This window comes from Pelobates fuscus, chromosome 3 (genome assembly GCF_036172605.1).
Source record: "Pelobates fuscus isolate aPelFus1 chromosome 3, aPelFus1.pri, whole genome shotgun sequence".
Lineage (NCBI taxonomy): Eukaryota > Metazoa > Chordata > Amphibia > Anura > Pelobatidae > Pelobates > Pelobates fuscus.
The window spans coordinates 134,041,199-134,185,377 of NC_086319.1; the positions used below are offsets into that span (position 1 = coordinate 134,041,199).

At 42.8% G+C, this 144,179-nt stretch overlaps 1 protein-coding gene across 1 annotated transcript; it reads left to right on the forward strand.

Annotated features, from left to right (window-relative positions):
* Positions 1 to 38,790: 38,790 nt before the first annotated feature.
* VDAC1 (voltage dependent anion channel 1) lies at positions 38,791 to 88,689 on the forward strand. Its single transcript, XM_063447485.1, has 9 exons — positions 38,791 to 38,897; positions 57,106 to 57,175; positions 58,202 to 58,251; positions 59,088 to 59,240; positions 59,334 to 59,386; positions 79,253 to 79,480; positions 80,215 to 80,365; positions 82,212 to 82,269; positions 87,746 to 88,689. The coding sequence occupies exons 2-9, from the start codon at positions 57,109 to 57,111 to the stop codon at positions 87,835 to 87,837; spliced, it is 852 nt and encodes a 283-aa protein (XP_063303555.1). The 5' UTR covers positions 38,791 to 38,897; positions 57,106 to 57,108; the 3' UTR covers positions 87,838 to 88,689.
* Positions 88,690 to 144,179: the final 55,490 nt, after the last annotated feature.

Consider the following 144,179-nt stretch of genomic DNA (forward strand, 5'->3'; position numbering starts at 1 on the left):
TGTACCATAACAGGCGGCAGCATTGTAATAAAGCTGTAAAAAAAGTGAATACAAATACAAAAAGATAAGTCCTGCGCTCACTCCCATCACTCCTGGGCAGCAGCAACGACCACAGTACACATCAGCCACCATACATACAGTAAAAAACAAATAAAAAGTTACATGCGCTCTCTCCTGAATCCCTATGTATATTTAAACAAATGGAGGTCATTTAGTTACTCCAATAGCCTTTGGAAGGAATGACGTTGGCAGGCGGGCATTCCTTCCAATGGCCATTACCTCCATTTGTTTAAATATACATAGGGATTCAGGAGAGAGCGCAGGTAACTTTTTCTTTGGTTTTTACTGTATGTATGGTGGCTGATGTGTACTTTGGTTGCTGCTGCCGCCCAGGAGAGATGGGAGTGAGCACAGGACTTATCTTTTTGTATTCACTTTTTGTATCACACAGCTTTGTTACAATGCGTGTTCCCCATGTGTTCCCTATTAAGGGTTAATAAATATATAGGGGTGTATGTAGTAAATACCCCTCTCTGTCTCATTAGAGATATCTTTGCCAGAAGCTCAAGGAAGCAAGGTGAAGGGTCAATGTAGGACCCGCCTGGGGGGGTCTGCCTTGACGTTGGCCATTGGAGTAACTAAATTATTAGGTTAATGTTAAGGATTTTTTCTTCATCTTGACATATACAAGTGTAATAAGACTTTTAATTAATGGATCCATTGCAATACTTGGGAACAGCATAATTTTAGGAACTTTGCTGTATGGGTCGTGCCTGCACACATTGATTATGAGGGCTGTAGCGCAGTCATTGGATCATAGTAAAGAGATAAGAAGGCAGCTGTGATATTTGCACAGATATAGAAATTTAAACAAAATTGACAAAAACTAATCATAGAGTGGTTTTTATCCATGATATATACAATGTGCTTGCCCGAGCAATGGCTACCATTAATGTTGTGGATCAGAATGTTGATCTTTGTTATATTCAGAGGAAACTCAAATTGTTGTTACAAGTGCACTTGGAGAAGCGAGAATTAGACACCAGACACGTGATGGTATTCAAAATAAGCCTCTGACGTTTTATTCATCAGCTGGGTTTTATACATTAAAAAGTAAGTGCTTACGTGCAAATACTCTTAGAACAGTAATAGGAAGAGAGTACAGATAAGACATAGGGATGAGCGTCATCTACACATAACAAATAAGTTTCAAGGTAAGAGAGAATAAAATTATTAGAGTAGAGACCAGGGGCGTACACACAACCCATGGGGCCCCGGTGCGAAAACTGATCCGGGGCCCCCTCCTCCCCCCGCGCAAGCGCTTACTCTGCGCAGGCTGGGGCCGCAACACATGGCGGCGGGCACCTGGTCGCAGGGCTGCGACCCGTGCGACCGCGGTATGTATGCCAGTGCATGCATAAACACATACACTTAAAGGGCCACTACAGACACCCAGATCACATCAGCTCAATGAAGTGGTCTGGGTGCCAGGTCTCTCTAGTTTTAACCCTGCAGCTGAAAACATAGCAGTTTCAGAGAAACTGCTATGTTTCACTGAGGGTTAATCCAGCCTCTAGTGGCTGTCTCATTGACAGCCGCTAGAGGATTTTCTGCGATTCTCACTGTGAAAATCCCAGTGAGAAGACGCTGAACGTCCATAGGAAAGCATTGAGTAATGCTTTCCTATGGGCGGTTTGAATGCGCGCGTGGCTCTTGCCACGCATGTGCATTCGGAGCTGAGAGGCGGATGGGGACGGAGAGATCCCCAGCGTTAAGGGAGTCCGGCGCTGGAGAAAGGTAAGTGCTTAAGACACACACACACTCTCATGGACAGACGCACACATTTACTGACAGACACACACTCAGTGACAGACGCACACAAACATACTCAGTAACAGACACACAGACACTAACACACACACTCTAACACTAACACACACACACACTAACACACACTCTAACACACACACTCACTAACACTAACACACTCACTAACATACTCTAACACTAACACACACACACACTCACTAACACTAACACACTAACACTAGCACACACACTCTAACACTAACACACACACTCTAACACTAACACACACACTCACTAACACTAACACACACACTCTAACACTAACACACACACTCACTAACACTAACACACTCACTAACACACACACTCACTAACACTAACACACTCACTAACACACACACTCACTAACACACACACTCACTAACACACTCATTAACACACACACTCACTAACACACCCACTCTAACACTAACACACTCACTAACACACACACTCACTAACACTAACACTCTAACACTAACACACTCACTAACACACACACACACTCTAACACTAACACACACACTCACTAACACGAACACTCTAACACTAACACACTCACTAACACACACACTCTAACACTAACACACACACTCACTAACACGAACACACTCACTAACACTAACACACTCACTAACACTAACACACTCACTAACACACACACTCACTAACACACACTCACTAACACACACACACTCACTAACACACCCACTCTAACACTAACACACACACTCACTAACACACTCACTAACACACACACTCACTAACACTAACACTCTAACACTAACACTAACACACTCACTAACACACACACTCTAACACTAACACACACACTCACTAACACGAACACTCTAACACTAACACTAACACACTCACTAACACACACACTCTAACACTAACACACACACTCACTAACACGAACACACTCTAACACTAACACACACACTCACTAACACTAACACACTCACTAACACTAACACACTCACTAACACACACACTCACTAACACACACTCACTAACACACACACACTCACTAACTAACACTAACACACACACTCACTCACTAACACACACACACTCACTAACACTAACACACTCAAATGTTTTTTTTATTATTTAATCCCCCCAGCCTCCTTACCTGTGGGAGAGCTGGGGGGATTCCCTGGGGTCCAGTGGTGTTGCTGGCCAGGCTGTCACCCGGCTGGCTGGCGGGCGCGCGAGGGAGCACTGTCCCCTGGGTGCTCCCTCTTCAGCTCCCTCGCGCGCCGCGTACTGATGCCGGAGCCGGAAGATGACGTCATCTTCCGGCTCCGGTTTCAGTGCGGTGCGCGAGGGAGCTGAAGAGGGAGCACCCGGGGGACAGTGCTCCCTCGCGCGCCCGCCAGCCAGCCGGGTGACAGCAGGGCCAGCCTCGGGGGGCCCGGAGGTGGCCGGCTCCTGGGCCCCCCAGCAGAAGAGGCTAGCCCTGTGGGTACATACCTGGGTCGCAGGGCGGCCGGGCCCCCTGGTGGGCCGGGCCCGGTCGCAGCCGCGACCCCTGCGACCCTGGTATGTACGCCACTGGTAGAGACATCTTAGGTGGGGGCTCTCTGCTCCCGGAACTTAGATATACATGGTCTTAAGTGTTGTTTAAGCATCAAGCATTTCCTGAGTCCAAGTTAGCCAATTTTAATATAGGATATCATTATATGACACCTATAAGCTTGAGCCTTGGAATCAAGATAAATTCTATCACATTAACGAATGGGCTCATAAAGTATGTTTTGTAAGGGTCACAGATCCTATTTCCACCTGCTTCCAGTTAGGTTAGGTTACAACATAAAATCTATGATATTGTTTAAAGGCTTGTCCAATAAATTATGCATGTTGATTAGCCACATGTCTATCTCAATTATCTGGTAAGAGGTATAGAGAAATTGCTATACAAGTATCTTGGTTTTTGTGGGGAATTGTTCCTCTTTCTATTAGAACATACAAATAGTGAAATAAAAAGCCTATATTATTGTTCAAACAAACTATAGACCCAAAACCCGTGCAAGATGGATTATAAGCATAGACCCGTGATTATGCCATTTGTTGACTCACAAAAAAATAAAAAAAAAAAAAATAAAACATTTTCATTTGTAATTATTCAGACTCAAATGTCTTGTAAATGGAACCTCAAACCTGAATGTTTTAAGTAATAATTCTTAGGGCTCGATTTACAATGTGCTCATAAATGTGCATACCCTTGGAGAATTGGTAATATATGTACCATTTTAAAGAAAACATGAGTTGGCAGGCAAAACACATTTCTTTTATTTCTTATGGGATTCACATTCAACTGTAGGTTATAGCATAATGGCACAATCATAAAACAAAACATGGCAACAAAGAAAAAAAATGAAATGACCCCTGTTCAAAAGTCTGCATAAAATTACAAAACAGGGTATGTGGGACTAAAGTGCAAAGTGCAGGAAAGCCACTAAAAATGATCACTCCGCAAATCCCATGCACATCTAAAATAAACAGTCTGTATGGCTAAAAAGACACAGTACAGGGCGCCCTGTTCAAAAGTCTGCATACCCTTAGTTCTTAATACTGTGTTTTCCTCCTTTAGCATCAATGCAGTGTGCAGTCTTTTGTAATAGGCCCATAATTCTTGCAGGTGGTATAGCTGCCCATTCATCTTGGCAAAATGCCTCCAGGTCATGCAAAGTCTTTGGTCGTCTTGCAAGAACCACATGTTGGAGGTCTCCCCAGAGTGGCTTGATGATGTTAAGTTCAGGAAACTGTGATGGCCACTCCAAGACCTTCACGTTATTCTGCTGTAACAAACTGAAGGTTAACTTGGCCTTGTGCTTAGGGTCTTTGTCATGCCGTCCAAGAGCGTCCCATGGGCAGCCTATGTGCAGAAGAATGCAATTTGTCTGCCAGTATTTTCTGATAACATGCTGATTTCATCTTGCCATCAATTTTCACAAGATTCCCAGTGCCTTTAGAGCCCCCCCGCCCTCCCACAAAACATCATGCTGCACAGTGGGGATGGTATGCATTATCACAGTAAAGGTTTCTTTCTGGCAAGTCGACCATGCAGCTAATTTATTTTCAGTTATCGTCGTATTGTGCTCCTTAATTGAAACAGCCACACTGTCTTTTTCCAGAGCAGCCTGTATTTCTCGTTTGGTTACCTGTGGGTTTTTCTTTGTATCCTGAACAATTCTTCTGGCAGTTGTGGCTGAAATGTTTCTTGGTCTACCTCATATTGGCTTGGTATCAAGAGATACCTGAATGTTCTGCTTCTTACTAAGTGATTGAACACTACTGACTGGCATTTTCAAGGCTTTGGATATGTTTTCATATCCTTTTCCATCGTTATAAAGTTCCATTACCTTGTTACGCAGATCTTATGACAGTTCTTTTCTGCTCCCCGTGGCTCATAATCTAGCCTGTTCAGTGCATCCACGTGAGAGTTAACAAACTCATTAACTATTTATACACAGACACTAATTGCAATTTAAAGGCCACAGGTGTGGGAAATTAACCTGTAATTGTCATTTTAACCTGTGTGTGTCACCTTGTGCGTCTGTACCAAGGCCAAGCTTTCAAGGGTGATTTCTGTTATTATTATGATTTAAAAAAGAGCCAAACAGGTATGTCATAATAAATGACTTCATATGATCACTATTCTTCAATAAAAAGCATTTTTTTTTGCACGATCAGTAATATTTTCAAAATCAATGGCAACATTTCACAATTTCTGCTAGTGTATGCAAACCTCTGAGCACAACTGTCCCATATTTTTTTTTATTTTTTTAGCAAAGGTAAACTAATTTGATATTTTACAGAATAATTCACAGCATCAATACAGGTCGGTTGTAGTGGTTGCAGTGGCCATGACACTTTCATAACTTCCAAGTCATATTTTTCTCTTTCATGCAAACTCTAGATCAACAAATCAAAGTAAAGTATATTATATGTTTTTTCTGCTTACACCTCAGAATAAACTGCACAATTTCAACCAAGTAGATAAAATCAGGGGTGTTGAGACACCCAATATAAATAAATATCCAGAATATGATTTACATTGTTGCACCCAGTGTAAAAAGCTTACTGTAACAGGGCTCATGAGTACCTTCGTCAGGTCAGCTTACTTGCTGCTACCAGGGGACTCTGGAGCACTTGTGACCCAATAGTTGAAGCTGAACTTGGGCTTCTGGGGATCTCTTCCACTGGACAATGCTGCACTGGTTATAGCTATCTTTCCTCTGGATACCCTCTCTACTTCTAGGCATGTATCAACCCCTCTGTCTGATATCCTTTCCCCTGTTGGTTTATTATGTATAGCAAATTTCAAACTTGCAGATAGATTGAGATTTGTAATATTTTTTACAAAAATATGTAAACTTTATCACATTGAGTGCATAGTGCATTATAATCTGGATATTTATTCAAGTTGGGTGAGACAGCTCACCTTTTATTTTGTTGTACAAACTCTGCACTTACCTTGTAAAAACAATTAGCCACTTTCCGTAATGTCTTTTAAGCCCTTAAGGATGCATGCATTTTGTTTGTTTTTACCACCAGAATACATTTCCATGGTGGTAATATTGGACCCCAGGTATCACTCAATACTTGGGGTTCCCTTCTGACAGCTGGGGCCAGAATACATGGCCCTACGTTGACCAATGAGCTCACAGTACAAAATCAAAGTTAGTACTGCATACAGCCCTTTAAATCAGGGGTGCCCAAAAGGTAGATCACTAAAGGTTTTAAAACTACAGCTACATGACTGTCAGGGTATTTATATCGGCAGACATTTTGTGCTATGATAGAAATTAAAGTGTATATTGTCAGAGTCACTCTGACAGAGCAGACTCCATTTTGTTATTTTCAAGCTAACAAAAGACACAAGATTTCTATCCTTTCTGTAAAACTAACCACTTTGCCAGAGCTAAAGGAATGCATAGTATATACAAATCAAGTGATAAGAAATGAGAACGGGGGGATGGACAGACTGTCTAAATACTAATGGAATAGAATAAATTCTAAACCCAGACATTTATGACAGAGAAGATTAAATAATTTAATTTTACTTTCGATATTGTATAAGGTCCCATTGTAATTTAGAGGTCATATTTAGTTATAACTGTCATATTAGAAATTATAGCAGAATTTGCCAGACACATAGCCTGGACAAAGCCCAAAGAAACTCTTTGAACTGACAGAAAACTTAAGTTATAGATAACCATAACGATAAGTTAAATTACGTCAAAATAGCCACCAGGAAAAGTTAACTCTTTCCTGGATAGGAATGTTTAGTGGGACGAGACTGCCCTCTATAGACCAAATACTTAAATTGCTATCTGGAAGGTAACCACACCTCCAGTTTTCTATTGGTCTATCACCTAGTGACGAACAGAGAATTTTTCCCTTTAAAAGTTAAGACAAGGGGGCAAGGCCGGGCCGCTATGCTGACCGGTCGCATGTCGGAGGGGCTCCGGCACAACCGGGCCTTTGAGCCACAACAGGCACCTATTCTTACCGGAACGGAGCTTAAAAATACTCACCTAGCTGTGGGAGAGGTAGCGGACCCCGAGATCGGGAGTTTCGGACCCCCCACGGGAAGCACGAGACTTCGGAGGCTGCGGCCTACTTTGGAGGGAGCGGGTTGGACGGCCGCTGCCCTGTCTCCTTACCACACTGCCACACGCTAAAAGGTTGGGGGCTTGCCAGTCCCGTTTCCCCCCCTCTGGACCGGGGGGGTCATCCCGGTCCCCACTGTGACAGACCCGAGCTGGCTGCGGAGTAAACTGGCGGTGCCGAACGTTAAAGGCCCACAATTCAAGATGGCGGCGGCGCATAATACTTAACCCAACTGGCCTGCAAATTAGAGCCGCTCTATTTGCCCAGCTACAGAGAGGAAGGAATCAGGAGAATTAACTGCCCATCTGCTTACATCACGCATCACCCTGGCCGAGGTAGGAGTCGGAGGGGTTCTATGAACCCATAAAAAACGAACAGCAACATCATATGCCCATCACCTGACCAAACGGCACCAGCATGGAACTTCCCACAGCCTGACACGGACTGAGCTTTAACAGAAACCACTACTCACCTCAGGCCACCTAGAGACTGACACGCTAGGATGCAACACACAGCTTCGCCCTACGCTTACACAGTTCTCCCGGCCGGGTCTCACGCAGACGCATGAAACAACAAGTCTGCTCGGCTGCAGTGGTCTTATTTATGCTTGATTATTTGAAATGCATGATATGCCTTTTACCCTCTACTCTGCTCTCCTAGACAAAGCACAGCAGCATTAATACTTAATGTAAACTTAAATCTAGATGTAATGCAGGGCATAACTTAGCTCATGTGCCGATACAATACAAGCACAGTACAATAGTTGCCTTTGTCATTACTATACCTGTCTCTCATCACATCTTGTCTCTGCGCAGATTATGCAATAGCAATGCTTCAATCTCTAGTGCTAAATGTATGCTACTAAGCTCTGTCTAATCTCATACTTTACATTTCCTGTTAAGCAGAATAGAAGAAATACCTTGACAAGAAACATTAATCTGTAAAAATGTGCTGTAACCTCTAATGCCTAACTCACCTATGTACTACCATGTTAGCAAAACTGCTTACCCTGGCTGTTGTGGCATTGTAAGCCTGATGTGACTGATATATGCACAAATAAAATAAAGAATTTAAAAAAAAAAGTTAAGACAAAGGGAAGAGAGAGAGGTAGCAGGAAGCAAAGGAGTAAGCAGAATGAGTCAAAAAAGAAGCAAGTGAGTCAGAGCAAGAAAGAGATCCATGACAAACGTTCCTTGACACTTAGCTACCTGAGAACATCTGATGAGAACATCTCTTTAACTGGTAATTATACTGGTTTCATTTAATTAATCTAAATTATTCGATATTTAGAAATCTTAGTTAACTAAGAAGTATATAGTTATAACCATTCCAATCTGCAGATGGAATTAGAATAATTATGTATTTATGTGATTTATCACATGTTAGCATATCGTGATATTTATCCAGGTGTATTGATTTGCTCTAAAATAAGATAAAATATCTGTTTAGGCAAGTTAAAATTCTGCTTATAGAACATGGTAGATTACTCTTATTGGATGGTTCCAGGAAATGACTAATGAGCTGGTTTAAATGTTATTTTATTTAGTGTACCGGATGGGCGGGCGGATCGTGACGTAGGTGCGCACGCACACGCGCGCCGCTACGGACCAGGAAGTGGGGCAACGAAGCGAGGGAGGCAGCGAGGACGCCAGGCAGAACGGCGCAGAAAAATTTGAAGGCAGCGAAGCGGACTCTGCTATGCGGCTGAGCAGCTGAAGGTTCTCCAAAGCTGCATCAAAGCTGCCACAAGGTGCCACAAAGCTGCTTCATAAATCGATGGTACAACCCTCAGCGATTTACAGAGGTATTCATCTGATATCTGCCCTGACTTTCACTATTAATCAGGCCAGAGTAAGATAAACGGCTGAGCAGCTGTCATAAAGCTGTCATAAAGCTGCTACAATGTTACAAGATATTTCATTGAGGCACTGATTTCCATGAGCAGGATAACTGGCTGAGCAGCTGCTGTAAAGTAGCTACAAAGATATAAAGTAATCATCTGACACTGATTCCGACTACAAGTCTGATAAATAAGAATTATTGGGGGGTGCTGAAATCCACTGGAAAACAGAGGTATACAGAGGAAGAGAAGACGCTGAGTTCTGATTTGGGCTGACAAGCACGCATATTTCTCCAGTCTGAAGGTATTTATGCTTATAAATAGAAGATTGACTCTGGCAGTGATAGGGTGGGAGGAAAGTGGTCCCAGTGGGTATAAAACATATTCTGTGTGTAAAAGAAAAAAAATAGAGAAAAAGAAAGAGAAGAAAAGAGAAGGACAAAAAGAAAAAAATTAATATAAAAAAAAAAAGGGAAAAAGTATATATATGCTTTTATTATCCACTCTATTTCACATTCGATAAACAAGAGTTAATTTAAAGAGACAGTTGTCTAGTGTCGCAGTGAAGAGCAAAGGAGACACTTGGGTAAAACGTGATAAAGCAATTTAAACCACACAGTCATCCTTAGTGGAGTGTAAAGTTTAATCTAGCGTCTAAAATAGCGAGGAGGAAAAGGAGCGAACTGGGAGATAACAGAAAGTGACAAAGTGATTTAAAAGCGATTTAAACTCCACAGCCATCCTTAGTGGAGTACAAAGTTCAAAGCCTACTCTAGGAGCGCTAGAAATACGTATGGCTACTAAAAAAGAGAGAGCCAAAAATATGGAGAAAAAGAAGGCAACGATTGGTGCATTTTATTCACCTAAAGCTGCTGGCACAGAACCCGAGAGGCAACGAAAATCTCTGCCTCTAGAAAATGTTCAGCTTTCTGTACATCAATTATCCAATATATCGGAGGACGACTTACCACACATGTCAAAAAACCCACAGGGATTGACGCAACAACTCTTAACCCAAATGCTGGACAATTTACATAAAAAGATCCAAACGGACATTGAAAATAACTCTAAAGATATTAGATCGGAAATCGTCATTCTCTCTGAGAAATTCTCAAATCAGGCAATCACACTACAAAAAATACAAGAGGAAAATGAACAAATTAAAACATCTAATGCACAGCTAGAGAAGAGATTGCAGGATACCGAGACTAAGTTGACCGACCTAGAGGATCGCTCCAGGAGAAACAACATAAGAGTTAGAGGCATACCGGAATCAATCTTACAAGAAGACTTATATTTGCACTTGAACAGCTTCTTTTCAAAAATACTATCCAGACAGACGTTGGGCCCTGAGACTTTTGAAAGATTCCACAGACTGGCTAGACCAAATGGAATCGACAAATCATACCCAAGAGATGTGATGATTTGCTTTTCCAGTTTTTGGTTGAAAAACCAAATAATGCAGAAGATAAGGAACGGGATCCTAAATACGGAAGAATGGAGACACTTAGAAGTTTATCAGGACTTATCCCAAAAGACAAGACAAGCAAGAAGAACTTTCTCCGAAGAAACGGTTATTCTCAGGAATAAGGAGATCAGATACAAGTGGTTGTTCCCGACGGCAATTATGGTCTTTTTTAAAGATAAACCTTATATCTTCAGAGACAACTTGGCATTAAAGCAGAAGATGACAAGTTTGAAACTTATCCCTTAGTCAAACCGAACTCCTCCTTTTTTTTTTTTTTTTTTCCTTCACATATAGAAATGGTAAAACGTATAGAGGGGTAATCACAGATTCACAGTTATAATTAATATAAATACATATAAATTAACTTAGTAGTATGAATTGAATGAAAAAGAAGCTTATAACACTTAAAAATCTAGAAAATAATTTACAAGATGTCAAGACGTTTTTTGATATGGGTAGAAATTGTGTTAAACAGTTTTGGGAATGCTACAGGCGCTACCCACACACGCAAATAATGAATATAATTATAGATTCACATATAGAGTAATAACTACAGATTCACACACAGAGTAATGTATAAATTACACTTATTACACTTATGGACACACTATTTAATGTATGTGAATGAAACGAATGAAGTGAGTTTCACAATAATCACAAGTTTATACTAATTTTGTATGAATATCACATAAAGGGAGGAGAAGGGAGACCATAACCAAGGGCTAGGGAAAGGGTGTATTGGAAGATAAAAACAGGAGGATAGAATTGTCCCAGATAAAATAAAAGTCAGTAGAACCGGGACTCAGTAGACAGATTTAGCGGTCGGATAAAGGGAAAGAACATTATAACGCCTCTAGAGATAGGATCTGAAAGAAAAAGGGAAAAGAAGGGCAGATGCACTTGAAAGATAGAGGGTGTATAATAAAGAATAAAATGCCTACTACCCTGGTCCAGGGTCCTGCGATGGCAGCAGGGTTAAATATGAAGACTGTATACAGAACTTCATATTACGGATTGAATGTGGTTATAGAAAGTTGGAGTTTTACCAGGTGGTCCAAATATATAGGACCGACTGGTAAAGGTATGAATGGATTTGAGTGTTTGATGCCATCTGAGGGGAGGATAGAGGGGAAGAGGGTTTGGGGAGAGCTGCGGTAGTATGTCATTAAACATACTATCTATTAACACAAGGGGCTTAAATTCAGGTCAGAAAAGAGGCTACTTGTATAAACTACTGATTGATAGTAAAACAGATATCGGTTTCGTTCAAGAAACACACTGGTCTAATTCTATGCCTAAACTATGGAACTACAAAAAATTTCCAGTGGTCCATAGATCTAATTTGGCGGGAAAGAACAAGAAAAGAGGGGTGGCAATTCTTTTTTCTGGTAGCTTGAAATATGAGCTGATCTATGAGGAGACCCTGGTGGTAGGTTTCTTATAGTGATAGTTCGAATTAATGATATTTTGTATACTTTAGTAAATGTTTATGCTCCAAATCAATCCCCATACAGATTTCTGGGAAATTTGATGCAAAAGATTGACCGCGTATCGTCTGGTAGCCTAATTATCGGGGGGGATTTTAACTGCATCATAGACGATAAAATAGATAAAATAGGATTAGAACCAAGTCTGTTTACACAGACGGCAAGCAAAGAACAGGTCTATCAATGATGCAGAATATTTTGGCAAAAAACTGTTTATATGACGCCTGGAGAACGTCTAACCCAGAAGCGAGAGATTATACGTTTTTTTCAAATGTTCATCAGACATATACTAGAATTGATTACTTTCTGGTAAGATCGGAAAATTTGGAGCGAATTAAGAAGGTGACAATTGGACCTATAACATGGTCCGACCATGCACCTGTAAGTCTAGTCATAAAAAACAATCCGGAATATAAATCTAGAGACAAATGGAGACTAAATGAAAATGTATTAAAATCAGAAACTAATGTAGAAGAACTGCGCACTCAGACTAGAGAATTTTTTGAAATTAATGATACAGGGGATGTCTCCAATGCCATGCTGTGGTGCACTTTCAAATCATATATGAGAGGATGTCTCATAAAAATGGGTGCTATTATAAAAAAAAAGAAAGGAAAAGAGCTCAACGAGCTTTATATTGACTTGGCAAAACAAGAACGCTTACATAAACTTACCATGGATCATAAAATTTTGGAGGATATTAAAGAGATCAGGGGAAAAATATTAGTAAGAACTCAAGAAAAGATTAACAAAGCTATGTTAACTCTAAAACAGAGATGGTACTATGGAAATAATAAAATAGGGAAAAGTCTTTCAAATAAATTTAAAAATAAAAATAGACTTCAATCTATAAACTATATAACAGTTGGAAGTAAAAAAATGTTTTCTCCAACTCAAATAGCCAAAGCATTTGAAGACTATTATAAAAGCCTATACAATATAAAATTTAATGAGCCATCTGTGGGCGAAACAAAACTGTTTCTGGATAAATTGAGCTTACCAACAATATCTTTGGAGAAATTGAGCCAACTAAATGCCCCCTTTTCTATTCAGGAGATTAGTAATACCATCAAAGCACTAACAATAGGTAAAGCACCAGGCCCAGATGGCTTCTCTTCAATCTTTTATAAAAAATTAAGCGATATAATTTCTCCATATATATTAAGAACATTTGAAGATTTTGCTAATCATAAAGCCATTCCAACGGAACTACTCCAGGCCTCTATAATACCAATCCCCAAGATAGATAAGGACCCTACGTACACTTCGAACTATAGACCAATCTCTCTTATCAACTTGGATATCAAAGTATACTCCAGAATTTTGGCCGATAGATTAAAACAAATTATACCCAACATTGTACATTTAGATCAAAGTGGGTTTGTAGAGGGTAGGGGCACATCTGATAACATTAGGAAATTACTGAACGTCCTATATCATGCAGATCAAAGTTTGTCTCCTTTTGCTGTGGTTACCCTCGATGCCGAGAAGGCCTTTGACCGGGTTAATTGGAAGTACATGGAAGAAGTACTGAGGGCCTTCGGCATCGAGGGTTTCTTTAAGGAGTGCACAATGGCGCTATATAAGGATCCTCAAGCCAAAGTATCAGGATACATGTTTCAATCAAACTGGTTCCCTATTAGAAATGGGACGCGACAGGGATGCCCTTTGGCACCCCTGTTATATATCCTTTCCATAGAACCGTTGGCAGCCGCGATCAGACAGAACGAAGACATCAGCGGGCTAAAAGTGAATAAGATGGAGAACAAAATTGCATTATATGCAGATGATGTGCTATTGACCCTCGCAGATCCTATTAGATCTATCCCAGCCGTATTTCGGCTTATTAACGAGTTTGGTAAACATTCAGGTTATAAAATAAATATAAAGAAAACACAAATCCTGACAAAAGGCCTAAGTGGACCAGACGTAGACAAACTCAAAAAAGATTTTAAATGCGACTGGGAAGTAAGGAACATAAAATATTTAGGGGTAAAACTAGCTCTAGATTATAGAGAAACTGGAGAACTTAACTACACTGATATCGCCATTCACTTTAGGAACATCTTAAAAAATTGGAAGTGATTGGAACTTTCGTGGTTGGGCAGGATTGAAGCAGTAAACTTTTATCTCCTTCCAAAGTTGACATTTTCATTTAGTAATCTCCCGTTGAGGGTGTCATGTCAGACGATACGCGGCCTTCAAAGGCAATTATCAAATTATATTTGGCAAGATAGGAGACCTAGAGTCTCATTGGAAATACTACAGAGAGACTGGAAAGAAGGGGGGATCTGTTTCCCAGACATACAGAAACTATATATGAACAATATGGTAGCACACCTAATTAAGTGTGACAACTTTACAATGGCTAGACCAAACTGGATAGATATTGAAAAATCAGATCTCGGTGATATGGAACCCCTATCGCTCTGGTGGGGCGATAGTGAATTCCTAAAGAATATAAGATCTAGCAATCCGATGAATAATACAATGATATACATCGTTAAGCATCTGAAAAAGAAATACGGAATAAAACACTTATCATTAAATGCCCCATTAACAAGCCTAAAACTTTATATAAAGGATATAAATATCCAAGAATGGGAAAATTGTGGACTAGTAAGAATAGCGGAACTTTTAAATAATAAAAAAAATGTTGCCATTTCCAATATTACAATCCAAATATAATCTCCCTTCGAAGGAAATCTTTAACTATTTAAGAATAAAATCCTTCACCATGGGAAAAGATTTTTCGGAAACTTCTATAATTGACCAGTTTGTAGAATTTCATCACAAAAAAAAAATTGCTTCCAGATATAATCATTTCGTAAGAAGTTATAGGCTAATAGACAAAGCGCCAGCAATGGATAAATGGGAGCAAGAACTTCATTTTTCATCCTCGGTTGAGGACTGGCTGTTGGGTTTACAAGCAGTAAAAAGATATATACATGGGGTGAATATACAGGAAGTGTACTTCAAACTAGTATATCGCTGGTACTTGGTCCCTACTCGCCTTCATAGATTTCAACCCACACTCCTACCAGATTGTTGGAGATGCGGTAGGGAGTTAGGTTCATTCTCCCACATCTGGTGGGACTGTGAGGAGTTGAAACCTATGAAATTAACCCTAGCGGAATTGGTAGATTTTATATTTGAGGGTCGGACTGTGATCACGCCTCAAATGTTTCTATTTCATTTAGATTTACCCAAAGGCAACATAAAACTAAAAATTCTTATGATTCATATCTGTATGGCAATAAAAATAGTAATGGCCAGAAAGTGGAGGAATATGGGTACGTTAAACTGGCAGGAAATATGTACACAGATTGATTATCAACGCAGCATGGAAGCTGGGATAGCCCTAAACAAGATATCTAGAGAAAAATATAATGAAGTCTGGGTCCCTTGGGTTAGATTTATAAATCATAAAACTCAATAAACTCAACCCCCCCCCCCCATTTAGATGGCTTCCCGTAGGTAGTAGAGAACTTGGGATGTTTGGATAAGATGTAATGTATGGTATGTTTGTTTGTATGATTGTAGATATGATTGTAGATACAGCAGAACATCGATAGATGTCTATTAGAAGCACGGTCCCACTGTTACTAATAATTATTATTTTATTGTAAAGTAACTTTGTGTATTTAAAATTCATAGCTGAAAGCTGTATTTGTACTTGAATTAATTTTTTTTTAAAATGAAAATAAAGATTTATATATAAAAAAAATTAATTAATTAATTAAAATTAATTAATTACCTAGGAGGTCTAGCCAGCATTGAAAGGGTTATTCTAACTGTTAGCTAAAGTTTTTATGGCCTTATGTTGCAAGCTGTGTGAAAGAAAGTGTCTCTGTGAAGCCCATCATAAATCATTGTCTTGACAATTGCTGTGTTAGCCATTGGAATGTGTATTGCCATTGTATTGCATACTCATGTTATACTGAATATTCATTGATTATTATCACGCATGTTACATATTATTATTATTTAAATTGTCACAATAAATTGTATCTATTTTTATAACAAATTGTGATTTTATTTATATGGAATACATTTCACTTTCACGATAACGATCTTTGGGATCTGAGAATTGAAATAGTGGGCAATTCTCAACTGTTTACTATTATTATCCCATAAATATCCCCACAAATTGGAGGCACACTGCTGAGATCGTTTAAGTTGAAATTATATTCCATATACAATAATATTGGTGTAATTCATGCAATATTAATCTTGATATAGGAAAGAGTTTTGTATTGAGATTAAATCAGTGTATAGAAATATGGCTGAATCTAGCGCTTCATTTCAATCAGAGAATGGGAAGAAGTTAGCGGAAATACAAGGTTTTCCCTTAAGCATCTTATATCAGCATCTAAGGATTAAAATGGAGTATACAGAGTGGGTACTCCAAATTAAAAAACAGGTTTATGATTCGATTCATGATAGATCGGCTGATTCACCTATGGTTAAACATTTTAGCAACATAGAAGAAGACTCTTCAATGCAATCTGTTACCAAATCATGCCCGTTTTTCATATTGGTTTATTCAATTATGTTAAAAAAGCATAATAAGATTGAACTTAAATTGGACGAGTGTCAGAAAGAACTGGTACTCGAACAAAGAAGGTTCAACACTTTGTCTGATGAAAATAATATCCTTTAGATTAAAATCTCTGACCTTTCAGATAGACTGGAATGAATGAGCAAAATGGTGGATGATTATGATCAACAGATAAAACAGATACAGATGCAGTTAGATGAATATCAAAAGGAAAGTGAAAAATTACTGGGAAAAGACCCAGGTGATTCTTCTCAATTCCCTGATATTCACACACCAGACCAGGTTTTCATAAAACAGTCTCAAAGAAAAGACATGAGTAATTCAGAAATATCACCTGTGAAACAGAATTCTCCATCTCCTGGCATTGCCAAACAATCTTGGCGATCTTGGGCAGAACAGTTTGAAAAGACTGTCTTGGCCAAACTTGAGAGGGAGAGTCCAGTTCCAGGTGATAGGAATGAAAACAGACATGGTTCTGTACACTGGCAGGATTCTGATGCTGATCAGAATTGTGACAGTGAATGAGAAGCTCAGAGTGATGGGAGTGAAAGTGATTGCACTGTCCACTCTGAAGGCCATGTGACTGATATGCCATCTGCACTGTTGTATGTGTCTAATTCCTCTTCAGCAGACAGATCGCATAGACGTTTACCCAGACACAGGGAAAACAGAAACAGAAATCGTAAATTAACGATGCCTGTTTATGAAACGCCAAAGGTTATTAAATTCCTTAGAGAGACTGTCCCACAATTTTCTAGAGGTTTAGGAAACATATCTAGAGCAATGAATTCATTGGGCATGTATGATGACATCCATAAGAAATGGTTCATCACGTGGACCTTTGATTCAATGTGCCGTGTTTATCTAGAAAGTCTTCAAGCTATACAGCTAATGTCCTGGTCCAAGATGAAATATGAAATAATCATGGAATATGGTAAGTATAAAACCATTGCTTCTGCTAAGAAAGCACTATATAACTTAAAGTGCCGTCCAGATCAAAGCCCCAGAGAATTTTTAATAATTCTTAAAAATGCATACTCCGTGGCCCAAAGAAAACCCAAATTAATGGAGGAAATGACAAAGATTAACCAAGTCTTTGCCAATAATCCTTTTTAGGGACAGCTCCAATTGCAGAGCCACCTGTGCAACTGCAGTAGCAACAACAAGTGCCGCAGCAAATATAGCTACAGTGACTAAACAGGCTAGGTTGTCAATAGATGTAATACCTAACCCTGTTCCCTTTCCAGGTACTAACAGTCAAATAAACAATAGTTGTGTTAGGAAACCTATTGCCTATCCCATCACTTCACTTCCGGGTGAAGGAGGCGCAACGTGTTCCTCTGTTTTTTCATTTCAGCCAAAGGCTAAAATAGCCCCAGCAGCCACTAGCTTCCAGGATCCAGCCTGGAAAGGGTTAACTGATGAGATGCCGACCACTAGTTCCCGCTGGACAGTTCAAGATATTCCTAAAAAGGATGGGCCTGTGGGTAAGACTGAGCATTCCTCAGTACAGGTAGAAACTACTGCTGTGACCGGTAATGTATGGAAAACGAGTAATATGTTGACACATTCTAAATTCTCATGTGAATTAGAAGAACATGAAGGAAGGTACTACATGTCTGTAGAGATACAGGATTCGCTACCCCAGCCTTTCAAAGGGTTAACATTCACAAGCCACTATCTTGTCCAATACCTAGTTCCAGCAGGTAATGGACTTAGCAACGGATAAGCCGAAGCTAAGAGATTTCCCAAATGCTCTGTTGAGTGTTGGAGGAAATGCACTTCATGTTATTGGCAATACCTGGTTAAAGTTTAAAATAGGTAACAAAACCTTTAGACACCCGGTGATAGTGGTAGATCTCCCCTATGACCGACTGATTCTGGGTATAGACATACTCAGAAGACAACACAATTATTGACTGTGTGAATGGAATTGTATGGTCACAAGCTAAGGTTCCTATAACCTATGAGAAATCACATGTACAATCTGATCGTAATTGGCATGTGATTAGTGATGTACCGAACTGTCCGCCGGCAAACAGTTCCCGGCGAAATTAGCGTGTTCGCGTTCGCCGCGGCGGGCGGACACATGCGCAGTTCGATCCGCCCCCTATTCGTCATCATTGGGCAAACTTTGACCCTGTGCCTCTCGGTCAGCAGACACATTACAGCCAATCAGCAGCACTCCCTCCCTTCCACACCCTCCAACCTCCCTCCCAGCATCCATTTTCGATTCATTCGGAAGATGCATGCTTAGTGAGAGGAGGGAAAGTTTAGCTGCTGCTGATTACATAGGGAAATTGATAGCTAGGCTAGGGTATTCAGTGTCCACTACAATCCTGAAGGACTCATCTGATCTCTGCTGTAAGGACAGCACCCCAAAAAGCCCTTTTTAGGGCTATAACATCAGGCTGCTTTTTTTTTTTTTTCCTGTGTAATGTAATTGTAGGTGCCTGCCTGCCAGCTTCTGTGTGAGGTTCACATTGGATACTGTGCCTATTTGCCCAGTGCCACCACTCATATCTGTTTTAACAATTGGTTAAGCTTTCGATTTAAAAGAAATAATTTTTTTTCACTGTAATAGAAGAGCAGTTAGTTGTCTGCAAGCGTCTGTGTTTCAGGCCTACTTCAGCGTGTGCTCTGCAGACCTGTGCCAGCGTGCTTTGACAGTTGCCAATCATATCTGGTGTCTCTTTAGCGTGCTTTTACAACCAAAATTTTGTTTCCACTGTAATAGAAGAGCAGTTGCCTGCCTGCCAGCTTCTGTGTGAGGTTCACATTGGATACTGTGCCTATTTGCCCAGTGCCACCACTCATATCTGTTTTAACAATTGGTTAAGCTTTCGATTTAAAAGAAATATTTTTTTTTCACTGTAATAGAAGATGACAGGCAGAGAGCGACTCGACCGACAGGTAGCAGACTACCTCGCCTTAACTGCAGATATCGACACTCTGAGGAGCGATGAACCCCTTGACTACTGGGTGTGCAGGCTTGACCTGTGGCCTGAGCTATCCCAATTTGCGATAGAACTTCTGGCCTGCCCCGCTTCAAGTGTCCTGTCAGAAAGGACCTTCAGTGCAGCAGGAGGTATTGTCACTGAGAAGAGAAGTCGCCTAGGTCAAAAAAGTCTAGATTACCTCACCTTTATTAAGATGAATGAGGGATGGATCCCGAAGGGACTGACACTGGGCGATACATTCGATTAAAAAAGGCCTGATGAGATGAGCTGCCTTGGGCTAAAAATGGTCCACTGCTGTATTTTAGCTCTGAATGACGTTTGACTTGCGTGACTTATCCGCCACCAACTAGGGTTCAAGCCGCCATGTTTTAGGGCACTTTCTGCCTGTGAAACAAACATCAATTGTTCTGGCCGCTGCTACAGCAGCGGCTGCAACAATACCAAATTTTTCAGGCATGTGTACATGCCTAATTTTTAGCCCCACTGGTGCAAGTGGACTGATTACAATTACAGGGCCTCTAAAGAGTCCTGTATTGTTATTTGTCGTCACTACCTTCCCGCGTCGGGAAGATTTCTTGCACAGGGCGCCCAAAGGCCTAAGGCTGGCCCTGCGCATGGGTCAGTGGCTCTGCACCAGACTTCCCTCCAATTGATCAAAGTTAAAGGATTTCAAGTGGACTGATTACAATTACAGGGCCTCTAAAGAGTCCTGTATAGTTATTTGTCGTCACTACCTTCTCGCGTCGGGAAGATTTCTTGCACAGGGCGCCCAAAGGCCTAAGGCTGGCCCTGCGCATGGGTCAGTGGCTCTGCACCAGACTTCCCTCCAATTGATCAAAGTTAAAGGATTTCAAGTGGACTGATTACAATTACAGGGCCTCTTCACCGGGAAGAGAGTGTTTGCACTGACTACCCACAGCATGCTCTTGCCATTGCCTACTCCCCCTTCAACGACAGGGTGCAAGTCCCAAGGAGAAGGATCATTCACTTTATTATCTGTCTTTATTTCACAAGTAGTGCCTGGAACATCCTCATGGGTCACAAGATGTAAATCTGGACTAATGTCAACCCCAGGGTCTGGAAAATCTAAAGAGTCCTGTATTGTTATTTGTCGTCACTACCTTCCCGCGTCGGGAGTGTGTCATTTGCGCCCCTGCTGCCTTCCTTGCATGTGGTAGCTGTTTGTCAGGGATTTGTCAATCCATATCTGCCAAGTGACCCTATGTAGGGGGAACAGTCTCTATTCTGCTCTGTGTCAGTGTGTATCAGGGATCATTAGGATAGGTGTCAATCCATATCTGCCAAGTGACCCTATGTAGGAGGAACAGTCCCTATTCTGCTCTGTGTCACTGTGTATCAGGGATCATTAGGATAGGTGTCAATCCATATCTGCCAAGTGACCCTATGTAGGAGGAACAGTTCCTATTCTGCTCTGTGTCACTGTGTATCAGGGATCATTAGGATAGGTGTCAATCCATATCTGCCAAGTGACCCTATGTAGGGGGAACAGTCCCTATTCTGCTCTGTGTCAGTGTGTATCAGGGGTTTTGAGGACAGGTGTCAATCCATATCTGCCAAGTGACCCTATGTAGGGGGAACAGTCTCTATTCTGCTCTGTGTCAGTGTGTATCAGGGATCATTAGGATAGGTGTCAATCCATATCTGCCAAGTGACCCTATGTAGGGGGAACAGTCTCTATTCTGCTCTGTGTCAGTGTGTATCAGGGATCATTAGGATAGGTGTCAATCCATATCTGCCAAGTGACCCTATGTAGGAGGAACAGTCCCAATTCTGCTCTGTGTCACTGTGTATCAGGGATCATTAGGATAGGTGTCAATCCATATCTGCCAAGTGACCCTATGTAGGGGGAACAGTCCCTATTCTGCTCTGTGTCAGTGTGTATCAGGGGTTTTGAGGACAGGTGTCAATCCATATCTGCCAAGTGACCCTATGTAGGGGGAACAGTCTCTATTCTGCTCTGTGTCAGTGTGTATCAGGGGTTTTGAGGACAGGTGTCAATCCATATCTGCCAAGTGACCCTATGTAGGGGGAACAGTCTCTATTCTGCTCTGTGTCAGTGTGTATCAGGGATCATTAGGATAGGTGTCAATCCATATCTGCCAAGTGACCCTATGTAGGGGGAACAGTCTCTATTCTGCTCTGTGTCAGTGTGTATCATGGTCTCTGTGGACGGTGAACAGTCTCTATTCTGCTCTGTGTCAGTGTGTATCATGGTCTCTGTGGACAGGGAACAGTCTCTATTCTGCTCTGTGTCAGTGTGTATCAGGGGTTTTGAGGACAGGTGTCAATCCATATCTGCCAAGTGACCCTATGTAGGGGGAACAGTCTCTATCCTGCTCTGTGTCAGTGTGTATCAGGGATCATTAGGATAGGTGTCAATCCATATCTGCCAAGTGACCCTATGTAGGGGGAACAGTCCCTATTCTGCTCTGTGTCAGTGTGTATCAGGGGTTTTGAGGACAGGTGTCAATCCATATCTGCCAAGTGACCCTATGTAGGGGGAACAGTCTCTATTCTGCTCTGTGTCAGTGTGTATCAGGGGTTTTGAGGACAGGTGTCAATCCATATCTGCCAAGTGACCCTATGTAGGGGGAACAGTCCCTATTCTGCTCTGTGTCAGTGTGTATCAGGGGTTTTGAAGACAGGTGTCAATCCATATCTGCCAAGTGACCCTATGTAGGGGGAACAGTCTCTATTCTGCTCTGTGTCAGTGTGTATCAGGGCTGGGCTTTGAGGACAGGTGTCAATGTTAGGTGATTTCTGCCCTTTATGGATTAAAAGCAGACTCTGCATCAACTGTGCAATTTTCCATGGGAGTTTTGCCATGGATCCCCCTCTGGCATGCCACAGTCCAGGTGTTAGTCCCCTTGAAACAACTTTTCCATCACTATTGTGGCCAGAAAGAGTCCCTGTTGTTTTTAAAATTCGCCTGCCCATTGAAGTCAATGGCGGTTCGCGCGGTTCGCCGGTTCGCGAACATTTGCGGAAGTTCGCGTTCGCCGTTCGCGAACTGAAAATTCCGGGTTCGCGACAACACTACATGTGATAGAAGAAAGACCTGACTCGATTGAGGTACATTTTAGGAATAGTCAGTCACCTGACGTGACTATCCTGCAGGTGAATGATGCAATCGCACCTGTAGATGAGCATTCCGTAAGAATTGCTCCAGAGAGGATCCAGAATGTCTCTCTGGAAGGTGATGTTTTAACCATTTCTCTCCACAGGGACTATGTTGAATCTGTAGATCTGGCAGGTCATGCTCAATTTCTTGCCAGAATTGAAAGGGTTAATAACAACTTATTCTTTCCTATTTAGATAAATGACTTAGGAAGAAATAGGAATGCAAAGCTGGACTTAAAGAGTGAGAACAGCTATATTAGCAGAAGTCTGTTAAAGCAGATCGCTAATCCTAAAATGATCAGGTACGCTTCCCCACATGACAGGTGGATCCAGAACCTGGATGGCGAATCAGAGAGTCACAATGTGATATCAAAATGTTTACTATCTATTTTCATCGGAAATAAGACAGTTAAACATTTATTCCTAGTGATAGACGAACCTCGCTATCAGGTTTACATCGGCAATGATGTCATACATCGCTTTGCCATACATCTTGACCTGATTAATTCCAACTTGTGGACAAGGTTAAAAGGTAATCCTTGTGGATACCTACATGATGAAACCGCCCTGAAATCAGGACAAATACTCCCATATGCGGTAAGTATCCAAGTACCTGATGACATAACCATTCCACAAGGGACAAATAACTTTCTTTTACCCCTACAGGTCAAGGAGGGTCAGAGATTAGAAAACTCTGATGCCCTAATCTGTTTATCCAACTGGTTACAACAATTAGGGATGGTGGTAACGCATACACCAATGGTAAGTATTGGTAAGAATCCCACCTATGTAATGGTCAACAATGTTACACCCAATAGTGTTACTTTACCAAAAGGAACATTATTAGGTCTAGCATTGGATGCTGAGTACTATACATTTGGTTTCCAAAACCAAATTATAGGCCTCATCCCTGAAGAATACTTAACTGAGGACAAAATGGTCGATCAAATATTCCATTCCTCCCCAGAAGGATTATTCACTATCCTATCTGTATATCCCTTCAACGTCGAAGAAGGCTCGTGTAAAATCGAAGAAGCATCAATCACCTTCGATCATCCGCTCAATGAGCAGGAATCACAAGAGTATCACGACCAAAGAGAAAAGGTAAGTCAACACCGAACTGACCTAACTTCTAGGCTTGAAGAAGCTTGTGAGATAGGCCAGCCTGAAATCTTTCCAGGATTTCAGGAAAGGCTAGAAGAGCAAATATCTTTAGCTGACGGTTGCTCAAACGATGCTGAGCGGCAGCAGCTAAAGGAAATCCTTTTGGAATGCCAAGATATTTTTGCCAAAGATTCCTACGACTGTGGGTTAACTAACCTCCACGTAGCCAGAATACAAACTGATCCAAATTCACCACCTGTATTTATCAAACAATATAGACTCCCATTAGCATCATATGATGGTCTACAAGACATAATTCAGAATTTAAAGGAAAGGGGCATTATACGTCCGGTGCACAGTTCGTATAATAACTGATCTTGGGGATTCTGAAACCTAATGGACAATGGCGTTTATGTGCTGACTTACGACAGCTAAATAAACGCATCTATATGTCTGGTTGGCCAGTGCCATACATAGACCAATGTTTGGTACAAATGCAGGGATCCAAAATATTCACTGCCATTGACTGTGCGCAGGGATATTGGACTGTACCAGTCCATGATGAAGACCAATACAAATTGGCCTTCACATTTGGAAAGCAGCAGTATACCTGGACCCGTATGCCCTTCGGTTACATAAACTCTGGTCATGAATTCGCTGTGTTCATGCATAAAGCTATGCCTGACGCACTCGAGAGAGGAACGTTATCATATGTCGACGATGTCTTGCTGAAAAGCACTTCCTTTGATAAGCATATCATAGAGATTAGACATATTCTGACTCAGTTAAGAGAGGCAGGGATTAAACTGTCTTTACAAAAGGCGCAATGGTGTCGCACCCATGTCAACTTCCTCGGACATGAGGTAACTTCTGAAGGATTAAATCCCCAGAGGAAGAAGGTTGAAGCCGTACTAAAGGCTAAAACACCTTCAAACATCAGGGAATTAAGATCGTTCCTTGGTATGACTAACTACTCCCGTAAGTTTATAGATAACTATGCAGAAATAACGAAACCACTCGTACACCTGCTTAAAAAGGAAACTACCTGGAACTGGGGGGAGCCTCAGGACCTAGCGGTAAGTGAACTGAGGAGGAAGCTCACTCAGGCACCCTGTTTAGCATACCCAGAAGGGGGTAAACCCTTCTGGAGACAGGATATACCGATTTAAGCATAAGTGCTGTTCTGTATCAGAAGCAGGACAGTTTAAACAAAGTTATTGCATATGCTAGCAAGACTTTGTCACCTGTTGAAGTTAAATTCAACACGTGTGAGAAGGCGTTATTGTCCACTGTCTGGGCACTACAACATTTTCGTAGCTATATCCAAGGTGAGAAAATAATTGTAGAAACAGCTCACCAACCTCTACAGTATCTGCAGAGTGAAAGAATTAGAGTTGGCTTACTGCATGGACTCTATCCTTACAGGGATGGCCGTTAGAAGTCCGTTATAAACACAATAAGAGAAGCCCAGTTGCCCAAGGTTTAGAAGAATTACATGACTGTACTGCTCCATCTCTGGATGATAATGACACCGGAGATGACTTCCTAGAAGAGCAATTGCTATCCCCTTTATGACGACCCTTTATGAGTTTATGACGAGGAATACTGTCGACCACTACCGTGGGTATACATTGATGGTTGTTCCTATCACCACATCGCTGGTGCTGAACGGAAGTTAGTTGCAGGTATCAGAATCGCCTGGATAGGTGATTATCCCAATGTATCTATAGGATACAATATTGGTTCCAAAAGCAGTCAGATAGCCAAACTCTGTGCAGTATATAAGACCATTCAAATGGTAATATAATATGGTATCAAATAATTTGTTATCATATCTGATTCCAACTATGTTCGCAACAGTTTCGTCGAATATCTGCCTAGCTGGAAACGTAACCAAATGCTGAAAAGCAATAACAAACCTGTTAAACATGGGAAATTGTTTTGTAAAATTGATGAACTGGTTAAGGAACATGGTTTAACCATATATTGGAAGAAAACCAAAGGCCATTCTAAAATAGAAGGTATTGACAAGGATGGTAATGACTTAGCCGATTCACTGGCAAAACAAGCAGCCATCAATGGTGAAACCCTAAACATTGATGATCTTATGGGTTCAATTCATGTTGAAGCCATAACTAGACGACAGGCTAGAGATAATGCCGACTTAAATGCCGTGCAATGGAGTCAAGAAGCTCCTAGTGAGGACCTGATTACCAGTCAGAAGAACGATCCTGTCATAGGTATATTCTATAAACATATAGAAGACCCTACTGCCAATCCCATCACCGATGAGGATTGCAAAGATAATGAAGATTTACGAATCTTGATGAGATATAAAGTCCAATTTAGTATCATGGATGGGTTGCTGGTCAGAACTTCTAAACATGGTATTCAACAATGGGTAGTCTCAACTGTATACCGAGGGTTAATGCTCCAACACGCACATGATGCACCTACATCTGGACATCGTGGTGATAAGATCACATATGAGATATTGCGTGATTATGCATATTGGCCACACATGTTAAGAGATGTTAAGACATACTGTCAGGGATGCTTGATTTGTCCGCAATATCAACCCCATGGTCCAACCCATCGTGCATCACTATAGAAGAGGGGGGTGCCATTACCCTGGTCTGATATTCAAATTGACTTCATAGGTCCTGTAACAAGATCTTCAAGAGGTAACAAATACATGTTAACCGTTACATGTATGTACACAAAGTGGATAGAGTGCTTGCCTTGAAAAGAGAACACGAGTACCGTGTGCGCCACTTTGTTGATTAACCATGTCTTTTCCAGGTTCGGTCTGCCTCAAAGAATTGAGTCAGACAGAGGTAGTCATTTTACCAGTGAAGTAATGGCTAAGATGTGGAACATTCTGGGTGTTAAACGAAAGCTACATATTGCATACCGCGCTGCGTCTAGCGTGGGGGTAGAGCGATATAACCAGTCTATCGTTAATATTCTGAAGAAGTATGTTAAGGAGTCTGGTAAAGACTGGGACATTAAATTGCCCCTAGTTTTAATGGCGATTAGAGCTACACCTAGCACTGCTACCAAATTCTCACCTTTTGAATTGATGAGAGGAAGAAAGATGGCTTTACCACAGCATTTACTATATCGTACTTCGGATCATAACTTGATCAATGCTGCCACTATGCATCAGTATATCGAAGATTTGCGCAAACATTTACAGCATGCGTTTGCTTTTGCCCAAAAGAATCTAGAAAAAGCAGCGACAGGGGTTAAGACCTTTTACGATTTAAAAACAACGAAAAAGGAATATGAGATAACAGATCAAGTCTATCTGTAACTCCCAAAAACATTTTTCAAATGAAAACAATTTACAATGTCGGTACATGGAAGGAAAATATCCATGTAAAAGTCCAAACCCCAGACGTTTTGGCTTTTCAACCGTGGATACCAGATTGGTATTCAATACCCATTTTGAATGTCTATGAAAAATTCAAAGACAATAATTTCCAATGTGATGGAAAACCTTTTGTGTACGATTCTACCAATGCGTTGCGTGGGATCGAGTACCTTACACATGGCTCTGAAACATTTCAAGTAACTATGTCAAAAACTGACAGTAATGCGTTACTACATGCTATCTTAGTAAAAGATAAATGGTTGGTAAGCACGTGGCTTAAAAACATGAGTTTTTTTCCCAGGGACCAGGTGACTAATAAAGTAATTGCCTTACCAGCACCTGTCTCACTGATCAAGGTACCCCACGACTCTCGTATCACCATCGGTGACGTTACGCTATACCCAGTGTACACTGACGTCATTGAAAGTGCTATTGAGATGGTGGATCCCTTCCAGAATCTAGATATACCTCTAGATCCTAATCTAAAGTTCTTGCTGGACCATAAGCCCAACCACACTATCCAAATGTCAATCAGGAAAGATAACATTTCTGTGGACACATTTAAGTACTCTGAGCTAGATACTGACCTTATTGCTCGTGTTGATTGGTTCATTCATGTTAAAATTGTTATTGGGTATGATATGATAATAATGATATTATGGTTGATTGTACTAAGTGTAAAGTTCAAAACACTTACAGGTACAAAAATATAAAAAAATGTTTATTCCACGCACGGCCCTACGTTAGAAATGATGTGAATGCACAATATGTCTGGTAACTTCCATAGTGCTTATTCATAAGCTACATTAATTTTGCTATGAAATGCACTACAAGGGGGGTTATGTCAGGGTATTTATATCGGCAGACATTTTGTGCTATGATAGAAATTAAAGTGTATATTGTCAGAGTCACTCTGACAGAGCAGACTCCATTTTGTTATTTTCAATCTAACAAAAGACACAAGATTTCTATCCGTCAAAATAGCCACCAGGAAAAGTTAACTCTTTCCTGGATAGGAATGTTTAGTGGGACCAGACTGCCCTCTATAGACCAAATACTTAAATTGCCATCTGGAAGGTAACCACACCTCCAGTTTTCTATTGGTCTATCACCTAGTGACGAACAGATAATTTTTCCCTTTAAAAGTTAAGACAAAGGGAAGAGAGAGAGGTAGCAGGAAGCAAAGAGTAAGCAGAAGGAGTCAAAAAGAAGCAAGTGAGTCAGAGCGAGAAAGAGATCCATGACAAACATTCCTTGACACTTAGCTGCCTGAGAACATCTGATGAGAACATCTCTATAACTGGTAATTAAACTGGTTTCATTTAATTAATCTAAATTTTCTAATAGCATGATATATGGCTGGATAAATCACGATCAGATTTCGATATTTAGAAATCTTAGTTAACTAAGAAGAGTCTTGAGAAAGTCCCGTGGGCGGGACGAAACGCGTAGACGTGACTGCATGTGTGGCTGGTCCCGCTTGATCTTTTTCGGCTGCCTTTTATTGTTTATTTATCCCATTTTTTATTTGTTTTCCATTTTTTATTTGTTTTCTATTTTCAATTTTTGTTCCTTTTACCACATATTATTTTTCGTTGAGGTGAGTGAGGGGTGTTGTGTCTATAGACTCCTGACACTGGGAAGTTGAGGACTGGCGGGTATACAGTCAAGGCTGCTCCATCCAAAGTATACCGCGGTCTTTTTAGAAGATACCGACCGCGGTATACATCTCCTACCTGTGAGTGACTTACCAGCTGTCTCTGTGGGTGGTCTGCCACAACTTTCAACGCGGTCTTTTTTGAAGATCCCGACCTCGGTGCATATCATCGTTCCTCGACGGACCCCTTTTGAAGTGGGTTGGATGCCGGCGGCATAGAACTCCCTCTCAACCCCCCCTTTTTTCTGGTTTTTTTTCTTCCATTACCTCGGTGGGGGGCCCACACCAAGGCAGGTACTTTTATAATTGTTTATTTACTTTTTATATATTTTCTATATATTTGTCACTCTTTTATTGTTTATAGATATGTTTTTTTGTGGTTGCTTTTTTATGTTATTATTTGATCTTTTGGGCAGCTGTTTTGATACTTTATTTTACACTTTGTACCCACAATATAGAGTTAGGTGATAAATTATTTACATTCCACTCTGTATTGTATTACATATTCAAAAGAGAGAGTTCATTGGTACATTGTTTATTATAGTGGATCCTTGCACACATTGTGATTTTTTATTTATTTAATGTTTCCCTTGATTTCTTTTAAATAAATATATTTATTGTAGAGGAGTTGTATCTCAATAAATACAATAGTCATATTTTTTCCAAACATCTATTCTTGAGCGCACATACTTTTTTATATTCTTTTGAGCTACCACTCAATTTTAGACGCTTGTGAATGTATGTAGCTGCCAGCCCCTAATATTTGTTGTTTAATACACCTTGTATCCATTTTTCTATTAACTAAGAAGTATATAGTTATAACCATTCCAATCTGCAGATGGAATTAGAATAATTATGTATTTATGTGATTTATCACATGTTAGCATATCGATATTTATCCAGGTGTATTGATTTGCTCTAAAATAAGATAAAATATCTGTTTAGGCAAGTTAAAATTCTGCTTATAGAACATGGTAGATTACTCTTATTGGATGGTTCCAGGAAATGACTAATGAGCTGGTTTAAATGTTATTTTATTTAAAATTACATGAGAATAGATCTTAATTACCTAGGAGGTCTAGCCAGCATTGAAAGGGTTATTCTAACTGTTAAAGTTTTTATGGCCTTATGCTGCAAGCTGTGTGAAAGAAAGTGTCTCTGTGAAGCCCATCATAAATCATTGTCTTGACAATTGCTGTGTTAGCCATTGGAATGTGTATTGCCATTGTATTGCATACTCATGTCATACTGAATATTCATTGATTATTATCACGCATGTTACATATTATTATTATTTAAATTGTCACAATAAATTTTATCTATTTTTATAACAAATTGTGATTTTATTTATATGGAATACATTTCACTTACACGATAATGATCTTTGGGATCTGAGAATTGAAATAGTGGGCAATTCTCAACTGTTTACTATTATTATCCCATAAATATCCCCACATGACACTTTGCTATTCTAAAGGTGTTCTAGAGTTATTCAAGGCATCATAGGAGTTGTAGTTCCGCAACATCTGGGGATCTAGCTATTGTGCACCCCTGCTTTAAAGGATAGCCTGTCATGTCTACTTTATATAAATATACATTTTATTGTAATGCCCTGTCTTGGTGTTATACTTGATTCTGGCCTCACATTTGAGCCTCACATCCAGTCTGTTACGAAATACTGTATATTCCATCTTAAAAACATAGCCCGCATAAGAAAGGGGTGGATGCAGGTTATGTTTTTAAGATAGAATCTACAGGATTTGGCAACATACTGGATATGAGGCTCAAAAGTGATGCCAAAATCAAGTATGACGCCATGACAGCGCACGTTGAAGGATGGACTTATGTGGATACCACTAACTTGACGGTAGGGCGAAAGAGGAGGATCAGTATTAGGAGGAGGAAAGACAGGGAGCTTAGTTTTAGAGAGATTGAGTTTCAGAAAGTGGGAGGACATCCAGTATCTGGGTGTCATCAGCGTACAGGTGGTAGTGGAATCCAAATGAGGTAATAAGTTTGCCAAGTGAGGCAGTATGAAGAGAAAATAGAAGGGGACCAAGGACAGAGCCTTGGGGGACTCCAACCAAGACAGGACGAGGGGAGGAGGTATCATTAGAAAAGGAGACGCTGAATAAGCATTGGGAGAGATAAGAGGAAAACCACGAGAGAACAGAGTCACAGAGACTGAGTGATTGAAGAGTTTGAAGAAGGAGAGTATGATCAACGGTGTCAAAGGCAGCAGAGAGATCAAGAAGAATTAGTAGGGAGTAGTGGCCTTTGAATTTAGCTGCGATTAGGTCGTTAGTAACTTTGATAAGAGCAGTCTCAGTAGAGTGGAGAGGACAGAAGCAAGATTGAAGAAAGTCAAGGAAATACTTGGAATTGAGGAAGTGAGATATACTGTCAGGATCCTATCCTGACATCCAAGTTTATGTTCATTTATTCCTGTTTCTTTAATAACTAGTTCCAGCTCTGCACTACTAGTGGCCTCCCTAAGCACTAACCTAGGATTTCACCTTCATCATCCTCACCTGCCTGGACTAATTAAGTTGCTATAAAAGGATACACCCTGCTCAAGACAGGGCCTTTACAATGAAGTTGATGCTCATCCTGAAAGTTCCTGGCTTCTGTAAACGTTCCTGTGGACCCAATCTTCTATTCTGCTAACCAGCTTTATACCAACCTGTTCCAAACCTGCCTAACCTACACTTCTATCCTGCTTTATCCTGCAAACCAGCTTTATACCGTCCTGCTCCAAACCAGCCTGTCAGGATTACAAGTTGATCCAGCATGCAGTACTGTGTCACACCTAGGTCTAAGGAAAACGTATAACCGGACCTTAGAATGGCCGGACTTAACGTCTCCAAGAATAGTCAAAATACTAGCTGAGGTCAGGGACACAGAATCAGACACAAAGATGAGGGAAAGCCAAAAGTCAAGGATACCAGATATAAGGGAAGTCAAAACAAAGCCAAAGCCAAATACCAGAAAATCAAGATCAGGAACACACTCTCAGATAACCATATACATGACACAATGGGCAAGAGGAGAGCTGGGTTTAAATACCCCTCCTGTGGATCCGATTGGCTGTAACCAGCCTTTGACCCCAAATGCAATTACCAGGTTTACAGGTGCTTTATTGCTGCTCAGCACAAAATCCTCCTGTGGGTTTGATTGGCTATGACCGGCCTTTGACCCCAAAAGTATTTACCAGGTTTCCATGAGCATGATTGCTGCTCGGCACAACTTTTCTTGTCAGGACAGTAATGTTGCTCGGCACAACTGTCCCTGTCAGGACAGTAAATGCCATTAACCAAATTTTTATGTGAGGATGAATACCTGACACAGCCTAACCTACACTTCTACTCTGCTTTATCCTGCCAATCAGATTTACACCACCTTGCATAATACCAATCTGGACTTTGCCTCTATTATTAAAAAGTGTTATTTCCATATTTTATCAGTACTCCTTCCAAGAGGGGGCTGATTCACTAAAGTCTTCTTTTCCTATATTCCTGAAACCTTGTTGTTCCGTTCTGTTCTATTCTTTTATACTTGTCCCTCCATAGTCAACCTATACTTTCATCTATAGCTTCTCTTTTCTACCTACATTCTGTTTATTATCTATATAGGGCGTATTGCCTAAACCTTTGTTTCTCTTATTTTCCTTCTCCCTATTTCATTTATAAATTATCCTGATGTGTTCTATTATGTCAAAACTCCCCAATAACACCTCTGATGTTAACACTGGCTAAAGTCTCTTACCTGACCTGCTCAAGATCATAACACAAACGGGTAAAGACAAGTCTTAACAGAAGCTTTGAAGAAAAAGGGAGCAGGGATATGGGACGATAGTTAGAGGGAGAGGACAGGTCAAGGGATGTTTTTTTTCCAGGATAGGTACTACAGTGGCATGTTTAATGTCAGCAGGGACAACACCAGAAGAGAGAGCAGTTGAAGATGTGTGTTAAAGAAGGCACGAGACAAGTGGAGAGAGATCTGATAAGGTGAGATGGGACAGGATCGAGCGGACAAGTGGTGGGGCGAGAGGAAAGGAGAAGTGCAGCCACCTCTTGTTCAGTAGCCGGGGTCCTTTCCCCCATCCCTTACTTCCCTGAGCTGTAGGCTTTCTCTGCAGGGTGGGAGTTGCTGACTGGACTCTCTGTAGCCGCACCCCTGCAGATCAGTGATTAGAGAGAGGCAGGGAGGGATATGCTGGAACTTCCTATCCCTGCCTGTCTCCACATACAGCGACCCCTACTGGCCAGTGCTGGTATTGCAGAGTAATCTCTTGTTTATACTGAGAAAAATACCAGCATTTGTATTGCCAGTATCACGGCAATATTGGCACCAGCCAGGCAGCGTCAAATACTGGCTGTGCCAATAAAATAAAAGAAAGGTGGAATCCCTAAGAGCAGTGTGTGTGTGAAATTTTTTTTAAAAAATTCTTTTTTTTTTTTTTAAATCAATGGGCCGATTCCATGGGCTTGGGCCTGGAGCTGCAGCTCCATCAGCCCCTATGTTAATCCCGCCCTGGCCGGGGAGAACATCTGAAGGGCAAGAAAAGCATGATCAACGTGTGGTTGAGAAAGAGAACGGCAAGGGGAGAATTCTTTCCTTAGCTGTTCAATCTTGTCGGTAAAGTAGCATGCAAAGCTATCGGCTGTAAAGTTAGTTTGGGGGGTGGCCACGGCAGGGCAAAGAAGATAGTTAAAGGTGTCAAAGAGACGCCTGGGATTGCGGGTGCATGAACCAATGAGAGAGGAAAAGTATGACTGTTTGGCGAGGGCAAGGGCTGCGCTGTATGAACAGAATATGAATCTATAATGGAGATAGTCTGCTTGGGTTGCACAACAGGAGCATCTTTGCAGGTAGCGTGTTGATTTAGTATGCCACGGTTGGGGGCGTGCCCTCCTCGAGGTGCATATTTGGAATGAGGCTGCAGCGTTCAAGGCAGAGGTAAGTGTAGTGTTATATGTGGAGATGGCCAGTGAGGGACAGGAGAGGGAAGGGATGGATATCAGTTGTGAATCAATATTAGCTGAAAGCTGCTGGAAGTCAATAGAATTAAGGTTCCTCCTGAGTTGAGGGGGGTTAGGCTGAGATTGTTGGGTGAGGGGGTACTTGAGAGAAAACGATAAGTGGTGATCAGAGAGAGGAAATGGAGTGTTGCAAATATTAGATATCCTGTCTGCTGCTTGTACAGCCAACTCACACTTGCAGGACTTCTCGCTGGTGGCTCCTTTCCTTTGGAATAGCCTGCCTACGACCATCAAGCTCTCCCCTAGTCTTCAATCATTTAAAAAGTGCCTCAAAACACATCTCTTTAGGAAGGCTTATGGCCTCCCAGAGTAACCTCTACCTCACATACCTGTCCCTTGCTCGCTCCTAAAGGGCAACACTCTTTTCTCTCCTCCAGCTCTGAACCACTCCACCTTGTTTGATTGCTACCTCCTGTCCTTTTACGCACCTTCTATAGACTGTAAGCTCGTTTGAGCAGGGCCCTCTTCAACCTATTGTTCCTGTAAGTTTTTGTAATGGTCTCATTTATTGTTAAATCTCCCCCTTTGATAATATTGTAAAGTGCTACGGAATATGCTGGTGCTAAATAAATACCAGTAATAATAATAATAATAATACATTTAATGTGACAATTTTGTTTTCTGTGATGGCTTTTAAGCCAAACATACCACATTTTAAAATTGTTCCAAGTGGACATTTTATTTTACTCCTTGTAGTTTGCCGCAAGTAGTCATCAACCATAAATCTTGAGCACACTGCCTGCAGTGGAATTGCTAGGTGGGGGGGGGGGGGGGGGGCCTACATCATGCAGTGCCCCCCATTTGTGTACCCCAATTGAAATTGAAGCAGGAGCACTGGGTCTCCCTTCACAAGCTGCAGCAGCAGTACTGTCAGTTCCCACCTGCCTGATGGGCCCTCTGGCCTGGCGGCAGTGCACAGAGGTGGATGGTCCTTTGGGACCCCTACCTCCATCTTTCTTTGAAGGATTGAATCATAGAAGGAAGTTCCCGTGTCCAGCCACACAGGCTCCTGTTGGATCAAAGAGAGCAGCGTAGAGAAAAGACAGGAAAAGGAAGCTCAGCTCTGCATAGAGGCATCCAGGCAGCTGCTGGTAAATGAGTCAGTGTGTGTGAGGATCAGTATGTGTGTTGGGGGGTTCAGTCTGTGTGTGGGGGTGTCAGTCTGTGTGTGTATGGGTCAGTCTGTGGGTTTGTATGAGTCCGTTTGTATAAGTGCTTGAGCGCCAAGAGAGATACCTCTCATCTCGTGACCTCCCCTGTACCTGATGGAGAGGCAGCCTCACAATCACCATGGATCTGATTGTGCCACCCCCTCCCTGCAAGGTTTATTGCACATGTGCAATATTCATGCTGTCAATCAGTATCTTGATATGCCACACCTGTGAGGTGGATGGATTATCTTGGCAAAGGAGAAGTGCTCACTGTCATACCAAAAGCATGAGTTGGTGTTTGATGTGTGTTGATATATGTTAAGAGTTGTTTTTTTGTAAACCTTGGGATGACATTTATTGTGGTCTTTGATCTTGCACCAGGCCTAGACCATAAAACATCTAGATAGCCATCACCAGAGCTTTACACAAGGAATTGCATAGAGTGGGCAATAGACTGCCAGACCAACCCCCTCTGATCCCCCCCAGGGGTCTGGCCACTTAGAAATAACTAGTTTATGTATATAATGAGGGTGCTGGACTATCCAGTTCAGTTATTCATTTTTTCTTTGGTCAGCAACTTCTAGGAGACCTATACCATCTGAGACTCCCACAAGAATCCTATATGGGGTAACTACATGTAAGGAATTTCTTGTGTTTTCTCCTATTTTATTTTATGTACTGTTTTTCAATTTGTTATCTGTATGTCATTTATTTCTGTATTTTGTACTCAGCACTGTGAATCTTTTTTGTCAGATTAAATGTTTACTTAATCAGCTTGTGTCTCTGTTCTCTATGAGCTTCACTCTCCAGAGGAGAGCTCAGGTAAACACCTTACCAAAAAGTGTTAATTAAATGTGTTTGATAAGTAAAAGTAGAACTGTGATTCTATAATTCTCCTGTGCGTGGGGTAACCCAAGACGCCCAGGTTTAAAGTCTTGGTGGTGGCAGTTATATGTGTACTGGGGGTTAGTGTAGAAGGGATTGCAGGGGTTAATTGAGTGGTTGCTGGGACAAGCATTAGGTAACCAGGGGTCTGGTGTCATTAACCCTGTCACTTCCACACTCTCCCCACTGTCTCGGCTGGGCCTATAGCCCACGCTCGTGACACTTACTAACACAGATTTAGACAGATTAGTATACATTGAAAAAGTCTTAGATCTTTGAGTTCAGCTCATGAAAAAATGTGGCAAAAACATAAGTGTTGTGTTTATAATTTTCTTCAGTGTATATGTATGTACATTGCTCAAAAAAATTCTTAAACAACACAATGTAACTCCAAGTCAATCACACTTCTGTGAAATCAACCTGTCCACTTAGGAAGCAACACTGAGTGACAATCAGTTTCACATGCTGTTGTGCAAATGGGATAGACAACAGGTGGAAATTATAGGCAATTAGCAAGACACCCCCAATAAAGGAGTTGTTCTGCAGGTGGTGACCACAGACGACTTATCAGTCCCTATGCTTCCTGGCTGATGTTTTGGTCACTTTTGAATGCTCGCGGTGCTTTCACTCTAGTGGTAGCATGAGACGGAGTCTACAACCCACACAAGTGGCTCAGGTAATGCAGCTCATCCAGGATGGCACATCAATGCGAGCTGTGGCAAGAAGGTTTGCTGTGTCTGTCAGCATAGTGTCCAGAGCATGGAGGTGCTACCAGGAGACAGGTTAGTACATCAGGAGACATGGAGGAGGCCGTAGGAGGGCAACAACCCAGCAGCAGGACCACTACCTCCGCATTTGTGCAAGGAGGAACAGGAGGAGCACTGCAAGAGCCCTGCAAAATGACCTCCCGCAGGCCACAAATGTGCATGTGTCTGCTCAAACGGTCAGAAACAGACCTCATGAGGGTTGTATGAGGGCCCGAAGTCCACAGGTGGGGGTTGTGCTTACAGCCCAACACCGTGCAGGACGTTTGGCATTTGCCAGAGAACACCAAGATTGGCAAATTCCCACTGGCGTCTTATGCTCTTCACAGATGATAGCAGGCTCACACTGAGCACATGTGACAGACGCCGTGGAGAACGTTTTGCTGTCTGCAATATCCTCCAGCATGACCAGTTTGGCAGTGGGTCAGTAATGGTGTGGGGTGACATTTCTTTGGGGGGCCGCACAGCCCTCCATGTGCTCGCCACAGGTAGCCTGACTGCTATTAGGTACCGAGATGAGATCCTTAGACCCCTTGTGAGACCATATGCTGGTGCGGTTGGCCCTGGGTTCCTCCTAATGCAAGACAATGCTAGACCTCATGTGGCTGGAGTGTGTCAGCAGTTCTTGCAAGACGAAGGCATTGATGCTATGGACTGGCCCGCCTGTTCCCCAGACCTGAATCCAATTGAGCACATCTGGGACTTCATGTCTCGCTCCATCCACCAATGTCACGTTGCACCACAGACTGTCCAGGAGTTGGCAGATGCTTTAATCCAGGTCTGGGAGGAGATCCCTCAGGAGACCATCCGCCACCTCAGTAAAGTAAAGATTACTTAGTATTAGTAAATTATGCCCCTACTCGCTATACTGCGAGTTGGGGCACGTCTATTAAACAGTGAGCAGTCTATGGGGGGGGGACCTAAGGTCTTTCAGCCTTTTGGTAGATAACTCCCTAATACCGTGGGAATTAGGGAGTTATCTACCAAGCGGCTGCAAGAGAAGTTCCGAAATTCCGAAGTTGCGAACCGAAATTTTTTTCCCATGCACATGCCTTTCCCCCCCCCCCCTTCCTAAATATGAATCCTGGAGACGCCACTGACTGCCTGGACCCTGGATATCTATGTATGAGCCTCACAATCAGTCACCTCACCCCCCCCTTCCAAAGTGCTATGCCTGGCCAGAGCGTGCTAAAATGGCAACCTGTCCTGCACTGAGTGATATTCAAGCTCACAGGTGTGACTATCAGTCACAGTCAGCTTTATCATTTTTAGTTTCTATACTAATGTAACAACTGCCAAGTGCTGAACTACAAGTCCAAAAATCCATTCATTGCAAGAGTTGGTGTGATTACGGTCATTACTCGCACTAAAAAAATGTGATGGGTTGGGTTTGTTGACATATGTCATGTACTTACAAATGCAGGCAGAACTCTTTGAACACCAAGCTGTAGTTGCTAGGCATTTGCTACCCAGACAATTGCTTCCATGGGGAGTAATCTCTCTCATTTTGTTTGAGTATATTGGGGTTAAATCCACTACACATGTCTAATTGTATTCAGCAGGTCCTATTCAATATTAGTATTATTAGAAACGACGAACTATTATGTATAATGAAAAATATTTTTACATTGTAAAGTAATACTAACACTGAGCAGAATAAAAAATCTGGGTAGACTTTTTATAGGATGCTCTATTTCTATGCCTGCAGTGTCCCTTTAAATTACACTTACTAGTTCTCCTACTACAGGGCTAGCCCAATGGCGTTATCATGCTGCCCCTATCCCAGTGACTCACTGCACCCTGTGATCTTCAGTGAGCCATTCAGAGGAGGGAGCAGCCGCTCTACTCCCATTATCACAACGTTCGGGAGGGTGTGATGCTGACGTCACTGTTCTTTAGGCTTTCCATTGGAACTCCGCCCTCCAACCTCCCCCTGCACTGTCAGTCAGATCCATAGCTGCAAGACCTCCAAGCTCGGGCACAGAAAGGTAACAATCAGCACCTACCGACTAAAGCTAACGAAAAGGCCGTTTCTTACATAAAATCTCTATTGCGGTTAGCCATTAGGGCTACAGGGTCAGGCAAAATGGCTACAGTTAGTGTGCATGAATGCAGGTTTTGCTGTAGAGGTCTTGAAGATAAGGAGGCCAGAAGATCAGGTCGACCTTTGTGTGTTTCATGTGTGTGAGATGGGGACGGGAAGTAGAATAGAACGTTACTGTTACCAGTTCAAGAACACTGTTAAATGTGTTTATTGTGTTGTCTGGATTCTCCATATTGCAGATTGTTATAATTATCTGCAAACCAGTCGGTCACATCACTCACCAGATAGATCTATGTAACACCCATGCTTGATGGACTATAGAGCGGTGTCCTCTGCATGCACATTGTGTGCCTTATTCCATATTATATTTAAAACCAAGTTAAAGGGCAACATATAAAACCAGAATGTCATTCATGATAGTATGTCGGTTTGTATGCTTCTATAAATAGCGTCCCTAGAATGCTTTGTAAATGATATCTATCTGTATTGAATCTGTTCAAAGGCAATGTGACCTTTAGCGACTGATTAAGTCCATTTTTAAATGCTAATTTAGATCCCTAAAAGGGACTAGACCATTATAATGACACATATATTAAAGCATATATATATAGTAATAACAATGAAATATAATAGAATAATTAAAAAAAATAGTGAGCTGCTAGGATAAATTAATTATATATGTGTATATTCATATAATCTGTTAAGGAAAGTTGCACAACGTTTAATTGGTGTTTTCACTTATCTTTTATTACATTAGGCATCATTTTCCATAGTAAATTACAAATACATCTGCCTCAAGGTCACAAGTGGATTACTGTGTTGTACTGTAGGCTTTTAAAAGTAGTACCATAGCTGAGGGAATATATTTTTGTAAAATATCTATTGAAAACATCTGATTCCTTTAGTATTTAGTGTTATGAAGAAACCTCTGCTTCATAAATCTTACACTTCTAAACCAAGGACAGCAATTGATTTGCTTAGACATTTGCAGTCTCTGTCCTCGAAATTAGGTGTCATTTGACCACAAATGTGAAGGACACTCCTCATTTGGCATCTATCCCTCAAGACAAATGTCAGTTTGCAGTGTCTACATGCCTGTGCAGATCAGTTACCCGCAAGTTGAATATTTTTGTAGGTTGTTTCATCTTGTAACCTGAATTAAAAATATCACTTTAAAATTAAGGCTAAAATAGATGAGTTGGGAAAAAAAATTTATGCTAGCGTATGTCGCATCTTTTTGTCGTGCATTTATGTATATTTGGTTTTCAGTCTCCCATTCATTGTTTAGTGAATTAATGAATAAGAGTACATTTATTGGTTTGAAATGAAGTGTTAAAGTTTCAGTCTGTAAAATTATTCAATTTCAGAGGGAAAAAAATACTGATGGGAAAAGATTCAAACGATCATGATTTGTCCTTGATAGCCGCCTTGTCTAGGAGGGAGACATTTTTGGAATGTTTCATGGATTTTGTTAACGTGTAATATTATTATTTTTGTTCGCCCCCTATAATAAAAGGTTGCCCATTTTGTGCTGTCAACAAATTCCCTGATGGTATGAAAACCCAACCTATGTCCTGTTTGAAACACTATGTAATGGAAAAGTGATGGAGGATGTAGTGTCATGACTGCGGTGTATAACTTTTAAGACCCTGCATATGGAACTATATATGTATTTGTTCTTCAATCAGACAGATCAGAATATTTGAATTCAAAATGTAATATTACAGTGAAAATTAATGTAACTAGTGTCAGTGCCCACATATAAACATAGAGATACTCGATAACTGAAACAAAAACTACAGGAGGCAGCAAACCTAAGATACGGTAATTATCTGCAAACCAGTCGGTCACATCACTCACCAGATAGATCTATGCAACACCCATGCTTGATGGATTATAGAGGGGTGTCCTCTGTATGCACATTGTGTGCCTTATTCCATATTATATTTAAAACCAAGTTAAAGGGCAACATATAAAACCAGAATGTCATTCATGATAGTATGTCGGTTTGTACTCTTTCTTAACAACCCTTGAAGAAAGAGTATACCTAATCTGAAAAAATTAGGTTGCGCCTAAGAGTAAAATACACTGACTAGTGAATAACAAAAGAAACAATAAGAGAAATGACACTATTAATTAAAAACAAATATCACCAGGGAATAGTACAAAAATATGACAAAATAAAATATACATATACAATAAAAATAACAGTCCCACGTTTGATTCTCTTTTCTAAGGGTATTTTACTCTTAGACACAACCTAATGTTCTTGTTTTTGGTATTCCACATATATACATGCCCTAACTTTTTGAATGCGATGCCTCTCAAACAGTAATGGGGTTAAAGATTGGATTACATATATTAAGCTAACATATTTGATTTATTTTGTAGTTGGATCTATGTTTTATATGTCATGATCTTACCCAGCTATGGTGTGTGTGTGTGTGTGTGTGTGTGTGTATAAGCAACTATATTTACACATGCCACATATCTATCTGCTCTAAATCTTGTGTGACAGTCCAGATATTGGGCTCCCTTTTCACTATACCATTTTTGTATTACGTCTGTTCCCCAAAGTCAACGCATACTACCCACACTCAATACCTTGCATACCTCAAAATGTTGGGAGTATGCTTCCAACCTGTAACCCAAATGATAAGCTTACATTTAATATTTCATTCAGTATAACTCTATGGATAAATAAAACGGGCTTTTTTTTTTTTTTTAAAGCCGTCATCACTTTGTGTTCATGACACATCGACTTTAATAAACTCTTAGTGAGGAAGCTGTTACTAATATAAAACCTATTCTAAGTAGGACCATGGAAACAAATCAAGAACATTAATTATAGAGGTGTTAACTGGCATGTTAGTTACAGCATTAAAATTCACATAATTCATTATAAAATATAAATAATTTATATTCGTATAAGAGAGTCTGCTTACAAGCATGCAACAAGGAATTATACTCCCACAGAGAGAATTTGGAAGCATTGTCTCCGATCAAAATCCACTCAAGTGTCGAGAGATGAATTGTGGGATAGAAACCTTTTAGGTACAGGGATTTTCGAAAGTGTTTGGTAGCAATCATTTGTGACTGTTTCCGTATCCATACAGCACTTTTAGTAAAAAAAAAAAAAAAAAAAATACTTTACAGACATCATTACTTAAAGGGACTCTATAGTCACCATATAAAAGCAAGAAAGACAGGTCCCCCAGCCTTCCTTCTTGCTTTTATATGAACTTTCATTCATTAAAAAAAAAAAAAATCGGTGTTTTTATATTAAAAACTTACCTCCGTTCCAGCACCGAGCTCCCCGCTAGGCCGCGCCCCCTTTTTCGTCAAAATGACGAAATCGCGGGGCCCAATGGGACGGCTTCGCGCTGGACCAATCGCGTTCTTAATAGCTCAGCTCGCTTTCTAAAATTATCAATAATAATTATCAATATAATTTAGGGCCCCCACCCGCCCTGTGCGGCGGGTGGGGGCCCTAAAATTATCAATGAGGGGGGGGACCTACTGTCCCCCCCCCCGGCCCCCACCCCTGTGCGGCGGGTGGGGGCCCTAAAATTATCAATGAGGGGGGGACCTACTGTCCCCCCCCCCCGGCCCCCACCCCTGTGCGGCGGGTGGGGGCCCTAAAATTATCAATGAGGGGGGGATCTACTGTCCCCCCCCGGCCCCCACCCCTGAGCGGCGGGTGGGGGCCCTAAAATGATCAATAAGGGGGGGGACCTACTGTCCCCCCCCCCCGGCCCCCACCCCTGTGCGGCGGGTGGGGGCCCTAAAATTATCAATAAGGGGGGGGACCTACTGTCCCCCCCCCCCCCCCCGGCCCCCACCCCTGAGCGGCGGGTGGGGGCCCTAAAATTATCAATAAGGGGGGGGGACCTATTGTCCCGCCCTGGCCCCCACCCCTGAGCGGTGGGTGGGGGCCCTAAATACAAAGTTAACCCTCCCCCCCCCCCCAAAAAAAAATATCTCCCTACCTACCCCCCTCACCCTAAAAATAATGAGGGGGGACCATTAACTAAAAACCTGTAAAAAAATGAGATAAAATCAACTTACCATTCGATGTTTTCTTTCTTCTAAAATCTTCTTTCTTCAGCCCCAAAAAAGGCCAAATAAAAATCCATAATAACCGACGCAATTAAAAAAAAAAAAAAAAAAAAAACGAGCGCAAAAAAAAATAATCCATCTTCACCCATGGAGGGCTCCGCGCAGACTGAGCTCCGCAGGGCGGGGGAAGGCTTATAAAGCCTTGCCCCGCCCTGCAATTAGGCTAAGAACACTCTGATTGGTGGGTTTAAGCCAATCAGAGTGCTCTTTGTCATTTTACAAGCGTGGGAAAGTTCTTTGGAATTTTCCCACGCTTGTAAAATGACACAGAGCACTGTGATTGGATGGATTTCAAGCCATCCAATCACAGTGCTCTGTGTCATTTTACAAGCGTGGGAAAGTTCTTTGGAATTTTCCCACGCTTGTAAAATGACAAAGAGCACTGTGATTGGATGGATTTCAAGCCATCCAATCACAGTGCTCTGTGTCATTTTACAAGCGTGGGAAAGTTCTTTGTCATTTTACAAGCGTGGGAAAATTCCAAAGAACTTTCCCACGCTTGTAAAATGACACAGAGCACTGTGATTGGATGGATTTCAAGCCATCCAATCACAGTGCTCTTTGTCATTTTACAAGCGTGGGAAAATTCCAAAGAGCACTGTGATTGGATGGATTTCAAGCCATCCAATCACAGTGCTCTTTGTCATTTTACAAGCGTGGGAAAGTTCTTTGGAATTTTCCCACGCTTGTAAAATGACACAGAGCAATGTGATTGGATGGCTTGAAATCCATCCAATCACAGTGCTCTGTGTCATTTTACAAGCGTGGGAAAATTCCAAAGAACTTTCCCACGCTTGTAAAATGACAAAGAGCACTGTGATTGGATGGATTTCAAGCCATCCAATCACATTGCTCTGTGTCATTTTACAAGCGTGGGAAAATTCCAAAGAACTTTCCCACGCTTGTAAAATGACAAAGAGCACTCTGATTGGCTTAAACCCACCAATCAGAGTTTTCTTAGCCTAATTGCAGGGCGGGGCAAGGCTTTATAAGCCTTCCCCCGCCCTGCGGAGCTCAGTCTGCGCAGAGCCCTCCATGGGTGAAGATGGATTATTTTTTTTGCGCTCGGGTTTTTTTTTTTTTTTTTTTTATTCAGTCGATTATTATGGATTTTTATTTGACCTTTTTTGGGGCTGAAGAAAGAAGATTTTAGAAGAAAGAAAACATCGAATGGTAAGTTGTTTTTATCTTATTTTTTTTTTCTTTACAGGTTTTTAGTTAAAGGGTCCCCCCTCATTATTTTTAGGGTGAGGGGGGTAGGTAGGGAGATAAGTTTTTTTTTTTTTTTTTTTTTTGGGGGGGGGGGGGGGGGGGGAGAGGGTTAACTAGGGTCCCCACCCCCTTTGTATTTAGGGCCCCCACCCACCGCTCAGGGGTGGGGGCCGGGGGGGGACAATAGGTCCCCCCCCTATTGATAATTTTAGGGCCCCCACCCACCGCTCAGGGGTGGGGGCCGGGGGGGGGGCAGTAGGTCCCCCCCCTTATTGTGAATTTTAGGGCCCCCACCCACCGCTCAGGGGTGGGGGCCGGGGGGGGGGCAGTAGGTCCCCCCCCTTATTGTGAATTTTAGGGCCCCCACCCGCCGCACAGGGGTGGGGGCCGGGGGGGGACAGTAGGTCCCCCCCCCTATTGTGAATTTTAGGGCCCCCACCCACCGCTCAGGGGTGGGGGCCGGGGGGGGGCAGTAGATCCCCCCCTTATTGTGAATTTTAGGGCCCCCACCCGCCGCACAGGGGTGGGGGCCGGGGGGGGGACAGTAGGTCCCCCCCTATTGTGAATTTTAGGGCCCCCACCCACCGCTCAGGGGTGGGGGCCGGGGGGGGGGGGGCAGTAGCCCCCCCCCTTATTGTGAATTTTAGGGCCCCCACCCGCCGCACAGGGGTGGGGGCCGGGGGGGGGGCAGTATGTCCCCCCCTTATTTTTTATTTTAAGGCCCCCACCCACCGCACAGGGGTGGGGGCTGGGGGGGGACAATAGGTCCCCCCTTATTGATAATTTTAGTGCCCCCACCCGCCGCACAGGGGTGGGGGCCGGGGGGGCAGTATGTGCCACCCTTATTTTTAGGGCCCCCACTCACCGCTCAGGGGTGGGGGCCGGGGGGGGGGGGAGGAGAGTAGGTCCGTCCCCCCCCCCCTTCAACCACTATTGTGGCCAGACAGCATCCCTGTGGGTTCGGGCTTCAGCTGTCAGCTGAAGCCACACCCACAGCAGTGCTGACAGGCTGTCAGCACACAAAGCGCGTTCACAGTGCTTTGTGTGCTGATAGCCCGTCTGATGCATTCACCCAGAATGCATCGGACGAGAGGCCTTTTTGGGCCTCTGAACTCGGAAGTCCCTCTGGTGGCCGTCTGATTGACTGCAACAAGAGGTGTTCCAAGCTTCCAATGTAAACACTGCATTTTCTCAGAAAATACAGTGCTTACAAGAAAAAGGCTCCGGGTAGCTGTAGCACTCACCTAAACAACCTCATTAAGCTGAAGTTGTTCAGGTGACTATAGTGTCCCTTTAAGACTTATAAAGCTATATTTTGTTTTCTGCAACACAATTTGGTAAATTTACTAAAGAAAATAAAGTTCTGCAAGCAATTTCTTTATCCACCTGTCAATATTTCAGTTCTAGTAGGCCTCTTGCAAATTGGCTATTTTGGTAGTGTTAATAGTTTATTTATATCATACAATTTAACAGTTTTAATCTGTGAGTAAACCACACCATTTATACATTTTTCAATAGGTATATCTCTAACTTGATATATACTAGGCTGTAGTTTTAGATTAAAACAAGGTATATACTTCCAGGATAAAACAGCCACACCTGTGTTTTGTATTTTATTATCTCTTTTTAAGAATGTTTAAGCAATTAATATATTGAAAACCCAGAAGAGCATTAACATCAGTTTTGCTTTTGCAAAAATTCAACATAATCATTTTTATTGACCAACATAGAATGGTATAAGCACATCAGTAGTGTGCTCTGTATTCATTGATGGTTGCGTCCTTTGAAACAGGTAAAAAGATCTATCAAGGTAAAAAAAAAAAACACAGAATCGTGAGGAAAGAAAGAGAGAAAATGAGTGCAAGTATGTGTAGCTTAAATCAACCATAATTAAAGGGACCCCTAAACATTTTAGCTTGCTGAACTGCTTTATTTGTGAAGTGTCATCTTTTTAATTTTACAAAAAGTGCGGATTTCAATACAAATTGGCACTTGTAAAAATGAATATTGTTATACCCCCTGGCTGTCAGTCAGAAAACAGCCTAATTGAAGAGGCAGGCAATTACACAGAGCCCATGCCTTACAAAGACTTGTCGTTAAAATGCATTGGGAAATCTGTGATTGGATAGCCACATAAAGTCTAGGCTGGGGAAGAAGGGCTTGCAATGGTTTCAGAGATCTGTAGCATTTGCAAGCTGTTAAACACATGCATATTTTATTTTGGGGTATATCTATTAAACACTGATTTAATTTTTTTGTATTTGGGCAGTGGAGTGTCCCTTTAAAGTAATTTATGCGCTCTGTTTAACTATACTTGTGGTGATTTTTATCACGATCAACTACTTTTTGCTTGTATTGTTTGTGTAGTGTATAGGAAATACCTCACATTAGAGGGACACTATAGGCTCCCAGACCACTTCATCTCGTTAACGTGGTCTGAGTTCAGTGTCCCTGTCCCCCTCAGTCCTGCAATGTAAAACAGTGCCTCTTGTGGCGGTATACCAGAAAGGTCCATGCTTTCCTATGGGGAAGGCCTAATATGCACGCCGTGCTCTCTGAGCATGCTCATTAAGTCGTCGCCCCACCACATCGGCTGACAAAGAAGGAGGCACAGTGAGACCCAGCGCTTGTTTATTTAACCATTTACATCATGGGGGTAGGTACAGGGCAGAGAAACAGGTTAGTTTTAGGAACACATCTTTGTAGTCCTAACACTAAAGTGTTCCTTTAATGTTGTAGCTACTTTAGATTAATTCTGGTATATTAACCCCTTAAGGACCAAACTTCTGGAATAAAAGGGAATCATGACGTGTCAGACATGTCATGTGTCCTTAAGGGGTTAGCACCCTCATTTCATAGATAATTTTTTGATTGTTTTCTTAAATCAAACATACTCTTTGAAATACTGATATAAACAAAGATGACACAAGTGCATACATAGCAAAGTGCATCAGCTGATCTTAAAGGAACACTCTGGTGATTAAAAACTTATTCTTCTAAAAAGGTTTTTCCTAAATCTAGAATATGTACATTGCTTTAGCTGTAGATCTAACTTCTGCAGCTAAGCTCGTCTCCTTTGTTGCCTAGCATGAGCTTTCCGGCAGCCGATCAAATGCTTCTCATAGAGAACACTGGATTCCAATCAGCTGTTATTGAGCCGAGCTTGGAGCAGCTAGGTATGGGGAAGAAGGATCAGGCTGTATGGCTATATTCACTGAACATAGGCAGCATGTACTAGCGAGCTCGCTCATAGCACTGCACTTGCCAGGGTAAAAGCAGTGATTTTTGTCTATAGCATGCAGTGAGTTGTTCTTTGGCATATGAATTACAGTACCTTTTGTATTGGCAACCTTTCAAGAAGAAACACTGCACCATATTTTTGATTGGTAAAGTTGTCTGGATTTAACAGTCTCTAGTCAGGCATTTTACTTTTGACCCCTACTTCAGTGCACCATAATCACTTCAACAAGCTGAAGCGGTTATGGTGCTTTGAGTTTCTCTTTAAGATAGTGAAATAGGTAGTGTATTTCACTTGAAGACCATATAGAGCAGTGATGGCGAACCTGTGGCACGCCGGGCCCTCTCTGTGGGCACGCGGCCATAGGTTCACCATCAATGCAGAGTGGGCACCTGCCTGCCCGAAACGGCAGACGCCTACTCTGCTTCCGGGTCGGGAGGCAGGGGGAGGGATCTGTCCTCCCGCGCAATGCTGTGTGGAGCGTTGCCGAGCGTTACCATGGCAACGCTCCACACAGCATCGCGCGGACGACAGGGGAGCTGATTCACAGATCCCTCCCCCTGCAGTGCTTACCACCACCGGACCACCAGGGATGGCTGTGCCGCCCCCCCCCCCACTTCATTAAAGGTAAGAAGGAGGGAGGGGGGATACCGACACACAGCACCCGCACCCCTACCCCCCCAGCAGTACCCGTACCCCTACCCCCCAGCAGTACCCGTACCCCTACCCCCCAGCAGTACCCGTACCCCTACCCCCCCAGCAGTACCCCTACCCCCCCCCAGCAGTACCCCTACCCCCCCCAGCAGTACCCCTACCCCCCCCAGCAGTACCCCTACCCCCCCCAGCAGTACCCCTACCCCCCCACAGCAGTACCCCTACCCCCCCACAGCAGCACCCCTTCCCCCCCACAGCAGCACCCCTTCCCCCCCCCACAGCAGCACCCCTTCCCCCCCCCACAGCAGCACCCCTTCCCCCCCCCCCACAGCAGCACCCCTTCCCCCCCCCCCACAGCAGCACCCCTTCCCCCCCCACAGCAGCACCCCTTCCCCCCCCCACAGCAGTACCCCTTCCCCCCCCACAGCAGTACCCCTACCCCCCACAGCAGTACCCCTACCCCCCAGCACCCCTATCCCCCCCAGCAGTAACCCAACCCCCCCCAGCAGTACCCCTACCTCCGCCAGCACCTCTACTCCCCCCAGCAGTACCCCTACCCCCCAGCAGTACCCCTACCCCCCCAGCAGTACCCCTACCCCCCCAGCAGTACCCCTACCCCCCCAGCAGTGCCCCTACCCCCCCAGCAGTACCCCTACCCCCCCAGCAGTACCCCTACCCCCCCAGCAGTACCCCTACCCCCCCGCAGAGCAGTACCCCTACCCCCCCAGAGCAGTACCCCTACCCCCCCCAGCAGTACCCCTACTCCCCCCCAGCAGTACCCCTACTCCCCCCCAGCAGTACCCCTACTCCCCCCCAGCAGTACCCCTACTCCCCCCCAGCAGTATCCCTACCCCCCCAGCAGTATCCCTTACCCCCCCACAGAACCCGTACCCCAACCCCCCCAGCAGTACCCCACAGCAGTACCCCTACCCCCCACAGCAGTACCCCTACCCCCCACAGCAGTACCCCTACCCCCCACAGCAGTACCCCTACCCCCCACAGCAGTACCCCTACCATTTCCAGCAGTACCCCTACCCCCCCATATAGCACTCCTACCCCCCCACACAGTACCCCTACCCCCCCACACAGTACCCCTACCCCCCCACACAGTACCCCCGCCCAGCACCCTTACCCCCGCCCAGCACCCTTACCCCCGCCCAGCACCCTTACCCCCGCCCAGCACCCTTACCCCCGCCCAGCACCCTTACCCCCGCCCAGCACCCTTACCCCCGCCCAGCACCCCCTCTCACACACACATTACCCCTCATACACACACACACACACATACAGCACCCCTCACACACATACACACACAGCACCCCCCCTACACACAGCACCCCCCTACACTCAGCACCCCCCCTACACACAGCACCCCCCCACAATCGCACAGCACCCCCCCACACACGCACAGCACCCCCCCTACACACGCACAGCACCCCCTACACACGCACAGCACCCCCCCTACACACGCACAGCACCCCCCCTACACACGCACAGCACCCCCCCTACACACGCACAGCACCCCCCCTACACACGCACAGCACCCCCCCTACACACGCACAGCACCCCCCCTACACACGCACAGCACCCCCCTACACACGCACAGCACCCCCCTACACACGCACAGCACCCCCCTACACACGCACAGCACCCCCCTACACACGCACAGCACCCCCCTACACACGCACAGCACCCCCCCTACACACGCACAGCACCCCCCTACACACGCACAGCACCCCCCCTACACACGCACAGCACCCCCCCTACACACGCACAGCACCCCCCCTACACACGCACAGCACCCCCCCTACACACGCACAGCACCCCCCCACACACTTACACAGCACCCCCCCACACACTTACACAGCACCCCCCACACACACTTACACAGCACCCCCCCACACACACTTACACAGCACCCCCCCACACACACACACACACGCACAGCACCCCCCACACGCACACACGCACAGCACCCCCCACACGCACACAGCGCACCCCCCACACACACGCACACAGCGCACCCCCCACACACACGCACACAGCGCACCCCCCACACGCGCACACAGCGCACACAGCGCACCCCGCACACAGCGCACCCCCCACACACTTACACAGCGCACCCCACACACTTACACAGCACCCCCCACACACACACGCACAGCACCCCCCACACACTTACACAGCGCACCCCCCACACACTTACACAGCGCACCCCCCACACACTTACACAGCGCACCCCCCACACACTTACACAGCGCACCCCCCACACACACACACACACACACAGCACCCCTCATACACCCCCCCCCCCCCACACGCACCCCCACACACACACCCAATTGCCGTGTTGGCACTTTAAGGAAAAAAAAGTTGGCATGTATTGCGGTTTGGGCACTCTGGCTCAAAAAGGTTCGCCATCACTGATATAGAGTCATCATTGCAAGCAACAGGAATATTACATAATCTATAGAAGTGTTTCATTTGAAATCACGAAGTGTGCTGTTTTAAGGGAACTGTCATTTTCCAGAATTTTTATATTATGAACAATGTTCCTTTAAATTCCAACCAGTGCTAAAACTACAGAACTACTGAATGGAGGATACAACTATCTGCTGGTCCTTCTTTCGAGTGACAGCAACAGCAAAGTGCCTAAAATTAGTTATGGTGCATCAGCGTTTGTAGAGCTGCTGAATTTGACTGACTGTGTATAGGGACTGAATGCTTGAAACATGGTGCATCTTAATCAGTACAAGTGGGTTGTACTTAAAGGAGAACACAGCTGGTTTTAAGTACTGTGAAAGTATGTGTTTCTGTTAAAAAGTTGAGCTTTCCATTTGTAGCCTGAATTTAAGTTTCCGAATTTGTCAGTTAGGTATGTTTATTGTCCATTTGGTTAACTATATTTTCAAAACCGCCAAATAAAACAAATATAATGGTGAATTATTATTTTTTTTTTTTTTTTTTTTTTGGGGGGGGGGGGGACACATTTTAACTTGATCATGCCAGGAAATAGGTTGGCCAGTCAAGAGCCTCTTATTCTTTAGATTGTGAGCTTGTTTGGACAGAGCCTTCTTCACCTACTGTTCCTGTATGTCACACATGTTATGTTAGAACGAAATGTTTGTCTACAGTGCTGCAGACTATATTTGCACTATATAAATAATTTTAATTATTCTGGTCTATCAGGTCTGAAGTGTTTGGTGCATGTTTAACCAAGCTTTGCTAGTATTAAAATGTCAAAGAGACACTGACTGCTAAAAGGGACACTGTAGGCACCCAGATCACTTCATCTCATTGAAGTGATCTAGGTAAAGTGCCCCCATTTCCTAAACCCTGCAATGTAAAACATTTCAGTTTCAGAGAACAAATTTGTCTTAACTTTGCATTGTTTATAATGCAAAGTTAAGACAATCTCTAGTGCAGGGATAGACCACCTTTGGCACTCCAGATGTTGTGGACTACATTCCCTATAATGCGCTTACACATATAATGCTGGCAAAGTATCATGGGAGGTGTAGTCAAAAACATCTTCAGTGCCGAAGGTTGCCTATGCCTGCCCTAGTGGCTTTCTTCCAGAGGTGCCACTAGAGGTGCTTCCTGGTCGCGAACAGTTTAACTCTGCTTTACATGAGAACATCTAATATTTTTAAATTCCTCATGGAGAAGCATTGATTAAATGCTTTTTTTATGGAGAAGCTCTAATGCGCATGCTCAGCAGTTGGCAAGGTTTTCATTGCGAGAGGAGGCAACTTAGCCAGTGCCAAGGAAGCCTTGGTGCTGGAAAGTGGTATGTTAACAGTTTTCAACCCTTTATTCACTATGTGGGGAAAAATAGGGACATGGACAGTATAACATTAGGAATAAAAATGTTGTATTAGTAATGATATAGTGTTCATTTAATGGTGTAGTGTTTCTTTAAGTCTCTTGCAGAGATTAGATAAGTGGCAGTTACTAGCTAACACATGGGTCGTCAACCTGGTCCCCACCGCCCACTAGTGGGCGTTTCAGGATTCCAGGTGGGCGGTAGGGATTTCCTCATTTTTAGAGATTGGGTGGGCGGGCGGGTGCGAGCCGGAGGTACCCCTGTGACCGGGTACTGCCGCCACCATTTGCGGCTCCGGCCCATGCGGCAAACCGCCAGGGCCGCCGTCCAAGGGGTCCATCGGGTGGCCCATACTGTCAGGGCCACCCGATGGATGTGGATTGTCAGGTAGCCCGGTCAGCCCTGGGCGCTTTAATAGTGTGACCGGGCCCCCTGTGATGACAATACAGAGCTGGTAGGAAGTGACTGCACATCACTCCTCCCAGCTAACACACAGACCATGCGGGAGGAAGCAGAGGGAGTCAGAGTGGGAACGCTGACTTCCATCCACCTGAGCCACCACTGGACCCCAGGGAATGTCACCTCCTGCACCTAAAAGGTAGGAAACAGGAGGGTGACTAAAATATTTTATGTCTTTGTGTGTGTGTGTGTCTTTGTGTGTGTGTGTGTCTGTATATATGTATGTGTCTTTGTATGTCTGTCTTTGTATGTGTATGTGTGCATGTGTGTGTGTGTGTCTGAATGTATGTGTGCCTGTCTGTTTGTATGTATGTGTCTTATGTGTGTCTGTATGACTTACGTCTATCTTCTGTCCGTACTCCCACCTCTGATGCTCGCCTTCAAGATTTCTCGAGGGCTGCACCGTTCCAGTTGTTTTGGGACTTTGGTGCAGTTCTCAAGCTGTGGAAAGGTAGGGAGCTGAGCTTCATCGTTTGCATGCCTTTTATTGTGTGTTCTGCATTGTGGGTTGATTTCCATGCCAGCTCATTTTGACTTTTTTCTGACCTCCAGACCGGATTAATTGGTTTTCAATGCATTCCTATGGGAAACCTGGGAAACCACGTTTCGGTTTACAAATGTTTTGCAATAAGAAACGTCCAGGAGAACGCATTAAATTCTTAAACCGAGGTCCCACTGTATATCTTTTTGGTTGTTGAGAAATTTTATTTAGGTGTTTGATGGGTGCCGTCTTGCCTTCGGGGGTTAAACCGTTGCAAAAGTGGATCCTCTGGTACCCAACACAACTTGGCAAAATCTTCCTCGTACTGCAGAGGCAGTAAAGAAGCAGAATTCATCTTTGTTGGGCACCAAAGGTCATACTTTGGGGTTACACTGTTGCAAATTGGGTTACCTTTGAAAGTACCTCGGTACCTGGGCTCTTCTGCCTTCTTAACACTTCAGGGAATCAGATTTCTGGTTAAGAATTTGGACTAAACAAAAGTCTTGGACAGCAATGTTTAACTTCAGAAGGTGTATCCCATTAATCAGTAATGTTTAAACTGCATTTAACCATGCGAAAAAGGTAGAAATGTTCTGTGGCAGACAACAATTTTGCAGTTAGACTTGTGTACTGGATATGTGTTATTTTTGCAATCTACAAATGGACCGCTCCAAATGTACAAATTGAGCCCTGGTAAATACTGTAGTGCCAAAGCTGTATTCCTGGCACTACCGCTGGAATACCCTTTATTGACTAACCTTTTACCAAAGTAGATGTCCCTCAGCACTGGGTCGATGCTCTGTCCCCTCCTCATTCCCTCGATGATCAGGGTCTAATGCGCATGCGCGGTAAATGCTACGCACGCTTTAGACGTCCCCATAGGAATGCATTGAATCCATGCTTTCCTATTGAGATAAAATCTGACTAAAGGTCCGTTTCAATTCAGGAAGCCCTCTAGTGGCTGCAATGTAAACAAAGGACACCGTAACCATCCAGTCCTAAGTGCAAAAAGGACACCGTGACCATCCAGACCACTTCAGAGAGCTGAAGTGGTCTGGGTGCTTACCGTGCCCTTTTAAGTTTTCACATGTGGCTTCAAAGTAGTAGGGAATATGGAACAATGATCTGGGTCTTATATGCTTCAGGACCAGACTGCTGCAAGCAGGAAGAGGTACAGTAACTGAGTGATGCGTATCATTTAGCTCTGACTGGAATGGATTTCTTGTGGATCCTGCTGTAAAGAAGTTTAGTGTCATTCCCAGCATCATGTATCATTCATCATTAATTGTGGGAATGGACAGAGCTATGCTCAGCTGAACTACGTAAAACATGCTTGCATTTACAATTTTTTTTTATTTGAAATCAGGTGATGCAATAATGTTGCTTTGCTCAAGTTAAAACAAATATAGCATTTAAAGGAATACTTTAGGCGCAATCACCATTACAACTCTCTGTAGTGGTCATGGTGCTAGGAGTGCCCTGCTGCCCTCCTTCTCTGGCATCCTGTTGGAAGGTTTAGCTAATTACTCCATGAGGGCTCCAGGGCACTTCTGGAAATCTAATCTCTACAACGGGTTGTATTGTTTATGGTAATTGGGGTGATGCTGGTAACATTAGGGTAACATTTTATGACTAGAGGGTTGGTGATTGCATTGTGCAAATGATGGATTAATTAAATTTGTCCAATATAATACCTATACATCAGTTTTGAGCTTTGTTTACTGGACGTCCTTTGGCCAGTCAGGTGCTTATGGTTTATAGAATCTCAACTGTTTACCATGTTTAATTCAGCACTGCGCTTGTTAAATGTAGTGGGAAAGGGGATGGTTAGCAGATTTCAAAGAGCTCTGTACACAGCCTCAGTTCTGTGCAGTGCAAGCAGTTCTGAGAGTTGTAGTTTTTTTTTATCATCATTATATTTACGAAAGCTGAACTACCAGAAGCCTTTGCTGTGGTTATTCGGGAGGACGCATGTGGTGCTGCTCAGGTTCAGGAACCAACTAGAAAGAAGTATTTTCGAATGGTGAAGATTATAAAATGTTGGGGTACAGAATGTGTTTTGCAAAAACTAGCCTACATTCGGTTGTAAGCTCAAAAATAAATGTTTTCTAGCCAGTGCATTCAAAACAGGATCCAGAGTAAACCCCCAAATTATCCAATTGGAGCAAAACACCTAGCACAAATGCTTGCTTCTATTTTTATTTTTTTTTAGATATGCACCACAAAGTACAAAAAAAAAACCAAAACTCTGAGCTCTGTTATTTATTATTTTATTTTTTTTTACTTATTGCTGCACTAATCAATCCTGTTTTTCTCTAAAGCAAGAAAGCTGGACTAATTAAATATGCAATATTTTACTATTTTAAAAATAAATTATAAGTGGGAGTTTTCCATTCTACTGGAACCCAAGGAGGAGTGGACTAATGAGAGGTTCATGATTTGGAGAGGGACATTAGTTAAAATATATCTGTGCATGCACAAAGAGACCTGCATTCACACGACATGACCCTTCACATAAACATGACTTCATTCAAACATTCTATAAAAATATATATCTGTATATACTTACACTTCACTAATACTTTGCTCACACTAGGAAATGGCAGAAACCAGTTACCCAGTAATGTCCATTTCATTATTTTCAATGGTAGAGCTGACCAGATCCCATAATTCTCCACTCTGTAGGGGCTTGTGGGATGTGTAGGTCAGCACTTGGCAGTATGTGTGCCCAGGGAGAAGTATTGTTTCCTCCTTTGATGTAATTGTTTGAGGGTGATTTTATAGCTAAAGAGATTTTTGCAAATCTTGGCACTTGTGTCAGAAGGGTAACCGGAACAGGAGATCTCCTCACACCATAACCTACAAGCATCCTTTAAAAAAAATAAAAATGTTTTATGGTGATTGGCATGTCTATATTCTTTTTATGAAGTGACAAGCGGCAGTAATAAACTACTGTTGTGAGTGCAGAATTAATGTGCATGTCAATAGTAAACCAGCCAATGGTTGAGAGATCTCGGGGTGTTCCTGGTTTCAGCCGATGCTTGTCAACAATCACAGTAAAAACCTAGACACAAAAGAATTATGATCTGGGGTGGGCACATTGTATTTTTTTATTTTAACTGATTTATAATGTAAACCCATTTGCATAATGCAACATATTTTGGTACATCTAGCTTGTAGTATTCCTTTAATCAGTTGATAATAGCTAGTTTACCTAGCTTCTATTAAATGAACTTCCCTTTGAGTGGACACACTTTTATTTTTGTGTTTTTTTTATAAACAATCTTTTATAATGAAGAAAGTACAACATCACAATTTAAAAACAATACCTGATGCAGTGGACACATTTTAAAAGAGCTCAGTTATTTATAATAGAGGGATACAAAAATGTGTATCCTTCTAGTTGTGCATGCCTACAATGTGCAGCCTATTTGTAGCTCTGAAATTCTGCCACTCTCCTTCTCATCTGGTTTTCTCTATTTTGTGTACAATACATCTGAATATACTTAGGGCTTTCACTGAAATGCCAGATTACCCAGAAGGCTTTAGGCACAGTTAGCCATGCTTGTATGATGGATCATTTTTGACATACTGCTTAGATAAAACAGCTTTACCAGGGATTCATGTAGAACTTGCTTCTTTTTTTATGGGCTTTGGTGGTTAACTGCATTAATGTTATACGTGACTTTAAATGTGTTATCCCATGGAAATCATAAACACTGTCATTTTTTTGATGACTATATTGCTATGAATGCAGTAGCTCAAAAGAGTGTAGAATAAACACAACATTGAGATGTCCATATTACTTGCGGAATTTTATTGGAAATTAAGATTTTTCTTTGTGCATTTGCACAGACACACTTTAACCCTAATAAATTGTTTTAAACTAGAAAAAAAAACTAAATATATATTTTCTGGTTGAAATATGCCCTGTAGTTATAGTATGGATATGTGTATTGATGTGCATTTTAGTATATTTACAGATCTTACTGAATCTTAAAATTTATTCCAACATAAATGCTGACACATTACATTTTGGTTTTATGCAATATTTTTTAGGTGACACAAGAAATGGGATTGTGTCTTGATGATTTATTCCATTATTAGAATGATCTGTACTGTACCATTTTACTGTATAATTAAGTAATTTTATTTGCCCTTAGAACATGGCTATACCTCCAAGTTACGCTGATTTGGGAAAATCTGCTCGAGATGTCTTCACCAAAGGCTATGGTAAGTGTTGGCAGTAAAAAAAGCTTACCCATCCTATTGGTGGGGGAAGGGCAGAGAATTAAATAGGTGTAGATGAGTACCATCTGGTTAATGAAGTGAGCACAGCTTACATAAAAGGGGAATGATTCCCAATTCTAATTGGTCAGCACTTGTGGCTGGTCCATATTCCTCACAGCTCCAGGAGATATTGGCTGTGTAAACCTCTCCATAGAAACCCTTGTTAACTTTTTCAGTGCTGGCCTTATAACCTTTTATTTGTGATTTCAATTAAAAATTCTGCTACTCTCTCTCTTTCTTTTACCTCTAAGTCAAAGAAATGTAAAAATATAACCGTATAAAGATTTATTGGGGAAGTTTATGAAGATATTTAGAAAACAATGCTTTATTATAACTTGTCAGATTTATTTTCCATGTTCCATTAAAAAACAGATTTGTACATATAAGTACAAAAATAAAGAAATACACCCCCCCCCCCCCCCCCCCCAAGTTGAACGCAAAATAATTTCTAGGCAGAGGAGTGGGGACAAAGCCATAATGTGTAGGCACTCTCACTCTACTTAGGCCTGATTTGTAATTCTCTAACGAAATACATATTCGGGGGGGAGGGTTTGCCTCCCCTTGCTCAATTCAGCGAACGCTAATGCTGGTTATACTAAAATAATGGAGAAAGAGAATGAGGAGGCTGACAATATGCATTCAAAATAGAAGAGCAATGAATCAGAAATCAAGCTTGGAGTGTTTGTTGGCAACATTCAGAACTCTCTGTACTCCTCTGTACAAATCTAACATTCTGGGGGAAAAAAGAATCCATTTTTGAAAGCATGTATGCAGTACAACAGAGAATATGTTGCATATGTACATGGGGTGTACATGTGTAGGTATACTGCACATGCTACCAAACAAACCCTAATAAAAACATTACATAGCCATCCTCACTTACATATTTACATGATAACCCCCATAATCTTAACACCAAATTGAATTTTGATTGCTGATGCAAAATCTAAATTTCTTTTTTTATTTCAGGTTTTGGCTTCGTAAAGCTTGATATGAAAACGAAATCTGAAAATGGATTGGTAAGTATAGGAAAAAAAAACTTTTAGCCCATGATCTTAGAGAAATAATATTGGCACCAAGACCACGTCATCTCAATGTACCATGTCACCCCTGTTTTAACCATGCAGCCATATTGCGGTTTCTGCAGGTACAGCAATGTTGACATTGCAGGGTTATCATGCCTCTGGCGGCTGCAATACTGACAGCCACTAGGCACTCTTTTGCAAAATAGCGGCGTAAAACATAGGCAATTCTATTTTTTTTTTTTTAATTATATTTTGCATAGAATAGCGATGTTTATATTTCCTTTAGATATATATTGTATCCCACCTGTATGCTTTTTTTTTTGTTAATATACTCTATATACTTAATATACATGGGCTTATTGTAAAGGAAGGTCTAAATGACTTTCTGCCCTCAAAACTTGATTTTAATGAAATTGTTCTGAGGGCTGGAGTCCCTGCCCCTCTGAGTTTCCCCTTCTCTGTTCGACCACCATACTGCAGAAAATAAAGAGCATTGCTCAGCAAGAACATTGCTGAGAGCATTACGCACAGTAGGCTCCCAATGCATCTCTTATGGCAAGCGTTAGATTGGCTGAGATCATAAATACTGATGATCTCATCAAAGGTGAGTGGTAGCGAGATTGTCATTTGTTAGGGATAAAAGATCAGAAAATCTTGTTTTACTTCTAAATGAGTCTCTAAATTCATCAACCTCTATATCTCGGTTTTCAATAGGACTCTATTTAATAGCAGGATATGTGATGTCAATTTCCTACTTCTTGTGGCCTTTGGAAAACATCTGGAACATTTATAGAGCAAGTTTTTGGATTAAACACTTTTCTCTTCTACAGGAATTTACAAGCTCAGGTTCAGCAAATGCAGAAACAGGAAAAGTTAGTGGCAGCTTGGAAACTAAATACAAGTGGTCAGAATATGGTCTTACATTCACAGAAAAGTGGAACACGGACAACACACTGGGAACAGAGATCACTGTAGAAGATCAGGTATTTAATAAACTAGACCGATTTCTTACAGGAAAACTAATTTTCTCTTTATGAACATTGTAAACGAAACTGCCGAATTTCTTTTCTGTTCAGCTTGCCCAAGGATTGAAGTTGACCTTTGACTCCTCATTCTCTCCTAACACTGGGTAAGAATATCAATCCAAACAACTATTTTCTGTTTTTTTTTCTATTTACAGAAAGAGAAATGTATTTTGCAGCAAAAACATACAGACTAATCATGATAGACTGCATCCTATTGGAAAATTAATTTATTTACAATGTGTAGTACTACAATTCATGCTGATACACATAAAGACACATATATACTGCACACATATAACACACACACACACACACACACACACACTGATCAGCCGCAACATTAAAACCACTGACTGGTAAAATGAACAACTACTGACAAATAACTGAATGGCACTTGTCAAGGGGTAGGGTATATTAGGCAGCAAATAAACAGTCTGTGCTTAAATTTCATGTGTTGGGTGCAGGAAATATGGGCAAACAAAAAGATCTGAGTTTGACAAGTTCCAAATAGTGATGGCTACATGACTGGGTCAAAGCATCACCAAAATGGTAAATCGTGTGGGGTATTCCAGGTATGCAGTGGATAATATGTACTACAAGTGGTGCAAGGAAGGACAACCGGTGAACCGGCATCAGAGTCTTGGGCGCCCAAGGTTCATTGATGCACTTGGGGCGTAAAGACTAGCCTGTTTTGTCTGATCACACAGAAGCGTTATTTTAGCTTCAGTTGCTAAAAATGTGTTGTTTCACAGTGCATCACAGTTTGCTGCAAATGGGGCTGCATAGTCACAGACAGGCCAAAATGCCCATGATGACCCCTGCCCCCTGTCGAAAGTGCCTTCATTGGGGGGACGTGAGCATCAGAGCTATACATGGTACAATGGAAGATAAATCACGTTTTCTTTTAGATCAGGTGGCTGGCCGTGTTTGTGCATGTTGTTTACCTTGGAAGAGATGACATCAGGATGCACTATTGGAGGAAGACAGGCAGTAGCAGTTGTGCTGGGAAACTTTGGGTCCTGGCATTCTTGTGGATGTACTTTGACATGTACTACCCCTTCATTGCAGACCACGTACACACCTTCATGGCAATGTTTTTCCCTGATGACGGTGACCTATTTCAGAAGGATAATGCACTCTGTCACACTGCAAAAATTGTTTTCGAATGGTTTGAGGAACATGACAAATTGTTCAAGGTGTTGCCTGGGCTTTAAAATTCTCCAGATCTCAGTCCACCTGAATATCTGTGGAATGTGCTGGAACAACAAATCTGATCCACGTAGGCCGCAACTTGCAGAAATTAAAGGATCTAGAAACGTAGAATGTGACGGCAGATAAGAACCATTCGGCCCATCTAGTCTGCCCAATTTTCTAAATACTTTCATTAGTCCCTGACTATCTTATAGTTAGGATAGCCTTATGCTTATCCCACGCATGCTTAAACTCTTTTACTGTGTTAACCTCTACCACTTCAGCTGGAAGGCTATTCCATGCATCCACTACCCTCTCAGTAAAGTAATACTTCCTGATATTATTTTTAAACCTTTGTCCCTCTAATTTAAGACTATGTCCTCTTGTTGTGGTAGTTTTTCTTCGTTTAAATATAGTCTCCTCCTTTACTGTGTTAATTCCCTTTATGTATTTAAATGTTTCTATCATATCCCCCCTGTCTCGTCTTTCCTCCAAGCTATACATGTTAAGATCCTTTAACCTTTCCTGGTAAGTTTTATCCTGCAATCCATGAACCAGTTTAGTAGCCCTTCTCTGAACTCTCTCTAAGGTATTAATATCCTCCTGAAGATACGGTCTCCAGAACTGCGTACAATACTCCAAGTGAGGTCTCACCAGTGTTCTGTACAATGGCATGAGCACTTTCCTCATTCTACTGTTAATGCCTCTCCCTATACAACCAAGCATTCTGCTAGCATTTCCTGCTGCTCTATTACATGGTCTGCCTACCTTTAAGTCATCAGAAATAATCACCCCTAAATCCCTTTCCTCAGATGTTGAGGTTAGGACTCAGGTTATCAAATATTCTGTACTCTGCCCTTGGGTTTTTACGTCCAAGATGCATTATCTTGCACTTATCCACATTAAATGTCAGTTGCCACAACTCTGACTATTTTTCTAGTTTACCTAAATCATTAGCCATTTGGCTTATCCCTCCTGGAACATCAACCCTGTTACATATCTTAGTATCATCAGCAAAAAGACATACCTTACCATCAAGACCTTCTGCAATATCACTAATAAAAATATTAAAGAGAATGGGTCCAAGTACAGATCCCCGAGGTACCCCACTGGTGACAAGCCCAAGCTTCGAATATACTCCATTGACCACAACCCTCTGTTGCCTGTCACTCAGCCTCTGCCTTACCCATTCAACAAAATTGGAATCCAAACTTAAATATTGCATTTTATTGATAAACCCTCTGTGTGCAACAGTGTCAAAAGCCTTACTGAAATCTAGGTAAGCAATGTCTACTGCACCACCCTGATCTATAATTTTAGTTACCCAATCAAAAAAATCAATAAGATTAGTTTGGCATGATCTGCCTGGAGTAAATCCATGTTGTCTCTGATCTTGAAATCCATGTATTTTTAGATGTTCTACAATCCTATCCTTTAACATGGTTTCCATCACTTTCCCCACTACTGAAGTAAGGCTTACTGGCCTATAGTTGCCCGACTCCTCCCGATTACCTTTCTTGTGAATGGGCACAACATTCGCCAACTTCCAATCTTCTGGGACTACTCCTGTTATCAATGATTGGTTAAATAAATCTGTTAATGGTTTTGCTAGTACACCACTAAGCTCTTTTAATAGCTTTGGGTGTATTCCATCAGGTCCCATTGACTTATTTGTCTTTACTTTTGACAGTTGAAATAGAACCTCTTCCTCTATAAACTCACGTGTAATAAATGACTCATTTATCCTTTTTCTTAACTGAGGTCCCTTTCCTTCATTTTCATCTGTAAATACCGAACAAAAATATTTATTGAGGCAGTCAGCTAGACCTTTATCCTCTTCTACATACCTTCCTTCTTTTGTTTTTAATCTAACTAATCCTTGTTTTACTTTTCTCATTTATGATCTTCTACTAATATCTTGGTGCCAGGTACCACAGGACGCATTCAGAGGTCTTGTGGAGTCCATGCCTTGATGCATCAGAGCTGTATTTTTTTTTTTTTTTTATTCTTTATTTTTTCTGTGCAAAGCATAACAATACGCTTGTGGAAGCCACGACAACTGTGACAAGCCAGACCTTAACAGTGTTAAACATCATTGTGGCATACAATTGACAGCACAATTTTATGGTAGAATAGAAGTAACATGCTTCAACATTTTAGGAGGATAGGCTAGCTTATATTAAACATGGGAAACATCTCCCTGTAGCTCTTACCCAGCAGTGTAGCAGTTTATGCTTCAAAGGTCGTGTGTAGACGAGGAGGCTAGGCTAGTTATGCCTACAACAGTAGGAGTGGTGTTGAAGGTTGGGGCTATGTGGCATTGCCTTTTCAAGAGAGTAAACGTTTATACAGCACTAATCAGGTTAGCCTTGCATTGTGTGGGTAAACTACGTTTGCCTAAACCATGTGGCTGCACATTTTTATAGGTTGTTTTAAACAAGCTTATACATGCGCTTCTTTTTACTGCCCTCAGTAGTGTACGATTGGTTAGGGCTCATAGCGTAAGTTGCCGATGTGTTCGATCCTGCGTGTCAAAACGACTTAACTGTAGTTAGGGTACCCAATACCGAGAGCTACGCTTAATATAAAAAAAAAAAGGAGAATATTATTGGTGTGTACGTTAGGTCATGCATGTGGGTGTGATTAAGTGAGTAGGCTTAAAGTATGTGCGTCAATGATAGGTGCACCTTCATGGGCACTGCGAGAGCATGCCTATCTGTTTTTACTGACTCAGTATGGTTGCTTTTTAGTGTTTCTTACGTTGCTGCCTGATAGAGCACAGCGATAAAAACATGTAGCATGATCATTCGAAGCTTCACTTTTAGGTACACTGTGCTTAAGTACACATAGGCTGACTGCTTGGTTTAAACATGTGAGACGCCTGTGTTGTTATATCTAGTAAGTAACTAGCGAGGTAATAACATATATAACGTATATAACATATATAACAGGAGGGAAGGAAATATCGGGCATGTAATGAGTCTCATGAGTGTCAGGCTGCAGAAGGAACTGGGTTGCGTCCATTGTGGCAGAAGGGGTTTGAGCAGGGTTTATCAGGCTTACCCTGCGTTTTGTGTTTCCCTTCAGCCTGTGCTCAGCAGAGGAAAAAGCTTTGTGTCCCTGGTTGGGGTGCTCTTGGGATTAATGGTCATTCTACTGCTCTTGTGGGTTGAAGGCTGTAGCTATGATTGCCAAATGTTCCTGGGGATGCGGCATATGTATGCTTCCAGCAGAGGGTGCAGTCTCTGAGTCCGTGCATCTGTCTGGGCATCCGTGTCACCAGCCGATGTCGAGTGGAAGCTCAGTGATGCCTTGTGCCGGTGATCCGTGTCCCACACGCAGTGAAAGAAAGGGGGCATTGCTGGTGGCAGCGTCGAGAGCATGTTGTACCCTTGTTGGCCTGGTGGGAAGCCAGGGACCCCTCGTGTGATGTGGAGTGAATACCTTAAGTGGTGATCGCTGCGTATGAATTGCCGGGTTCTAGGTGTGGGTTGGGGAAGCGTTGTTGTGTGGCCCCTCTTGGGAGAGAGAGTCTTGCGGCAGGCCTAGAGTGCGCAGTAGGGCTGGAGCGTCTTGAATGTCTTGGACGATGTGCGTGTTCGTCCCCTTCAGTACTATCAGGGTTCGGGAGGACCGCCAGCAGTAGTCAATCTTGTGCTGTTGTAGCATGGAGGTGAGAGGGCGCAGTGACCTCCGCCAGGCTAGGGTGCCGCTGGACAGGTCTGCAAAGAAGGCCAGGTCCATGGCCTCAAAGTGGAAAGGGGTTTTGCCCCGTAGGGCTGAGAGGACCGCTGCCTTGTCCCTGCCGCTGCGAAAGGTGACTATTACATCTCTCGTGCCGGTGGCCGGGGCCCTCAGTGACTTGGGGACCCTGAAGATCTCCTCTGGGGTGATTGGTTTGCCTTGTCTGTGCGGCAGTATTGCTGATAGTATGCGCCCCGTGACTTTCGGCAGCTCAGTTTCTGGTACCGCTTCAGGGACCCCCCTAATCTTTGTTATGCCTGCGCCTGGAGTCCTCTTGAGCCGCCAGGCGGCGTTCATGTTGCAGGGTCTGCAATTGTAGGTTCTGCACTGTCTGTTGTAGAGTGCCAATGTCCTGGGCTTGGGACTGTGAGCTTCCCTCCAGTTTCGTGATGCGGCCTGTCAGGCCTCTCAGGTCCGCACGTAGCGCCATGACATCCTCGTGGATGTGTTTTTGCAGGTCTGCTAACAGTGCCTTTAGGGCTGCCGGCTCTGAGCCCGCTCCTGTGCCACTTTTTCGCCTTCCGTAACTGGGTTGGGGTCGGCTGGTCCTCCTCATCCATGTCTTCAGACAATTCTTCGGAGAAGTCTGAGCAGCCGCCATGCAGTGCCGCCATGTTGGCTCTGCTGGCGCCTCGTGCTTGACTCCACATCTCCCGCCATGTTGGCTCTGCTGGCGCCTCGTGCTTGACTCCACATCTCCCGATTGACTCCCGATCGTGAGCCCAGAGGTAGGCTTGTTTGGTGTCGTTTTTTTTCCCCTTTCGCCCCATGTAGCGTTAAAATACACTACAGTCGTTTTGATGGGGTGGGGGGGTAGTGTAATAGTTTTTTTTTTTCTCCTTGTGGTGCTCGGAGCGATCTGTTCATGCGACCGTTCTCACTGGCGTTCAGGCGTCGCCCCCTCCAGAGCTGTATTTTTACACAAGTCATAGATTAGTTTCAATGTTTTGTTTAGTGGTGTAGATTTCAGAGAACTAACAGTTCTCCTTTAAGACTCTTGCACTTTGTAAACCTGAGACCAGACCAAACTTGTTGAGAATGGTGGTTCATTGCTATGACATTATTACAAAAACTATGTTGTAACTTTCTGTTAGGGGCTCTACAATCAACTCTCAAATAATTCTATGAGCCATATGATGATGGCATCTTAAAGAAATAATAATTTTAACAAATAAATGTTCATATTGAGCACTAAATAGCTGGGTTTAATCATTTGGACCAATACCTAAAAGAAATGTAGCCTTGTAAATTAAGATATATTTGACATGTTGATGACTGCATGACGTCACCTGGCATTTTTTCAAGTTAGAAGCGTATAAGACTTCACGCTTCCAGTCATTTAAATCTTTACATTATCTAGAAACTATCATCTTGATATCTGCTTGTTATGAAACACCATACTTGGTAGAGGGTCAGACATAATTAAAGAGACATTCCAGACCCCTAAAGCACTTTAACTCAATAAAAATCTTTGTGTGAAGAGCGTATCCTATTTTTTTCTTTTTGCAAAAAGTGTAGATTTCAATAGAAATTGACTATTTAAAAAATTTACCTTGTTACACGCTCCCAGCTTTCAAGCAGACAACTGGGGAGCCAGAAGCTTAGGGCTTAGCTTATTGGCTGACATGGCAACGCTGAAGCTCAAAGACAGTGATCCAGCCCTGCACTGTAGACCTTAGCTCAGGGGGGCTAACAGAAACTCCATGTAGGAGACCAGTGCCCAATGAAAATGATCAAACCGTTCATCACTTCTGGCACCATAACTTCTACAGTGTGCTGTAGTGTTTATGATCCTTGGAATGTTCCTTTAAGTGGATTGGGAATCTTTTAGAATCTTAAAGAACAGATTATTGTGATGGCATAGACTTTAATTATCTGTATCTGCAGTGCATTAATAACTATGGAAGCTTAAAGGTTCCCTTATATCAGATGTGAGGTATAATTAAACATCTCTGAGCAAAGGGTACAACTATTGATTTCATTGGAATGTTTTTTGTTTTTTTTTTTAAACCTGTGAGTTAATAAAAATGCTGGTTCAACTCTTCAAGATTTGCCAAATGTAATTGTTCTGATTAAATTATTTGACTATGTAATAATTAACCGCACTTGGGGACCTTTATTATTATTATTATTATTATTATTATTATTATTATGATATTTATAGAGCGCCGTCAAATTCCGCAGCGCTTTACAATGGGTGGACGAACAGACATGTAGTTGTAACCAGACAAGTTGGACACACAGGAACTGAGGGGTTGAGGGCCCTGCTCAATGAGCTTACATGCTAGAGGGAGTGGGGTAAAATGACACAAAAGGTAAGGATAGTATTAGACTAGTGACAGTTGCAGAAGCGGAAACAGTTGGGAGCTATTAACAGTTTAATTGATACGCTTTTATGAAGAAGTGGGTTTTTAACGATTTTTTGAAGGAGTGGAGACTGGGTGAGCATCTAACGGAGGAGGGAAGCGAGTTCCACAGGAACAGTGCAGCCCTCGAGAAATCTTGAAGGCGAGCATCAGAGGTGGGAGTACGGACAGAAGATAGACGTAAGTCTTCAGCAGATCGTAAGGGCCTAGACGGGACATACTTGTGTATAAGGGAGGAGAGATAGGTGGGAGCAGCATTATGTAGCGATTTGAAAGCAAGAACCAGAATGTTAAATTGAGCTCTATATTTTATAGGAAGCCAATGTAGGGACTGACAGAAGGGTGAGGCATAGGAGGTGCGGGCGGACAGGAAGATGAGCCTCGCCGCCGCATTCATTATGGACTGTAACGGCGCAAGTTGGGAGCACGTAAGACCACTGAGAAGCAGATTACAGTAGTCAAGGCGAGAAAGGACAGTGGAATGGACCAACACCTTAGTCGCATCTGGCGTTAAGTAGGGGCGGATGCGCGCAATGTTTTTGAGATGGAAATGACAGGATTTGGCGATGGATTGAACATGAGGCTTGAAGGAGAGGTCGGAGTCAAAGAGAACACCTAGGCAGCGAGCCAGCGTGGTGGAGCTCATGGTAGCACCGTTGACTTGGAGGGAGACAGACACAGGAGTAACAACACTTGAGGGAGGAAAGACCAGAATTTCAGTTCTGGTCAAGTTTAGTTTAAGGAAGTGGACAGCCATTCAGTTAGAAACTGCAGAGAGGCAGTCAGAGACACTAGTCAACAGGGACGGGGAGAGGACAGGTAGATTTGCGTGTCATCCACATAGAAATTATATTGGAAGCCAAAGGAGCTAATGAGTTTACCAAGGGAGGCAGTATAGATGGAGAACAGTAGGGGACCAAGGACTGAACCTTGGGGGACACCAACAGAGAGGAGTTGGGGAGAAGAAGCAGATCCAGAGAAAGAAACACTGAAAGAGCGCTGGGAGAGGTAGGAGGAGCACCAGGAGAGAGCAATATCTTGTAGACTGATATTGCGGAGGATGAGTAGAAGCTGTTGATGATCAACAGTGTCAAAAGCCGCAGACAGGTCAAGGAGAATTAGGATAGAGTAGTGACCACGAGATTTTGCAGCGAGTAGATCATTGGATACTTTGGTCAGTGCCGTTTCCACAGAGTGCTTAGCGCGGAAACCAGACTGAAGCGGGTCTAGCAGAGAGTTGGACTCGAGGAAGTCTGTCAATCTCGCATACACAATTCTTTCAAGGATCTTGGATGCAAAAGGCAGTAGCGAGATAGGACGATAGTTGGATGGGGAGTTAGGGTCAAGATTGGGCTTCTTTAGAATTGGGGTTACAGTTGCATGTTTGAAGGGCGATGGAAATATACCAGAGGAGAGAGAGAGATTGAGAATTTTAGTGAGAGGTAACCTTAACAGAGTTGGCAATAAAATGATTATTTTTCATCCCTCGTTAATGTCTATGTACAGCCAAGTTCTTGAGAAAATAGCTTTGAAAAGCTTCTTACACTTAGAATACTTGTCATCAAATCAATCATTCCCCTAATATCTTACCAATAGCTGCTTCTCTGTTAACTCGTTCAACCATCACCTCCAAACTTCCCCTGCTACCTCTTGTCTCAAATCCCCATGGTTTCCTTTAGATTGTAAGCTCACGGGCCATCTAGCCAAGCACTTTGTATAAAAGAGCTCCAATGGCTAGATATCAGCTTACGGGCAGGGCTCTCTTACCTCTTGTATTTGTCTGTATATATTTTACGTTTCTCCACTAATTGTACAGCGCTGCGGAATCTGTTGGCGCTTTATAAATAGCAATAATAAATAAAATAAATCGGAACATAAATTAGAGAAGCAATGAGATCAGATGTATGCATTTGTCTTGGGGAGATCTTCAAAATGTCTGTAAATTGGGATTTTTGTTCATTTAGTCAGAAAAAGAAAACAAACTCGCTATCTACCGAATGGCTCACTGACTGAATGTCATTTGGTAATCACGTATGCAACACTGCATCCAATGAGCAGTTTTCTGACTAATCCTGTGACCAAAATAATGGACCAATCATTGTTGATATTGATTGTTTTGGGGGGATGGCATTGACAATCTGTAAATAGGATTACTTGTCAGGTTTTTTTATTTCATTTCCTGTTGCTGGAACACTAATAGAGTGAACTGGCAGCATTGTGTTGGTAGTTTTTCTAGTGAGAGAAACTGAGCTAGTGTCAGGATTATAGTTGATCCAGCACGCAGAATTGTACACACCTAAAGACTAAGGATAACTTCTAACCGGACCTTAGAATGGCCGGACTTAACGTACCCGACAATAGTCAAAATACTCGCCGAGGTCAGGGACACAGAATGAGATGCAATGATGAGGAAAGCCAGAAGTCAAGGATACCAGGAATCAGGGAAGTCAAAACAAAGCCAAAGTCAAATACCAGAAAAACACGATCAGGAACACACTCTCGGATAACCAGCTAGTGGAAACCACAAAAGGGCACTAGCAAAAAGGTAATTTGGGTTTAAATAACCCTCTTTAGGCTCTGTCTGTTTTTGACCTCAAAAAGTGAGTGCACATCTATGATGTGATGTCGCACACATGTTGACGCCTTCTTTAATGTGGGTGAAGGTAGTTTATTATAAAATCCTCAACCGCAGCGGCTGGCGTTCCAAGGAACGTTGCACCCGTTGGGGACCGGAACAGAGGGAGACCGGGCTGCTGTCCGCCACAACAAAGGTAAGTTTGAAAACTTTCTGTCAGCGTGGCTGTCTAGTTTATGTGCGCCAACACCGAGAGAAGAGCAGAGAGCCATGACCGCTAGCTCATGTTAACGCCATTACGGCTTTCTATGACATGCCCATTATGATGAGCTTTAAAGCCGTTGTGATGGCATAGAACGATGTCACAGCTCTCAGCCCCTGGAGGTCCAAAATGCTTACCTCCACCACGATCCACTTCGGGAGGACTGCCAGACAGCCCTCCCCCAGCAATTCAGGCCCCCGGATGCCAGAGCGCGATCACATGGGCACAATTACTGCCTGGTTATGTAATAATAATTAGATGAATGGAAAATATATATATATATATATATATATATATATATATATATATATATAGTTAGTACAATGTTTAACAAAAATCTGCAAACCAGTCAAGCCATAAGATATGCTTTTCCCACAGAGAACTATATAGTTCAAGTAGAGATTGTAGCCGTTTTAGTCCAGTGATGTAGATGTAAAAAACAGATACAATTTTATATCTTGTAATACCTTTTTTATTGGACTAACACAATTTTTTAATGACAAGCTTTCGGGCGAACCTCCCTTTCTCAAGTCTGAAGCATTTCTGAGCAAGACGACACATAGAATTCAAAGTTGAGTTGTGATTCAGGGGTTAAAGCGACATGAGTGTAGATAAGACACAGGTTTGTTAGAAAATAGACACCATTTTTGCGGAGGGTCATAAATATCTTTCTGAAGAGCAGAGTGAGGGGGGAGAAAGGGAGAAGAAAAACAAACAAGCAGACAGTGCAGAGGATGGTACACTTTGTACATGCGCACACACATATGTATATGTGAACGCATAAACACATGTACATATACATAAACACATACATACATGCACATAAACTCATATACAAAAATATAAATGCACAGTAATATATATATATAAGCATACATGCATACGAGTATGGGAAAGCATAGGTCTACACATAGTACTTTGTATATAGATAGAATAAACATATAGGAATGCATTTTAAAATGTTGATACATAAAGAACAGTAAGGTAATGCTGGGAGAGTGCTCATGTAAAGTGTTGGTAGTGGGACAGGAAACCCAAATCAATATTTAGTCCTCTATTCTTGCTGTTATACCATTTAATCTGATCTACACTCATGTCGCTTTAACCCCTGAATCACAACTCAACTTTGAATTCTGTCGTCTTGCTCAGAAATGCTTCAGACTTGAGAATTTTATGTTTTTTATCTCTCTCTGTCTCTGTCTCTGTCTCTCTCTCTCTCCCTCTCTCCCTCTCTCTCTCTCTCTCTCGGGCTCTCTCTCTGGCTCTCTGTCTCTCTTTTATATTAATATAATTACATATATTAGTATTAATATTGATATATATTATAATAGTGTAAATTGGATTAGCCTTATTAGTCCAGTAGACAAGATGCCAAATACCAGAGTATTGCAGTATGAAATAATCTGGTATTTTGGTGTGTGTGTGAGTGTATTTAATATATATATATATATATATATATATATATATATATATCTCAAAGAAAAAATCGGAGCACTCCAAAAGGACTTTTTTATCCGTGTTTACTGTGACAAACGGTTACATCAAATCATCAAATCCGATGATTTGATGTAACCGTTTGTCACAGTAAACACGGATAAAAAAAGTCCTTTTGGAGTGCTCCGATTTTTTCTTTGCTTATATACCCTGGACGCCGGCAGCACCAAAGGCAAGAATCTGTTACAGCCATTTAAGGGTGAGTGCCCAATTCATACCTTGTGTGTGTGTGTGTGTGTGTATATATATATATATATATATATATATATAATATAAATTACAAAAATAAATATAAAATAATTAAAACAAAAAATTAATTATATATACATATGTAATTTCCTTTTTACTGTATTTTGATTTTATATATATATATATATATATATATATATATATATATATATGAAATATGGGGGATATATATTTATGTGTGTGTGTAACAAAATACACTTAGATGCATATATATATATATATATATATATATAAATAATACCGGCACTCTAGGTCTTCCAAAAGTCATTGGTTTATTGTAAGTCAATCCAGAGGGTCAACGTTTCAGCTCCCGTTTGGAGCTTTCATCAGGACACATAAAAATCATATTATAAAATGACAGGCTCAAATAGGACTAGAAATCACAGACACTCACCAAAAAACAGCTGCTGCTTATTTCCTCCGATGCACGGCGTCTATTCGGCACTTCTGCGCATGCGTGCCATTACAAAAATCATCTCCCCGTCATAGATCAGCTGGGGTCCTCCACGTGACCCGGTTGCGTCACGTTGCCATAGTGGCCACAGTAAACACTGCGGCCAAAGGCAACATTGTGTCTCTGCATGCCGGGGGGAGAAAACTACTCCTACTATCAGTGGAACTACTCCTACTATCAGTGGAAGATCCGGGGATATATTTCGGTTGCTAATTGCCGAGACCGCCATGCATGGGGGGATAAAAGTTATGGATACATGACAAGAGAAACAAATTACTGAATATTAAACTCTATAAATGCAATACTACTGTGCATATATTAAAGTGAAAATGTAATACTGTCTAGTGATACTGTATATGTGTATATTATGTTTGTGAAGAATGTATAGTAATATATATATATATATATATATATATATATATATATATATATATATTCAACTCTACACTTTATGTGATAACATATACATAGTAATTAATCTTTAAACTCTACACTTTATGTGATAACATATACATAGTAATTAATCTAACTATATTATATGGAGTAACAATATACATGTGATTTTATAAATAAAATAATGATCGTGTTCAACCTATTAATAATGAAAAAAGTAGAAAAAGTGTCAATTCAGCTATGTCAATTTTACATAGTACTATGGATATGGTGAAATATAAAAAAACAATAATTGACAATTAAGTGAAATATTTAGACTGTGAAGTTTCAAGTGCATAACACTTCTGAAGAATTACAAATGACTATTCAGAACAAATTATTTCAAGAGCATAGCACTTCTGAAGAGTTACAAATGACTATTCAGAACATATCAAAACTATATCCCCGGTCTATTCTCTTGGTGGATCTTCCACTGATAGTAGGAGTAGTTTTCTCCCCCCGGCATGCAGAGACACAATGTTGCCTTTGGCCGCAGTGTTTACTGCGGCCACTATGGCAACGTGGCGCAACCGGGTCACGTGGAGGACACCAGCTCATCTATGACGGGGAGATGATTTTTGTAATGGCACGCATGCGCAGAAGTGCCGAATAGACGCCGTGCATCGGAGGAAATAAGCAGCAGCTGTTTTTTGGTGAGTGTCTGTGATTTCTAGTCCTATTTAAGCCTGTCATTTTATAATAGAAACATAGAAACATAGAATGTGACGGCAGATAAGAACCATTCGGCCCATCTAATCTGCCCAGTTTTCTAAATACTTTGATTAGTCCCTGGCCTTATCTTATAGTTAGGATAGCCTTATGCCTATCCCACCCATGCTTAAAACTCCTTTACTGTGTTAACCTCTACCACTTCAGCTGGAAGGCTATTCCATGCATCCACTACCCTCTCAGTAAAGTAATACTTCCTGATATTATTTTTAAACCTTTGTCTCTCTAATTTAAGACTATGTCCTCTTGTTGTGGTAGTTTTTCTTCGTTTAAATATAGTCTCCTCCTTTACTGTGTTAATTCCCTTTATGTATTTAAATGTTTCTATCATATCCCCCCTGTCTCGTCTTTCCTCCAAGCTATACATGTTAAGATCCTTTAACCTTTCCTGGTAAGTTTTATCCTGCAATCCATGAACCAGTTTAGTAGCCCTTCTTTGAACTCTCTCTAAGGTATCAATATCCTTCTGAAGATAGGGTCTCCAGTACTGTGTACAGTACTCCAAGTGAGGTCTCACCAGTGTTCTGTACAATGGCATGAGCACTTCCCTCTTTCTACTGCTAATACCTCTCCCTATACAACCCAGCATTCTGTTGGCATTTCCTGCTGCTCTATTACATTGTCTGCCTACCTCATAATATGATTTTTATGTGTCCTGATGAAAGCTTCAAACGGGAGCTGAAACGTTGACCCTCTGGATTGACTTACAATAAACCAACGACTTTTGGAAGACCTAGAGTGCCGGTATTATTTTTCTATTTCTGTATATTGCATTGTGACTGGGCACCAGGCAATATATATATATATATATATATATATATATATATATAGTTGGAGTGCAGGAATATCCAATTTTATATATATTTACATACGTTTACATGTAAAATGTAAATACATATATGTATTACAATTCTACGTGTATATTTATGTAATTGTTTTAACACAATTATGTGATTTTATTAATTAAAATTTGAGGGACGTGTCTGACAATCCAGGCAGAAAGTCCAGAGAATTTGATTTGCAACCCTATATTTATCCTTGTAACTTTCCACTACACCGTAATACCAGTACTGTTTTACTTGGGTGACTTCGCTGAACACAAATATTAGTGTTTCAAAATGGTAAATTGTATTACAACGATGTCAGTAAGTGAAGTTTTTTGCATTTTTCACACACAAACAGCACTTTCAGTGGCAATATTATTGCTATACATTTCACTGTTTTGAAACACTAATATTTGTGTTCAGGGTATTTGGTGTTTTGGAAAATTAGAGCATCAAATATGTACAATTTACTCAGTCCTTAAGTGGTTAACTAATAGAGAATTAATCTTCTCAGTAGTTTTACTTAATGGAGATTTACTTGGGGGAACAGGCAGTAAAGTGATTCACAGGGAGAAGGGGGCTGAAAGCACTGCAGATTTTTAGCTGTAAACAAATTATACAAAATATTTTATTTTTCTAAAACAATTAGTGCTCTGAATCTATTTTAGTCCATTCAGTGCATCTACTTTTTCTTTGTTTAAGCTTCAGCTGCAGATAGAAGCACAATGGGTCAGCAGAATCAGCAGCGACAACCTTGGGGAAAAATGTCTGACTCACCACCTAGTAAGAGAATTCCTGTATTATATTCTAAACTTCAAAGGCAAGAGATACATAGTGTCAGTGCATTCAGTAAAAAGTTGCAGAAAAAGCAAAGCCCTGCAAAATGTAGTAACTAGACTGTTTAAATGAAGTAGGTCCTCACAAGTACAAGGAGCTACACTACCAGAACCATCCATGTCATGGCAAGGGTGCATAATTCATTGTTTCACTATGGAATATTGTCATTTATTGTTGTGTGTAGTGCATAGATGTACTGAGTGCTTGGTAGAGGTGGTATTGTCACTTCCAAAAGGGGTTAATTTGATTGTATGGGAGGGCAGAAGGTTTACAACCTAAATTCCTCTTTGAAGCTGGGACCTGTAAGGTGTGAAGTCACACATAAGTGGCCTGAAAGTCTGGTTTCAGTATAAACTATCATTTGCCATATGTCTAGATTTCCTCTTTGATCGGACGTCTTTTGATATGTTCATGGCCATTAGCCTTGTGTTCCAGTATCATAGCCAAAAGATACATTAATACTTACCCACAGATTAATAACTAAGCCTCTTTTTTATTATATTTAGAATGGGACTAGCACAGTCTTCTAATCAAGTCTAAACATGAGTTGCGTAACTTACGCCTTTGGGCAGGATTGTGATGTCCGATATTTTAGGTCACAAGTAAGAAGTGTACCATATCTATGTAATGGAAAAATGGCAACCCATTCATAGATGCAATTATTATTTCTGGGGCAAGTACAAAAGAGGAGATAGAAGAAAAAGTTTCTATTTGGATTGATATTGGTCTGGAACACAAGGGGGTGGTCACTTATTGTCTCTATAGATAAGCCTTCTCTCCACCTTTGGACCAGGCTTGGTAATCCTCAGGATAACTATATCTAATGATACTGAGATGTGTATTGTACTTGCCTGGGGCCAGAATCTAATTCTAAGTGAGTCACCACTTTTCTTACCAGATACCCCCTGGGCAGAAGTTTTACTTTGAAAAGAAAGTGATTGGGACTTCTGTTGTTTTTTTTTTTTTTTTTAATTCTTTATTTTTCGTTGTGCATGAAATAACAGTACACCTACTCTGCCCCAATAGCAGTCTCACGTAGTATGGTGACAGGCAGAACAAGTATGGCTTTTCATAAGAATAGACATTTTTTTTTTTAAAGTAAGTTAAGAGAAGGTTAAAACAGTAGATTTGGCATAACATATGAAACGTGAGAAACATGCGTGTTTTTCCTGTCTGTGATTTGGGTTAATGCTATGTTTTTGTGGTACATGCTAAATGTTTAAAAGTTCAACATCTATTTACGTATACAGGCTTGGGTTATTCTATGCTTGTGTGGTGTGCTAGGCAGAGGCTTAGTGCATCTTCTACATGTGTGCTCGCTATTATAAGTTGACTGTGTGCGGGAGTATATTTTAAGGCGGTACTACACCTCATTTACAATCAATCTTTGTGTAATCTTTGTGTGCCTTTGTGTACCAAGTGTGCCCTACTCTTAATGACCATTCGATTAGCAAGAAGTTATGCAACCTGCTAGGATACAATAGTGATCTATAGTATTATCCTATAATAAAACGTAGTCCTGATAAACATCAGATTAATAATACCAGCGATAAATTAAAATAATGTGCTATAGCCTTATGGTTCCGTTGTGCCAAAGTCCATGGCCAAAGTGTCAGCCGATGCCCCAGTCCCGGCTCAGCATTACTCCGGCGCCGCTGTTGATAGAATGTGGTCTTATGTGACTTGCGGGGATATGGTTGCTTAAGTGCAAGAGTCCCATTCCGGGCCTGTAAGTGGCAGTCCCGTTTGAGGTCTGGTTTTGTCTCTGGTGGATGCATCCGATGTAGCCTGTCTGGGCACAAATTCTATAGATGTCCCTGAGTTCCAGCTGTGTTCTGGGAGTCCCTGTTAAGGGAGTGTTGACTTATTCCTAGGCGCTGCAGGGTCGTGGTGGCTTCTTGGAGGTCTCTGACGACGTGGGTTGTACCCCCATGGGTGATGGACAGTGATCGAGAGGGGCACCAGCGATAGTTTATCTTGTGCTTTTGGAGAAGAGAGGTGAGCAGTCTCAGTTCTCGGCGCCATGCCATAGTGTTGCCGCTTAGGTCTGCGAAAAATGTGAGTGACATGTCTTCGAAAGAGTATGGTGAGGTGCCCTTTAGCGCATTCATTACAGCTGCTTTATCTTTTCCATTTTGGAATTGGATTATCAGGTCCCTGGATGTCGTTGGTGGTGCTTTTGCTGGTTTGGGCACCCGGAATATGCCCTCCGCCACTATTGCTTTGGCTTGTTTGGGTGTTAGTATGGCTGTGAACAGTCTTCTCACCACGTGTTAAAGCTTTGCGTTTCGTATGCTTTCAGGGATTCCTCTTATTTTCAAGTTGTTTCGGTGGCGGGCATCTTCCAGTGCGGCAAAGCGGCTTTCATAGGTGAGGTTTTGCTTTTTCAGATCACTGACCTCTTGTTGCAGAGTTGTGATCTGCTGTATGCAGGAGTGTGAGGTAGTTTCCAGCGCTCCGATGCGGCCTGTCAGGCCCTTCAGGTCTGCCAGTAGCTCTTTTAATATTGTGATTGTCACCGGAGCTGAGTCCTGCTTCGTCGAGGGAGGCGGTGGTGGTGGAGGCGCTGGAGCTGGTATGTAGCCTTCCTCCGTGCCATAGGAGAAGTCGTCTGAGAGGTCTGAGCAATCCCCTGTGATGGCCGCCATGTTGTGTCCATGGGCGCCCTGAGCCTGTCGCCACATGTCCCCAATGTTCATGCCCTTTTGGGGTCAGTAGAGCCCCGTGTGTGTAGTTTGGGTGCCGAAAATCGGTTAGTTATGTCTCTTGCGATCCGGAGCTCCATAAACGTGCGACCGTCCGCTTGGCTGTTAGACTCTGCCCCCAGGACTTCTGTTATTTTAGCCCTTTTGTTTTTTATCTGTTGTTGGTGTAACTAATTTGATTGTCGCTTATATTTTTTTTTATAAATTCTTTATTTTTGTAGTGCTTGTATGATACAATACATGTAGTAAGTCATTTAAAGCAGTAAAAGGCAGGGATAACAATAATATAATTATAAGACTGATTTATGGCACTTTTTTCCTATAGGCATATGGGAGCTGTCCTAGGCAACTTGGTGGGGTTGCTACAGTGTACAATGTTTTACATCCGGTGGTGAGAAGTGCCCTTCCTACTGATGCAGAGGGTAGCAAATTGTGCCACCTATTTAAGAAATGTTGAGCGATTACCCAGCACGTCCACCACAGTGTGAAGGCTAGTTAAAAGTTAGCATCAAGAGCAAGCTGGTTTGCCTCAGTATGGTTTGTCAGACTTTGGAGATGATGATCCAGCAGCGATGTTCAGCCTCACTTTCGATTTCTCATACTGTCTCATGTTCAGTCATTTGAATTGGATCATTCGCTTAGAGTAAGAGGCAATTCCTACAATAAGGCTCCAGTTTTTAAGAGGCAATTCCCTAATTACCTAAATAATTGCCTCTGATAAAGTTGAGCCTTACTCTACAAAACACGAGGTGAATGACCGAATTTGACTGATTGAACACGAGCTAACTAACCAGTTCACAAAATCGAAAGCCAGGCTGAACAGGTGGCGAAGGGGAATGCAGGCCAGTTCATTTGCTGGTGCTGGACCTTTCAGCTGGGTAGATTGCAGATCCCATCCCTCACAAGCATCCCAATGACCACAGGACTCATTCCCACGCTGGGTTTGATACCCTATTTGGCAATTATAAATACATGCAATGTGAGTGCTTTTAATCTTGTATCTTAAAGTACCACTATTGGAACCTAGGCCACTTCAGCTCAATGAAGTGGTCTGGGTGCCAGGTCCCCCTATTTTTAACCCTGCAGCTGTAAACATAGTTTCAGAGAATCTCCCTGACAGCCACTAGAGGCCGCTTCTGCGATCCTCAATGTGAAAATCGCATTGAGGACACGCTGATGTCCATAAGAAAGCATTAAGTAATGCTTTCCTATGGGCGGTTTGAATGCTCTTGCCGCACATGCGAATTAGGAGCTGAGGTCGGCAGGGGGAGGAGAGGTCACCAGTGCTGGATTAAGGTAAGTGGCTGTGTAGGGGTTTAAACCACTTCAGCATAGTGGGAGGGGGGGGCCTAATAACCCTATAGTGCTTATAGTGCTCCTTTAATAAAGTGTTATTCATACAGAGAGTACCATGGATTATCTTATTTAATTGCAGGTACCTTTGGCCACCAAGTGGAATTTTATGTTACTGCACTCCATATTTTTTTTCTATTTCAATGTATTCCAGGATTATTGTACTTACCTGTTACAACTTTCCTGAAGTACTATATTTTTCTAGCAAATAGGTCTGTTTAAGCAAACATCTCTATTGCCCTACAGTTACAGCTTCGTGGGCTATAATTTTTTTAGTTATGGGGTTTTCTCAAATGTATTTGTTTGTTGTTTATACTGTGTATTTTAAGTTTATTTTTATGTCTACCTTATCTTTTTACTATTGTCAATACAACTAGGATCTCCCACCAACTCACTATACTACATACATTTTATGTTCTGAATATGTAGCTCCTGGATATTCCACAAGTTTTTAGTAGATTCTCCATTCACATTTACAATACATGGACTGATGAACTCTGATCCAGTTTGAGCTTTATTCAGTGCACATTCCCCTATTCCCTCTATTCCACAGGGGTATATCTCCCCTGTTTTTACAACTTTTATCTGTACTTAATTTTACTGGTCCAGCACATTATATCTGACTTAATTTATCAGTGATTCTTGGACTTTGTTGTAGTATTTTAATTAAAAACAATGTTTGAAATATGTTAACGGTTTTCTACCGTGTTTTATAAAGATCATAAATATGTTTTTTGTCTTCTTGAACACTTTAGAAAGAAGAATGCAAAGATTAAGACTGGCTACAAAAGAGAGCATATTAATGCTGGATGTGATATGGATTTTGATATTGCTGGTCCATCAATCCGTGGAGCTGTAGTCTTTGGCTATGAAGGCTGGTTAGCCGGCTATCAAATGACTTTTGAATCCGCGAAGTCAAGAGTTTCTCAAAGCAACTTTGCAGTAGGATATAAAACTGATGAATTTCAGTTGCATACTAATGTGTAAGTAAAGATATATACTAATATACGGGCATAGATACTGATGTGTTGTTTTTTTATTATTTATTTAGATGTTTTGATTCTTTTCTGGAAGATCATGGTTCTTACATCTGTTTTGTTATAAACAAAAAAAAAATACAAGCTACTGAATAAAAATCAGTGACACCCAAAGAAAGCAATGTGCTGCCAATACTGAAAAGTACAGTTAGAGCTATCAAAAATAGAAACAAAACAAAACCCTAAAGCTTTTAAAATTGATAAGTTATAACCAGAGTGATTCCGCTTATTCCAGATTTGCAATTTAAATTGATGTACCGGAATCACCCCAGAATGAATATAGCTATAATCTCCCCAACTTACCCAAAATGGTGCCTAGGTTGCCAGGAACAGATTGTTCTAGAACTGTTACCAGATGCATGGATAAATGCAATGCTTGCTGGCAGCATAAACTGATTTGAGTGATGGTCTCCAGAATGCCCTTATAACACGGGAGTGTGAGGAACAGCATCCTATAACTATTCTCCATGATCCTGTTAAACTAGGAGGGATGTTTCCCTACCCAATGTGCAGTGAATGGGAAAGGCCTGAAAAAAAAACTGAGTGCTAGCTTATCATCCTTTCTGGATATTATGTGAGGGAAGTAGCTTTTGCAATTTGGCATTCTGACACAAAATGCGGTCATAATATTAACGATTGTTTTGATTCTATTGTAATTTTTGTTTTTGTTTTTTAAACAGAAATGATGGAACAGAATTTGGAGGCTCTGTATACCAAAAAGTAAATGACAAGTTGGAAACTGCCATCAACCTTGCATGGACAGCGGGAAATAGTAACACACGTTTTGGAATTGCAGCCAAATATCAAATTGATTCTGATGCTTCTTTTTCCGTAAGTACAAAAAGTCTGAAGAAATAAAACAATGTTTAAACAGGAGGGTTTTTTAAAGGAAACAGTTACATGAGAAAAGTTCTACTATAAGAATGTGCATTTATGTGTGTGTTCTCATGTACACACACATATATGTGTGTGTTTATTGTGGCTAGATGACTGGGGTCAGAGCATCTTCAAAAGGCAAGTGTTGTGGGGTGTTGTTCCCAGTATCTAGTGGTTAGCACTTGGCAAAAGTGGTGCAAGAAAAGGACAACCGGTAATGCACTCTGAAGGCTCATTGAAGCACAGCGAAAGCAAAAGTAGCCTTTCACACAGAAGAGCAACTGTAGCTCAAATTGCTGAAAAGCTTAATGCTGACCATGATGGTAAGATGCCAGAACACATAGTGCATTGCCGTTTGCTGCATGTGGGGCGCTGTTCTGCAGATTTAGTGCCCGTGATGACCCACTTCTCCACTGCCGAAAGCATCTTTAATGGTGGACATGAGTGTCCGAACTCGACCATGGAGCAATGAAAGAAGACTGCCTGGTCTGACGAAATACATTTTCTTTTAGGTCAGGTGCATGGCCGGGTGTGTTTGTTTACCTTGGGAAGAGCTGATAGTGGGATGCACAATAGGAAGAAAGCAGGCTGGCAGAAACCTGTGTTATGCTCTGGGCAATGCTGGGAAACCTTGGGTACTGCAGTTCATGTAGATGTTACTTTGACACGTTCCATCTACCTAGAAATTGTTGCAGATCACATACACCCTGAACCCTGCCACACTGCAGAAATTGTTCAGGAATGGTTTGAGGAACATGAAGAGTTGAATGGGTTGCCTTCGCCTCCACATTTTCTAGATCTCAATCTGATTGAGCATCTGTGGTATCTGCTGGAACAACAAATCCAATCCATGGAGGCCCATCTTGAACTTGCATGTCTTATAGGATCTGCTGCTAATATCAAGATGCCAGATATCACAAATCAGAGCTGTTTTGGTAGCACAAGGGGGGTACGATATTAGACAGGTGGTGTTAATGTTGTGGCTGATTGGTGAGAGGCACATCATTACCTGAGAGGGGTGAGTTAAAGGAACACACTAAGTGCACTCCAATGAACAAATACAAAAGAATAGTAGATCTACACCCAGTGCAAACCATGCATGCATTTAATTGTCCTTTTTTTTCATTGAGAGTAGATCTAAAAACGGCTTGCAAAAGCTGCAGATATTTTCTGCAGCTTTTACAAGCACTCCCATTCTTCCCCAGCCCAGATTTTCTATGGCAATCCAATTACAGACTTCCAAGTGCAAATCGTTTAGGCGCTCTGGGCATTTGCCTGCATCTTGAGTTTAGCTAAACATTAAGGAAGTAACAAACTGTTGTCTGATTGACCATTGGGGTGGGGGGGAGGGTGGGGGTGTATAATGATTAATTTAAAAATGCCAATATCTATTGAAATCTGCACTATTTGTAAAATAAAAAAGGGACACAAGCTTAACATGCTTTACGGGTCTGGAGTGTATAAGCAGGTAAAGCAGATCAATCACTTTTTAGTGTTTCATAAAGATTTATTGTTTATGAAGTACTGTTCCATGCTGCTTTTGGAATTGTACTGAAACTTCAACGCAATCCAAAATATGCTTATTAAATAACTGTAATGACAAAGACATGATATGAAATATATTCAGAAATGTCTTGATAGTCTTGGAATAATAAGTTTCCATTTTTCTTTTCTAGCTTGTCTCTATTTTAATGCCAATACATAAACAGAATAGGTTGAGCAATTAATGTCAAACTTCTAAAGATGTGTTCTAACATGCTCTTATCCATTTTTTATCATTTTTTTTTCTTTTCTTCTAAAGGCTAAAGTGAACAACTCGAGTCTGATTGGCTTAGGATATACTCAAACTCTTAAGCCAGGTAGGTATTATTACTTAGAGTATCATAGTGTGAAAATATTTACATGCTTCTGTATATTGGACAGCATAAATATAGTTTTATTTTCATGTCCTTTACAAAATATGGATTTAATGTGAACTGAAAACTATGACAACAGTCATACTAAAACATTTCTGGTCTCATGGCCAACATTTTGGCACTTCTGTTTTCATTTGACTGCAGTTCTTTGTGTAGTAAACAAAAATGTTTTGTTTATTTTTGTAGTTGTGTAATAGCAGTTCTTCCCTATTAGTGTACACATGCCTTTGCTGTATTTTACCAAGTTAGGCTATGACCTTGGATACATAGCTCCTCAAATTTCTGAAAGCAACATATTTCCACAACACTTTGTGAAGTCATACACGAAAAAAACGGCACACACAAAATAATCAATTTTCAAAAAAAATGAACTGAATTAGTAAGCGAGTGGAGAGATAGAGGAGGGGAATGAAACAAATTAATATATTTTAGCTAAAGTACATTTGGAAGCCAAAAAGGAAGATCCAGGATTCGGTTTTATGAAGCAAGGTCTTAAAATGGTGGAATTCGGCAATTTATCCATTTTGCCAACTATTCAACATTTTTAAAAGATTTTTAATTGAGATTTTTTTATCAAGATCTTTTGAAGTAAAGACAAATCAACATGGAATCAATACTCTGAGCCCCAGCTTGCTAAACAAATAGCTGCATTAGTTAAAGGAACACTGTACTCACTATAACACCTTCATCTTATTGAAGATGTTATAGTGCCTACAGAAGTTTGCCCCCCAAATTTTTTTTTTTTTTTTTTTTTTTTAAACTAATTGGAAGGCTTGTGAGCACACCTCCAAGCCCTCTGGATAGGAGAGCCGGGACATTTACTTCATATCCAGGCACAACATGATGTCATGCACGCATTTGCAGTGCCTTCATGGCTTACCATAAAGAATCAATGCATTAAATGTTTCTCTATGAGTAGATGTTGACTGGTGGATCGTGGCGAGCACAATCTCTGTTAGGCGCATTGGATAGGATTATCATCATGGAGGAACGCCTCCAGGAGGACATCACAACAGTAGACACTCGGAGCTCGAGAAAAGGAAAGCACATTATATTTATATATATATATATATATATATATATATATATATATATATAATTTTATTTTTATCTCCGCACACAACTGTAATGTTACAAGATTGTAATGTTAGGAATAAATAGTTGTATTGTATTCCTAACGCTATAGTGTCCCTTTAAGACACACTGCCTATTCAGGAGACCATGTATCTGACCTTGCACTCCAATGTTCCTTACAATGGGTGAGTAGTTAGCCTCCTTTTTGACGTAGAAGAGAAGGGTATTGTCCACAAAAGTAGACAGTTTATAAAAATAAATTTGTACCGAAAAGCTATTTATAAGAGAGAAAAACTGTATCTCAGGCAAAAGTGGCCCCAAAGAGCAAACAAAACAGGGGAAAGTGGTCAACCATAACTAATAACTAATTTCTTTTAGTATGCCACACTAAAATATAAATACAAAGAAAATTCTGTTACATGTTCTTCAATCATAAACTTTTTTCCCTGGTGTTTTACAAGTGATTGCTGTTTACGACAAAAAGTTCCTGACAGGCTTGTAATATCTATTAAAAATCATACAATATTGAGCTGTGTTATGCGCTTTTTTTTTTTTTTTTTGACAATCAATTTTTTTTTTTTTTTTTTTTTAAATTCTTTATTTTTGTAATGCATGAAGGTTTAACAATGTGTATGTGGTACCCCGACGGCATTCCACACACTTTTCATTTATGACATTGGGGTACATAGGTAAACTTGCATATATATTTTTTTTTTTCCATTATGAGAGGTCAGCTTTATGGTCAATAGCTTAGAGGGGTGTTCAGCCTTGAGACAAGGGAGAGTTAAGTAACGTCATGTAGAGTTATGCATCAAGACTGTCAAACAATATTGTCAGACAGTGGCAAACAATGGGTCCCTGAGACCTGTTAAGATTTGTAACTGAGCATTTTAAAGTGGTGTGAGAATTACCAAGGTCAATAAGTGAGGTACAAGATGTTGGAATAACATACTGGGAGTAGACTGATAAATATACGGAACTGGCAGGCTATACATGTTATCTAGTGGATGCATAGTTAAACAATATTACAGGTTCAAAAATATGTTATGTGTGCAGCACTATGCCACGTTGCTTGCGCTGTGAAATGATTAAAACCAAAAGTGATATTTAAGTAATAAGGCTACACTTGCGTGTGTCTAATGTGGGACATGGTCTTGCTATTAAGTCCCCTGAGGTTACACTGATACGAGTCCCTCTTTGGCCGGGTCCGGTTTGCAATGATTATTTCCCTCAGTGCAGTGCCTTGTGACCTGTTCGGTCTCCCGGTCCTGGAACTCGGCTCCTTGTTGGTTCACCTGATGTCTCGTTGGTGGAGAGTTATATCCTGCTTCAAATGCCCGTGGCTCTCCCCGTGGATGCGGTAGGTAATCGGGAGTGGGTGGGGACAGTTGGTACCTTGGTGCCCGCGGGGGGTCCTCTCTGAGGCCTCAGGTGCCCGGAGCGGGCCCTTGCTTAGGTTCTGCAGGCTCTTTCGTGGGGTCGGTCTGTACAGGTAAGGTGCACGCTTTTTAGACGCCATTTTTGTTGAGAGCGTTTGCCGCCATTTTACACTCTGTTCAGGATCTCGTCCACAGTAAGGTGGGAATTCTTTGCCATAGGTTCACCACTGTTGCATGGGTCTTGAGGCTTGGGCCGGGATAACCCCCACCGGCCCCAGGGGGGGAGACAGGGCCTGCTCCATGACCCTGAGGGGGTCCGGCGTGATTCAGTCGGGCGGGATAGCGGGGCAGCGGCCGTCTACCCCGCTCACCGCCTAAGTAGGCCTCATCCTGTGCGGACGACTTAAATCTTTCTGGGGGACTAAAACACGGAGTGCAAGCCTCTCCCCAGGTCCAGTGCCCCCTCATGTATCGGACCGCGTTCTCTGGTCGTTACAAAGGTACCCGTTTAACTTTTACTTAGTAAAATTTCGCTCAATTGCAGGAGCTGTGTTTTTTTGCGGCCGTTCTGCATGGCGGGCAGGCCCCGCCCCCCTTGACAATCAATTTTTATTGATATTTTCTTTTTTGCTATGTCAGCGCATGGTTGGGTACAGAAACAAAGAGACATGGGGCATATAAAATATGTTACAAGTGACAACTTAAGTCTTGAGATGACAAACTGGTCAAGAGTGTGACAACCAAACATTGACATTGGAACATGAGAGCATAGTAGCTTTGGGAGAACAGCGGCATAGCTAAGGTACATTTTATTGTGACCAAGGGTCAGGTGAGTGGTACCCCTAACCAAGGGGACAGTGGCGGGGGGGGGGGGGGGGGGGGATTGTAGGTGTTAGAGCAATCCCCGTACTGAATGGGTGAGTGCCCGGTCTACTAGATGCCAGAGCTTCTATCAACTGGTGGATGGGCTCCATTTAACTAGCTGAGCTAGATCAGATCGATGTATTATGTCTAGCCAAACAGTCTAAAATATGGATAATGAAACTGAAAATGAAAATTAGTAAGCACAGTCAAACTAAACACAAAGAATTCGGACTACTGCTTCGCAGCTGTCCATATCCTCTGTATTCAAGTCCCAGGTGAGGAGGTCGGGATCTTCCCAGAAGTGGAGGGGACAGCTCTATGTGGGTTTCGTGCCTGCGGGTTGGTTCATTGTGCAGGGTCCGTATTCGGGTCAGTCAGTCCCAGTTTCAGTAAAAATTGTGGAGCTTCGGCCGGAGTAGATAATTTATGTATAGTCCCCTCCTGCGACACTACCAGGAACCTGGGTGATCTCCAGTGATATTCCATTCCGGCCGATCGGAGCTGGCTGGTTACAGGATTCAAGGATCTTCTCCATTGCAGAGTAGCCCTGGTAAGATCTTGGTAGAATGAGAGCAAGGAGCCTTCAAATGTTAGAGGTGACTTGCCCGTAGTGCTGTCAGCAGGGATTGTTTATCTTGTGCTGTAGAGCAGCGGACTATGATGTCTCTTGTCACTGGCGCCTGAGCTTTGCCCGAGATTGGCAGTCGGTATATCCCATCTAGGTAAAACTTATTTGCCTGGCTTGGTGGAAGCACTGTGGCCACCATCCTCCGTATATAGTGAGGGAGCTCTTTGGGTATGATCGGGTCGGGTATGCCCCTTATTTTCAGGTGATTGCGCCGTGACCTGTCGTCTAGGGCCGTGTAGTGGAGAGCTAGGGCTTGTTGCGTCGCTTGTAGGGTGAAGACAGTGTCCGATAGGGTCGACAGTCCCCTCTTGAGGTCAGTGATGTCGCCCTCAGATGTTGCTACCCTGTCTGTTACAGCTTGTAGGTCCGCTTTTATCCCTGCCACATCGGCTGCTAATATGCCTTTTATCTCTGTGATCAGGTTACGAAAGTCACGTTGCGTGACCGGGGCCGATCCCTCCGTGTCCCCTGCAGGGTGAAGTACCTGTTCAGAGGCCGGGGCAGGCTGTGTCCCATCTGCGCAGTCGGGCACATTCTTGGGTCCCGCCGTCGCCGCCATTTTGTTCAGTGGCTCCGCTGGAGCATGGACCCTATATCTCTGGTCCCAGAGGGTATTTCCTGGTTCTACCTCTGTGTCCGTCGCCCCATGATTGGTGTCCGGTTATGGAGAGGAGCGGGCAGGTAATCCTCTGAGTGTCTGAGTCCTCCAGGGGCTCCAGGCAGTCAATTAACGAAGATAGGTCTAGGCTTGTGGGTGATCTGTGGGCCCCAGGCCTCCGCTTTTGTTGTTTTGCTTTAGCGGTGTGTAGAAACGGCATATGGTGTCTCTTGGTTTGCTCCGTAGAGTGTGCCGGTGTTTATGCAAGCATTGGTGGGGTAAGGCTCCTGAAAACCCGCAGTTTTTTCAGTTTTGCGATGCGAGATGGCGTCCGCTTCGGCTCAAGGTTAGGCTCCGCCCCAGTGTTATGCGCTTTCTATCCTATACAACTCCCATGATGGTAGCCTTTTAAATAGCAAAACGTCATGCAAATTGTAGTTTTACATTTTCTGTGGATCTACCTTTTGGATAGCCACTATAGATTAGACTTTGTGAATTATCTTTAAAGATTTGCTAGGGAGTGGTTATGATTATCAAAACGTGTGGTTTTCAGACACTATTGCAAAATATGCTTTACTCAGATGCTTATCATAGACGGCTGGTAGGTAGGCATTATGCATGGTATTGTGGAGCTAAGCAAACAGGAAGTAAGAGAAACCAGTGATTGGATTGATAGCGACGGAGGTACCAATTTCTATTGAAATCTGCATTTTTGTAAAATGACGAAGGGAAACAAAAATAACACTCTCACCATACATAAAGGACTTCTCCAAGCTAAAGTGCTTTAGGTGTCTGAAGTGTCCATTTAATATCTGATATTTTTTCTATTGCTGTTTTTTTCTGTTTTAATTATGTCTCATTTCCACTATTTTGCAGGCATCAAACTAACACTATCTACATTGCTCGATGGAAAGAACATTAATGCCGGAGGACACCAACTAGGTCTAGGATTGGAATTTGAAGCATAACACATTTTGCAACTGCACAGCTTACTGTCCCAATGTTATTCAGCATAGATACCCTAGCAATCTAGTGTACCTTGTAATGTTCTATGTCTGGGATGCAAACAACCCTTTGTGTTAATCACAATTGATTCCCTGAGAAAAGAGCATCTAAGCTTTTTAAGTGTTTTTGTAGAAGAGAAAGAGCGTGAAAGACATTAGGGAACAGTTTTGCTATTGCAGGCTTATTTTGAAATATTTCATAGCTGCTCATTTTTACCATGCTTTACTAGAAACGAAGGTATTGACTATCTTTTTTTTTTTTTTTTTAATCAGTTTAGTTCTAAATTAATATTGGGAAAAAATAACTATTAGATTGATATTTAGATTATTTAATGTCTTTCTTGCAAGAGCAGCGAGAAAAAAAGGGGGTTAAAGGATCAGTTTATATCACTGACGGTCTGAACAGCCATTGCCTGCACAAAAAGGGACTGCAAAGTATTTCATAAACTGTTTAACGTCTTATCATATGGTGGTTTGACAAATGTTGTCCTTCGACCTTTGTATTTTCATGTGTATTTTTATGTGCAGAATAAGCCACTCATTTCATCACCTGTGGCTTCCTTTCCCAAAACACATCACAGGAAAGCTTGACAGACAGATATGCAAGGGATGAGTCACTGTTCTTTATCACCTGGTGGCATCACCAGTTTCCACCAGAATACTTTTCTATTTTATTTCCTGCACCATTTTTACATATATTTTTTTTTTTTGTTTTAGCAATGTGACAGGTCTATGTATTGTCTTCCATTCTGTGAAAGAGTCTCTTGATATGCTGTATGCAACATTACCTTAAATAAAACCTGAGTAAATAAAGTATTACATTTTCGTGGTATGGTGTAATAGTGGTAAAAGTTATTCATAATAAAGAAAGGTCCTGTGTGCAATCTGTGGGGTGAAAATTATTCATTTACAGCCATGTATTAACAAATCTCAACCAAGTAATTTGGGGGGGAAAAGCATTAGACGTGAAGTACAAAATATATTTGTATCAGGGCTCAAATTTTAAAACCTATGTTATCCCAGGGCTAAATGTAATTGCCTCTGCAAAAACAAAAAATAAGCACAGCAAAGTTATGGAACCAATTTGTTGACTTTTGCTTTTGGTAATATTTTTTTACTTCAAGTGTCCCTGTACATCATTTTATGAGAGAGCTGCAAATCCTGTGAATTTCAGCAACCTTTTGAAATTTGTAATATTTAATTTAGCATATTAAAATCATTATCCATAGAATGCATGTAGTGTTCCTTTTTAACTGTGTTGTGAAACTAGCACTGCACAATATTTTGCCCTTTTTTCAGTGGGGGGTGGCTGTGTGTATTTTATTTGTGTTTGGAGAGTCTGTGTGTGTTTTCAGGGGGGCTATGTGTTGGGGCTCTGTGTATGGAAATCTGTTCATCCTCTCCTTATTTCAGTATTTTTTTTTAAAGAAACAAATAAAATTTTTGTTGCCCCCTCTTGCTTACCTTTCAGAGAGGGATAAGATATATCCCTTCCTAGTTATCCTGCACCAGGGGTATGCTTGATGGGGATCCAGTAGAATCTATGATGGTCCATGGATCACCTTAAGTTAGATCACCTTCATGCCCTCCTTCTGATCCAACATTTAGTAAATGACTCGGAGCACTCGTTGGCTATTCCATCAGCAGTGCTTTAATTCATTCCGTGAAAGCTGGAATTGCAAAACATGCTTGACTGTCTTGTTAGATTAATCGATCAGCAAGTTAGCAATTCTAGTTCTCATTTTATTCACAAGGGTTTACTGGGGTGAATAAAGCATAAAATAACCTAAAATCTAATCTAAAAACAACAAATTTATAAAACACTGTGCGGATGCAATTCTTTGGTGAAAATAAGTGATAATTATACAGCTCCCACACAAATAAATTAAAAACAAAAATCGATACTTACCATAGTGTTTAGGTGATATGTCCTCACACACCCAACACTAAAGTGCAAGTGCTATGTTAATGATTAAACAGAACACTTACCTCTATATTCGCTTTGGAGACGTGGATGCATATGCAAAGAAAAAAAAACAATAGTTCAGGTTATTGTTTAACTGTATAATTGTTTGTTTATTGCTATACAAATAAGTGCAAAATAATACATGGGTATAGTTATGCTCACAAAATAGAGAGCCTTTTATACAGTTTGGCTCTGACCATATGATGCCTTGGTGCCCTTTGGTGGCAAAACAATCTCTTCTTACAGCAATACCAGCAATGTACCTTTTGTCAGGTATATGTGGATGTTGAAGGGCCACACTTGAGACACAGGCATTCCAGTTTTTTTTCAAACTATGAATTTTTACTGAGTCCATGTCCCACTTTGTAGTTTTTTAGCAGGTCGCTTATTCCAACTACCCCACAAAGGCATACCATTCCTTAAAGAAGACACCCCAAGGTTTTTTAAAAGGCATATTTTGAATCTAGTGTGAAATATTTTTTTCGCTAGCCTAATGCAAGTGTATAGGTAGTGAGCATTTTTCCCCCTTTTTTAAAAAACTTTTCTTCTATATTTAAAAACCTGTTTTTAACTTTTAATATCTTTTTCACTCTTTCAAAACTTGGTTTTAACTTTTTAATTTTTTTTTACTTTTTAAAACTTTATTTTTTACAGTTAACCCCAAACTAACCTAACAGCAAATCCCCCAATTCTCCCACTAACTGGGAGTTGGCCTGTGGCCTTTGTGTGTAAGGCAAAGTACTTTTTTTTTTGACTGTGTGTGCCTCATGAATATCTTCAGGGGATGACTGAGACAGGGTTCGGTGAGATAGAATGAGTAAGGGTAAGTGTGGCATGGTTGGAGGATGGAATGTGACAGGGCGAGGAGAGGGAAGTGTGACAGGATTAGAGATGTTTACATGACAATGAGTGTGGCAGGGTGGAGGGGAGAGTGTGAATGAGTTGGGGATGAGTGTGACAGGGCAAGGGGAGGAGAGCATGACCGGATTAAGGGGGTTTATGTGGCATGGTTGAGGGGGATGGGTGACAGGATGAAAGGGGTGAATGTGGCATAATGATAGAGATTAAGTGTGGACAGGGTTTTGGGTGAGTGTGACCTGTTAGGGGGGTAAATGTGATAGGGTAAAAGTTGAAGAGCGAGGGCAGGTAAATGTAGTATGGTTGGAGGGGGTGAGAGCGACAGGATAAGGAGGTGTAAATGTGAGTGTGGCTGGGTAGAGGGGGGAGGTGACAGTATGGGGGGACAGAAAGTGTGTGTGTGTGTGTGTGTAATGGTGACAGTGTGGGGGAGGCTGTGTTTTAATAACAAACCTCTCCACATTGAAACACTTTTTTTTTTTTCAAAGTAGTTAATTCCCTGGTCTCCTACCTGGTGGTCCAGAGGGCTAGTGCTGCATGCCGGATTGTTGCTGAGCTCTGTCTCTGTCTAGACAGAGTAAGTGGAGGGGTATCACGTTACGACATACAGGTATCATTGCTGTGGAACTTATACACTCGTACACAACAATAGGGAGCTCTTTTCTAAAAGAGGGACAGAAGGATTTGTGTCCAAAATAGGGACTGTTCCGTCTAAATAGTGACACTTGGTAGGCATGCCTTAGGGATTAAAATGACAACCAAAGATTTGAGATAGTTTTGTGTATAAATACATGCAACCTCTTTATAAAAAAAAATACTGCTACTGCAAAAGGGCGGACCAGCTGGAATGGGGGCTGGCTGCCTTAACCCCTTAGGGACACATGACATGTGTGACATGTCATGATTCCCTTTTATTCCAGAAGTTTGGTCCTTAAGGGGTTAAGAACCAGTGTTCTGTCAGAAATCCGCACTCCTCCTCAGTGAGGTCCTGCAAGGTAAGTAAAGCTAGTGTCACACTCACATTATAGTTGGGGCATTCACTAAAGCACAGTGACATGGGACATTAAGGGTTAAGTGAGGATTAAAATTAGGGTTCAAAACAAATTTAGTGTCTCTCACTTTGTATTCTAACCCTAGGAGTAAAGTTCAAACTAACCCTAGTCATAATTTTAAATTTAATGTTAATTATCCCAAGTGTTCCTAATCTCTTGAAAAATTTTTTTTAAAAATTACTCACTGAATCTTACCCTACTTGTAGCCCTAATTTTAACACTAAATGTACCATAAAAAAAGAAAAAGTGTAGCGCTTGTAAAAAGGTAATTGTTACCTAAAATAAATAATCCGAGTACTTTAAATAATACAACACTCTGAAGAAATAGCATTGCACAGTAGAAAATGTGATTAAAAAGTCTAATGCTGAGTCAATACTTACAAACATAGAGCCCCTATGTCTCTGTAGTAGCGTTTTGTGTAGTATAGGACTACACTATCTCTTTATAAGCAGCTCATGAGGGAATCCCCTCCTGGTGTTATAACATCAACAAGGTAATACGTTGCAGTTCAAGCCCCTGTATGGTAATACATACTCACCACGGTGGACGCTCGTGTTTCAAGACTTTTGCTACAGTGTTGATATCGCATCACTTCCTTGAGTTGCAAGCCTTGTTTTTGGAGTTTTTGGAGTGTTGAAATTGTCATATTGTTGCTTTCCAGTCTAAGCTTTACTTATAATTCTTGAATAGTTCTGACTTCTGTTCTTCTTGGATCTTAACATCTATATCCAAGATGGAAATATATAGACCAAAAACAATTTCAAACCAGTAGACTGTAATAGTTTTATTGAACGTATAAGTTGTCACTATGCACCGTGGTTAGAAAATGCCCCTAAAGGACAGTTTTTAAGGATTTGACGGAATTGTACCAATTTAGAAACTTATGAGGATCAATCATTAAAAATGAAAAGATTTTTTTTTAGATAAAGGGTGTGAAGGAAATAAATTAGTCATCGAGATCAGAAATTCAAAAGACCGAAAAGGGGGGGCGGGGCCTGACTGCCAAGATGGCCGGACGCGCTTTCTGAACGCTCCGGCACCAGCGGGCACAAAAACGCTAATCTTGGACAAAAAAAGCAATGTCAGCAACACAAGGTGCCCGGAAAACGAGGCAGGACACTCCACGGAACATGCAGATACCTGTCTTGCACCAAATCAGGTCCCAAGCGCTGCAACCGGCCACGAGGCCTAAATTGGAGCGGGGCCCAAAGCCTGGGGGAGGCGGCCGATTGCCCGGCACGGGAACTGCTCACAAGCAAGCTCCAACCACTGCCCTGCTACCTCCACCTCTGGACCGGTGGGGGATATCCCGGTCCACACTGAGGGCGACCACCCCAGCAAAGCAACGAGAACTAGCAATAGAGGTGAGATGAAATAGCCAGAGTACAAGCAAGATGGCGACGCAAAGCATCCACACCAAGCCACCCAAACATAAATTGGTCTTATTCGACTAGCTCTGCGCAAGCATCTGGAAGAAGCTCCAGGACAGGGGCCCTGCCTTCAGGCTAGCAAGGAGAATGGCAGCGGCATGGATACGCCCGGTAATCCGGCGGCACCTGTGCGGATTCCCGCCAAGAACCACCAGAGCGGCCTCCCGACGGAGACGGCACCAACTACCAAGGGGGCGAGAAAACAGGCCCCACGAGCAACAGCACTCACCCCCAAACACACCAGAGCGTGACCAAACGATACGCTCGATCGGTCTACCACACAAAGACCACGGGGACCTCAGACCACCCTGCCAACCACACCAACCCTCGAGCGCCAGCCCACGACAGCGAGACTCACTGGAGTGCTGAACAACACACAGGCGCCTCGAAAAGGAACCAGCGAAATGCACAGCCGCAGGCCTCAACCCACGAAGCGTTGCTAAGCAGGGGAGGCAGACACCGGACGCCACGGCGGACCAGCGCTTCACCAATACCCGGCTTCAGACCCGCAACCACGGCCTCCAGAATGGGCATCGGCTGAGGGTGGGGGGTCTCCCTCACCATCCGGCTTCCAACCATAGCCCTTGCTCACACCAAGAGAACTTTGAGTCTGCCCAGACGCTCAGATAACCTAGCCTGCTTTGTATATCACATAGAATAACGCGTTAGATTATATAGCACAGCAATTAACTTTTTGTTTAATCTGTTTAATCTGTATATCGTTTAGTGAGTTAAGTTTCAGTATGCTATAGTACACCATGCCTGGCCAACCTGCTCGGCTAAAACGTAAAACACTTGCATGTTGTACAGACATGTGGGTTCAGCCTGTGTTTAATAGTTCGCCTCTTATATTTGCGTACTCGTCGTACGACGAGTGTTCTAGATTGCCTTCTACAAAATACCCAAGCTTTAGGGAAGATATCTGTTACACAACGAATTGTAGCCTATACACTCACGGTACGACCCCTCCTTGCATTACACACTACCTAGATACTGATATAGCGCTAGACATGATAACTAGTGATATACTGAACTGTTCGCTGGCGAATAGTTCCCGGCGAACATAGCGCGTTCGCCGCGGCGGGCGAACACATGCGCGGTTTGATCCGCCCCCTATTCATCATCATTGAGCAAACTTTGACCCTGTGCCTCACGGTCAGCAGACACATTCCAGCAAATTAGCAGCAGACCCTCCCTTCCAGACCCTCCCACCTCCTGTACAGCATCCATTTTAGATCCATTCTGAAGCTGCATACTTAGATAGAGGAGGGAAAGTGTAGCTGCTGCTGTAAGAACAGCAAATGCCCAAAATGCCCTTTTTAGGGCTAGAACATCAGTCTGGTTTGTTTTGTTTTTTTGTAATGTAGCCAGCCAGCTTCTGTGTCAGGCTCACAGTGGATACAGTGCCCACCTGCCCATTGCCACCACTCATATCACAATAGCTTAAGCTTGACATTTAAAAACAAAAGACTTTTTCACTGTTATAGATTAAATAGCAGTTAGTTGTCTTCAAGCGGGTGTCAGGCCTTCAGCGTGTACTCTGCCAACCTCAGCAAGTGCACTTTGCCACTCATATCTGGTGTGACTATAGCATGCCTTTAAAAAGAAAAAAGTTTTGCCACTGTAATAGATTGAATAGCAGTTAGTTGTCTGCCAGCTTCTGTGTCAGGCTCACAGTGAATACTGTGCCCACTTGCCCAGTGCCACCACTCATATCTGGTGTCACAATAGCTTAAGTGTGGCGAAACCGACCTCGCCACGTGTCCTTGGAGGGGGCTGCTTGCCCGCCTCTTGCCTTTGGACCCGACTTTATGTGAATGTGTTAACCCAGATAGCTATGCCATGGAGCCCATCTGTGTAGTTAAAGACTTCGGCTCCATGGCAATTGAACTGTGTGAATAGGATCTGAGCGCTATTTGGTAGTTTTGTGCGCTCAGATCCCAGCTATCTGGGGATATGTGACATGTCTGTGTTTTCTTTGTGTATTTTATAGTATTTTAATGCTTTGTGCTCACCATGTGCATAATGGAGTCTTGTCTCTGTCCTGGGAGATAATTGAATTACTTCTCAATTATCTCCAGGAGGGAAGACTCTGAAACTGGTCTGGGCCGGAAAGCCATGCTGGCAGGGAGTTTTAAAAGATACTTTACTAACTTTTGAACCCCTGGTCTGATTCATGCCATTTTTTAATATGTTGTTCCCCTGAATGGATGGATTGAGAATATGTATATTTTTATGTGAATGTGATGTATGGTTTTAGAGTTATGAAAGTTGGGTAAAAAGTATGTTTTAAAATGTATGTATAATTGGATTACCTCCCAGGCTAAGGGGAGTGAATCTGTGGCATGTAACCATTGTGTGATTGGTGTATTGTAAATCCCTCCCTTGCATGGGAGAATCCTTTATAAGACAGTGTGTGAATAAATCTGGAGTTCCTGTTTAACCCTCAAAGTGAAGTGTCATCTCATTCTTGGGGGGAATTTGACTGTATGCCGATTGCCAGGAGTGTAAGCTGTTCGTAGGGCTTTTCCTGTTCGGCTGCTTCCAGGGTTCGTGTGTCTCTGGTTCGGGAGTTGGTGAATACGTGCAGTTTGGAGTTCGGGAGGTTGGTGATTGCAGTAGCTGATGGTCTATCTGGAAGGGGATTATCGCCTAAACGGTTTTTATCCTCTTGTGAGCGAAATGGTCCGTTACAATTGGTGGCAAGCGGCGGGATCATTTCCACAGCCCAGAAGGACAGCTACAGGGCAACACCATTCCTTGGATTACAAATTGAGGGCAACGCTAGTACCCGTACAGCGACCCTATCTACAAAACAAGCAACGTCAGCAAAGCAAGCTTGGCGCTACAACTACACTCAAGAGGCGCTTGACAGAGAGGTTACCGTGCTGCTGGCTTTATGCGGACCCAACCCCTCGGAGAGTATGGTGCAGCTTGTGAGGAAAACAGTGGGAGAATACTTGCCGTGGGAATCAGAGCGGGCAAGGGGGTTGGCCGTCCGTCCTCCCCAGCAGCAGTGCATACCCCAGGGAGCAGAAGGTGCCATCCTTCCTCCCCAGCGGCAGTGTGTACCCCAGGGAGCTGATGGTGTCGTCCATCCTCCCCAGCGGCAGTGTGTACCCCAGGGAGCTGATGGTGTCGTCCGTCCTCCCCAGTGGCAGTGTGTACCCCAGGGAGCTGAAGGTGTCGTCCGTCCTCCCAGAGGCAGTGTGTACCCCAGGGAGCTGAAGGTGCCGTCCTTCCTCCCCAGTGACAGTGTGTACCTCAGGGAGCTGATGGTGTCGTCCGTCCTCCACAGCGGCAGTGTGTGTCCCAGGGAGCGGAAGGTGCCATCCTTCCTCCCCAGTGGCAGTGTGTGTCCCAGGGAGCTGAAGGTGCCGTTCCTTCCTCCCCAGCGGCAGTGTGTACCCCAGGGAGCTGATGGTGTCGTCCGTCCTCCCCAGCGCCAGTGTGTGTCCCAGGGAGCTGAAGGTGGCGTCCTTCCTCCCCAGCGTATCCCTCCTCCTGTGTATCCCAGGGAGCTGAAGGTGCCATCCTTCCTCCCCAGCGGCAGGTTGTACCCCAGGGAGCTGAAGGTGTCGTCCTTCCTCCCCAGTGGCAGTGCATACCCCAGGGAGCAGAAGGTGCCATCCTTCCTCCCCAGCGGCAGTGTGTACCCCAGGGAGCTGATGGTGTCGTCCGTACTCCCCAGCGGCAGTGTGTACCCCAGGGAGCTGATGGTGTCGTCCGTCCTCCCCAGTGGCAGTGTGTACCCCAGGGAGCTGAAGGTGTCGTCCGTCCTCCCCAGCGGCAGTGTGTACCCCAGGGAGCTGAAGGTGCCGTCGTTCCTCCACAGCGGCAGTGTGTACCTCAGGGAGCTGATGGTGTCGTCCGTCCTCCCCAGCGGCAGTGTGTGTCCCAGGGAGCTGAAGGTGCTGTCCTTCCTCCCCAGCGGCAGTGTGTACCCCAGGGAGCTGATGGTGTCGTCCGTCCTCCCCAGCGCCAGTGTGTGTCCCAGGGAGCTGAAGGTGGCGTCCTTCCTCCCCAGCGGCAGTGTGTATCCCAGGGAGCTGAAGGTGCCATCCTTCCTCCCCAGCGGCAGGTTGTACCCCAGGGAGCTGAAGGTGTCGTCCTTCCTCCCCAGTGGCAGTGCATACCCCAGGGAGCAGAAGGTGCCATCCTTCCTCCCCAGCGGCAGTGTGTACCCCAGGGAGCTGATGGTGTCGTCCGTCCTCCCCAGCGGCAGTGTGTACCCCAGGGAGCTGATGGTGTCGTCCGTCCTCCCCAGTGGAAGTGTGTACCCCAGGGAGCTGAAGGTGTCGTCCGTCCTCCCCAGCGGCAGTGTGTACCCCAGGGAGCTGAAGGTGCCGTCGTTCCTCCACAGCGGCAGTGTGTACCTCAGGGAGCTGATGGTGTCGTCCGTCCTCCCCAGTGGCAGTGTGTGTCCCAGGGAGCTGAAGGTGCTCTCCTTCCTCCCCAGCGGCAGTGTGTACCCCAGGGAGCTGATGGTGTCGTCCGTCCTCCCCAGCGCCAGTGTGTGTCCCAGGGAGCTGAAGGTGCCATCCTTCCTCCCCAGCGGCAGTGTGTATCCCAGGGAGCTGAAGGTGCCATCCTTCCTCCCCAGCGGCAGGTTGTACCCCAGGGAGCTGAAGGTGTCGTCCTTCCTCCCCAGTGGCAGTGCATACCCCAGGGAGCAGAAGGTGCCATCCTTCCTCCCCAGCGGCAGTGTGTACCCCAGGGAGCTGATGGTGTCGTCCGTCCTCCCCAGCGGCAGTGTGTACCCCAGGGAGCTGATGGTGTCGTCCGTCCTCCCCAGTGGCAGTTTGTACCCCAGGGAGCTGAAGGTGTCGTCCGTCCTCCCAGCGGCAGTGTGTACCCCAGGGAGCTGATGGTGCCATCCTTCCTCCCCAGTGGCAGATTGTACCCCAGGGAGCTGAAGGTGTCGTCCTTCCTCCCCAGAGGCAGTGTGTACCCCCGGGAGCTGAAGGTGCCGTCCTTCCTCCCCAGCGGCAGTGTATACCCCAGGGAGCTGAAGGGGCTGTCCTTCCTCCCCAGCGGCAGTGTGTACCCCAGGGAGCTGAAGGTGCCGTCCTTCCTCCCCAGAGGCAGAGTGTCCTGCAGGCAGCAGAGACAGTCAGTCTCGCACCCCAGCCGCAGGACAAAATATTGAAAGGGGAGACAGTTGGCTCCCCTCTCTACCAGCAGAGAGAGTGTCAGGAAGAGGAGCCTGTGACCCCCTCTTCCCAGCGGCGGAAAGTGTGTAAGGGAGAGGAGGTTGCATAGCCCAAAGTGTGTAAGGGAGAGGAGGTTGCATAAAGTGTGTAAGGGAGAGGAGGCAGCATAGGGGAGACAGTAAGCCCCACACCAGCGCAGATGGGACCGTGGTCTCTGCGCCCAAGCTACAGGGTGTACAGATGGTCAGCCCTGCTCCCCAGTGGCTGGAAGTGTGTAAGGGAGAGGAGTTTGTAACCCCCTCTCCCCAGCGGCAGCCTAACCCAACAACAAGCCAAGGTATTGGAAGGGGAGGCAGTTGGTTTTCCCCTCCAGCAACCAGGCTCCAACCAGGCTACTTCCGTGGTAGTGCTGGCACCAGGGCAGAGTACCGCTGGTCTCTGCCCACTCAGCAACCCACCAAGGCAGTCTACCAGCCCCCCGCACAGCCGTGGCGAGGCACCTGGACATGGACAAAGTTCTCCTCTACTCAGGTGTAGTAACCAGTTATTGTGGGTGGGCTGTACTGCTGTTTCTGTTTTGTGGGTGGGTTGCTGGTCTAACCAGGGCACTGACCGGCAGGAGGTCAGATACCATGTTAGTCTAGATGGTAAAGGGGAGAAATGTGGCGAAACCGACCTCGCCACGTGTCTTTGGAGGGGGCTGCTTGCCCGCCTCTTGCCTTTGGACTATGGACCCGACTTTATGTGAATGTGCTAACCCAGATAGCTATACCATGGAGCCCATCTGTGTAGTTAAAGACTTCGGCTCCATGGCAATTGAACTGTGTGAATAGGATCGGAGTGCCATTTGGTAGTTTTGTGCGCTCAGATCCCAGCTATCTGTGTTTTATGTATAAAATGTGACTTTGTGTATTTTATAGTATTTTAATGCTTTGTGCTCACCATGTGCATAATGGAGTATTGTCTCTGTCCTGGGAGATAATTGAATTACTTCTCAATTATCTCCAGGAGGGAAGACTCTGAAACTGGTCTGGGCCGGAAAGCCATGCTGGCAGGGGTTTTTAAAAGATACTTTACTAACTTTTGAACCCCTGGTCTGATTCATGCCATTTTTTAATATGTTGTTCCAGTGAATGGATTGATTGTGAATATGTAATTTATATGAGAATGTGATGTATGGTTTTAGAGTTATGAAAGTTGGGTAAAAAGTATGTTTTAAAATGTATGTATAATTGGATTACCTCCCAGGTGTCAGGATCGGGACAGGGATCCAACATGCAGAGTACGAACAGGAGAGGAGTACGTATACCGGACCTTAGAATGGCCGGACTAACGTAAGGAGAAAGCAAAGAATGGTCAGAGACAAGCCGAGGTCGAGGGACCGAGAGAACAGGTAAGCGAGAGACAAGCCGAGGTCAAAGGACACGAGAGGTAAACAGGAACGATAGTACAAGCCGAGTCAAAACCAAATAGAACAATAGACATAAGAGCACTGAGGAACCAGACAAGCTAGAACCACGACAGGGCAATGAACCATTACACACATCCCTCTTTTATACCCTGGTTCTCTAATTGATGACTCCGCCCTTGCCGAGCCCTGATTCGTTGTTCCGAACTAGATTGACAGGTCGGGATGTGATTGCCGTCATGACGTCGGCTCCTGAGCGTCGTGTCATAAAAGGAAGCGGGGCTATCGCGGCCGGCGTGGGAATGACTAAGAGAGCTGTGAGGATTGGATGAATCAGCCCCCTGAGAGAACGGCCGTCGGGAAGTCTAACCTCCTCCGAGGTAGAGACTTCAGGTACCCTGACAGTACCTCCCCCCCTCAGAAACGCCCACCGGGCGGAAGGAACCGGGGCGAGACGGAAAGCGAGCATGAAAAGCCCTGAGAAGGCGAGGAGCATGCACATCCTCCTGGACCACCCAAGATCTTTCCTCAGGACCATATCCTTTCCAGTCAACAAGATATTGCACCTTCCCCCAAGAAATCCGAGAATCGAGGATGGAATTGATCTCATACTCTTCCTGACCCTCAACCTGGACAGAACGAGGGGAAGGCACAGTGGAGGAAAATCTGTTACACACCAAAGGCTTCAATAAAGAAACATGAAAGGAGTTCGGGATGCGTAAAGCAGGCGGAAGAGCCAGACGATATGCAACAGGATTTATACGACACAGAACCCTGTAAGGACCTATGTAACGAGGAGCAAATTTCATGGAAGGAACTTTCAAGCGGATGTTCCTGGTACTCAACCATACCCTATCACCCGGAGAGAATACCGGAGCCAGCCTTCTGCGTTTGTCAGCGTGTCGTTTGGACACCATGGAATTATGAATAAGAATTTGTCGAGTCGGATCCCACAACTTTCTCAGATTGGCAACATGAATATCAACCGACGGTATCCCCTGGGAGGGGGAGGCCGACGGAAGAACGGAAGGATGAAAGCCATAATTCATGAAAAAGGGGCTAGAACGAGTAGACTCGCAAACACTGTTGTTGTGCGCAAACTCCGCCCAAGGAATCAGACCGACCCAATCGTCCTGGTGTTCAGAAACAAAACAACGCAAGAACTGTTCAACCTTTTGGTTGGTGCGTTCGGCAGCCCCATTGGACTGGGGATGATAGGCAGAGGAACAATTTAATTTGATACCAAGCTGAGAACAGAAGGATCTCCAAAACCGGGAAACAAATTGGGAACCTCTATCAGAAACGATTTCAGAAGGAATCCCATGTAAACGAAAAATCTCCCTCGCGAAAATTTCAGCCAATTCGGGAGAAGAGGGCAATTTGATCAGAGGTACAAAATGAGCCATTTTGGTAAACCTGTCAATTACTGTGAGGATAACCGTATGTTTTTTAGAAACCGGTAAATCAACGATGAAGTCCATAGCCAGACAAGACCATGGTTTCACAGGAATTTCTAGGGGGTGCAAAAGCCCACATGGAAGCGTATGAGGTTGTTTAGTCCTCATACAGACATCACATGCCCCGACGAATTCCTTAAGATTCTTACGTAATGAAGGCCACCAGAAATCTTTAGAAATCAGAGAACATGACTTGCGTATGCCAGGATGCCCGGCAAATTTACTGTTATGAAAACACTGCATAAGTTCCAGTTGGAGTTTAGGAGGAACGAAGTAACGGTCCCCCGGAATAGGTCCGGGTGCCAGATGTTGTAACTTCTTGATCTCATCCAGCAACGGAGAGTGAATCTTGATGCTAGTGCTGGCAATAATATTACGCTTGGGAACTATAGAAGAAAAAACCACATCAGGCATAGTAGAAGGTTCATGTTGGCGGGACAATGCATCGGCCTTAGAATTCTTAGAACCAGGTCTATAAGTGAGAACATAGTTGAAATGAGTAAGGAACAAAGACCAACGAGCCTGCCTGGCAGATAATCGCTTGGCTTCCCCTATATATGACAAATTCTTGTGATCCGTCAAAATAGTAACCGGGTGTAAAGTCCCTTCCAACAGATGTCTCCACTCCTTTAAAGCCAAAATTACCGCTAACAGTTCCCTGTCACCAATATCATACCTGCTCTCAGGCCCAGACAATTTCCTGGAAAAAAAAACACAAGGATGCAGTGGTTTATTCAAACTTAACCTTTGGGACAGAATAGCGCCTACACCTGTCTCTGAGGCGTCTACCTCGAGTAAGAAAGGCAAAGATGTGTCTGGATGAACTAATATCGGTGCTGAGGCAAACTGTTCCTTGAGAGTACTGAAAGCAACAAGCACCTCCGGGGACCATGTCTTAGTATCAGCACCCTGTTTAGTCATGTTGGTAATAGGAGCAATAATAGACGAGTACCCTTTAATGAAGCGCCTGTAGTAATTCGAGAATCCGATAAACCTCTGAATGGCCTTGAGTCCCTTGGGCAATGGCCAATCCAAGATAGATTGGAGTTTAACAGGATCCATCTTAAACCCCTCACCAGAAATAACGTAACCAAGAAAGTTTACCTGAGATTGGTCGAAGCTACACTTCTCCAATTTGCAATACAACCCATGCTGTAGCAGTTTGTGCAATACCCTTCTGACTTGTTTGTGATGAACCTCAGGCTCTTTAGAGTGTATTAGTATATCATCCAAATAAACTATAACACATTCATGTTGAAATTCCCTAAGAACCTCATTAATCAAGTCCTGGAATACAGCAGGGGCATTGCAAAGCCCGAAGGGCATTACCGTGTACTCGTAGTGGCCATACCGGGTATTGAAAGCCGTTTTCCATTCATCGCCCTGCTGAATTCTCACCAAGTTATAAGCTCCCCTCAGATCCAACTTGGTAAAAATCTTAGAGCCTTTAAGGCGATCAAATAGCTCAGTAATTAGGGGAATCGGATAAGCATTTCTGATAGTTATCTTATTCAAGCCCCGATAATCAATGCAAGGCCGTAGTGTACCGTCTTTTTTATCTACAAAAAAGAAACCGGCTCCGGCTGGAGAAGAGGATCTTCTAATAAATCCTTTGTCTAGATTCTCCTGAATGTACTCTTCTAAGACTAAGTTCTCCTTAGTGGATAGAGGATATACATTGCCCCTCGGAGGCATAGTACCAGGTAGGAGATTAATCTTACAATCAAAGGACCTGTGTGGGGGTAAAGTATCAGCCTTCCTCTTATCAAAGACTGCCTTTAAATCCTGGTACTGGGAAGGTATCTGTAATTCTGTGGGCTTGTTAGAGTTACTAGGTGTGTCCACTACGCACAATGGTGAGACTTTCTGTACACAACCTTTCTGGCAACCCTGACCCCAAGAGACTATTTCACCTTGCTCCCAATCAATAGTAGGGTTATGCTTTTTAAGCCAGGGATACCCCAAAACTATAGGAACTGACGGGGATGAGATAAGCATGAGAGAAATCTCCTCCTCGTGTAAAATACCAATGGTTAACTTAACTGGTATAGTTTCACGAGAAATCACAGGATCTGATAAAGGTCTACCATCTATGGCCTCAACGGCCAATGGAGTCTCCTTTAGCTGAGATGGGATAGAGTGGTTTTTGACAAAAGTTTGATCAACAAAGCTTTCAGCTGCTCCGGAATCTATTAATGCCATAGCTTTAAGTACTCCCTTTTCCCAAGTTAAAGAAACCTGTAGTAGTAACCTATGATCCCTGTAATCATATGTAGAGGACAAAATAGAAACACCCAAGGCCTGTCCTCTGGAGAAACTTAGGTGCGAGCGTTTCCCGGACGATTAGGGCAATTTAGGCGTAAATGCCCGCCTACTCCACAATACATACACCGACCCTCCCTTCTCCTATATTGTCTTTCATTTTCTGAAAGGCGAGTGTTACCAATTTGCATAGGTTCTGGGAGAGCTAGTATAGTAGATTCAGAATTCTGAAATGCGGGAGTTAGTCTTAAGGAAGGTCTATAACCATTATCACGAGTGTTCTGCCTCTGTCTCATACGTTCATCTATACGAGAAGTAAATGAAATTAATTCCTCTAAATTTTCAGGAAGATCCCTTGTGGCAACCTCGTCTAAGATCGCATCTGATAATCCGTTCAGAAATACGTCCATATAGGCTTGTTCATTCCACTTGACCTCTGCCGCCAAGGATCTGAACTCTAGCGCATAATCCACAAGGGTTAGATTATGCTGTCTAAGACGTAATAGTAATCTAGCTGAACTGGCCTTTCTCCCTGGGGGATCAAAAGTCCTCCTAAAAGTAGTAATAAACGCATTATAGTTATAGACTACTGGATTATCATTTTCCCACAGAGGGTTAGCCCATCTAAGAGCTTTGTCAATGAGTAGCGAGATTATGAATCCAACCTTCGCCCTGTCAGTAGGGTAGGCGCGGGGTTGTAATTCAAAATGAATTCCTATCTGGTTTAGGAAACCTTGACAGGTATCCGGAGCACCACCATACCGTAAAGGGGAAGTAACACGGGAAGAAGTTACCACTGTGGCTACCTCTAGGCCTGAGTTAGCAAGAGAGATAGATGGAGTACGCATCTCCTCTGCTTGATTACTCGGATGGGATAGTAATGCTTGCAGCGCTAGGGCCATTTGGTCCATTCTATGGTCCATGGCATCAAACCTCGAGTTAGGCGGACCAAGCTGAGCGTTTGTACCTGCAGGATCCATGGCCCTGTCGTAATGTCAGGATCGGGACAGGGATCCAACACGCAGAGTACGAACAGGAGAGGAGTACGTATACCGGACCTTAGAATGGCCGGACTAACGTAAGGAGAAAGCAAAGAATGGTCAGAGACAAGCCGAGGTCAAGGGACCGAGAGAACAGGTAAGCGAGAGACAAGCCGAGGTCAAAGGACACGAGAGGTAAACAGGAACGATAGTACAAGCCGAGTCAAAACCAAATAGAACAATAGACATAAGAGCACTGAGGAACCAGACAAGCTAGAACCACGACAGGGCAATGAACCATTACACACATCCCTCTTTTATACCCTGGTTCTCTAATTGATGACTCCGCCCTTGCCGAGCCCTGATTCGTTGTTCCGAACTAGATTGACAGGTCGGGATGTGATTGCCGTCATGACGTCGGCTCCTGAGCGTCGTGTCATAAAAGGAAGCGGGGCTATCGCGGCCGGCGTGGGAATGACTAAGAGAGCTGTGAGGATTGGATGAATCAGCCCCCCTGAGAGAACGGCCGTCGGGAAGTCTAACCTCCTCCGAGGTAGAGACTTCAGGTACCCTGACACCAGGCTAAGGGGAGGGAATCTGTGGGATGTAACCATTGTGTGATTGGTGTATTGTAAATCCCTCCGTTGCATGGGAGAATCCTTTATAAGACAGTGTGTGAATAAATCTGGAGTTCCTGTTTAACCCTCAAAGTGAAGTGTCGTCTCATTCTTGGGGGGAATTTGACTGTATGCCGATTGCCAGGAGTGTAAGCTGTTCGTAGGGCTTTTCCTGTTCGGCTGCTTCCAGGGTTCGTGTGTCTCTGGTTCGGGAGTGGGTGAATACGTGCAGTTTGGAGTTCGGGAGGTTGGTGATTGCAGTAGCTGATGGTCTATCTGGAAGGGGATTATCGCCTAAACGTTTTTTCACTCATATCTGGTGTGACTATAGCGTGACTTTAAAAACAAAAAAAGTTTTTCACTGTTATAGATTGAATAGCAGTTAGTTGTCTTCAAGCGGGTGTCAGGCCTTCAGCTTGTACTCTGCCAACCTCAGCAAGTGCATTTGCCACTCATATCTGTTGTGACTATAGCGTGCCTTTAAAAACAAAAAAACTTTTTACACTGTTATAGATTGAATAGCAGTTAGTTGTCTTCAAGCGGGTGTCAGGCCAACAGCGTGTACTCTGCCAACCTCTGCAAGTGCACTTTGCCACTCATATCTGGTGTGACTATAGCGTGCCTTTAAAAAGAAAAAAAATGTTTTTCACTGTAAGCTAATAGCAGTCAGTGTCCTTAAAGCAAGTGTCATACCTTCAGCGTGTACTCTGCCAACCTCTGCCAGTGCACATTGCCACTCATATCTAGTGTCACAATAGCGTGCATTTAAAAAGAAAAACTTTTTTCACTGTTATAGATTGAATAGCAGTTAGTTGTCTTCAAGCGGGTGTGTCAGGCCTACAGTGAGTACTCTGCCAACCTCTGCCACTGCACAGTGCCACTCATATCTAGTCTCACAGTAGCTTGCACACATAGTACCACTAATCCAAAAAAAAAATGACAGGCAGAGGCAGGCCACCCCGCAGGGGCCATCGTGGTCGTGGTGCTGTGATTCCCTTTAGCCCTGGAATAATGCCCAGTTTTCAGAGGCCACGTACCTTGAACTTGAAAAGTTCTGAGGACATAGTTGACTGGCTAACACAGGACACCCAATCTTCTACAGATTCCGCTCGGAACCTTGACGCACCATCCTCCTCCAGCTTAGCTTCGGGCACCTCTCAAGATAACACTCACCCGCCTGCCGCCACCACCAACACTAGCACCACAGCCGCTTCACTTGGTATGTCAGAGGAGTTATTTACACATCCGTTTGAAGAAATGAGTGATGCGCAACCATTATTGCTAGAGGATGTAGATAACAGGGATATGTCTCAGGCAGGCAGCATTACACACATGGACATACGGTGTGATGATGATGTTGTACCCGCTGCTGCTTCCTTTGCTGAGTTGTCAGATACAAGTGAAGCGGTTGATGATGACGATGCGTCCCGTGGGTGCCCGCTCGTCAAGAAGAAGAACAGGACGAAAGTTCAGATGGGGAGAAAGAGAGGAGGAGGAGGAGACGAGTTGGAAGCAGGGGGAGGTCATCGCAAGGAGCTAGAGGCACAGTCAGACAGCATGCATCGGCACCCGGGGTCAGCCCGACAGCACGACAATCAATGCATGCTGTGTCCACCACCAGAATGCTGTCATTGCAGAGCTCAGCAGTGTGGCATTTGTTTTGTGTGTCTGCCTCTGACAACAGCGATGCCATTTGCAACCTGTGCCAAAAGAAACTGAGTCGTGGGAAGTCCAACACCCACCTAGGTACAACTGCTTTGCGTAGGCACATGATCGCACATCACAAACGCCTATGGGATCAACACATGAGTACAAGCAGCACGGAAACTCAAAGCCACCATCATCCTCCTGGTCCAGCATCTTCAGCCACGTCAACCACTGCTGTCCTCCTTGCCCCCTCTCAACCATCCGTCACTCCGTCTCCCCCCTTGAGCAGTTCCCACTCATCTGCCCACAGTCAGGTGTCTGTCAAGGACATGTTTGAGCGTAAGAAGCCAATGTCAGAAAGTCACCCCCTTGCCCAGCGTCTGACAGCTGGCTTGTCTGAACTATTAGCCCGCCAGATTTTACTATACAAGCTGGTGGAGTCTGAGGCGTTCAAAAAATTTGTACCTATTGGGACACCGCAGTGGAAGGTACCCAGACAAAATTTCTTTTCACAAAAGGCAATCCCCAACCTGTACTCGATTGTGCAAAAGGAAGTAATGGCATGTCTGGCACACAGTGTTGGGGCAAGGGTCCATCTGACCACTGATACCTGGTCTGCAAAGCATGGTCAGGGCAGGTATATCACCTACACTGCGCATTGGGTAAACCTGCTGACGGCTGCCAAGCATGGAATGCGTGGCTCTGCAGAGGAGTTGGTGACACCGCTACGACTTGCAGGCAGGCCTGCTGCCACCTCCTCTACTCCATCCTCTTCCATAACCTCCTCGGCTGAGTCCTCTTCTGCTGCTGCATCTTGCTCCACATCAACGGCACCCCCCCAGCTCCCCAGGTACTATTCCACATCCCGGATACGGCAGTGTCACGCCGTCTTGGGTTTGACTTGCTTGAAAGCAAAGAGTCACACCGGACAAGCACTCCTGTCCGCCCTGAACGCACAGGTGGAAAAGTGGCTGACTCCACAGCAACTGGATATCGGCAAAGTGGTTTGTGACAACGGAAAAAAATTGTTGGCGGCATTGAAGTTGGGCAAGTTGACACATGTGCCGTGCATGGCACATGTATGTAATCTGATCGTACAACGCTTTGTGCATAAGTACACAGGCTTACAGAACATCCTGAAGCAGGGCAGGAAGGTGTGTGACCATTCATACATGGCCATGGCGCACTTTGCCGATATCCAGCAGCGAAACAACATGCCAGTAAGGCGCTTGATTTGCGACAGCCCAACACGTTGCAATTCAACACTCCTAATGTTCGACCGCCTGCCGTTAATAAATATTTGTATGACCGGGGTGCTAGGACAGCCTCTGGGGAGCTGGGAATTTTTTTGCCACGTTACTGGACGCTCATGCGTCCTTTTGAGGAGGTGACAAACCTAGTCAGTCGCACTGAAGGCACCATCAGCGACATTATACCAAATGGGGTCTTTCATGCTGTCGTGCCTGTTGAGGGACCCTCGTATAAAAAGGCTGAAGGAGAACGACCTGTACTGGGTGTCCACACTACTAGACCCCCGGTATAGGCAGAAAGTGGCGGAAATGTTACCGAATTACAACAAGTCGGAAAGGATGCAATATTTGCAAAATAAATTAAAAAGTATGCTTTACACAGCGTATAAGGGTGATGTCACAGCACAACGGGAATCTAACAGGGGAAGAGGTGAAAGTCATCCTCCTCCTCCTACGACCACGCCGGCAAGGACAGGACGCTTTAAAGACGTGTTGTTGATGGAGGACATGCGGACCTTTTTAAGTCCTATGCATCACCACAGCCCTTCGGGATCCACCCTCAGAGAATGACTCGACCGACAGGTAGCAGACTACCTCGCCTTAACTGCAGATATCGACACTCTGAGGAGCGATGAACCCCCTGACTACTGGGTGTGCAGGATTGACCTGTGGCCTGAGCTATCCCAATTTGCGATAGAACTTCTGGCCTGCCCCGCTTCAAGTGTCCTGTCAGAAAGGACCTTCAGTGCAGCAGGAGGTATTGTCACTGAGAAGAGAAGTCGCCTAGGTCAAAAAAGTCTAGATTACCTCAGTTTTATTAAGATGAATGAGGGATGGATCCCGAAGGGACTGACACTGGGCGATACATTCGACTAAAAAAAGGCCTGATGAGATGAGCTGCCTTGGGCTAAAAATGGTCCTTACGCTGCTGTATTTTAGCACTGAATGCCGGTTGACTTGCGTGACTTATCCGCCACCAACTAGGGTTAAAGTCGCAATGTTTTAGGGCACTTTCTGCCTGGGAAACAAACATCAATTTTTATGGCCGCTGCTGCAGCAGCGGCTGCAACAATACCTAATTTTTCAGGCATGTTTACATGCCTAATTTTTCGGCCCTCTGGTGAGCACTGTGGCTTCAAAAACCAAACCAAAAAAAAGGCACATAGTGACCCTATGTAGGGGGAACAGTCCCTATTCTGCTCTGTGTCAGTGTGTATCAGGGTCCCTGAGGACATATGTCAATCCATATCTGCCAAGTGACCCTATGTAGGGGGAACAGTCTCTATTCTGCTCTGTTTCAATGTGTATCATGGTCTCTGAGGACAGGTGTCAATCCATATCTGCCAAGTGACACTATGTAGGGGGAACAGTCCCTATTCTGCTCTGTGTGAGGAGGAGGATCGGGAAATGAGTAGCTCGGCATCCAACCTTGTGCAAATAGGGTCTTTCATGCTGTCGTGCCTGTTGAGGGACCCTCGTATAAAAAGGCTGAAGGAGAACGACCTGTACTGGGTGTCCACGCTACTGGACCCGTGGTATAAGCAGACAGTGGTGGAAATTTTACCGAATTACAAGTCGGAAAGGATGCAGCATTTGCAAAATAAATTAAAAAGTATGCTTTACACAGCGTATAAGGGTGATGTCACAGCACAATGGGAATCTAACAGGGGAAGAGGTGAAAGTCATCCTCCTCCTCCCACGACCACGCCATATCTGCCAAGTGACCCTATGTAGGAGGAACAGTCCCTATTCTGCTCTGTGTCAGTGTGTATCAGGGATCCTTAGGATAGGTGTCAATCCATATCTGCCAAGTGACCCTATGCAGGAGGAACAGTCCATATTCTGCTCTGTGTCAGTGTGTATCAGGGATCCTTAGGATAGGTGTCAATCCATATCTGCCAAGTGACCCTATGTAGGAGGAACAGTCCCTATTCTGCTCTGTGTCAGTGTGTATCAGGGTCCCTGAGGACAGGTGTCAATCCATATCTGCCAAGTGACCCTATGTAGGGGGAACAGTCTCTTTTCTGCTCTGTTTCAATGTGTATCATGGTCTCTGAGGACAGGTGTCAATCCATATCTGCCAAGTGACCCTATGTAGGGGGAAAAGTCCCTATTCTGCTCTGTGTGAGGAGGAGGATCGGGAAATGAGTAGCTCGGCATCCAACCTTGTGCAAATAGGGTCTTTCATGCTGTCGTGCCTGTTGAGGGACCCTCGTATAAAAAGGCTGAAGGAGAACGACCTGTACTGGGTGTCCACGCTACTGGACCCGTGGTATAAGCAGACAGTGGTGGAAATTTTACCGAATTACAAGTCGGAAAGGATGCAGCATTTGCAAAATAAATTAAAAAGTATGCTTTACACAGCGTATAAGGGTGATGTCACAGCACAACGGGAATCTAACAGGGGAAGAGGTGAAAGTCATCCTCCTCCTCCCACGACCACGCCATATCTGCCAAGTGACCCTATGTAGGGGGAACAGTCCCTATTCTGCTCTGTGTCAGTGTGTATCAGGGATCCTTAGGATAGGTGTCAATCCATATCTGCCAAGTGACCCTATGTAGGGGGAACAGTCCCTATTCTGCTCTGTGTCAGTGTGTATCAGGGTCGCTGAGGACAGGTGTCAATCCATATCTGCCAAGTGACCCTATGTAGGGGGAACAGTCCCTATTCTGCTCTTTGTCAGTGTGTATCATGGATCCTTAGGATAGGTGTCAATCCATATCTGCCAAGTGACCCTATGTAGGGGGAACAGTCCCAATTCTGCTCTGTGTCAGTGTGTATCAGGGATCCTTAGGATAGGTGTCAATCCATATCTGCCAAGTGGCCCTATGTAGGGGGAACAGTCCCTATTCTGCTCTGTGTCAGTGTGTATCAGGGGCTCTGAGGACAGGTGTCAACCCATATGTCAAGGTGTCAATATGTCATATGTCAGGTGTCAATCCATATTCATTGTGATTTATGAATGTTAGGTGATTTCTGCCCTTTATGGATGAAAACCAGACTCTGCATCAACTGTGTAATTTTCCATGGGAGTTTTGCCATGGATCCCCCTCCGGCATGCCACAGTCCAGGTGTTAGTCCCCTTGAAACAACTTTTCCATCACTTTTGTGGCCAGAAAGAGTCCCTGTGGGTTTTAAACTTCGCCTGCCCATTGAAGTCTATGGCGGTTTGCCCGGTTCGCAAACTTTTACGGAAGTTCTTGTTCGCGAACCAAAAAATTCGTGTTCGCGACATCCCTAATTATAACACGATATGATTATATCAATGTAGCCAATCTAACTATTTTACTACTACTCATGTTTTATCATTACTTCACTTCACTTTAAATATAAAAACGTGCACATGTCTCTGTAACGGATCCACTGGCACCCCGACTGGGTACCTCCATTGAAAGATGCTCCTAGCGCTTCCAGAGGACTCCAAGCACTCCACCAGACACCATAAGCACCGCAGGCTGCAGCTATCTCCCTTCAGAACAAAGCAGGAACAAGCTCTTACAAGAGCTCAGTGATTATAGCAAGGGAATATGCCTAGCATAGCAATCCCTTGTAGCAGATTCCCCCAATAAGAGACAGGACTCAAGTTGAGGGTAAAAATAGAACTCCCTGGCTGCTAGCTTGCAGCCCTTTTTATTAGGTGCTCCCATGAAGGGGAGGGACACACACAGTAACGTACATTAACCAATCACACAATAGTTACATCCCACACATAGCCCTCCCCTCTACCTGTAAACTAATTATCTGTACACACAGGAAAATGCAATTTTCATAGGTAGGGAAAATACAGTTTTTCACAACATTCATAACTCCCAAAATATACATCACATTCGCATTCTCAGGGTAAGGAAAAAAGGAGGACAGAGGCCTGCGGCACTCTGCCCAGTTGCCAGCTCTTCCGCTGGGGCAGCCTGTAGAAAGTCAGGCTCAGGGGAAGGAAACAAGGGAGGACAGAGGCCAGCGGCGCTCTGCCCAGTTGCCAGCTCTTCTGCTGGGGGGTCAGGGAACAAAGGAGTTGACTGGGGAGGAGAAATATCACTTACCTCCCCCTGGTACTCCGGCTGCTGCTGGGGGGGAGGTCGATGCTCTCCACTTTCTGTAACTCCAGCTCTAGTTGGGGATCTGGGCCGGTTGCCCAGCATCCCTGTAGGGCCGGTGGAGAGATCTCGGTCCCATCTCCAACTGCCTGCAGGGGGTCCTCCCAGGACCAGTACCTCTGGTTGCTGTCGGGTACCTCTGGTTGCTGTTGGGGAGGGAGACCGGTTGTCTCTTCCTCCAATAACACATTCTGCCGCTGGGGAGTGAGACCGACTGTCTCCCCTCCCTGTAAAACATACTGCCGCTGGGGATCTGGGCCGGGTGCCCAGCATCCCTGTAGGGCCGGTAGAGAGACCTCGGTCCCATCTCCACCGGCCACCTCGGTTTCTTCCTCGTCCCACTCTACCTGTGGCTGGAGTTTCTCCCAACGTGCCCACTGGCCTTCCCTCAACGCCCTGTGTTGTAGGTTCCGGGTCACCATGTCCCACACGAACCGCACATATTTCTCCTCTGGATTGGGTCCGTAAAACTTCAGGTGCAACCCTACCATCGTGCCAAACTCTAGTACGGAGTAGCTATACGCCATGCTTGCTGTAGCCACTGCTGGTTCCATTATGTTGCTGAAGATAGGGACGCTGCACAACTCCACACGTTACCGGTGTCTCTGAGCTGCTTCTCCTCGCACTAGGACGCCATCCCACCGCTTGCCACCAATGTAACGGATCCACTGGCACCCCGACTGGGTACCTCCGTTGAAAGATGCTCCTAGCGCTTCCAGAGGACTCCAAGCACTCCACCAGACACCATAAGCACCGCCGGCTGCAGCTATCTCCCTTCAGAACAAAGCAGGAACAAGCTCTTACAAGAGCTCAGTGATTATAGCAAGGGAATATGCCTAGCATAGCAATCCCTTGTAGCAGATTCCCTCAATAAGAGACAGGACTCAAGTTGAGGGTAAAATAGAACTCCCTGGCTGCTAGCTTGCAGCCCTTTTTATTAGGTGCTCCCATGAAGGGGAGGGACATACACAGTAACGTACATTAACCAATCACACAATAGTTACATCCCAAACATAGCCCTCCCCTCTACCTGTAAACTAATTATCTGTACACACAGGAAAATACAATTATCATAGGTAGGGAAAATACAGTTTTTCACAACATTCATAACTCCCAAAATATACATCACATTTGCATAAAAATACATATTCACAACCAATCCATTCGGGGGAACAACATACTCAAAAATCAGTTTTGACCAGGGGTTCAAAAGTTAGTACAAATGTGCATTTGACCTTCTGGAAGCATCGTTTTTCCAGCTCAAACTAGTTCCCCAGAATCCTCTATCCTGGAGACAATGGAGAAGCTGGTTTAATTATATCCAGGGACAAACACAGCCTCCATTAAGCACATGTTACCAGCAACCACCAAAAGACATAAAAATACATAACTCCTGTTATACTAAACAGAACCCCCACATTCAACCCATCCCCAGATGGCTTGGATCTGAGCGCTCAACATATCCAAACAGCGCTCAGATGCCACAAACACAGTTCAAACGCCATGGGGTTTAAGTTTCGTATGGGCTGATGAGAGGGCCCATAATCCTGGGGCAGCCCAATAACCCACAGTATGCCCAAATACCGTGCATAAAGGTCCAAATCGCCCAGGGACCGTAGTCACAGGGTAAGAGGCGGGCAAGCAGCCCCCTCCAAAACACAGTGGCGAAGTGGCTTTCGCTACAGTCTCTGTATACCCCACTGTAACAAATGTCATTGATAGAAGCGAGTGGAATACCTTTGGGGTACCACAAGCAAGTCAGTTAAGCCTATATGCACAAAAAAAATAAAGAATTAAAAAAAAAAAAAAAGAACGAAAAGATATGTTAGAACATAAAATCAAGGATAATAAAGCTATGAAAGATATTCCATTCATTTGTAATTTTAATGTGGAAAACTACAAAGTACGTAAAATTATAAGCAAATATTGGCCAATTTTTATACAAGATCACTACTTAACCTCCCTGGCGGTATGATTATGTCAGGAATTTTGTACCAAAAGCGGTACCATTTTTTTGCATTTGAATTACCCGCCCAGTTCCGCCCCCATGTCAGGCATGTCAATCAAATTTTAATTAATCAAATCACATAATTACGTTAAAAGATTATTTAAATATACATGTAGAATTTTAATATATATGCATTTATAGGTATTTAAATTCTACGTGTATACTAATGTAATCTTTTATGTAATTATATGTATTTATCTATATATATATATATATATATATATATATATATATATATATATATATATATATATATATATATATATCGTATATACTCGAGTATAAGCCGACCCGAATATAAGCCGAGGCCCCTAATTTTACCCCAAAAAACTGGGAAAACTTATTGACTCGAGTATAAGACTAGGGTGGGAAATGCAGCAGCTACTGGTAAATTTCTAAATAAAATTAGATCCTAAAAAAATTATATTAACTGAATATTTATTTACAGTGTGTGTATATAATTAATGCAGTGTGTGTGTGAGTGCTGTGTGTGTGTATGCAGTGTGTGTGTATGCAGTGTGTGTGTATGCAGTGTGTGTATGAGTGCAGTGTGTATGAGTGCAGTGTGTATATAATGAATGGAGTGCAGTGTGTGTGTGTATGAGTGCAGTGTGTGTATAATGAATGCAGTGCAGTGTGTATGTATGAGTGCAGTGCAGTGTGTATGTATGAGTGCAGTGTGTGTGCATGAGTGCAGTGTGTGTGCATGAGTGCAGTGTGTGTGCATGAGTGCAGTGTGTGTGTGTGAGTGCAGTGTGTGTGTGTGAGTGCAGTGTGTGTGTGTATGAGTGCAGTGTGTGTGTGTATGAATGCAGTGTGTGTGTGTGTATGAATGCAGTGTGTGTGTGTGTGTATGAATGCAGTGTGTGTGTGTGTATGAGTGCAGTGTGTGTGTGTGTATGAGTGCAGTGTGTGTGTGTATGAGTGCAGTGTGTGTGTGTATGAGTGCAGTGTGTGTGTATGAATGCAGTGCAGTGTGTGTGTATGAATGCAGTGCAGTGTGTATAATGAATGCAGTGCAGTGTGTATATGAGTGCAGTGTGTATGCAGTGTGTGTATAATGAATGCAGTGCAGTGTGTGTATATGAGTGCAGTGTGTATGAATGCAGTGTGTATATAATGAATGCAGTGCAGTGTGTGTATGAGTGCAGTGTGTGTGTATGAGTGCAGTGTGTATGCAGTGTGTGTATAATGAATGCAGTGCAGTGTGTGTATATGAGTGCAGTGTGTGTGAGTGCAGTGTGTATGAATGCAGTGTGTTTATAATGAATGCAGTGCAGTGTGTGTATGTGCAGTGTGTGTATGTATGTGCAGTGTGTGTATGTGCAGTGTGTGTGTATGAGTGCAGAGCATTGGTGGGGGGTGGGCATTTTATTAATTATTATTTAATTATTATTTTAATATTTTTTTTAAATGTTATTTTTTTTTAGGTAACTATTTTTTTTATTTTATTATTATTTGTATTATTATTTTTATGTTATTATTTTAATTATTTTTTGTTTTATTATTAATATTTTAATTTTTTCGTCCCCCCTCCCTGCCTGTTAGCTGGCCAGGGAGGGGGGCTCTCACTCCCTGGTGGTCCAGTGGATGGGCTGTAGGAGGGGGCTGTCAGGAAGCTGTTACTTACCTTCACAGCAGCTCCTGTCAGCTCCCTTCTCTCTCCTCCGTCCGTGCAGCTCCCAGGTCAGCTCCCTCTGCAACTCTCGCGGCCGCGCGGAGCGTTGCCACGGTAACCCGTGGCAACGCTCTGACCCCGCGGCTCTCGCGAGAGTTGCAGAGGGAGCTGACCTGGGAGCTGCACGGACGGAGGAGAGAGAAGGGAGATGACAGGAGCTGCTGTGAAGGTAAGTAACAGCTTCCTGACAGCCCCCGGTCCATGTCTGTATTATGGCAATGTAAATTGCCATAATACAGACAACTGACTCGAGTATAAGACGAGTTAGTGTTTTTCAGCACAAAAAATGTGCTGAAAAACTCGTCTTATACTCGAGTATATACGGTAGATATATATAGAATGTCATTCTAAGTGTATTTTGTTACCTATATATATATATATATATATATATTAATAACAAAATACAGTTAGAATGAAATTACATATGCATATATAATTTATATTAAATTTTGTTTCAATATTTTAATTTATTTTATTATTTTATTTATTTATTATTTTAATTATACATATTTATATATAATATATATATATATATATATATATATATATATGTACATCTATTATATATATAATATATATACATATTATATATATGTAACGTCATTCTAAGTGTATTTTAATATTAATATATATATACTTATATTAATATTAAAATACACTTTGTATGACGTTACATATATATATAATATGTATATATATATATTATATATATAATATATATACATAATATATAATGGAAAATTCCTTCATACTTACCGTAATTTTCTTTTCCTGATAATTATACATGGCAGCATTTACTCTTGGTAGCTCCTCCCCCACAGCAGAAAGGACAGGAAACAGAACTCTGAAACTGGTATATATAGATCCTCCCCCTACCCATCAGGCAGTCTTTGTAACTAGCTTCACCTCCTTAAGTATATGGGTGGGACCGTAATGCTGCCATGTATAATTATCAGGAAAAGAAAATTACGGTAAGTATGAAGGAATTTTCCATTTTCCTGACCAATTCTACATGGCAGCATTTACTCTTGGGGAATACCCAAGCAATACATAGAGGGAGGGACAGAGTTCAAAAACAGCCAATAGCTATAAAACCATTATTGAGCTGTATAAATCGTAGAAGACTTTACAAAGCCAAACAAGAATCAATAGGAAATTGTCATAAAAATCTGCTCAGACAAGACAAATTTCCCCTAGAGGCTGCAAGGTCAGCAACCTCCTGGCATTCAATACCAGAAATATCCTGAATAGATATAGAGTCAGATAGGAATTAAGGCCATAAAAGCATAAACTAGAGAAGAAAAATGTTACTGATATAAAACCGAATTGATATCATCAAATCAAAACCTCAACAAAGGCATAACTTCCAGTGATCATACTGTAACACGCAGATAAATGTTGGATGAGAACGGAGACCCCATGCTATTAAACATGGGGAGAATAACACTGAGAATCTTACTACTTTCTGGATGTATTTAATAAAGACGATTCACACCGCTTCCTCTTGCCTTGTGAACTACTTACCTGAAGCAACAGGAACAAATCAATACCTGCCTGTCAGAAAGGGGCAGAGCCTAGTAGAGAAATAAGAGTCGGTCATTAAAACACTGCAACAATTACCCGATGTTGCTAAATTCAGATTCACAACCTCACACAGTGGACAAATTGATACAGCAATGATCAGCCACAGGAGATAAACTAATCACATTACTGGGCAAAAGGCAAGAAGAACCTTATACAGATTAGTTGAGGAAAATAAAGAAATATATCGGTATGAACCATAGAATATGTGGCAACTAATAATCAATAAGGAGGCTAACCATGTCAGTACCTATATTTGTAAAATAGTACAGGTTATGCCAAACAGTTTAATCACATTTACTAGAGACTGTTGTGCAACATAAGCAAGATATACATGGTAATACATGGTAATAGAAAATATACACACACATATTAGGCAAGATACTGATGGGAAGGTGGTAACCAGAGGCACATTATACATTGTGGCAACAGACACACAATAAGCAGGGCAGGAGAAGATATTCAATTATCCCTAGGAGAACAACCACATACTTCCTCATACCTTATCCTCAGACAGTGAAGAAGGACTTATGGCAGAGCCTATGGTGATAATAAGCAGCTTGTTATATCTGCAAGATATCAACCCCAATCCAAACATATAATCCACAGGTTGGTCGCAATTACAGAACCTGTTTAGGGATTTCCACTATTGTTCAGGTAGCAGGTGAATTTTTACCTAAAATAGAAAACCTGGTAGGAAGGACTGGGGACTGGAAAGACCTTAAAATACGTGCAATTCACAGCATCAAAGTTACCTGAGCATATGAGCCTAAAATAATACCATTATTGCAGAAAGGAATTTATAATGTTCCCCTTCACAACAGGGGAATTGGTCAGAAGATTCTGATCATTAACACATTAAGAACCAGAAGCATGACACCCCTGACATATACGAAAGGGATTGCCAAACTTTCAGGACCCCAAGGGATAAAAGATAATAAGATTTATGCTTTAAGGAAATGAATTCAGATTTAAAGACTAAAAGGTTATGACCAGGTGAGAGAAAAAAATAATATTAACAGCTTTGAAATCAGGTAATGGCTTCAGCATTACCTACTTGTGAGCTCAATTAATAGCCCAATTTGTACTCTTGCAACTAGTATGATCTACTAAGCTGTGAATTAGTAATCAGCATATATCTAAAGGTAAGACACTGCCAACAATTGAGAGAAGAAAAAAAAAAAAACATTCCCTATCTTGGACAGAGAGGAGAGGATGCCTGGTAATAGAAAATCTATTGTCTCATGAACAATTACATAGATGTGCACCCACAAAAAAATAAAATAATTAACATTGATTCTGTGAAACAGTACCATGCTTCATTTTGGAAACACAGGTCTCCTTCTCTCCCGGGAGAGGCACTCAGACAGGTTCAGTAACACCTGCAATCTACCTGAAGTGATAAAAATGTGTTAATTGCTTATCCTGAAACACCTGTGGGAGAAGGAATCTAATACAAAGCCAACAGCAGAATGTTCCCTTATTTACTTCATTTAGAAAATTGAAATAGAAAATCCACAGTAGGCAATAATTACTTACCCAGTAAACTAGCGCATTAGTATTTGCTAGAACTGGGCAGTGCTACATTTCAGCGCAAAACAGACCTTAGATCATTCGTATATACTAAATCTACCAATGCCGTATATAAATTGGGGTTATATAATAATACCAACCTGCATACAGATTATATGAATCACATACATCGTGAGAGTTACTAACAGCACCTTATGCACAGATATATCAGTTACATATACGGAGTCTGTTTAAACAGAAATCATACATAGCCTACCTCTGCTATATACAGTGACCCTATGCCTGTACACATATTAAGATTATATGAATGAGCTAAATTGAGGCTGTGTTCTAACCGAACTTCATGCACATATTACACCAGTCATATATACTGAGGTTGCGACTCACAACCGACATAGAACCAGTATTAGCTTGGATTCATATAGCGGATGTATCATTCACACATATTGTGTTTCCACTAATACATCAATCACATAGGGAACAGATACACTGAAGCAATGTCTCATATAGAGCATGTAGAGGACATATACTGAGGCTGAGTTTTCACAGCGATTTAGAGCATATAAAGAATACACACTGAGGCAGAGTCTTCAGATCAACTCATACACAGCCAATATAGTGGGTACAAATACTAAGCTGTGTCCCCACAGCAACTCACACATAGAGCATCTTTATAGTAACTCACACAGAGCCTATAGTGGGTACATATACCTAGGCTGTGCTCGCACAGCAACTAACACATAGAGCAGGCATAGGCAACCCTCGGCACCCCAGCCATCCCGGACCACACCCTCCACGATGCTCTGCCAGCATTATGGGTGTAAGAGCACTGTGGGGGATGCAGTCCACAACACCCGGAGCGCCGAAGGCCGCCTACCCCTGACATAGAGCATATAGTGGATACATACACTGATGCCGTGCCTATACTGAGGCTGTGTACACACAGTAACTCATACATAGAGCATATAGTGGATACATACACTGAGGCTGTGTTCTAATAGTAACTCATACATATAGCATATAGAGGATACATACACTGAGGCCATGTTCTCATAGTAACTCATACATAGAGCATATAGTGGATACATACACTGAGGCTGAGTTCGAATAGTAACTCATACATAGAGCATATAGTGGATACATACACTAGGCTGTGTTCTCATAGTAACTCCTATAGATACCGGACACACACTGTTCATACATTAGAGCATGTAGTGGAAACATACCGTACAGATACTGAGGCCCGGTGGTCTCCTGTGCAGTATATTCTTCCACTGTCTGCAAAAGCCTGCTTATTTGTGATAATGCACAGATAACAGCAATCAATGCCACATACCTTGATAGAAACAAGTGTGTGTGTGGCCTTGGAGCTAGGTTTTTCAAAACCTGTCATATACATGTGTACTTCAAACAGACACCCAGGAAGGTTCTCTTACCTTGGATATTCCTCTGACCCCAGGCTGTGGAATTCCAGCAGACTTTGTACAGCCAGGATATCCATTATTAGCACTCTTTTTCATAGCGTCTCATTGCATTATCAGCACTCCTTTGCACAATGCCTCCTTGTATTATCAGCACTCTTTTTGCATTATCAGCACTACTTTGCCCAATGCATACTTGTATCATCAGCACTCTTTTGGGTACATATACCTGCACCAAACAATATAAACTTACCTAAAATGCTCACCACACAAATCTCCTAAATGTGACCTATTTGTTAGAAGGAAGCCTAAAATAAGCAGCTGGGAAGGACTGAAAGAACAGAGACCCAGGTGCCTATACTAGTTTTAATCCAAACTACTAATGCACTCACCTGAACCGTTGCAGGCCTGAGTTTCAGCAGAAAAAATGGGGATTTGAACAACTGACAGCCTAAACTGTTTAAACTATAGGCTTCCATCTGTACCCCATATGCCATTCATCATCACCATACAAGGTGGAACACAAATAATAGGTATACCCCGGCAGTCACAACTCTGTTGGGCCTCATGTAAGCAGTGTACCGCTGTCAACCCTTCAGGGAGAGTTATGGGTTAGACTCCTGATTGCTGAAGGAGGTACCCAGGCTGGTAACTCCTACACATGTACCGTTCGCTGGGTCTTCAGGGATAAAGGCTTAGACTCAACTGGGCCTCATATATGCAGTGGACAACTGTCATTACTTCCAAGAGAGATAGGACAGACCCCTGGATGCTGAAGCAAGTACCCAGGCTGGAAACTCTTACCGGTATGCTGTTTGCTGGGCTTCATGTATACAGTAGATCACATACATCCCTTTAGGGGGTACCCAAGCTGGCTTGTTGCTGGGTCTTCAGGGATAAGAGGCTGAACCCTGGCATGCAGTGGACCATTTTCATCCCCTTCAGGGAGAGTTTGGGTCCGACCCCCGGTCACTAAAGGGGGTACCCAGGGTAGCAGCTTTTCATCTTAGTGCGTATTGCTGGGTCTTCAGGGCTTAGAGGCTGAACCCTGGCATGGCTACAAAAATATAGCCTGGTGAGCATAAAAGAAAACCTTGGCCTGCATAAGCAGACTCCTTCCAAACTGCTTGTGAAGGACAGGAAAAAAGACTGCCTGATGGGTAGGGGGAGGATCTATATATACCAGTTTCAGAGTTCTGTTTCCTGTCCTTTCTGCTGTGGGGGAGGAGCTACCAAGAGTAAATGCTGCCATGTAGAATTGGTCAGGAAATATATATATATAAAAATATTGTGTTTTATTTATTTTTTTATACTTCCCACCAGCAGGGGGACTGTCTGATATTTCAAACAGTCCCCCTGCTGGCAGATCCACAGCCAGCTATAGAGGGCCATGTGATCGCTCTTTGAGAGCGATCACATGGCCCCCGGGGGCCTGATTTGCCGTGGGAGGGCTGCCTGGGCTGTGAGGCAGTCCTCCCGAAGCGGATCGCGGCGGAGGTAAGTACATCTTATCTACCCCGAGCGTGACTCGGGGTTACTGCTTCTGGCAGCGAAAATTAACCCCGAGTCACGCTCGGGAATACCGCCAGGGAGGTTAAAAACTATTTTGCCGGAAAAACATAATTTTTTTCTATAGAGGCGTAGGAAATCTGAAAAGTTCCTTAGTAAAGAATTTTATCAAAGAGATAAAAAAAACACTCCATAATTTTTAACAACGAAAAAGGATTTTATGGTTGCGGACAGTGCACAGCCTGTATAAAATCAGGGAATGTCTAGAAAGTATTTTATTACTTGCTATTCTAAGAATATTATCTATCTTTTAAAATGTCCCTGTGGCTTTGTTGCCGAGTAAACTTACAGAAGCCAAACACAGAGAAATGGATGTAGGTCTTCAGGAAGTAAGAAGTCGTTATTAACATACCGATCGGGTCTCACACTGAACTTGTGTTCAAAAGGTATGAGCCCAGAGCACATGGAGTACATTCCTTATATAGCAATATAGCTCCTCCCATTAATAGCTACACCCACATATACCTTTAACCAATCATGAACAGAATATAGACTTGTTCATCTGGTCAGACCACATGGCTCATCCAACACAAAGGAGAAATAAGTGCAATTTCAGTTCCTGCATTCCTGCACATACTCAGTACATTGATGACAGTATCCTAGCTATGTGTAGCTAACTAACTGACACAACATACACATATGCCACGTGGAAATCTCAGCCTACTAAATTTACATTTCACTGAAATTCCACCACATTCCCCCCGTTGATGCCTCTGATACAAATTATTCCAGATGCATCACCAATCACATGTTACCAATACCTCTTAAGTAGCCATTGAACCAGAGCAGACCTTGTAAGCATCTTAAAAACTCCTTCAACATTCCTCATCCTGAATATATTCTCTTTGGACTAGGCGATCATATCTATAGACAGCCATTACATGAGCCGCTGTCTTTCTTTCTATAGTACTCTCTATGATACTACGTAAAGATCTGACCACTAATGGAATTAGGCAGGGCAGAAAGAGACATAAGAATATGATAAACACTACTCCTCCTACTAACGCCTTTATCCCTCCAAGCTGCTCATACCAACTTACAAACCAACTACTAGGATTATACCCATTCCAGACCTGAGTCGGTACATGCGCAAGTTTAACCATGTGACTAGTAAGTTCAGCCACTGCCCGACCTTCATCATCTATGTGCAAACAACAGTTGCTAAGGTTAAACTTACCGCATACACCTCCTTCCACTGCTAATAGGTAATCTAAAGCTAATCTATTTTGATAGATGGCTGATCTCATCCTGGTATTTTGCTTAGCTAGAAGATTAAGCGATTGAGCTGTCTCATTAGTAATAATCTCAACCACCGCCTGTAGTCTAATAATGCGGTTGAGCATATATATCGGAGTTCTATATCCATAAGTGCCATCTTCTGCCCAAGTAGCAGGTCCATAATAATTAATAATACGTTGAGGAGGCCACTCATCATCTTCCCAATTACCTATGTTCAAGGATGCTCGCTTCTTTTTATGATTTACATCATAAACCTTAACTCCCAAGATCTCTTCTGTCTCAATTGGCAACAAGAAGAAGGATGGTTTGAGCATACCTAATACACATGCCCCTTCCCAATCTTGTGGCAACTCCGAATATGCTTTCTTACCACAGATCCAATATAAATTTGCTGGGGCTTTCCAACTAGATGTAGCAGATAAGTCAAACCATACCTCCTTTAAATGAGTGTAATTGGCAAACGGATTAGCAGGCTCCGAGACATTTGAAGCTGACCACCAAGTAGTATTTTTAGTATTAGCATTATAAGCTTTTTGTCCGAAACAAATTAATTCACCTACAGACGTGTTATACATTGTCCCTTTCCTGGCTAAACATACATGACCTATAATGGAGGATTTTAACCGCCATTCCGATTTACTTTTAGTACTTACTTGATGATCAGACTGCAAAGGTATCTGTTGTTCATATGTCTCAGAACCAGGGTACCATATTTCCTTTGCCTCCCATGGCCACTGGTCTCCCATATTTGTACCTCCACACACATAGCAATTCGTTACATTAAGAATACCCGCAATACTTTCAGCCAAATAAATAAATAGGTTCTTAACATTATGGGGAATTTTATCCTCAACACTCATCTCCTCATAAAAGGAATGAAAAACCTGATGAGTTTTAGTTGCCACTGTCTCAGTTTCAAGACCTACATGTATTATTGTTCCTGGATCTACTCCTGTGCCATATAATTGAAACCCAAAAATATTTCCAAATTTGTCAATAAAATGCTGGGGATTAGAGATGGTCATATGGACCGGATTACATTCCATAGATTTACAATATGGTGTGGTAGGCAACCTTTGGATAATCATATCTTGATCCACTGTTTTTCCCCATGTTGCCAACCCTACACAAGACCAATAGGGACAAAAATTATAATCTCTATTTGGGCAATCAGGATCAGTAGATCTTTTACTGGGACACAAATATTTATCATTAAACCCATAAGTTCGTTCCCATTTAAGATTACCACATACATTCCAAGGTTTTCTACTACAATCGCCTTACATGCATCAAATAGCAGAACACCCGTAGAATGTATGGTATTTATCACAGTCCTATTTATCAAAGTTCCCTGGGAATTAGTATTTCTAATTACCAACCAAATTGATCGGGGTTGGAATTGGGGATCGAAACATTTAGACTCTCCTGATATTAGCTTGCACACACTATAATCAATATCCAAATATCTACATTTAGATACAGATCCCTTACATTCATACTGTGAGTGCCAAATGAGAGTTTGGGATATTTGGTTACCTGTTTTAGTAGTCCAAAAGCAACTATCGCAATTCGGTATGTCTGTACTCTTACCTTCCTGAAAAATCACACAAATACTTAAACACACAATATAACACATCATTTCATAATTCCTAATTTTTCTTCAACCGTGCGATGGCACCTCAGCTTCCCGAATGTGAGGGCTGCAAGGATGTTGTTCTTCTGATCCTCACTTTCCTTCACAGAGATCCCTTCAAGACACTCTGGCTATGAAACGTAGGCAGGTGGTCAGGCTTTATTATGGCCGTCAAAACACCTACTTGCTGATCTCTATAATTACTCTAGATGTCCCAATATCTCCTCGTCACTCCGACTGAGTTGCACGCTTCAACCGGATCTTGCAAGGATTCTCAGGATCTGGAATAGTTTGCCAAGAGTTTGATGCTGGTTTAACCCTAGAATGATGAATCCACGGAGTCACCTCTGCCACCTTTACAGCTGTTGGAGTAGATAAAAGAACAACATAAGGACCCCTCTACTTTGGACCTAATGGAACAATATTCCATTATTTTATCCACACTTGATCTCCTGGTTGATAGGAATGAACAGGTGGATATATGTTCACAGGTAACCTATCTTGCACCCATTTCTGCACTTCCTCCATAGTTTTACCTAACTCTACAACCTGCTGCCGAGCAATTCCTTCACCTAACTGATTTAAATCCCCCCTTAGATTACTTAGTATGGGAGGTGGACGCCCATACATAATTTCAAAGGGAGACAGACCCATTCTTCTGGTAGGCGTACTACGTATCCGCAACAGAGCTATTGGCAAAAGGACATTCCACTTGAGCTGAGTTTCCTGACACATTTTAGCCAATTGGGCTTTTATTGTTCTGTTCATCCTTTCCACCTTTCCAGAACTCTGAGGTCGATAGGCTGTATGAAGTTTCCACTTGATACCAAGCACATGAGTTAGTTGTTGCAAGCACTGATGAATAAAGGCTGGACCATTGTCTGATCCGATAGAACACGGAAGTCCATATCTGGGTATAACTTCTCGCAACAGAAAACGTACAACTTCTCCTGCCTTTTCTGTATGAGTTGGGCAAGCTTCTACCCAGCCTGAGTAGGTACACACAGCTACCAACAAATAACGATATCCCCCAGATTTAGGCATCACAGTGTAATATATTTGCAGATCTGACATTGGAAGTCCTCCCATATATTGAACTCCAGGGGGTTTGACAGGGCCTTGTCTTGCATTATTTTGGGCACACAAAACACATCTCCGAACTATGGCTTGAGTCAAACTAGATAACCTTCCTATATAGAAATGTTTGTAAAGTGATTGGGTTCCCAATAAATGGGATCTCAAGTGTGTCCACAGAATCTAATATAGGGGTTAACCCTTAGATATATAACCAAATATGAAGACTGAAGGTAGTCCCAAGCCCAAATGAGCTCAGGAGCACCAAGAAAAGATTCTATGGGTCTATCTTTGCTGGACAAAAAAAAAAAAAACACCTTTATTATAGGGTATATACGTTCCCCAAAAAATAAAGAAAACATAAGAAATACTGACACATCTAATAAAGAGTGATAGATAAAAAGTGGGGGAAATAGGAGTGTATGTATGAGATCGGAGTGAGTAGTTCAATCCTCGTAAACATATAGTAAAAGATTCCTTTAAGACTCCTTACAGTCAATATGAGAGGTAAGCTATACCTACTACTGAGAGGTAAGCTATACTTACTACTGAGAGTGTAGACTAGGAACGCTATATGAAAACAGGATAAATAATATCTTATGGATGGCGCGATTACTTAGTCTTGTATAAGACTCCCCTGGGGGGAGATAGAGGAGAGCTATAGGAGTTTATGGAATATCTGTTTGGAGCTGTTAGTGTGCAATAGTCTGCACGGTCTGGGTATCTCTGTTTAGGCTATCTGTGACAACTTTAGCAGCTACTCCTGAATAGTGTCAGCCACAGTAGTACCCGTGGTTACCATAATCACAACGGGTCTTTAAGCTACACTACAGAAATGCTTGGAGTGATCCATCTGAGTTAACCTTTTATCCTAGACATATTAGTTGGGCGCTTATAGTGTACGACAGTCAGTATGATCAGGATGAGTTTGCTCAGTCACTCTGTTACAATGTTGGCAGCTACTTTTGAATAACCTTAGCAACAGCAGCATTTGCGGCTACTATAATTGAATCTGGTCTTTAAGCTACACTATAGAAATACTGGGAGCGATCTGTCTGAGGGAGATCTATATCTGTGACATATTTCTGTTAAGCAAGTCAGCAAGTAATAATAGACTACAGGCGAGAAGTGGTTCTGGGGTTATTAGCCCCGTCCTAGACAGTGCATTCTAGATACTCCACTTAAGCTTTCTATTTACTACCTGTTCTAAGACTACGCTACAGAATATTGTTAAGTGATCCATTCTGGATAAGATAGCACACTCTAGTTATTTTCTATGTCTAGCCAGCTTGTACCATTCATTAGTAAGTCGCTTTATTCTACAGGGCACTAGCATATTGGGGCAACTAGCCTCTCTCTTAGGAAGTGCATCTTAGATATCCCATTCAAGTTGACTATTTATAAGATATAGCAGTATACCACATAGGATGTTGATACTCCTGGGTACACACAATTGATACTTTGTCTATGACTTCGATGTCTGTAACTATATATCAATTTGCAATCTTATACAAGACTAAGTAATCGCTCCATCCATAAGATATTATTTATCCTGTTTTCATATAGCGTTCCTAGTCTACACTCTCAGTAGTAAGTATAGCTTACCTCTCAGTAGTAGGTATAGCTTACCTCTCATATTGACTGTAAGGAGTCTTAAAGGAATCTTTTACTATATGTTTACAAGGATTGAACTACTCACTCCGATCTCATACATACACTCCTATTTCCCCCACTTTTTATCTATCACTCTTTATTAGATGTGTCAGTATTTCTTATAAGTTTTCTTTATTTTTGGGGGAACGTATATACCCTATAATAAAGGTGTTTTTTTATTTTTGTCCAGCAAAGATAGACCCATAGAATTTTTTCTTGGTATATAGAAATGTTTCCTAAGAAATTCTTCCATACTATCTCTTCCAGTATGTGTGCCATTATGGAAGTTTTGAACAATCTCTATAGCCAGAGATGTCGGAACAACTATTCTTCCATCTTCTAACTGATACCAATTATTCTCCAGATATTTCCCAGCTTCAGTCTTCAACCACTCCATCTCCTGGGTTGTATATATTGGAGTCCATTGAGACAGAGGTGCCGGTACAAGGGCTGCAACATATCCCACATATTCCTCTTGCCCTGATTCAGTGACATGTTTTGCTGCGTTGTCGGCCATGCGATTTCCTTTGATGACATCACTATCACCTCTCAGATGTGCCCTACAGTGTATAATACCGACTTCCTTCGGTTCCCATACCGCCTCTAACAGTTGGAGTATTTCAGCCGCATACTTGATCTCTTTTCCTTCCGAATTCAGCAATCCCCTTTCTTTATACAGTGCTCCATCGGCATGGGTGGTTAGAAAAGCATACTTTGAATCAGTGTAGATATTCACTCTCAACCCTTCAGCTAATTGCAAAGCCCTAGTTAATGCAATCAGTTCCACCTTCTGTGCTGATGTCCCTTTCGACAGTGGCCGTGCTTCTATCACCATATCTGTAGTCGTTACTGCATATCCTGCATAACGTACACCTTCCTTCACATAGCTACTACCGTCAGTATAATACTGTATATCTGGATTCTGGATGGGAAAATCATGAAGATCAGGCATGCTTGAAAACACTTCATTCATTATCTCCAAACAATCATGTTGGCTTTTAGTAGTCTGAGGCAAAAGGGTAGCTGGATTCAAATTGTTGACAGTTTCGAGGTGTACTCTTGGATTTTCACATAACATGGCCTGATATTTGGTCATTTGACTTTTGCTAAACCAATGATTTCCCTTATAATCCAAGAGGGTCTGTACTGCATGAGGTACTCTCACATAAAGTTCCTGACCCAAGGTGAGCTTGTCAGTCTCTGCTACCAGTAGGGCAGCAGCAGCCACTGCTCGCAGACAAGGTGGAAGACCACTGGCCACTGCATTCAACTGCTTGGACATGTAAGCTACAGGTCTTTGCCATGATCCCAAGTATTGAGTTAATACTCCCACAGCCATTCTTCTTTGCTCATGTACGTACAGATAGAAAGGATGTGTATGATCTGGTAGACCTAGGGCTGGTGCACTCATTAGTGCTTTCTTAACATCTTCGAATGCCTTATGTTGTTCAGAGGTCCACAAAAAGGGGTCATGTTCTGTTCCTTTCACAGCTTCGTATAGCGGTTTCGCCAATATTGCATAATTAGGAATCCATATCCTGCAGAATCCTGCCGCTCCTAAGAATTCTCGCACTTGTCTTCTATTCTTAGGTATAGATATCTGACACACTGCTTCTTTTCTTTCAGGTCCCATCATTCTTTGGCCTTCGGATATATGGAATCCTAAATATTTAACACTTGGCTGGCACAATTGCGCTTTCTTCCTTGATACCTTGTATCCTGCTCTCCATAAAATGTGAAGCAAATCATAAGTGGCTTGTTGGCATATCTCTTTAGTAACAGCCGCTATCAAAAGATCATCCACATATTGAAGTAATACACATTCTCCTGGGATAGACTTGAAATCTTGCAAATCCTGGCTTAATGCAGATCCAAATAGGGTAGGTGAATTCTTGAACCCTTGAGGTAGTCTGGTCCAGGTCATCTGACGCTTTGAACCTGTAACAGCAGCTTCCCATTGGAAAGCAAAGATATGTTGACTCTCAGCAGCAATTCGAAGACAAAAGAAAGCATCCTTAAGATCTAGCACTGTGAAGTAGGTTGCTCCACCTGGTATCAAAGCAAGCAGATTGTAAGGGTTGGGTACAACTGGGTGTATACTAACTACCGCATCATTAACTGCTCTCAAATCCTGTACAGGACGATATTTGTCCGATCCTGTTTTTTTGAACAGGTAATAATGGAGTGTTCCAGGAGGAAGTACAGAATTTTAGGATGCCATACCTTACGAACTTATCCAAGTAGGATTGTATGTTTTCCTTAGCCTTTTGGGGTATGTGATATTGACGTAGGCTCACAGGATATGCCCCAAGCTTGAGTTCAATATGTATAGGTGGGATATTACGAGCAAGTCCTGGTGGATTATTCTCTGCCCATACTCCTGGAATGTCAAATAAGGATTCATCACTCTTAGGGTTAACACTTGTCACTATAGAATAGAAGCGCCATTCTTCTTCCCTTGTCACCGATATCGCCATTATGCCTGGTAATCCCTTAAACTTCAGAGATGTTGATCCATTAGGTAAAAAGGTTATCTGGGCTTGAAGCTTCGATAATAGATCTCGTCCTAGAAGTTGAATCGAACACTCTGGCATATATAGGAACTGATGCTTCACCACATGGCCTCCCAGAATACAAGTGTAACTCTTAAGAACCGGTCTAGCTGCGCTTCTCCCAGTAGTTCCTATCACAGTTATAGTCTTCCCCGAAGGTAGAGTCACCATCTTAGTCACCACGGAATGTTCAGCACCTGTGTCGATCATGAAAGAACTTCTCTTTCCCCCTATTGCTACATCGACCATAGGCTCCGCTTGACCAAGGGGGATGGAGCCCGGTCGGTATCAATAGTCTTCCATGATATTGTCAGCCAGACCCACAAAATCTCTATCCTCTCTTTGCGATGGCACCTCAGCTTCCCGAATGTGAGGGCTGCAAGGATGTTGTTCTTCTGATCCTCACTTTCCTTCACAGAGATCCCTTCAAGACACTCTGGCTATGAAACGTAGGCAGGTGGTCAGGCTTTATTATGGCCGTCAAAACACCTACTTGCTGATCTCTATAATTACTCTAGATGTCCCAATATCTCCTCGTCACTCCGACTGAGTTGCACGCTTCAACCGGATCTTGCAAGGATTCTCAGGATCTGGAATAGTTTGCCAAGAGTTTGATGCTGGTTTAACCCTAGAATGATGAATCCACGGAGTCACCTCTGCCACCTTTACAGCTGTTGGAGTAGATAAAAGAACAACATAAGGACCCCTCTACTTTGGACCTAATGGAACAATATTCCATTATTTTATCCACACTTGATCTCCTGGTTGATAGGAATGAACAGGTGGATATATGTTCACAGGTAACCTATCTTGCACCCATTTCTGCACTTCCTCCATAGTTTTACCTAACTCTACAACCTGCTGCCGAGCAATTCCTTCACCTAACTGATTTAAATCCCCCCTTAGATTACTTAGTATGGGAGGTGGACGCCCATACATAATTTCAAAGGGAGACAGACCCATTCTTCTGGTAGGCGTACTACGTATCCGCAACAGAGCTATTGGCAAAAGGACATTCCACTTGAGCTGAGTTTCCTGACACATTTTAACCAATTGGGCTTTTATTGTTCTGTTCATCCTTTCCACCTTTCCAGAACTCTGAGGTCGATAGGCTGTATGAAGTTTCCACTTGATACCAAGCACATGAGTTAGTTGTTGCAAGCACTGATGAATAAAGGCTGGACCATTGTCTGATCCGATAGAACACGGAAGTCCATATCTGGGTATAACTTCTCGCAACAGAAAACGTACAACTTCTCCTGCCTTTTCTGTATGAGTTGGGCAAGCTTCTACCCAGCCTGAGTAGGTACACACAGCTACCAACAAATAACGATATCCCCCAGATTTAGGCATCACAGTGTAATATATTTGCAGATCTGACATTGGAAGTCCTCCCATATATTGAACTCCAGGGGGTTTGACAGGGCCTTGTCTTGCATTATTTTGGGCACACAAAACACATCTCCGAACTATGGCTTGAGTCAAACTAGATAACCTTGGTATATAGAAATGTTTGTAAAGTGATTGGGTTCCCAATAAATGGGATCTCAAGTGTGTCCACAGAATCTAATATAGGGGTTAACCCTTAGATATATAACCAAATATGAAGACTGAAGGTAGTCCCAAGCCCAAATGAGCTCAGGAGCACCAAGAAAAGATTCTATGGGTCTATCTTTGCTGGACAAAAAAAAAAAAAACACCTTTATTATAGGGTATATACGTTCCCCAAAAAATAAAGAAAACATAAGAAATACTGACACATCTAATAAAGAGTGATAGATAAAAAGTGGGGGAAATAGGAGTGTATGTATGAGATCGGAGTGAGTAGTTCAATCCTCGTAAACATATAGTAAAAGATTCCTTTAAGACTCCTTACAGTCAATATGAGAGGTAAGCTATACCTACTACTGAGAGGTAAGCTATACTTACTACTGAGAGTGTAGAGTAGGAACGCTATATGAAAACAGGATAAATAATATCTTATGGATGGCGCGATTACTTAGTCTTGTATAAGACTCCCCTGGGGGGAGATAGAGGAGAGCTATAGGAGTTTATGGAATATCTGTTTGGAGCTGTTAGTGTGCAATAGTCTGCACGGTCTGGGTATCTCTGTTTAGGCTATCTGTGACAACTTTAGCAGCTACTCCTGAATAGTGTCAGCCACAGTAGTACCCGTGGTTACCATAATCACAACGGGTCTTTAAGCTACACTACAGAAATGCTTGGAGTGATCCATCTGAGTTAACCTTTTATCCTAGACATATTAGTTGGGCGCTTATAGTGTACGACAGTCAGTATGATCAGGATGAGTTTGCTCAGTCACTCTGTTACAATGTTGGCAGCTACTTTTGAATAACCTTAGCAACAGCAGCATTTGCGGCTACTATAATTGAATCTGGTCTTTAAGCTACACTATAGAAATACTGGGAGCGATCTGTCTGAGGGAGATCTATATCTGTGACATATTTCTGTTAAGCAAGTCAGCAAGTAATAATAGACTACAGGCGAGAAGTGGTTCTGGGGTTATTAGCCCCGTCCTAGACAGTGCATTCTAGATACTCCACTTAAGCTTTCTATTTACTACCTGTTCTAAGACTACGCTACAGAATATTGTTAAGTGATCCATTCTGGATAAGATAGCACACTCTAGTTATTTTCTATGTCTAGCCAGCTTGTACCATTCATTAGTAAGTCGCTTTATTCTACAGGGCACTAGCATATTGGGGCAACTAGCCTCTCTCTTAGGAAGTGCATCTTAGATATCCCATTCAAGTTGACTATTGATAAGATATAGCAGTATACCACATAGGATGTTGATACTCCTGGGTACACACAATTGATACTTTGTCTATGACTTCGATGTCTGTAACTATATATCAATTTGCAATCTTATACAAGACTAAGTAATCGCTCCATCCATAAGATATTATTTATCCTGTTTTCATATAGCGTTCCTAGTCTACACTCTCAGTAGTAAGTATAGCTTACCTCTCAGTAGTAGGTATAGCTTACCTCTCATATTGACTGTAAGGAGTCTTAAAGGAATCTTTTACTATATGTTTACAAGGATTGAACTACTCACTCCGATCTCATACATACACTCCTATTTCCCCCACTTTTTATCTATCACTCTTTATTAGATGTGTCAGTATTTCTTATAAGTTTTCTTTATTTTTGGGGGAACGTATATACCCTATAATAAAGGTGTTTTTTTTATTTTTGTCCAGCAAAGATAGACCCATAGAATTTTTTCTTGGTATATAGAAATGTTTCCTAAGAAATTCTTCCATACTATCTCTTCCAGTATGTGTGCCATTATGGAAGTTTTGAACAATCTCTATAGCCAGAGATGTCGGAACAACTATTCTTCCATCTTCTAACTGATACCAATTATTCTCCAGATATTTCCCAGCTTCAGTCTTCAACCACTCCATCTCCTGGGTTGTATATATTGGAGTCCATTGAGACAGAGGTGCCGGTACAAGGGCTGCAACATATCCCACATATTCCTCTTGCCCTGATTCAGTGACATGTTTTGCTGCGTTGTCGGCCATGCGATTTCCTTTGATGACATCACTATCACCTCTCAGATGTGCCCTACAGTGTATAATACCGACTTCCTTCGGTTCCCATACCGCCTCTAACAGTTGGAGTATTTCAGCCGCATACTTGATCTCTTTTCCTTCCGAATTCAGCAATCCCCTTTCTTTATACAGTGCTCCATCGGCATGGGTGGTTAGAAAAGCATACTTTGAATCAGTGTAGATATTCACTCTCAACCCTTCAGCTAATTGCAAAGCCCTAGTTAATGCAATCAGTTCCACCTTCTGTGCTGATGTCCCTTTCGACAGTGGCCGTGCTTCTATCACCATATCTGTAGTCGTTACTGCATATCCTGCATAACGTACACCTTCCTTCACATAGCTACTACCGTCAGTATAATACTGTATATCTGGATTCTGGATGGGAAAATCATGAAGATCAGGCATGCTTGAAAACACTTCATTCATTATCTCCAAACAATCATGTTGGCTTTTAGTAGTCTGAGGCAAAAGGGTAGCTGGATTCAAATTGTTGACAGTTTCGAGGTGTACTCTTGGATTTTCACATAACATGGCCTGATATTTGGTCATTCGACTTTTGCTAAACCAATGATTTCCCTTATAATCCAAGAGGGTCTGTACTGCATGAGGTACTCTCACATAAAGTTCCTGACCCAAGGTGAGCTTGTCAGTCTCTGCTACCAGTAGGGCAGCAGCAGCCACTGCTCGCAGACAAGGTGGAAGACCACTGGCCACTGCATTCAACTGCTTGGACATGTAAGCTACAGGTCTTTGCCATGATCCCAAGTATTGAGTTAATACTCCCACAGCCATTCTTCTTTGCTCATGTACGTACAGATAGAAAGGATGTGTATGATCTGGTAGACCTAGGGCTGGTGCACTCATTAGTGCTTTCTTAACATCTTCGAATGCCTTCTGTTGTTCAGAGGTCCACAAAAAGGGGTCATGTTCTGTTCCTTTCACAGCTTCGTATAGCGGTTTCGCCAATATTGCATAATTAGGAATCCATATCCTGCAGAATCCTGCCGCTCCTAAGAATTCTCGCACTTGTCTTCTATTCTTAGGTATAGATATCTGACACACTGCTTCTTTTCTTTCAGGTCCCATCATTCTTTGGCCTTCGGATATATGGAATCCTAAATATTTAACACTTGGCTGGCACAATTGCGCTTTCTTCCTTGATACCTTGTATCCTGCTCTCCATAAAATGTGAAGCAAATCATAAGTGGCTTGTTGGCATATCTCTTTAGTAACAGCCGCTATCAAAAGATCATCCACATATTGAAGTAATACACATTCTCCTGGGATAGACTTGAAATCTTGCAAATCCTGGCTTAATGCAGATCCAAATAGGGTAGGTGAATTCTTGAACCCTTGAGGTAGTCTGGTCCAGGTCATCTGACGCTTTGAACCTGTAACAGCAGCTTCCCATTGGAAAGCAAAGATATGTTGACTCTCAGCAGCAATTCGAAGACAAAAGAAAGCATCCTTAAGATCTAGCACTGTGAAGTAGGTTGCTCCACCTGGTATCAAAGCAAGCAGATTGTAAGGGTTGGGTACAACTGGGTGTATACTAACTACCGCATCATTAACTGCTCTCAAATCCTGTACAGGACGATATTTGTCCGATCCTGTTTTTTTGAACAGGTAATAATGGAGTGTTCCAGGAGGAAGTACAGAATTTTAGGATGCCATACCTTACGAACTTATCCAAGTAGGATTGTATGTTTTCCTTAGCCTTTTGGGGTATGTGATATTGACGTAGGCTCACAGGATATGCCCCAAGCTTGAGTTCAATATGTATAGGTGGGATATTACGAGCAAGTCCTGGTGGATTATTCTCTGCCCATACTCCTGGAATGTCAAATAAGGATTCATCACTCTTAGGGTTAACACTTGTCACTATAGAATAGAAGCGCCATTCTTCTTCCCTTGTCACCGATATCGCCATTATGCCTGGTAATCCCTTAAACTTCAGAGATGTTGATCCATTAGGTAAAAAGGTTATCTGGGCTTGAAGCTTCGATAATAGATCTCGTCCTAGAAGTTGAATCGAACACTCTGGCATATATAGGAACTGATGCTTCACCACATGGCCTCCCAGAATACAAGTGTAACTCTTAAGAACCGGTCTAGCTGCGCTTCTCCCAGTAGTTCCTATCACAGTTATAGTCTTCCCCGAAGGTAGAGCCACCATCTTAGTCACCACGGAATGTTCAGCACCTGTGTCGATCATGAAAGAACTTCTCTTTCCCCCTATTGCTACATCGACCATAGGCTCCGCTTGACCAAGGGGGATGGAGCCCGGTCGGTATCAATAGTCTTCCATGATAGTGTCAGCCAGACCCACAAAATCTCTATCCTCTCTTTCTCTAAGTCTCTGTGTGGGTGGATAGTATCTGTCTCCTTGAACACTTCCTCTACTATTCCCACCATTCCCTCTAAAACTTCCTCTTCCTCTATAACTACCACTATAACCTCCTCGTACCCTTCTCTCTCCTTGTCTATCACCTTCATACTGCTCTCTCTGTGGACACTCACTCTTCCAATGTCCCTCCTTTCTACAATACGCACATTGATTCCTACTAAAATGTCCCTTGCTCAGCCTATTCTCGTCTCCTCTATTCACTTCCTTTCCCTGTCTTTCTACACTTGAGATAGCTACCGCTAGCATATCTGCCTTTTTCCTCATCTTACGTTCTTCCTCACGTTTTACCTCCGTCTCCCTATTCATATATACTTTATTTGCGATTTCCATTAACTGTGATATGGACAAATCCCTCTATTTTCTGTAATTTCCTTTTAATATCACCTTGGGCCTGGCTGACAAATGCTGAATTAATCATCCTGGCATTCTCAGGAGCCTCTGGATTAAGAGGAGTATACAATCTATATGACTCCAATAATCTTTCATAAAAGGTACTAGGTGACTCATCAACCTTTTGCAACACCTTAGCCGTCTTTGACATATTAACTGCCTTCTTCCCTCCTGCCTTCATGCCAGCAATTATGGCTTCCCTATAAGCTCTTAGTTGGGGCATGTCAGCACCATTCCCATTCCAATTTGGATTGACATTTGGATAATGGGCTGCAGCCCACGCAACTGGATTGGCCTGATTTTGAGTATGGGCCGTTTCCTCAAGCGCTTTAATAGCCGCTTGATGAATCCGGGTCCTTTCCTCACAATTAAATAAAATTAATAATAATTGCTGGCAATCGGCCCAGGTGGGATTATGTGTCTGGATAATTGAAGTTACCAAATCTGTCATGACTTGAGGTTTGTCAGAATATGAAGAGTTATGAGTCTTCCAGTTAAATAAATCAATTGTAGTGAAGGGGACATATACAAACACTGGATCTGCCCGTTGTATTTGGCCATTTTCATCCACATGTGTTGGGCTCGGTGTAAGTCGGAGGGGCATTTGGTAATGTCGGGGTTGAAGGGCACCAGTTATCTGTCGGGTTAATATGGGACTTCGGCGAGACTGTTTTATAATAAGTTCCGGTCTAGGGGTAGTAAGGTAGGTGGAAGGGGATGAGCTAATTCTACTAGTCAGCATTTGGCGGATGAAAACAAATAAATAAAAAATGTTAAACAAAAACCTACCAGTAGGTGTCACCAAAGGGTAAATAATTGTATCAAAATAATCTTTATGGGTCTAATAATAAAACTTAACTTTTAATATATTTATACATAATAAAACCTTATAGCAATAAATATATTAAAATAGGGTAATCAATCCTACTTCTGTCTATTGTATGTCAGTATAGAGTTAAAGATGATTATACGTCATTAATATTTTAAACAATGTAAATCAATGTACCTCCCGAAGATAGTCAGTAGGTGGCCCTAAAGTGCCTCCTTAAAGTCTAATGAAGCAGATAAACTTTAATGATGTGCTTATTTTATTATTGCTTATTTTAATCACTGTTCACCCTAATATCTAGGCTTGAGTAAAGCTTTATGTGACGAAGTGCCCTTCGCCACTTGGGCCTGGAGAGGACTGCTTGCCCACCTGCTGCCTTTGGACTATGGCCCTGGGAGATTGGGCCCTTTTACAGAACGTATTCGGCCCTAACAGAGTGCATGTCACTCATTCTGGCCCTTTGGACACAGTGGGGCCATTCGGTACTTGCCCTGTGTGAGCAGTGATACCCCCAGATAGCTATGCCATGGAGCCTATTCATATAATGAAAGACTATGGGAAAGACTTTGGCTCCATGGCAATTAAACTGTATTTGTGTGGTCTGCGTGCCATTCACCTAATAATGTGCACGCAGACCTGAGCTATCTGGGGATATGTTACATGTCTGTGTTTAATGTATAAAAAGTAACTTTATATATTTTAAAACATAATCCTGTATTTAGATCCCCACATGTGTAATGGAGTTTTGTCTTTGACCTGGGAGATAATTGGATTACTTCTCCAATTATCTCCAGGGCAGAAGGGAGGAAGCCAGGATGCATTGTGGGGATGTTTTACTTTAACTGTTTGAGCCAGATTTTGCCATGCTGCCAGCCAGGGCCCAAAAGATACTTTTACTAACTTTTGAACCCCTGGTCTGATTCATGCCAATTTTTAATATGTTGTTCCCCTGAATGGATTGATTGTGGATATGTATTTTTATGTGAATGTGATGTATGGTTTAAAAGTTACAGAGTATGTGTGGAAACTGTATTTTTACTGTATGTAATTATTATGTTAACTGTTTATCTGAGGGGAGGGGATGTGTGGGTTGTACTGTTACTTGATTGGTTATTTTATGCCTCCCCCTGGGTGTGTCCTGTATGTGCACAACCGTAATAAAAACCAGGCTGGGTGTGCCAGCACCTCAGACCACTGCTTGACCCTCAACACGGAGCCTTGTCTCGTTCTTGGGGGGATTCACTGTATGCTGTTGGAGACTGATTGCTAGGCGTGTAAGCTGATGTATGCTTTTCCTGTTCGTCTGCTAGCAGCTATTCGTGAGGTTCCAGTTTGGAGTGCTATTTTGTATCCAGTTCGGGAGTTTGGTGTTCTGCAGTAGCTGTGCCTGTCTCTCAGAAAGGGGCATATCGCCTAAACGGATTTTAACCCCTTGTCTGCTGAAAAGGTCTGCTACACTTTAGTTCTATGGTAAATTAAAAATCTCAGTTTGTATTTTAGTAAAGGGGATATTTTGAACAAAGCTGGGAGGGGCCCATCCAATAACTAAAAAAGGATAAAAGTGTACTCTAGCATCGTATACCATTGATCATTTCTTCCAGTTGTATTTTACACTGTGTTCAATAGTTTTAGTGCTATTTCAATGATTATGGTACAATGTCATTGCTGAGAATTATCTAATCTAATAGACTCAGTTACTGTTATTAAGAATTCTCCTCACAATTTAACTGTTAATAAAATTCAATACTAAAATACACTCCTACCAAAAAGGAAGTCAGTTTAAATTTACAAAGAATCAGTGGGGGTTGTTTGAAACAAAAGAACAGATAGGTATGTGGGTAGGCAAGGACAATAGAGCAGGGGGAATGCAAATACTAGCTATACCAGTTTTAGCTTGGGAGGAAGAGTGGGGGAATGGCTACTCTGGCTCTGGAGGATAAATTGGTAATCAGATGCAAGGGGGGAGGTGTCCAAACTAGGTGAAATTAAGGCCTTAGTGGACAAACAGGTTCTGGCTACCATGGACTCCATTGTTCCTCTTAGCACAGCTTGATCAATTTAGCAGTGTTTCAACAATCTGTATACAGAAACTACTGTGTAGCCCCAGCATATTATTTATTACAATGTAAACCTGCTGTATTAAATCTGGATCAAGGATCCACAGGAACACTGGTTACCAGAACAGGCCTTCCTCTGCTACACAGAGTATTTTAATCTTTTGGGGGACAGTGTTACACCATAATCACAAACAGCATATTCCTTTATAAAGTTTTTCATCATACACGACAAGGGATCAACAATCTTTGAGTCAGACGCACCCATACTGGCAACGGAGCATCTAATACAAAGAAACACAATACCCCAAACACATTTCCAACAGTCACACTCGTTTCCCTGGCAACAGCACCATGTGGCACAGTTGCTAAGCCAAACATACACACGATAACACGCAGAGAATTCTCATACATACAGTGATATCACGACGTCTCACTCACAAAGATTTACCAAACACTAGATACTTATCTCTGTAACTATAAATCATCTCTTCAATTATCCGTACTATAAATCAACTTTTAACTAACCAACTATATCACATTCTAGTAATCTCATCTTTACAGTCAGTGGTTATGGTACAGTTAGTAAGTGGTTATAATACAGTTTTAAAGTCATAGATCAGTTAGTAACAGTTATGGTATTATACATATAACATAAGACAACAGTTGTTAGTAATTTTTACACAATGTCAATGGTTATGGTACATGTCAGTGGTTATGGTACCGTGCGCTATTTTACAATTATACACGCAATTTACACTCCCACTAGACTGCAGAGCTCTAGCTTTCTAGCAGGACATACAATTTAACCAATTCACCAACTACAGTATATTTAACAACATTTACAATAATTCCAATTACTCTAACTGGCCAGCACCTCGAGAGCTTTCGATCTATTTGTACACCAGAGATTCGATAAGTCTTCGCTGCCCAGACACCACATATAGCGAACTAGAGGGCAGAATTTACACCAGTACCCTTTAGTCTAATACACTACCAATAATCTAGTGGCTGTATTTACAACAGAGCACACTTAGTCAAGATAGGGTGAAATCTAGCAAACGATAATGTACAACAGAGTCTGCTTAGTTTCGCCGGTCTCCCCGTCTAGCAATCAAAATTTACACCTAGCATGCTAGTCAAGACAGGACACCGGTGTCGGACATGAGCTATTTACACCAAAACTCAGTCTAACAATACCACCTATATTAGACGGGTTGACTACAAAGCGTCTAATGTCCAGATAAGTGTTGCGCCTTCACTTCTTCCTCCCAGAGGGGAGGGGCCAATTCCAATAACCGGTTCCAAATATAAAACCCCTTGTGGGTCTACCGCTCTAACGGTATCAGTCTTACCTGTTAGTTCCTGGCCCTGGGTTCCACATTCATCGACGGGGCACCCCGGTACTCACTGCGCAGAAGCCAATGATCTCCTGGACAAAAGGCCAGTGGCGCCGAGACGAAAGGAGGTCCACGCAGAGGTCCAGGGGTGCTGCCGTGGTGAACGTTGGTAAAAAGCTTTACCGTCTCAAATCTCTGCGCCAGCTTCCGTGCGATGAGAAGTTCCCGGCTCAATGCAACAATTATGTTGCCGAGTAAACTTACAGAAGCCAAACACAGAGAGATGGATGCAGGTCTTCAGGAAGTAAGAAGTCTTTATTAACATACCGATCGGGTCTCACACTGAACTTGTGTTCAAAAGGTATGAGCCCAGAGCACATGGAGTACATTCCTTATATAGCAATATAGCTCCTCCCATTAATAGCTACACCCACATATACCTTTAACCAATCATGAGCAGTATATAGACTTGTTCATCTGGTCAGACCACATGGCTCATCCAACACAAAGGAGAAATAAGTGCAATTTCAGTTCCTGCATTCCTGCACATACTCAGTACATTGATGACAGTATCCTAATTGACACAACATACACATATGCCACGTGGAAATCTCGACCTACTAAATTTACATTTCACTGAAATTCCACCACAGCTTAAAGTATATAGTCGTACCACAAGACCATTACATGTAAGGATTGGAGAACACATCCGTAATATACAAAAATTACTCTGTGACGAGAGCAATCTCGCCACATTGCATTGGCCTGGTTGCCCGCCTGCTGCCTTTGGACTATAGCCATGGGAAATTGGGCCCTTTAAAAAACTTATTCGGCCCTAACAGAGTGCATGTCACTCATTCTGGCCCTTTAAATACAGTGGCCTTTAAATACAGCGGCCGAGTGATGTGCCGGGAATTGGAAGCCTAGTCTCCATTCCCCAGCGGCAGAGTGGCCAGCAGGGAATAGAGAGCCCAGTCTCCTTTCCCCAGCAGCAGGACACTGTATTGGGAGCAGAGACAGTCGGTCTCCCTCCGCAGAGTATGGAAGTATGTATGGGAGAGGAGCTTGCTACCACCTCTGCCCAGTGGTGGATCCGTAATGTGCAGGGAATAGAGATGTAACTGTGATGTGATTGGTTGTTTTATACCTCCCTGTGGGCGGACCTGTATTTGCAACAACTGTAATAAAAACCAGGCTGGGTGTGCCAGCACCTCAGACCACTGCTTGACCCTCAACACGGAGCCTTGTCTCATTATTGGGGGGATTCACTGTATGCTGTTAGAGACTGATTGCCAGGAGTGTAAGCTGATTGTATGCTTTTCCTGTTCGTCTGCTAGCAGCTATTCGTGAGGTTCCAGTTTGGAGTGCTATTTTGTATCCAGTTTGGGAGTTTGGTGTTCTGCAGTAGCTGTGCCTGTCTCTCAGAAAGGGGCATATCGCCTAAACGGATTTTAACCCCTTGTCTGCTGAAACGGTCCGTTACATACTCAAAAACCATAGCGTGTCCAGCCATTTCAAATTAATTCACAGTGAGATCCTAAAGGTTTATTATTTATGCGCTTGACAAAAGTAGAAAAAATTGGAGAGGGGGAGATTTAATCCAAAAAATGGTAAGAACAGAGATAGAGTGGATTTTTAAAATGAATACCCTCATCCCATATGGGTTAAACTCCGATTTTGAATTATGACACTTTTTATAATTATTTACTACTATTTATTATTTTATCCCATATATAGAATCTTAATTATTTATTTATTCTTTAAAAAAAAAATCTATTTTAGAATATTAGAGGTTTCGAAAAAAGGGCTGCCTACATCATAATACCGCACAATATATAGGTCTAAGTAATTATTGATGCTTTTCTCTACCACTTATTGCACTTTCTTTTTAAGGTTTTTAAGATGGGATCCACGTCTTATAATTGCTGCTATTATAACTAAATTGAGGTTATTTAATTGTATATAATTTCTATACATACATTTTTATATTTACTTTGTACTCTCTTTTTAAACTTTTTAAGACTAAGAATGTCATAATTGCTATTTCTACAACTTATTTATTATATGTATGTATAGTTGTAATACATGTCCCTTTCCTCTTTTTTAATTTGTTGCCTCTTAAAAACCTTGGAAGTACCCATAATGCTGTTATGCCTGCTAGAAAATGTATTGTGTTGGGACTACCATACGATCCAGGATGTAGGACTGCTTTGATAGAGATGAGTGTTGGGGACAGAAGTCAGAACTATAAGAAGACCGACATTCAAGACTTATAAGTAAAGCTTAGACTGGAAAGCAACAATATGACGATTTAAACACTCCAAAACTAGGCTTGCAACACAAGTAAGTGATGCGATATCAACACTGTAGCAAAAGTCTTGATACATGACGGAGCAGGTGAGAGCATCTGCCGTGGAGAGTATGTATTACTAGTGATGTACCGAACTGCCACTGCGGGCGAACATATGCGTTGATTGAGTAAACTTTGACCCTGTGCCTCACGGTCAGCAGACACATTACAGCAAATTAGCAGCAGACCCTCCCACCTCCTCTAAAGCATCCATTTTAGATTCATTCTAAAGCTGCATTCTTAGATAGAGGAGGGAAAGTGTAGCTGCTGCTCATTTTATAGGGAAATTGATAGCTAGGCTCGGGTATTCAGTGTCCACTACAGTCCTGAAGGACTCATCTGATCTCTACTGTAAGGACAGCACCCCAAAAAGCCCTTTTTAGGGCTAGAACATCAGTCTGCTTTTTTTTTTTCTGTGTAATGTAATTGCAGATGCCTGCCTGCCAGATTCTGTGTCAGGCTCACAGTGGATACTGTGCCCACTTGCCCAGTGCCACCACTCATATCTGGTGTCACAATAGCTTAAGCTTGCATTTAAAAACAAAAATATTTTTTCACTGTAATAGATTGATTAGCAGTTAGTTGTCTGCCAGCTTCTGTGTCAGGCTCACACGGGATACTGTGCCCACTTGCCCAAGTGCCACCACTCATATCTGGTGTCACAATAGCTTAAGCTTGCATTTAAAAAAAAAAATTTTCACTGTAATAGATTGAATAGCAGTTAGTTGTCTGCCAGCTTCTGTGTCAGGCTCACAGTGGATACTGTGCCCACTTGCCCAGTGCCACCACTCATATCTAGTGTCACAATAGCTTAAGCTTGCATTTAAAAACATTTTTTTTTCACTGTAACAGATTGAATAGCAGTTGCCTGCCTGCCAGCTTCTGTGTCAGACTCACAGTGGATACTGTGCCCACTTGCCCAGTGCTACCACTCATATCTGGTGTCACAATAGCTTAAGCTTGCATTTAAAAAACAAATAAAACATTTTCACTGTAATAGATTGAATAGCAGTTAGCTGTCTGCCAGCTTCTGTGTCAGGCTCACAGTGGATACTGTGCCCACTTGCCGAGTGCCACCACTCATATCTGGTGTCACAATAGCTTAAGCATGCATTTAAAAACAAAAATTTTTTTTCACTGTAATAGATTGAATAGCAGTTAGTTGTCTGCAAGCGTCTGAGTGTCAGGCCTTCAGCGTTTACTCTGCCAACCTCTGCAAGTACACTTTGCCACTC

Excerpts from the sequence above, each read along its gene's own strand:
- VDAC1 (XM_063447485.1), top strand. The coding sequence starts at position 57,109 with ATGGCTATACCTCCAAGTTACGCTGATTTGGGAAAATCTGCTCGAGAT. Across the intron at positions 79,481-80,214 it reads TTTCAGTTGCATACTAATGT|AAATGATGGAACAGAATTTG; the intron begins GTAAGTAAAGAT and ends TTTTTTAAACAG. Across the intron at positions 80,366-82,211 it reads ATTCTGATGCTTCTTTTTCC|GCTAAAGTGAACAACTCGAG; the intron begins GTAAGTACAAAA and ends TTTCTTCTAAAG.